Source organism: Hyla sarda, chromosome 7 (assembly GCF_029499605.1).
Source record: "Hyla sarda isolate aHylSar1 chromosome 7, aHylSar1.hap1, whole genome shotgun sequence".
In the NCBI taxonomy this organism is placed as follows: domain Eukaryota; kingdom Metazoa; phylum Chordata; class Amphibia; order Anura; family Hylidae; genus Hyla; species Hyla sarda.
In genome coordinates this window covers 27,345,230-27,489,408 of record NC_079195.1, presented here as the reverse complement: position 1 = coordinate 27,489,408, position 144,179 = coordinate 27,345,230, and positions in this window count along the sequence as shown.

The following is a 144,179-nucleotide window of genomic DNA, read 5'->3' as shown; positions in this document are numbered from 1 at the left end:
GTATGTAGGAGGCGTGCCGCAGCGCAACCGCCTGCTGCGACCGGGACGCCCACTGCACGGGAGGGCGCTCGGCCAAGCCGGGGCCCCGTACAGGAGATTGTGGGTGTCCCAGCGTTTTGAACCCCCCCCCCCCCATAATAACCTTCTACCCTATCCTGTAGATAGTGGAAAAATGTTTATAGCGCTGAAGATGTCCTTTAACCCTATGCTTGCGCACAGGGTGTGCCGGGTGGGCACAGGCACACCCTAATTATTGCGGCAGCGTAGCGTCCGTTGATCCACCATCTAATTTTGATGTAAAATTTGCAGCATAATTGAAAGGCCCCACGACCTGTTGGGTAGCGGAACACAGACTGTGCACACTGCGGTTAACTCTCACATTCAAATCCAGCGCAGCTGCTCCGTCCAGCCTGTGCAAGCTAGTAATGCGTCATGCAGGATCTGCGTCTACATCACAACCATCCACCTTGTTCCAGGCTGCCAGTGGCACCTGACCATATGACCTCAGCCCGGCCATGAACAATCTCTTCAGAGAGAAGGCCAGGAGACTGGTGAGTGGGGCAAGGGCCTGACAACTGGGGGCAACAGTTTAAAGTATCAAGGGCAAGGGGATGGATGGATCAAGAGACCGGGGTGGCTGATGGGGAAGCAGGGTGACGGGCCGGGCGAGGTATCTGTAATGGGCCGCATGGCCACCCAATATATGTGTCTGTATGGTAGTCAAATACATGTACATTGTATGTATAATGGTTGTCACGATGCCGGCTGGCAGGAGGTGGATCCTCTGTGCCAGAGAGGGATTGGCGTGGACCGTGCTAGTGGACCGGTTCTAAGTCACTACTGGTGTTCACCAGAGCCCGCCGCAAAGCGGGATGGTCTTGCTGCGGCGGTAGTGACCAGGTCGTATCCACTAGCAACGGCTCAACCTCTCTGACTGCTGAAGATAGGCGCGGTACAAGGGAGTAGACAGAAGCAAGGTCGGACGTAGCAGAAGGTCGGGGCAGGCAGCAAGGATCGTAGTCAGGGGCAACGGCAGGAGGTCTGGAACACAGGCTAGGAACACACAAGGAAACGCTTTCACTGGCACAATGGCAACAAGATCCGGCGAGGGAGTGCAGGGGAAGTGAGGTATACATAGGGAGTGCACAGGTGAACACACTGATTAGAACCACTGCGCCAATCAGCGGCGCAGTGGCCCTTTAAATCGCAGAGACCCGGCGCGCGCGCGCCCTAGGGAGCGGGGCCGCGCGCGCCGGGACAGGACCGACGGAGAGCGAGTCAGGTACGGGAGCCGGGGTGCGCATCGCGATCGGGCGCCACCCGCATCGCGAATCGCATCCCGGCTGGAGGCGGTATCGCAGCGCACCAGGTCAGTGGATCTGACCGGGGCGCTGCAGTAGCGAGAGTGTAGCGAGCGCTCCGTGGAGGAGCGGGGACCCGGAGCGCTCGGCGTAACAATGGTCTTGCTGTACCATGTAAGTATAATGGAGGCTCCTTTATATCTACAGTGTACAGCAATCATCCCTCCATTATACATACACTGTGACTCTCAGGCAATCATACATCCAATCCATTCTTAATGTATTGGATGCATGATTGCTGTTCGGTCACAGTTTATGTATAATGGAGGTATGATTCCTGTACAGTTTAAATATAATGGCTGTATGATTGGTGTAAAGCGGATGTTAAAACGATCTCTGATTGATGTCCAGTGTATGTTTAATGGTTGCTGTACAGTTTATGTAAAATGTATGTGGGACTGTTTGGCAGTGTATGTCTAATGTGTTAAATTTTTATTTTTTTGTTACTTGAAATTTTTCAGAATGTAGGTCTGTTTCAGGATGTGTGCGTGCAAGAGTGTGTGTGTTTGTGTATATGTTTGTATGTATATATTATATATATATATATATATATATATATATATATATATATATATATATATATATATATATATATATATATATATATATATATATATATATATATATGCAGTGGTCCCTCACCATACATTTTTTATAATCAACCCATATTTTGCTGAAACCATTGTATGTTGAGGGATTTGTGCAATGTAAAAAGTAAGTTTCATACTCACCAGTCCCCGTTGCTCCGGACCGTGTCCTCACCGCTCACGATGCTGTCCCATGGGTTCCCGCTTCTGTCCTGCTGCTCCGGCGTCTTCTTCTGAGGCTTCCCGTGTCCCTGCGTCTTCCTCCCGGGCCCTGTCGTTCCTTTTTGGTGATGTTATTACGCTGCTGCGCTGGGACATCGTGCGCAGGAACGTTAAAACGACGCTGTTAAGCGAGGCTATGACCCCCGAGAATAAGCGAGGACACCGGATGATCGCAAAGAGGATGTGGAGCAGCGGGGATAGGTAAGTAATGCTGCCAGGGCTGCTTAAACTGCTCTCCGACAGCAGCTTAAGCATTTTGCGCTGTTGGATAGCAGTTAACCCCTTCAGGACCAAGCCCATTTTGGCCTTAAGGACCAGAGCGTTTTTTGCACATCTGACCACTGTCACTTTAAACATTAATAACTCTGGAATGCTTTTAGTTATCATTCTGATTCCGAGATTGTTTTTTCGTGACATATTCTACTTTAACATGGTGGTAAGTTTTTGTGGTAACTTGCATCCTTTCCATGGGAAAAATCCTAAAATTTTATGAAAAATTTGAAAATTTTGCATTTTTCTAACTTTGAAGCTCTCTGCTTGTAAGGAAAATGTATATTACAAATAAACATTTTTTTTATTCACATATACAATATGTCTACTTTATGTCTGCATCATAAAAGTGACGAGTTTTTACTTTTGGAAGACACCAGAGGGCTTCAAAGTTCAGCAGCAATTTTCCAATTTTTCACAAAATTTTCAAACTCACTATTTTTCAGGGACCAGTTCAGGTTTGAAGTGGATTTGAAGGGTCTTCATATTAGAAATACCCCACAAAAGACCCCATTATAAAAACTTCATCCCCCAAAGTATTCAAAATGACATTCAGTCATCATTTTAACCCTTTAGGTGTTTCACAGGAATAGAAGCAAAGTGAAGGAGAAAATTCACAATCTTCATTTTTTACACTCCCATGTTCTTGTAAACCCAATTTTTGAATTTTTACAAGGGGTAAAAGGAGAAAATGTATACTTATATTTGTAGCCCGATTTCTCTCGAGTAAGCACATACCTCATATGTCCATGTAAAGTGTTCGGAGGGCGCAGTAGAGGGCTCAGAAGGGAAAGAGCGATAAGGGGATTTTGGAGAGTACGTTTTTCTGAAATGGTTTTTGGGGGGCATGTTGCATTTAGGAAGCCCCTATGGTGCCAGAACAGCAAAAAACCCTCACATGGCATACCATTTTGGAAACTAGACCCCTTGAGGAACATAACGAGGAATAAAGTGAGCCTTAATACCCCACAGGTGTTTCACGACTTTTGCATATGTAAAAAAATATATATATTTTTTCACTAAAATGTGTGTTTCCCCCCAAATTTCACATTTTTCCAAGGGTTAATAGCAGGAAATACCCCACAATATTTGTAACCCCTTCTCTTCTGAGTATGGAGGTACCCCATAAGTTGACCTGAAGTGCACTATGGGCGAACTACAATGCTCAGAAGAGAAGGAGTCATATTTGGCTTTTTGAGTGCAAATTTTGCTCGGGGGGCATGTCGCATTTAGGAAGCCCCTATGGTGTCAGAACAGCAAAAAAAAAACACATGGCATACCATTTTGGAAACGAGACCCCTTGAGGAACGTAACAAGGCATTTGCCCCCCACTGGTGTCTGACAGATCTTTGGAACAGTGGGCTGTACAAGTTTTTATTTTCACGGACCACTGTTCCAAAGATCCGTCAGACACCTGTGGGGAGTAAATTCTCACTGCACCCCTCATTACATTCCGTGAGGGGTGTCGTTTCCGAAATGGGGTCACATGTGGTTTTTTTTTTTTTTTGCGTTTGTCAAAACCGCTGTAACAATCAGCCACCCCTGTGCAAATCACCTCGAATGTACATGGTGCACTCTCCCTTCTGGGCCTTGTTGTGCGCCCCCAGAGGACTTTACGCCCACATATGGGGTATCTCCGTAGTCGGGAGAAATTGCGTTAAAAATTTTGGGGGGCCTTTTTCCCTTTTACCTCTTGTGAAAATGTAAAGTATAGGGCATCATCAGCATGTTAGTGTAAAAAATTTAATTTTTTTACACTAACATTCTGGTGTAGACCCCAACATTTCCTTTTCATGAAGGGTTAAAGAAGAAAAAGCCCCCCAAACCTTGTAACGCAATTTCTCCCGAGTACGGCGATACCCCATATGTGACCCTAAACTGTTGCCTTGAAAAACGACAGGGCTCCAAAGTGAGAGCGCTGTGCGCATTTGAGGCCTAAATTAGGGATTTGCATACGGGTGGACATAGGGGTATTCTACGCCAGTGATTCCCAAACAGGGTGCCTCCAGCTGTTGCAAAACTCCCAGCATGCGTGGACAGTCAACGGCTGTCCGGCAATACTGGGAGTTGTTGTTTTTCAACAGCTGGAGGCTCTGCTTTGGAAACAGTGGCGTACCGGACGTTCTTATTGGGGGAGGGGGGCTGTGTAAGGGTATGTGTATTTGTAGTGTTTTTAACTTTTTATTTTATTTTGTGTTAGTGTAGTGTAGTGTTTTTAGGGTACAGTCACATGGGCGGGGGATTACAGCGAGTTTCCCGGCGCAAAATTTGCTGCATCTCAAGATGCGAGAAACCCACTGTAAAAGCCTCGCCCATGTGAATGTACCCTGTACATTCACGGGGGGGGGGGGGGTGGGGGTGCACCAGCTGTTGCAAAGCCACAACTCCCAGCATGCATGGTCTGTCAGTGCATGCTGGGAGTTATAGTTTTGCAACAGCTGGAGGCACACAGGTTAGGGAACACTGAGTTAGAAACAGACAATGTTTCCCAACCAGTGTGTCTCCAGTTGTTGCAAAACTACAACTCCCAGCATGCATGGTCTGTCAGTGCATGCTGGGAGTTATAGTTTTGCAACAGCTGGAGGCACACAGGTTAGGAAACACTGAGTTAGAAACAATGTTTCCCAACCAGTGTATCTCCAGTTGTTGCAAAACTACAACTCCCAGCATGCCCAGACAGCTGAAGGGCATGCTGGGAATTGTAGTTCGGCAACATCTGAAGGGCCAGATGTTGCTGAACTAAAACTCCCAGCATGCCTGGACAGTCAGTGCATGCTGGGAGTTGTAGTTTTGCAACAGCTGGAAGAGCACAGATTGGAGACCATTATACAATGGTCTCCAAACTGGGGCCCTCCAGATGTTGCAAAACTACAACTCCCAGCATGCCCAGACAGCCAAAGGCTGTCTAGGCATGCTGGGAGTTGTAGTTTTCAGACTCCTAGAAGCAGCAGTGAAGATCTTCACTGCTGCTTCTGAGGACCATACACTCACCTGCTGGTCCCGTCGCTCCTCGTCCTCGTGGCCGGTCCCGCGCTGCTCCTCGGTCCCGCCGCTGGATCTGGTAAGTCCGCCGGTCCCCTGATGTTCCCCCCCTATGCTGCAGGTCCCGAGCGACCCCCCGCAGCCATCGTCCCCCGTTCTGCCCGACTTCCAGGGGCGGGCAGTGCGGGGGATCTGAACTTTCACCCCAGATCACTGTGATTGGTCCACAGGGACCAATCACAGTGATCGTTGACCAGGACCATCAATGGATGGTCCTGGGGGTGAAGCAGAAGTTGTCCCCTGCTGGAAACAGCGGGACTTCTGCCAGTTAACCCGTGCGATGCTGCGCATCGCCGGGTTAACTGAATGTCATTTATAAACGCCGGGATGCGCGAACGCACTGCACAACCCGGCGTTTATATATGACATTCTGCGGGAAGGGGTTAATGCGATGGGCCCGACATATAAAAGCATCGTATGTCCATTTGATGTTATGTCGGGGCCATAGAATGTTGGGGTGTTACTGTATATAACTCTATATATATTGTGACGATCCGTCTTGGGGATTAGCTCTGGGATCGTCCTGGACTACGCCACAGGATGCGTTTCTTCTCAATAAACCAGCAAACAAACGCTTATAATGCAAATCTGGCACCTTGCCAGTTTTATTAGACAGGTTGCAGGGAAGGAAATAAACAAAAAGCAGGAACAAAACAAAATCCTAGACCGTCTGGTCACTGACTAAACAGATCAGCTTGTCCTGACTAACAACCGCTGAGCTTCCCTCAGCCGGTTAAACATATGTCCCCTGCAACCTTCTACTCACAATGTCACGCTCTTTGAGCCCCTCATAGCTCAGGCTGTGTCTCTTCCCTACAGCCCACATGCTGTCTCCTAGGAAGAGCCCCCATTACACTGAGTCTCCATCTCATATACACCTCCCTTCCCTCCTGCCTCATTACTTAAGAAGCAGGTGAGAGCTTCTGCAGGGTGAGCCAAGGAAATACACCCTTTCCTTGCCACACTGCCACATATCCCCCCCCCTTTGCTCAGACCACCGGGAAGGAGCACATGGAAAGGCAGAAACCATCTGCCTTTCCTTTCTCTTGGACAACTTTTGTCCCACAGTCTCTGAAGTCCTTGACTTCTTTCTTCCGGACTTTTACCAGCCACCAATTGCAAGTCTCTCGGTCACACCTCTCCAGTACTAGGTTCTTCACCCTGGTGTGGGCAGGGTTCTTGAAATTAAGGAGTGAGAGGACCGATGCTTCTAACCTTTGTCTTCTTCTGGCTTGCCGGACCTCTGCCTCTGCTTCAGAGAATCTTTTGGCCTCAGTGACTTCACCAACCACTGTCTTGTTCTCTGTACCATCAGAGGACCTCTGACACGGGTCCATCTCAGTTTCAACTTTAGAGGACGTCCCACCTGGTTTCACCTCAGTCTTGACTTCAGTGGATTTCTCACATGGTTTCACCTCATCCCTTCCAGCTTTCTCTTCAGGGGCACCAGCTTCCTCAGGTTTGGCTTCAGAGTCTTTGGCTCTTTCAGATTCTTGTGTAGAATCAGCTTCTACTACTTTTTGGCTCTTCTCTGCAGCTTCTTCAGGCTTACTCTTCTCTTCACCTGTAGCTTCAGTTGTGCCATTCTCTTTACTCACAGCTTTTGAGGTTGACTCTGGTTTAGCTTCTGCTTCAGAGGATTTCTCTGCCTCAGCATTACCTTCAGAATTTTTGGTGTGCTCAGGTTCAGAGGATTTCCCACCTCTCTTCTCCTTAGTCTCCACTTCAGAGGATTTCCCACCAGGTTTCATCTCAGTCCTAGCTTCAGGGGAGTTCTTACAGGACTTCACCTCAATCTTAGCTTTAGAGGACTTTTTGGCATTCAGAGAAAGCATAACTGTATCCTGTAACTTTAGCCCCAGAAGCCTTGCTTTAGCCAATACAGCCATATCCTGGTCTCTGCTCTCTTTTAGGACTTCCTGGTCCTCTTCCTTTTTCTCGCATTTTCGCAGCTTACACTGGAGCTTAGCGGACTTCATCCTCTCACTGTCAAGTAACTCTGTCAAGTCCCTGACAGTATCTTCCGAAGACAGCAATTGTTTCCTCAATTGTTTATTGTCCGCCAGCACAGCCACCTGCTCGTAGAGTTGAGCTCCCAGCAAAACCAAGGCAGCTACGTGGGACCTTCTGAGAGTTTCGTTCTGCGCTTCCAGGCTCTCTTTTAAGATCTTCATGTCATCTTCCAGCTTTATATATTTCAGCTGCTCACTCTTGAGCTTTGTGGAGATCATCTTCTCACTGTCCAGCAACTGTTTCTTGGACTTCACCAACTCATTGATAGATTTTCCACTCTCACCAATCTGTTCAGATAAATCTGAGATCTCCTGTTGCAAGTTCTTGTTTTCATGGTTCAGAGTCTCAACTTGTTCCAGGGCCTCCTCATACTGCTCACGGAGCAAGTCATTGTCATGACGAGCAGATTGAAGAGCATGTGCAAGGGCATTCTTTGCCTTGACTTCCTCCTCCAGTTGTCTCTTAGCTTTAGAGACACTCTCCAGATTGCTGGCAAGATCATCAACTTCCATCTTCATTTCATTCTTCTCTTTTTCTATTTTTTCCATGGCCACCAGGCTAGCCTTGTGATCACTCTGCAGAGCCTGATATGCACCATGTAGAAGACTCACTTCTTCCTGGAAGGACATCCGCTTGGCCAGACTCTGCACCTCACTCTCCTTGCTGGTCACAAGACCCTGGGAGCGGGACAGTTCATCCTGCAGAGCCACAAACTCACTTCTGTGATGCTCCATGACTTTTTCCAGCTGAAGCCTCGCTTCTTGCTCTTTCTTGAAATCAGCAAGTGATTTGTCCTTCTCCTCTGTCAAGCGATGTACCTCTTTTTCTTTCTCCAACAACTTCACAGAAGCCATCTGCAGGGATTCTTCCAGATTCTGGATCTGCTCCAGTTTTTTTCCAAGGCCAGCTCGTCTTTTCCGAGACCTTATACTGACAGCGGTCTCCTCACTCTCGCTGTTAGACCTTGAGACATCCTCTGGTCCTATGTCAGACACTTGATCCAGCTCTTTTCCATCTCTAGATGAAGTCTCCCCCTTTTTCGGGGTTGCGGCCACTTGTGCCTTTTTCTTATCATCAACAGGTGCCAATGACACCTGGCACTCTTCCTCTCCCACCACGTTGGCAACTCTGGAGACTTTCGCTAAACACTCCTGTCGGACTGGCAATCCCTTGGCGGTTAGTTTGTTGCCCCTAGCAACAACTTCAATGGCTCTTGGCACCAGCGAGTCAGGGAGATTCCTGATCAGTTCCTCTGAACTGTCTCTCGGCTTTTTGGCAGACTTTTCTTTTGTCTTGTCACAGTCTCCTTCACTTAGGACTCTGTCTGTGACTGTAAGTGCAGCCCCCAGGTCCACTGGTACTCTCTTCCGGAGTTTTGGTTTTTCCGCAGCCATCTCCATAGCTTCTATTCCAGTCCCCTCTTTATCTTGACTCGTGGATTGTTCTTCAGCTCCCCTAGTGGTCTGGCAACCTCCCACCTGACATATACCTAGGGTCTGCTGACAATCCCCGTCCTCAGCTGAGTTACTGTCCCCTGCTATGTGGTGAAAACCAAGTGTTGTGAGCCTATCAGGTGTTCCTGCTCTAGTCACCTGACTATCTTCCCACAACTGCTGAAAAAACGGAAAATCCTTCCCCAGTACTACTTCATACTCTAAGGTAGGCTCTATTGCAACCGTGTGACTTATGGTACCATAGGGAGTAGAAATACACACATTAACTGTTTTATAACCCCAAATACCGGCTTGTATAGACACTACAGCAGGGTCTGGCTTTCTGAAGCTGGTCTTTACAAGACTTATTACACATTTTGGATCTAACAAAACACTCATCTTTTTACCTTCCATTTCCAGCTCACACAGGTTTTCTTTTGTCCTGGGAGCGGTGGGAATAGAACTCTTTACATCAGAACACATTAACATAAGCGTTTCAAGAAAAACATTATCAGCCTGCATGGGTTCACAATATACAGCACCATTCACACAGTCCAGTAGAGACCTCACTACTTCCGGAACCTTTGGTTGCGAACTCTCAGGTGCACTCTCAGCAGTGGCGTTGCTAGAGTTGGTGTCACCCGGTGCGGTAGAAAATGGTGTCACCCCCATACCTACCCCCTCCCCCCAGTAAGTTTTTAGCCTGTTGTGACAGACACCACTGTTGTAGCGCATTGTGAGAAATTCCAGTATAATAATCAGATATACCAGTTGCCACAGAATAGGAAAGTGTTAAAGAAGTTTTCACTATTGAAATATACAGCTCCCAGAATTACTTAAAGGGGTACTCCACTGGAAAACATTTTCTTTTATATCAACTGGTGCCAGAAAGTTAAACAGATTTTAAAATTACTTCTATTTAAAATCTTAATACTTACAGTACTTATAAGCTGGTGTATGCTCCACAGGAAGTTGTGTAGTTCTTTCCAGTCTGACCACAGTGCTATCTGCTGACACCTCTGTCCATGTCAGGAACTGTCCAGAGCAGGATAGGTTTGCTATGGGGATTTTCTCCTACTATGGACAGTTCTTGACATGGACAGAGGTGTCAGCACAGAGCACTGTGGTCAGACAGAAAATAAATTAAAAAAGAAAATAACTTTCTGTGAATCGCTTATACAGCAGCTAATAAGTACTGGAAGGATTAAGATTTTTAAATAGAAGTAATTTACAAATCTGTTTAACTTTGTAGCACCAGCTGATTAAAATTTTTTTTTTTCCAGTAGAGTACCCCTTTATGCAGTGGTGAGGTTATGCTGGGAGTTGTAGTTTCACTGACCTAACTGTAGAACTGACAAGTGACTACAGCTCTGATAGGACATAGAGAGGAGAATGTACAATGATATCAGTGACTACAGGTGACGTCTTCTCTATAGTCTTCCCTTATCTAATTCAGATGGTACATACCGCCTGGTCCAGCTAAAACTTCTGTCTGTAGAATGTGACGCCCAGACGTCTCCTCACTATGTCAGCGCATTCTCATCCTCTATATGAAAACAATTATTATTATAAACCTGACAGACACTGTATCTTCTAAATATAATACTACTATACACTATACTCTTTGATTATAAACCTTCCATACAGTATACCCACTGAATATAATACTACCACACACTGTACATTCTGAATATAATACCAACACATACTGTACCCTCTGAATATACTACCACACACTGTACCCTCTGAATATAATACTACCACAAACTGCGCCCTCTGAATATAATACTACCACAAACTGCGCCCTCTGAATATAAATCTGCCACATACTGTACCCTCTAAATATAAATCTGCCACCTACTGTACCCTCTAAATATAAATCTGCCACCTACTGTACCCTCTAAATATAAATCTGCCACATACTGTACCCTCTAAATATAAATCTGCCACATACTGTACCCCTGAATATAAATCTGCCATACTGTACTCTCTGAATATAATATCGCCACATACTGTACCCTCTGAATATAATACTGCCACCCACTGCGCCCTTTGAATATAATACTTAGAGATGAGCAAAATACAGTAAATTCAAATTGTCACAAACTTCTCTGTACGGCAGTTGATGACTTTTCCTGCATAAATGAGTTCAGCTTTCCGGTGCTCCCGTGGGCTGGAAAAGGTGGATACAGTCCTAGGAGACTCTTTCCTAGGAATGTATCCACCTTTTCCAGCCCACCGGAGCATCTGAAGGCTGAACTAATTTACGCAGGATAAGTCATCAACTGCCGAGCCGAGAAGTTCGTGATGAATTGAATTTACTGTAAGTTCGCTCATCTCTAATAATACTACCACAAACTGCGCCCTCTGAATATAATACTACCACAAACTGCGCCCTCTGAATATAACGTTGCCATACAGTGCACCCTCTGAATATAATACCACAACCAAAGTAACACCCCTCAACATCCGTTAGCTGATGCTATTACAACACGAGGGGGGTATTGGTGGTGTTGCTAGTGGATGATGGGGGTGCTACTACTGGGGAGGTGTTGCTGGAGGATGATGAGGGTGCTACTGGCCATCCCCCCTGGCAGTATCACCCCCATCATACATCGGCAGGATCATCCTCCTGGCAGGAGCACCCCCATCATCCACCATCAGGATATGTTGATGGAGGTGCTGCTGGGGGGGGGGGGGGTGTTGCTGGTGGATGATGAGGGTGCTACTGCCAGGGGGGGAGCATTAGGTAGGCAGCAGTGCCCCCACATTAGGTAGGTCGCAGTTTCCCCACATTAGGTAGCATCTATTCCCCACATTAGGCAGCATAGATTCCCTACATTTGGTACCAGTTCCCCCACATTAGGTAGGTACCAGTTACCCCACATTAGGTAGCAATTTCCCCACATTAGGTAGCACAGATTCCCCACATTAGGTAGCACAGATTCCCCACATAAGGTAGCATAGACTCCCCACATAAGGTAGCATAGACTCCGCACATTTGTAGTAGTTTCCCCACATTAGGCCACAGGTTCCCTTGCAGGTTCCCCACAATGGGTCAAAGTCTCCCCACAATAGATTGCTGGTTATACCACCCCCCCCCCCCCCCCCACACACACACACACACACAGTCAGAGAGACACACACTCAGACAGACACACACAGAGTCACACAAACACACACAGTCACACACAAGCATAGATAGAGACAGACAGAGAGACAGACATACACACTCACCCATCCAGCGCAGCGCTCCTTCTCACCGGGCGCCGTGCGATTGACGTAACTCACGTCCTCCTGCGCGGCCATGCGGTGTGACGTCAGGCCGGCGCAGACGTGGAAGCGGAGGACGGGCACAGTGCTGGTGAAGGTGAGGGGGGGGGGGGGGTGATGACGCTCGGGCGCACAGTGAAGGTGAAAGAGGGGGTTTGCTGACGGACGGGCGCACCGCACACACAGCGCAGGGGGGGGCTGACGGATGGGAGGCCGGCCGGGCACAGATGGGGGAGGGGGGGTGCTGCGGAGCATCTTGGTGTCACCCCATTAGGTTGGTGTCACCCGGTGCGGGCCGCACCCCCCGCACCCGGGTCGCAACGCCACTGACTCTCAGCATCCCACAGCTGCCAGAAATACGGAAAGTCTCTGCCCAGTACAATTTCCACTGTAAGTTCCGCACATACCTCCATCATATGGCTTACTGTCCCAAAACATGTATCAAAGGTAATTTGAACAGTCTTACCGGGCTCCGGGCGGGACTTCACAAATGGAATTATTTCTGGCATAATCCGAGATACAGTCTGGCAACAATCCAAGTCCACCCAAAGTGGGATTCCGCCCACCGACAACTCGCGGGACCTCGGCTTCGTCTTGGCGACCACAGCTTGTGGCCCACGTCGGTTGCTCCCAGCAACGGCCTTTCGAGGTTGTCCCATTTTCTTGAAAAAAATTCTCGATCCGTTGCCCCTAGCAACGCTCCTCCACAGACACCAAACTGTGCTTGAACTCCTCTGCTGGTCTCCTCCGACTTGCAATCTTGCAGGGGGTTGCTCCTAGCAACGGCTCCTCTCCAACTCGCTTGTTGGTTGCCCTTGGCAACAGGTTGCCCTTAGCAACGGCGTGCCCGCATCCTCCACCAAAATGTGACGATCCGTCTTGGGGATTAGCTCTGGGATCGTCCTGGACTACGCCACAGGATGCTTTTCTTCTCAATAAACCAGCAAACAAATGCTTATAATGCAAATCTGGCACCTTGCCAGTTTTATTAGACAGGTTGCAGGGAAGGAAATAAACAAAAAGCAGGAACAAAACAAAATCCTAGACCGTCTGGTCACTGACTAAACAGATCAGCTTGTCCTGACTAACAACCGCTGAGCTTCCCTCAGCCGGTTAAACATATGTCCCCTGCAACCTTCTACTCACAATGTCACGCTCTTTGAGCCCCTCATAGCTCAGGCTGTGTCTCTTCCCTACAGCCCACATGCTGTCTCCTAGGAAGAGCCCCCATTACACTGAGTCTCCATCTCATATACACCTCCCTTCCCTCCTGCCTCATTACTTAAGAAGCAGGTGAGAGCTTCTGCAGGGTGAGCCAAGGAAATACACCCTTTCCTTGCCACACTGCCACAATATATAATTATATTCATATATATCTATCTATCTATCTATCTATCTATCTATCTATCTATCTATCTATATATATATATATATATATATATATATACTTATAAACAAACACGTGTGTGCAATGTGAGTTTGTGCATTACGGTGCACGCCCTAATGCAATAGGCTGGGCACGCTTATGCCTTTAACATGCAGTCATAGCTGATTTGGTTAAAAAGTTATTATTATGGTCCTTCTGCTTTGGGTGTTGATTTTTTGGGGGTTGTGGGGTATCTTAAACCATTTTAGGACATTAAATGTTAAAATAGGTTTTGCATTGGCTTTCAAGGTAACTAAACGTTGACAATGCACGCATTTAGGAGTTTGACTAATTCATTACACGCCTATTTTTTAGATAGGGTGTTAAACAATTGTCAAGATTGTACAATTTCATGCTTTTTATTTTAATTGGTTGTTTCCCCTTTATTAAGGAATTGTAATTTACCTTTGGCTGGCTTAGTTGTTGACTTTGAATATAAATAGTTTTTTTTGTGGAGATGCTCAAAATACCACACTGGCTGCAGTCTCCTGTTCAATTTCTCTCACAGTGTTTCGTGCGGCAATTAAGGGCGCAACTGTGTATGTCGAATGTCGCAAGAAGGTGAAAACGCATTACCCGTTAATCAATGAAATTACAGAACATACAGTAGCCAATAGACAAGCAGGAAGCCAAAAAAAACTTCTAGAAGACGGCAGAAGACAGCTATGCAGTCAGAAGAGGATCAGACGGAGAGAAGCCAGTTTGGAAACCAAAGATATTGCAACCCAGGTAAGTCTGAGCTGACTGCCACCACCATGTGTACTTAATTGACACATATTTTGGGCCTTTTCCGTTAACTAAAGCAGCTAAAATCATGTAATCAAAGTGAGTTAGAGCAATGCCCTCAACTTAATCATTCCCCGCTCATTCCCCCCCACATAATTTCACCATGTCTCATCCCCCCCTCATCATTTCCCCCTGTCTCATCATCCCCCATCATGTTCCTGCTATGGCATCCAGTGGTGTCCAGCAGACCTCCAGCAGTTGCAAAACTCCAACTCCCAGTATGCCCGGACAGCCAACTGCTGTCCGGGCATGCGGGGAGTTGTAGTTTTGCTTCATCTGGAGGTCCACAGGTTGAAGATCACTCTTCCCCTTTCCTTTCTTGTCTGCGCTTCTGCTGTCTTGCGGGGTCAGTGAAGCAAATGAGTTACGTCCTCAAGTGATGCTGCACAGAGAAGCCGGCATATAACAAAACTCCTCTGCTTCACTGACCCCGCAAGACCCTCCACCTGACCTGCCGAAGCGCAGCCAGGTAAGGAAAATAAACTAAACCAGACCTGGGCACTGTACGGCCCGTGGGCCACATGCGGCCCTTTGATTGGCTCTGACCGGCCTGCGCTGACTGTCGGCCGTACAATGCCCAGGTCTGCACCAGTCTGTGCACTGAGCTCCCGTGCGATGACAAGAAGAGGGAGGGGGCGTGCACTCTCTCCCCCACCTTCTCTCTGCCGTGCAGTCTTAGAACCTCTAAAGGCAGAGGAGAGGCCGTGTATCCTGTCTCCCTCCGCCCCCTCCCCTCAGCTCTAAACTCCGGCCGGGTGAGTGTTTCGGTGTTGTCTGTGTATATATGTGTCTGTGTCTATATGTGTCTGTGTGTCCGTGTGGATATGTATCTGTGTGTTGTCTGTGTGTGTTTATGTGTGCATTTATAAGTGTTTGTCTCTGTATGTGTTGTCTGTCAGTGTGTGTATGTGTGTGTGTGTGTGTGTGTGTGTGGGGGGGGGGGGGTTGAGCTGCCTAATCTGGGCGACAACTATGCTGCCTAATAGTGTTGCTCGCGAATATTCGCAATTCGAATTTTATTCGCGAATATCGCATATTCGCGAATTCGCGAATATTCGCGAATATAGCGCTATATATTCGTAATTACGAATATTCGTTTTTTTTTTTTTTTTTTTTCTTCACAGTACACATCACAGTGATCACCCCTCTCTGCTTCCAGCTTGTGTGGTGTAAAGAAGGCTGTAATACTACTGTGTCAGACTGGTGTGCGAACATTCGCATATGCGAAAATTAGAATACGATAAGTTTCGCATATGCGAATATTAACGTATGCTAATTTTCGCATATGCGGAATTTCGTATGTGCTAATTTTGTATATGCTAATATTCACATATGTTAATTTTCGCATCCGCGAATATTCGCGGATGCGAAAATAAAACGAGAATACACCGAATATGCGAATATTCGCGAATATATGACGAATATTCGTCCATATATTCGCGAATATTCGCGAATTCGAATATGGCCTATGCCGCTCAACACTACACATCACAGTGATCATCCCTCTCTGCTTCCAGCTTATGTGGTGTAAGAAGGCTCTAATACTACTGTGTGAGACTGGTGCGCGAATGTTCGCATATGCGAAAATGTGCATATAAGAATTTTCGTATATGCGAATTTTCGTTTGTGTTAATTTTGAGTATGCAAATTTTCGCGCACGTGAATATTCGCATATGTGAATATTCGTATATGCGAAAATAAAGAACGCGAGAACATTACGAATATGCGAATATTCGCGAATATGACGAATATTCGTCCATATATTCGCGAATATTCGCGAATTCGAATATGGCCTATGCCGCTCAACACTACTGCCTAATCTGGGGGACAACTATTCTGCCTAATCTTGGGGACAACTGCTGCATAATCAGGGGGACAACTATGCTGCCTAATCTTGGGGAAAACTATGCTCCTAATCTGGGGAAAACTACCCGGCCCTTTTCAATTTTTTAGTTTCTAATGTGGCCCCATGGTAATAATTATTGCCCATCTCTGAACTAAACTATAAAAAGCAGGGAAAGGGGGAATGTTGAGGGAGGGGAGAGGGAGGGAAAATGAAAAGTAACACTCACTTGTCTCCCACACAAACAACAGGAACTGGTGGATAGTGCGCAAGACGCTGATTAAAAGGTAGGGCAGATCCGGGCAAGGTAGGGCTCATTTGAATCAGCATCTCCCGCACTATCCACCACACCAGTACCTGTGGTTAGTGCAGGAGAAAACAAGGGAGAGAGCGGGGAGGAGACGCAGCTGGTCACTGATTTCAAGTGGCCGTGGCCGTGCTGTTAATACTTAAAGGAAATGTGTAATCACCATCACCCGCACTAAGCCTGTTACACAGGCTTGTAGTGCGGGTGATGCTGATTAAAACGCTATGTACCTTATTAAAAATCAAGCAGTCGATGTTTTGAAATCTTTATATTTACTTACCTGTCGATCACAGGCTTGGGGCTCAGTTACGTCATCGGGACTCGGGACTCGGAAGCAGGACTCGGGCGGCCATTGATGTAAAGTTTGCTGTGATCTAAAGTTTTTACAAGTGCGCATGCGCGGGTTTAAGCTAGCGTTAACCCGCGCATGCGCACTTGTAAAAACTTTAGATCCCAGGAAACTTTACATCAATGGCCGGCCGAGTCCCGCTTCCCAATCCCGCTGACATAACTGAGCCCCAAGTCTGTGATTGACAGGTAAGTAAATATAAAGATTTCAAAACATTCACTGCTCGGTTTCTAATAAGGTACATAGCGTTTTAATCAGCATCAGCCGCACTACAAGCCTGTGTAACAGGCTTAGTGCGGGTGATGCTGATGACAGATTTCCTTTAACAAGCAGACGCTGCTGCGGCCGCTTTAAATCAGTGACCAGAAGACTTATTGGCGTATAGCAGGCAGGCAGACTTTTTGACTTAAAGTTAAGTTTTAAAAGTGCGTGTTATACGCCGATAAATACGGTACTTTGCTTGGTGTGTAATTGCACTTTTTTCAAGGAAAAGTCCATGAAGTTGTGTCTGTTCAGCCATTCAGCCATCATACCTAGCACCCTGAAGGATGTCTAAAAATGATGATGTGTGGGAACTTTGTACAAAAACGTATAAGGTTTTTAAATTAGTCTCTTTAAAGTTGCAATTTTTACACCTAAAACTTAGACACAGTTTTAGGCGTTATAGTTTTGACTTAATGGCAATTTGACGATCTTTCAATCATACATAACGTTTAATCAGCCAAGTTTGTTTCAGCGGATTTTCCCAAAAGAATAATTGGATCAATAAATATGATCCTTAAAAAAAAATTACATGTGGAGCAAATTGTTATATGTCTGTACTTTGTACACAGGACACAAACTAGCCTTGTGTTGTCTTGCACTGAAATCCTTGCCGCTGGAGGACACAGTGAAGTTTCCACCCGTCCAGAAGGTGTCTTTCTCTGCCTTTGTTAGAGCTACTGAAACTATGTCGGAAGAAAGAACAGATTCAGGTATGTTTATTAGGTTATTATTTTTCATTGGTGTTTTCTTGCAAAGAGAAAACATTCACCATACTCCTCTAAACTTCTGGAAGACCATGGTTTTTGCTAAATCATTTTGCCAGTAACCGTTTCCAGACATGTAACATATGTCCTCCACTCATTTGCAAGGCGCACTTTGCCGCACAATTTTGAAGTTGAGAATGGGGGAGTTTAACAGTTTTGTTTGCTAATTTTCAAACAGACTATGTACATCTTGGAAGGTATTCTTTGGTTTTAAAAGGCTACCAATTTTTGGGATACGTGTTTGCACCAAATGTCCTCCAAGACTAAATGGTTAAATCAAAAGATTCAAAGCAAAAAGAGACCTTCCAAAAAGTCAAAAGATGAGCAAGCATTACCCAACTCTAAACTCTGAAAAATTTACACTGGGCCCGTGGCAACTTATAGACAACTATTAAAAATATTTGACCCTTCAAGAGTGTGAATGTTGCATGAACCAATCTGCCACAAGTTGCTTATATGAAGCGAGCTCTGTCACAATCTTAAAGGTGACCGATCATTTGTGGGTTTTTTGGGCTATTACACTACTAATGTAAACTAATGATTTCTACAAATCTACTTTAGTTTACTAAATTGAAATTAAAAATTTTTAAAGAAGCCAAATAACCACTTCTCATACAGAGTTAGAACCAGGTCCAAACACAGGAAGTGCAGCCTGTAGTGCTGAGAGGGGTGGGGTGGGGGTGGGGGGGGTGGGGGTGTTCAGCCTCATCCAATCTTATCTCCTCTCACACTTAACTGTGACACACCTAGGCTGTTGGTTGGACACCCCCCTCTCCCACACCTCTGCACTCCTGGCTGCACTTCCTGTGTTAGGACCTGTTCCCAAATCTGTGTATGAGATGGTTGAAAATGTGGTCTTTAGATTTTCTTGCACAACGTAAAAATAGAAAACTTTATTATCCCCAAACCTATATTTTAAAGTTAACATCTAGAGTTCCATTGCCATAATTTTTTGGAATAAGAGTGCCCTTTTTTATTGATCTTTAATCTTGTTGTACAATAAATTAATTTTGTGTTTAAAAAAAAAAAAAAAACACCTTTTTTAGAGGGCCAGAGCCCCATTTTGCCCCTCATTGCTAGTTTTTAAATCCCCAAATTAATTTGAAAAAGTTGAGGGTTATTTGATTTTATGGCCCAAGAAATTTACCCTCAAGTGTAAATTGGCATGTAATATAGTTTGGCAATGTTCTCTCTCTTTTGGACCAATTTTAAATTTTGACTAATGCTACAAATGCAAACCTATTGAAATGTCTAACCTTTCATCAAAAACAGAATGTACATCTTCCGAAGGAACGTCAACCCAACGTAAAAGGGCACCTCCCTTTTCCAGACAGGAACTGCTGTTCATGGTTGAATTTCTGCAAAGCAAAGAATATGGCGTCGGGGAGAAAGGCTCCATCAATAGTAAGAAAGCTGACATCCTACAAGATTTGGTCAAAGCAATGGAAGACAAATTTGGAATCTTACATATGGAACGCCAAATGCAAAAGCGTTATTCAGATTTAAAGGTCCGAGAACAGGACACATACCAGAGCATTTTAAGGAAGATTGAAAGAGGTGCGTTTTAGTTTTCTGTACCAATTTTCAATGCCTATTTAGTGCTTACTTATAGCGCAAGCCTTGCAAATTTTTTGGGCCTGTTATCTTTCAGACCGGGAGAAGGAGACAGTTAATTTACAACCATGTCCACCAATTCTTGAAAGCCCACTACCAAATACAGTTGCTGTTAGTGCATTGACACAGGTAGGTGCTCCCATTTTGGACTTCTTAACACTTGTAACATTTTGTTGCTTTGTATATTTTCTTTTTTTGTTTTTAAAGTAATTTACTTTTAGTAGATTTTGTGTCTACTTAAACGGGTGGTGTGGGCTTTTTAAAAGTAGCCTAATCATTAACCCACTCTGTTAAATCAGCGGGAATATGTTACTTTCCAATGTTTAAATTTTCGCTTTTTGGTTGTCCAGCCTTGGTTATGTATTCAACTTTGGTAGGTTGTATGGTTTTGCCTTTTTGTTTTGTGGCATTTTTAAAATTAAAGTTAAAGAACTGGTCCCTTTTTTTGTCCCAAAAATAATGGGTTAGCTGTGCGCGGGATCAAATGCAGGGTGTTGTTTGTTGACTTTCTACATGTAAAATCATAGGTTATCCATTGTGTAAGTCTAGGCCAAACCCAAAAAACGGTCTATGAAGTGTTTCAGCTGTTTGTCAAAGTTGACTATTGTCCCATCTTATGGCTACCAAATGACTATTGGGAGAATACATCCAATTTATTTTGTGCGGTTGGACGATAACACTTTCCAGGACATGACCATGAGTGCATACTTTCCACTATTAAGCTGCTCTACTCCGTGAACTTGAATACCTCACGGAGCAGGTACACATAAACCATCATCCCAACTTCACAACCGAATTTATAATGTCAGTTTGAGGCTTTCAAAAGTGAAGTTAGTTTCAAGTTCTGCTTATCAAAGGCAGTTTGTGTAGATATCAATGTTAGGGCAAGGGATAACCCATTGCGTTAATACAAGAGTTTACCTATTTTCCTTTTCTCAAACCAGCTATTTTTCCCGAGCTTTCAGCCATGGGCACTCGCCCTTGTTAAACAGACCCTTAGTACTAATGTGGATTCCATTAAATGTACCTCTGGAGTCTGCTAGCTGACACTTCGTCCTTTGATACACAAAACAGCTATTTCCTCAGTCCTAATGGACAGTGTGGCCAAACCCTTTTTTATTTTTTATTTTTTGGTCAATGAGACAGTTTTTCTCTACGTCTGGATTATATTTTTTGATTTTTTCTCTACCCCTGCTTAGTAATTTGGTACTATGCAGATTGTTACATCTTCAGGCATGAATGTCTATTGTTTCATTTCTGTTAGCCTTTTTTTTTTTTTTGTAATTTGAATAAGCTTTATTCATTTTTTTTTTTATTTTGTTTTGTTTTATTTTCTTGTTCAAATAGGATGATCTGCCAAATTCAGAAGACCTAATTACCGTATTTATCGGCGTATAACACGCACTTTTTAGGCAAAATTTTTTAGCCTAAAGTCTATGGGGGAGATTTATCAAAGTTGTCTATGTCCCGCATCAATATAGACCAAACTACAGAGGGTTAGTCTGGTCTATTGTGCACCTAATTTATCAAATGGCGCACAGCTCTTGATAAATTCTGTGCACAGACTGCATGATCTATGCTTTAGTCTATATTTAAACCTGCTCCAACATGGTCTGACATTTCTGCGTACCTTCAGCCTATGCGACTTGTCGCTGAAAAGTCGCACTTGATAAATTCAGCACCAATGCATTTTCAATGCATTTCAGTCTAAAATAGACTTGCATGCATCATGTTCTAAAAATCCTCTAGAGCAAAAGTCGCAGAAAAGTCACACAGATTTAGACTGCGACTTTCTGTGCGACAAATTTAGACAAGAAAAACCAGTCTAAATCCTTTGATAAATCTCCCCCTATGTGCGTGTTATACGCCGATACAGCCCCAGGAAAGGCAGGGGAGAGAGGCCGTCGCTGCCCGCTTCTCCCCCCCTGCCTTTCTTGGGGTCTAGAGCGCTGCTGCCGGCCCTTCTCTCCCCCTGGCTATCGGCGCCGCTGCCCGTTCTGTCCCCCTGACTATCGGTGCCGATAGCCAGGGGGAGAGAAGCGGCGCCGACAGCCAGGGGGAGAGAAAGGGCAGCGGCACCCATTGCCGGCGCCGCTGCCCCGTTGCCTCCCCCCATCCCCGGTGGCATAATTACCTGGGTCGGGTCCGCGCTGCTGCAGGCCTCCGGCGTGCGTCCCCGGCGTCGTTGCTATGCGCTGCACGGCGCAGCGCATGACGTCAGTGTGCCGCGCCGTGCATAGCAACAACGCAGGGGACGCGCGCCGGAGGCCTGCAGCAGCGCGGACCCGACCCAGGTAATTATGCCACCGGGGATGGGGGGAGGCAACGGGGCAGCGGCGCCGGCAATGGGTGCTGCTGCCCCTTCTCTCCCCCTGGCTGTCGGCGCCGCTTCTCTCCCCCTGGCTATCGGCGCCTGCACCGATAGTCAGGGGGACAGAACGGGCAGCGGCGCCGATAGCCAGGGGGAGAGAAGGGCCGGCAGCAGGGCTCTAGACCCCAGGAAAGGCAGGGGGAGAGAAGCGGGCAGCGACGGCCTCTCTCCCCCTGCCTTTCCTGGGGGTATATCGGGGTATATACGCGCACACACGCACCCTCATTTTACCATGGATATTTTGGTAAAAAACTTTTTTTACCCAAATATCCTTGGTAAAATGAGGGTGCGTGTTATAGGCCGGTGCGTGAAATACCCTGATAAATACGGTACATTGACCTTTGAGACCATTCCCAGTGCCAATGTGATGGAGGCCACTCCAAACAACGATTTGCTGACGAATCTGGCTGAAAAGATTGCTGATGTTAATAATCGCCTGGTTGCCCATTTAAACCTCAATATGACCATTTTAGCTAAAAAAAACAATATGGGGGCAAGTTAGAACAGCGAATGGCAAACCTTGAACGGGAAATGGAATCCATAAAGAAAAACTCCCTTCTAATGGACACTTGATCCCTTAAAATGTTAAAAGCCAAAGTTCACCATGTGGTGAACTGAAAGGTTGTTTGCTCCTTTGTTTGAAATAGCTGGATTATCTGCCAAGTTATGGTGGTTTCACACCTTGTTTAAAAAAGATCGTGTACGGCATTCGGAAGGTAGAGGTGCAACCACACACTGCTGCATGCAGCCCCGTATGTCATATAGTTATTTTGAGCAATCGCAATCAAACGCAATGTCTTGTTGGCTCCAATTTGCAAACTTATGTGCTTTACAAGTGGACCTAAAACAACAGTTTACTATGTTTTTTTGTGAAGATGCAAAACACATACGTTTGCTAATTGGAGCCAAACAGTAAAAGCATTGGACTCTGGTCACTCTTAGAAATATAGGTGATACGGGACAGCATGCAGCATTGTGAGTTTCCTCCTCTCCCTGCCGTATGCGTTATTGGATCGTTTAAATTTAGGAGGGAAACCACCCATAGGGCAGGTTCACACAGCGTTTGTCCCTCCGATTACCGCATACGGAGACTGCTAGGAGTGGGTGGATAGGTGTCTGGGGGTGGGGTTGAAGCCGCAGAATCACAAACAACCGTAGCTTGAAACGGGTGTAATGATGTTATTTTGTCACGTATAATCCGACCATCGTGATCCACAGCCTATGGGTGGTTCCGTTTTTGCCCTCAGGTGGTTTTGGGATTGTCCCAAAAACTGTAGTAGACTACATTTCATGGTCCGGTTGTGGAAGATAATTGTGGGCCAGAATGTAGGCGAGCCGAGGCAGTTGGTCTCTCCATTCGGCTGATACGTGGTGATAGAATAACCTTACCCCCGGTTCCCACTACGTTTGTGGGCAGTTTGTAAAATCACCCCTCTCCGCAACCGTATGCTTGAACCTGTGGGAGAAAGCCAATGTGAAACCGCACTTAGTTTATTTAACCACTGTAGCAAGTTTTATTTTTGGGAATAATTGTGGCACAGCAGTGCCCAGCTAGCCTAACTTTGTAATGCAATGTTTTCCAAACCGTGCAACGCTCCCACATTGCTCCCATTGTGCCGGCTGTGCCCAAGTGGCTGGCACCTTCCTCCCCATGTTTTTTTTATTTTGTTTTGGCTGTGTTCACACTATGTTTGGTGAATACAGTTACCACATATGGTTTGTTCCGGGGGGGGGGGGGGAGAGGGAGAGAGTAGGATCGGCGCCCACATGCAACTGTTTTTCAAGACTGTATTCAATGTTTTTCTATGTGACAAACAGAGTGAAACACAGCCTCTTGTTGGCTGCGTTTTCTCCAGTATGCGTTTTTCGGACCGCAGACCAAAACGTGGTTAACTGCGTTTTTGTCTACAGACAAGAAAGCGCATACTGGCAAAAATGCAGCCGACAACAGGCTGCATTTCTCTCCTGTCGGCACAGTGAAAAGCATTGACTACAGTTCCTGCATACGGTTGCTTGCTGGCACCGCTCAACCCCCCCCCCTCCCCCACCGGTACAAACCGTATCCGGGAACCGTATTCTCATAACGTTGTGTGAACCCAGCCTTTCCCTCTGCGCTCTGCATTTCAGCAGTAGTTTAACCCCTTAAGGACGCAGGATGTATATTTACGTCCTGAGCCGGCTCCCGCGATTTGAAGTGGGATTGCGCCGCGATCCTGCATCATATCGCGTCGGTCCCGGCGCTCATCAACGGCCGGGACCCGCGGCTAATACCACACATCGCCGATCGCGGCGATGTGCGGTATTAACCCTTTAGAAGCGGCAGTCAAAGCTGACCGCCGCTTCTAAAGTGAAAGTGAAAGTGACCCGGCAGCTCTGTCGGGCTGTTCGGGACCGCCGCGGTGAAATTGCGGCGTCCCGAACAGCTGACAGGACACCGGGAGGGACCCTACCTGCCTCCTCGGTGTTCGATCGGCGAATGACTGCTCCGTGCCTGAGATCCAGGCAGGAGCAGTCAAGCGCCGATAACACTGATCACAGGCATGTTAATACACGCCTGTGATCTGTGTAAAAGATCAGTGTGTGCAGTGTTATAGGTCCGTATGGGACCTATAACACTGCAAAAAAGTTTTTTTTTAAAAGTGTTAATAAAGGTCATTTAACCCCTTCCCTAATAAAAATTTGAATCACCCCCCTTTTCCCATAAAAAAAATAAAACAGTGTAAAAAAAATAAAAATAAACATATGTGGTATCGCCGCGTGCATAAATGTCCGAACTATAAAAATATATCATTAATTAAATCGTACGGTCAATGGCGTACGCGCAAAAAAATTCCAAAGTCAAAAAAAGCGCATTTTTGGTCACTTTTTATACCATTAAAAAATGAATAAAAAGTGATCAAAAAGTCTGCTCAAAACAAAAATCCTACCGATAAAAACTTCAGATCACGGCGCAAAAAATGAGTCCTCATACCGCCCTGAAAAATAAAAAAGTTATAGGGGTCAGAAGATGACATTTTTAAACGTATAAATTTTCCTGCATGTAGTTATGATTTTTTCCAGAAGTGCGACAAAATCAAACCTATATAAGTAGGGTATAATTTTAACCGTATGGACCTACAGAATAATGATAAGGTGTAATTTTTACCGAAATATGCACTGCGTAGAAACGGAAGCCCCCAAAAGTTACAAAATGGCGCTTTTTCTTTGATTTTGTCGCACAATAATTTTTTTTTCCGTTTTGCCGTGCATTTATGGGTAAAATGACAAATTTCACTGCAAAGTAGAATTGGCGACGCAAAAAATAAGCCATAATATGGATTTTTAGGTGGAAAATTGAGAGGGTTATGATTTTTAAAAGAAAAGGAGGAAAAAACGAAAGTGCAAAAACGGAAAAACCCTGAGTCCTTAAGGGGTTAAAAACTTGATGCAGCGGTTTAAACGCAGAACAAAGTGCAACCCGCCAACCTGCTTGTGGGAAAAAGGGGACTGGAGCCGGAGTAATGTTTGTGATGTTTTAATAAATGGGGATAGGATGCAGATCTGTCTGTGGTTTTTTGTGGAAGTTTGTAAAGCAGTACAAAGTGAGTTTGTTAACTCAGGTGTTAGCCTTCTTTTGTTGGCAGTAAATTGATAAAACAAATTTTCAAGTTTGATTGATCTTTAGTGAAATTCAAGAAACCAAATGGTCAAATTGTTAGAATTATTGGACTAACTAAAGGTGTTAGATCCATTAAAAGAACAACATCAGGTCACTTTTAGGAATTAGTGTTCAGCTGATTGCAATGTTGTTTGACCCCAAATACTTTTGCAACTTTATGTGATTGATCCTGCAGCTGATAAGTACAAGAAAATATATTATTAAGGATAGGCTTATTGGTCCAATCTAAGAGCCTTTGGGGCACCTTTTTGGTTTTATACACCAAAACATTTATAGCTTTGCAAGTGGATTACACCCTTAAAGGTGTACTTTAAGGACTCAGGGTTTTTCCGTTTTTGCACTTTCGTTTTTTCCTCCTTACCTTTTAAAAATCATAACCCTTTAAATTTTCCACCTAAAAATCCATATTATGGCTTATTTTTTGCATCGCCAATTCTACTTTGCAGTGATATTAGTCATTTTACCCAAAAATGCACGGCGAAACGGAAAAAAAAATCATTGTGCGACAAAATCGAAAAAAAAAACGCCATTTTGTAACTTTTGGGGGCTTCCGTTTCTACACAGTGCATATTTCGGTAAAAATTACACCTTATCATTATTCTGTAGGTCCATACGGTTAAAATGATGCCCTACTTATATAGGTTTGATTTTGTCGGACTTCTGGAAAAAATCATAACTACATGCAGGAAAATGTATACGTTTAAAAATGTTCTCTTCTGACCCCTATAACTTTTTTATTTTTCCATGTACAGGGCGGTATGAGGACTCATTTTTTGCGCCGTGATCTGAAGTTTTTATCGGTATGATTTTTTTTTTGATCGGACTTTTTGATCACATTTTTTTAATGGTATAAAAAGTGACCAAAATACGCTTTTTTGGACTTTGGAATTTTTTTGCGCGTACTCCATTGACCGTGCGGTTTAATTAATGATATATTTTTATAGTTTGGACATTTATGCACGCGGTGATACCACATATGTTTATTTATTTATTTTTTTACACTGTTTTATTTTTTTTATGGGAAAAGGGGGGTGATTCAAACTTTTATTAGGGAAGGGGTTAAATGACCTTTATTAACACTTTTTTTTTTACATTTTTTTTGCAGTGTTATAGGTCCCATAGGGACCTATAACACTGCTCACACTGACCTCTCATGCTGATCACTGGTGTGTATTAACACGCCTGTGATCAGCATTATCGGCGCTTGACTGCTCCTGCCTGGATCTCAGGCACGGAGCAGTCATTCGTCGATCGGACACCGAGGAGGCAGGTAAGGGCCCTCCCAGTGTCCGGTCAGCTGTTTGGGACGCCGCGATTTCACCGCGGCGGTCCCGAACAGCCCGACTGAGCAGCCGGGTCACTTTCAGTTTCACTTTAGAAGCGGCGGTCAGCTTTGACCACCGCTTCTAAAGGGTTAATACCGCACATCGCCGCGATCGGTGATGTGTGGTATTAGCCGCGGGTCCCGGCCGTTGATGAGCGCCGGGACCGACGCGATATGATGCAGGATCGCGGCGCGATCCCGCATCATATCGCGGGAGCCGGCGCAGGACGTAAATATACGTCCTGCGTCGTTAAGGGGTTAAAGGGGTACTCCGGTGAAAAACCTTTTTTCTTTGAATTCAACATGTGCGAGAAAGTTAAACAGATTTGTATATTACTTATATGAAAAAATCTTAATCCTTCCTGTACTTATTAGCTGCTGAATACTACAGAGGAGATTCTGATGACATGATGATCACAGTGCTCTCTGCTGACATCTCTGTCCATACAACATCTACAAATAGGTGTGAGCGCTATATAAATAGTTATTATTCTAATAATGTCAGCAGAGAGCACTGTGGTCGTGATGTCAGCAGAGAGCACAGTGTTCCAAAAAAGAAAGAATTTCCTCTGGAGTATTCACCAGCTAATAAGTACATGAAGGATTAGGATTTTTTATTCAAAGTAATTTTCAAATCTGTTTAAGTTTATAGGACCAGATGATTTTAAAGAAAAAAGGTTTTCACTGGAGTACCCCTTTAAAGACAAAAATATATCTATCCAAGGGATGGTAATGTAGGTAAAGATTCTTGTGGATAAATATGACTTTTAGGACAAAAACATTAACAGATGGGCCTCTGGCAAATTTAAACTATTGTTTTTGTTAGTCCTAAATATGACCTGATTGAAGTGGAACATGTAAATATGTGTGTTTTGAAGAAACCATCTTTGGAAAATGAACATTGAATTTGACACCAATGCTTCTAGTCTGTGTTCTTACAAAGTTAAACAATAAAGTTGAATATAATGGCAAACTGTTGCAGAACTGTTTAATTGAGTGAGTGAAACTACCGGGTATGTACGTTTTTAGCAAATTATGCAATGTTCTATTTAGCAACAAAAATGTTAGAAATGTTTTGGACATGCGTGCTTCCTGGCAATCTCCTTTCTTAAATTTCCGGCACAATCCAGAAACACAGACTAGCTGTGTGTGGGTGATGTGGCTTCTAAGGCTAGGTACCTAATGGTATCTACATATTTTGTGACCTGTAACTCCACGCCTTGGGGATCACAACTGTCACGTGGGATGGTACACGGACTTACCTATGACATTTTAGCATTGCTGTGCGCCCGCCTGGCTCATGATTTTGCCTGCCTGGCTCCTCACAGTCTAACACCTGTGTCTTGTTCTTTTGTGAAGCAACACTTCCAGAAGCAACGCGCATGTCGCCTGTCCGCCTCCATACGTAATTAAATCAAAATAGGCAAACTGGTTTTTTAAAGCTGGCGTCCGTTTCGGCTGACAAAAATGAGGGAGATGTGTCTACGCTTCACCTCACGAAACAAAACTAAGTTCAAACACTATGATTAACTGTACACCTAATCTACTGACATTGCACAAAACACTGAACATTTTTCTTTAAAAATATCTTGCATTATAATCAACATCACCTACATGATGTAACAGGCTTAGTGCGTAAGCTGCTGATGAGATTTTTTTTTTTGACAAAGTATACTTGCCATAATTGGAGGACATAGGTAAACCAATTCACAAAAAATAAAGTTATTGGTTCACATTAAGCATCGTGCATCTACCCTTTGATTTTTCCCTACCCAAACTTACAATCGACCTGGAGATTGGAATCCCACAGTGTGTTCCTATGTGCTTTTCTGCTTTTTCCCACCTTCATCTCCAATGACATCGTAAACGTATAACAAGAAGGCCAGCGTCAACGTGAACACCAGAGCATTCACATTCTTCCCCTTCCCTTGTCTCCTTCGGCCCCACATTGTCTATTTTACCACCCACGTGAACAAATTTTGAGCAAAGAATTTGGCACATCACTGCCCCTTAACCCCTTCAGGACCAAGCCCATTTTGGCCTTAAGGACCAGAGCGTTTTTTGCACATCTGACCACTGTCACTTTAAACATTAATAACTCTGGAATGCTTTTAGTTATCATTCTGATTCTGAGATTGTTTTTTCGTGACATATTCTACTTTAACATGGTGGTAAATTTTTGTGGTAACTTGCATCCTTTCCTTGTGAAAAATCCTAAAATTTGATGAAAAATTTGAAAATTTTGCATTTTTCTAACTTTGAAGCTCTCTGCTTGTAAGGAAAATGTATATTACAAATAAAAAAAATTTTTATTCACATATACAATATGTCTACTTTATGTCTGCATCATAAAAGTGACGAGTTTTTACTTTTGGAAGACACCAGAGGGCTTCAAAGTTCAGCAGCAATTTTCCAATTTTTCACAAAATTTTCAAACTCACTATTTTTCAGGGACCAGTTCAGGTTTGAAGTGGATTTGAAGGGTCTTCTTATTAGAAATACCCCACAAAAGACCCCATTATAAAAACTGCACCCCCCAAAGTATTCAAAATGACATTCAGTCATCATTTTAACCCTTTAGGTGTTTCACAGGAATAGAAGCAAAGTGAAGGAGAAAATTCACAATCTTCATTTTTTACACTCGCATGTTCTTGTAGACCCAATTTTTAAATTTTTACAAGGGGTAAAAGGAGAAAATGTATACTTATATTTGTAGCCCAATTTCTCTCGAGTAAGCACATACCTCATATGTCTATGTAAAGTGTTCGGCGGGCGCAGTAGAGGGCTCAGAAGGGAAAGAGCGATAAGGGGATTTTGGAGAGTACGTTTTCTGAAATGGTTTTTGGGGGCATGTTGCATTTAGGAAGCCCTTATGGTGCCAGAACAGCAAAAAACCCTCACATGGCATACCATTTTGGAAACTAGACCCCTTGAGGTACGTAACAAGGAATAAAGTGAGCCTTAATACCCCACAGGTGTTTCACGACTTTTGCATATGTAAAAAAAAAATATTTTTTTCACTAAAATGTGTGTTTCCCCCCAAATTTCACATTTTTCCAAGGGTCAATAGCAGGAAATACCCCCCAATATTTGTAACCCCTTCTCTTCTGAGTATGGAGGTACCCCATAAGTTGACCTGAAGTGCACTATGGGTGAACTACAATGCTCAGAAGAGAAGGAGTCATATTTGGCTTTTTGAGAGCAAATTTTGCTCGGGGGGCATGTCGCATTTAGGAAGCCCCTATGGTGCCAGAACAGCAAAAAATACCCACATGGCATACCATTTTGGAAACTAGACCCCTTGAGGAATGTAATAAGGAATAAAGTGAGCCTTATTACCCCACAGGTGTTTCATGACTTTTGCATATGTAAAAAAAAAAAAAAAAAATTTCCACTAAAATGTGTTTCCCCCCTAATTTCACCTTTTTGCAAGGGTTAATAGCAGAAAATACCCCCCAAAATTTGTAACCCCATCTCTTCTGAGTATGGAGGTACCCCATAAGTTGACCTGAAGTGCACTATGGGCGAACTACAATGCTCAGAAGAGAAGGAGTCATATTTGGCTTTTTGAGAGCAAATTTTGCTCGGGGGGCATGTCGCATTTAGGAAGCCCCTAAGGTGCCAGAACAGCAAAAAAAACACACATGGCATACCATTTTGGAAACTAGACCCCTTGAGGAACGTAACAAGGGGTACAGTGAGCATTTGCCCCCCACTGGTGTCTGACAGATCTTTGGAACAGTGGGCTGTACAAGTTTTCATTTTCATGGACCACTGTTCCAAAGATCCGTCAGACACCTGTGGGGGGTAAATTCTCACTGCACCCCTCATTACATTCCGTGAGGGGTGTAGTTTCCGAAATGGGGTCACATGTGGGGTTTTGTTTTTTTTGCGTTTGTCAAAACCGCTGTAACAATCAGCCACCCCTGTGCAAATCACCTCAAATGTACATGGTGCGCTCTCCCTTCTGGGCCTTGTTGTGCGCCCCCAGAGCACTTTGCGCTCACATATGGGGTATCTCTGTAGTTGGGAGAAATTGCGTTACAAATTTTGGGGGGCTTTTTTCCCTTTTACCTCTTGTGAAAATGTAAAGTATAGGGCAACATCAGCATGTTAGTGTAAAAAATAAAAAATTTTTACACTAACATTCTGGTGTAGACCCCAACATTTCCTTTTCATGAAGGGTTAAAGAAGAAAAAGCCCCCCAAACCTTGTAACGCAATTTCTCCCGAGTACAGCGATACCCCATATGTCGCCCTAAACTGTTGCCCTGAAATACGACAGGGCTCCAAAGTGAGAGCGCCATGTGCATTTGAGGCCTAAATTAGGGATTTGCATAGGGGTGGACATAGGGGTATTCTACGCCAGTGATTCCCAAACAGGGTGCCTCCAGCTGTTGCAAAACTCCCAGCATGCCTGGACAGTCAACGGCTGTCCGACAATACTGGGAGTTGTTGTTTTTCAACAGCTGGAGGCTCTGCTCTGGAAACAGTGGTGTACCGGACGTTCTTATTGGGGGAGGGGGGCTGTGTAAGGGTATGTGTATATGTAGTGTTTTTAACTTTTTATTTTATTTTGTGTTAGTGTAGTGTAGTGTTTTCAGGGTACAGTCACATGGGCGGGGGATTACAGCGAGTTTCCCAGCGCAAAATTTGCTGCATCTCAAGATGCGAGAAACCCACTGTAAAAGCCTCGCCCATGTGAATGTACCCTGTACATTCACGGGGGTGGCGTGGCGGGGGGGGGGGGGGAGGGGGGGGGGCTTGCATCAGCTGTTGCAAAACCACAACTCCCAGCATGCATGGTCTGTTAGTGCATGCTGGGAGTTATAGTTTTGCAACAGCTGGAGGCACACAGGTTAGGAAACACTGAGTTAGAAACAGACAATGTTTCCCAACCAGTGTGTCTCCAGTTGTTGCAAAACTACAACTCCCAGCATGCCCAGACAGCTGAAGGGCATGCTGGGAGTTGTAGTTCGGCAACATCTGAAGGGCCAGATGTTGCTGAACTAAAACTCCCAGCATGCCTGGACAGTCAGTGCATACTGGGAGTTGTAGTTTTGCAACAGCTGGAAGAGCACAGATTGGAGACCATTATACAATGGTCTCCAAACTGGGGCCCTCCAGATGTTGCAAAACTACAACTCCCAGCATGCATGGTCTTTTAGTGCATGCTGGGAGTTATAGTTTTGCAACAGCTGGAGGCACACAGGTTAGGAAACACTGAGTTAGAAACAATGTTTCCCAACCAGTGTGTCTCCAGCTGTTGCAAAACTACAACTCCCAGCATGCCCAGACAGCTGAAGGGCATGCTGGGAGTTGTAGTTCGGCAACATCTGAAGGGCCAGATGTTGCTGAACTAAAACTCCCAGCATGCCTGGACAGTCAGTGCATGCTGGGAGTTGTAGTTTTGCAACAGCTGGAAGAGCACAGATTGGAGACCATTATACAATGGTCTCCAAACTGAGGCCATCCAGATGTTGAAAAACTACAACTCCCAGCATGCCCAGACAGCCAAAGGCTGTCTAGGCATGCTGGGAGTTGTAGTTTTCAGACTCCTAGAAGCAGCAGTGAAGATCTTCACTGCTGCCTCTGAGGACTACATACTTACCCGTCGCTGCTCGTCCACGTGGCCGGTCCTGCCGCTGCTCCTCGGTCCCGCCGCTGCTCCAGGTAAGTCCGCCGGTCCCCACGTGTTCCCCCCGAATGACGCAGGTCCCCGCGAGCCCCTGCAGCCTTCGTCCCCCATTCTGCCCGACTTCCAGGGGCGGGCAGTGCGGGGGATCTGAACTTTCACCCCAGATCACTGTGATTGGTCCACAGGGACCAATCACAGTGATCGCTGACCAGGACCATCAATTGATGGTCCTGGGGGTGAAGCAGAAGTTGTCCCCTGCTGGAAACAGCGGGACTTCTGCCAGTTAACCCGTGCGATGCTGCGCATCGCCGGGTTAACTGCATGTGTCACGATGCCGGCTGGCAGGTAGTGGATCCTCTGTGCCAGAGAGGGATTGGCGTGGACCGTGCTAGTGGACCGGTTCTAAGCCACTACTGGTTTTCACCAGAGCCCGCCGCAAAGCGGAATGGTCTTGCTGCGGCGGTAGTGACCAGGTCGTATCCACTAGCAACGGCTCACCTCTCTGGCTGCTGAAGATAGGCGCGGTACAAGGGAGTAGGCAGAAGCAAGGTCGGACGTAGCAGAAGGTCGGGGCAGGCAGCAAGGATCGTAGTCAGGGGCAACGGCAGAAGGTCTGGAACACAGGCTAGGAACACACAAGGAACGCTTTCACTGGCACAATGGCAACAAGATCCGGCAAGGGAGTGCAGGGGAAGTGAGGTGATATAGGGAAGTGCACAGGTGAACACACTAATTGGAACCACTGCGCCAATCAGCGGCGCAGTGGCCCTTTAAATCGCAGAGACCCGGCGCGCGCGCGCCCTAGGGAGCGGGGCCGCGCGCGCCGGGACAGGACAGACGGAGAGCGAGTCAGGTACGGGAGCCGGGGTGCGCATCGCGAGCGGGCGCTACCCGCATCGCGAATCGCATCCCGGCTGGCAGCGGAATCGCAGCGCCCCGGGTCAGAGGATGTGACCGGAGCGCTGCAGCGGGGAGAGTGAAGCGAGCGCTCCGGGGAGGAGCGGGGACCCGGAGCGCTCGGCGTAACAGTACCCCCCCCCTTGGGTCTCCCCCTCTTCTTAGAGCCTGAGAACCTGAGGAGCAGACTTTTGTCTAGGATGTTGTCCTCAGGTTCCCAGGATCTCTCTTCAGGACCACAACCCTCCCAGTCCACTAGAAAAAAAGTTTTCCCTCTGACCTTTTTGGAAGCTAAGATTTCTTTGACAGAGAAGATGTCCGAGGAGCCGGAAACAGGAGTGGGAGGAACAGATTTGGGAGAAAAACGGTTGAGGATGAGTGGTTTGAGAAGAGAGACGTGAAAGGCATTAGGGATACGAAGAGAAGGAGGAAGAAGAAGTTTATAAGAGACAGGATTAATTTGACACAAAATTTTGAAAGGACCAAGATAGCGTGGTCCCAACTTGTAGCTAGGGACACGGAAGCGGACATATTTAGCGGAGAGCCATACCTTGTCTCCAGGGGAAAAAACGGGAGGAGCTCTTCTTTTCTTATCCGCGAACTTCTTCATGCGTGATGAAGCCTGTAAGAGAGAATTTTGGGTCTCTCTCCATATGATGGAAAGGTCACGAGAAATTTCATCCACAGCGGGCAGACCAGAGGGCAAGGGAGTAGGGAGGGGGGGAAGAGGGTGACGGCCGTACACCACGAAAAATGGGGATTTGGAGGAAGATTCAGAGACCCTGAAGTTATACGAGAATTCGGCCCATGGGAGGAGATCTGCCCAGTCATCCTGGCGGGAGGAAACAAAATGTCGCAAATAATCACCCAAGATCTGGTTAATTCTTTCTACTTGTCCATTGGACTGGGGATGATATGCAGAAGAAAAATTTAATTTAATCTTGAGTTGTTTACAGAGAGCCCTCCAGAATTTAGACACGAATTGGACGCCTCTATCCGAGACAATCTGCGTAGGCAACCCGTGAAGACGAAAAATGTGTACAAAAAATTGTTTAGCCAACTGAGGCGCAGAAGGAAGACCAGGAAGAGGGATGAAATGTGCCATTTTGGAGAATCGATCAACGACCACCCAAATAACAGTGTTGCCACGGGAAGGGGGTAAATCAGTAATAAAATCCATACCAATCAGGGACCAAGGCTGTTCGGGGACAGGCAGAGGATGAAGAAAACCAGCGGGCTTCTGGCGAGGAGTCTTATCCCGGGCACAGATAGTGCAGGCTCGCACAAAGTCCACAACATCCGTCTCCAGAGTCGGCCACCAATAGAAGCGGGAGATGAGTTGCACAGATTTCTTGATGCCCGCATGACCTGCGAGATGAGAGGAGTGACCCCATTTGAGGATTCCGAGGCGTTGGCGTGGAGAAACAAAGGTCTTTCCTGGAGGAGTCTGCCTGATGGAGGCAGGAGAAGTGGAGATCAGGCAGTCAGGTGGAATGATGTGTTGCGGAGAGAGTTCAACTTCTGAGGCATCCGAGGAACGAGAGAGAGCATCGGCCCTAATGTTCTTATCGGCAGGACGAAAGTGAATCTCAAAATTAAATCGGGCAAAGAACAGAGACCACCGGGCCTGGCGAGGATTCAGCCGTTGGGCAGACTGGAGGTAGGAGAGGTTCTTGTGGTCGGTGTAGATAATAACAGGAAAACTTGATCCCTCCAGCAGATGCCTCCATTCCTCAAGTGCTAATTTAATGGCTAGAAGCTCTCGATCCCCGATGGAGTAGTTCCTCTCCGCTGGAGAGAAGGTCCTAGAGAAAAAACCACAAGTGACAGCATGCCCGGAAGAATTTTTTTGTAGAAGAACAGCTCCAGCTCCCACTGAGGAGGCATCAACCTCCAATAGGAAGGGTTTGGAAGGGTCAGGTCTGGAGAGGACGGGAGCCGAAGAAAAGGCAGACTTGAGTCGTTTAAAGGCGTCTTCTGCTTGAGGAGGCCAGGACTTGGGATCAGCATTTTTTTTGGTTAAAGCCACGATAGGAGCCACAATGGTAGAAAAATGTGGAATAAATTGCCTGTAATAATTGGCGAACCCCAAAAAGCGTTGGATAGCACGGAGTCCGGAGGGGCGTGGCCAATCTAAGACGGCAGAGAGTTTGTCTGGATCCATCTGTAGTCCCTGGCCAGAGACCAAATATCCAAGAAAAGGAAGAGATTGGCATTCAAACAGACATTTCTCAATTTTGGCATAGAGTTGATTGTCACGAAGTCTCTGAAGAACCATACGGACATGCTGGCGGTGTTCTTCTAGATTGGCAGAAAAAATTAGGATATCGTCCAGATATACAACAACACAGGAGTATAACAGATCACGAAAAATTTCATTGACAAAGTCTTGGAAGACGGCAGGGGCGTTGCACAGGCCAAAGGGCATGACCAGATACTCAAAGTGTCCATCTCTGGTGTTAAATGCCGTTTTCCACTCATCCCCCTCTCTGATGCGGATGAGGTTATAGGCGCCTCTTAAGTCCAATTTAGTAAAGATGTGGGCACCTTGGAGGCGATCAAAGAGTTCAGAGATGAGGGGTAAGGGGTAGCGGTTCTTAACCGTGATTTTATTAAGACCGCGGTAGTCAATGCAAGGACGTAGGGAGCCATCTTTTTTGGACACAAAGAAAAATCCGGCTCCGGCAGGAGAGGAGGATTTACGGATAAAGCCCTTTTTTAGATTCTCCTGGACGTATTCAGACATGGCAAGAGTCTCTGGGGCAGAGAGAGGATAAATTCTGCCCCGGGGTGGAGTAGTGCCCGGGAGGAGGTCGATAGGACAATCATAAGGCCTGTGAGGAGGTAGAGTCTCAGCTTGTTTTTTGCAGAAAACATCCGCGAAGTCCATATAGGCCTTAGGGAGACCGGTTACTGGAGGAACCACAGAGTTACGGCAAGGGTTACTGGGAACCGGTTTTAGACAGTTCTTGGAACAAGAGGACCCCCAACTCTTGATCTCCCCAGTGGACCAATCCAGGGTTGGGGAATGAAGTTGAAGCCAGGGAAGTCCAAGGAGAATTTCCGAGGTGCAATTGGGGAGGACCAAAAGTTCAATCCTCTCGTGATGAGATCCGATGCTCATAAGAAGGGGCTCCGTGCGGAAACGTATGGTACAGTCCAATCTTTCATTATTTACACAATTGATGTAGAGGGGTCTGGCGAGACTGGTCACCGGGATGTTGAACCTGTTGACGAGAGAGGCCAAAATAAAATTTCCTGCAGATCCAGAGTCCAAGAAGGCCACAGTGGAGAAGGAGAAGGCAGAGGCAGACATCCGCACAGGCACAGTAAGACGTGGAGAAGCAGAGTAGACATCAAGGACTGTCTCACCTTTGTGCGGAATCAGCGTACGTCTTTCCAGGCGGGGAGGACGGATAGGACAATCCCTCAGGAAGTGTTCGGTACTAGCACAGTACAGGCAGAGGTTCTCCATACGGCGTCGTGTCCTCTCTTGAGGTGTCAGGCGAGACCGGTCGACCTGCATAGCCTCCACGGCGGGAGGCACAGGAACAGATTGCAGGGGACCAGAGGAGAGAGGAGCCGAGGAGAAGAAACGCCTCGTGCGAACAGAGTCCATATCTTGGCGGAGTTCCTGACGCCTTTCGGAAAAACGCATGTCAATGCGAGTGGCTAGGTGAATAAGTTCATGTAGATTAGCAGGAATTTCTCGTGCGGCCAGAACATCTTTAATGTTGCTGGATAGGCCTTTTTTGAAGGTCGCGCAGCGGGCCTCATTATTCCAGGACAATTCTGAAGCAAGAGTACGGAATTGTACGGCATACTCGCCAACGGAAGAATTACCCTGGACCAGGTTCAACAGGGCAGTCTCAGCAGAAGAGGCTCGGGCAGGTTCCTCAAAGACACTTCGGATTTCCGAGAAGAAGGAGTGTACAGAGGCAGTGACGGGGTCATTGCGGTCCCAGAGCGGTGTGGCCCATGACAGGGCTTTTCCGGACAGAAGGCTGACTACGAAAGCCACCTTAGACCTTTCAGTGGGAAACAGGTCCGACATCATCTCCAGATGCAGGGAACATTGGGAAAGAAAGCCACGGCAAAACTTAGAGTCCCCATCAAATTTATCCGGCAAGGATAGGCGTAACCCAGGAGCGGCCACTCGCTGCGGAGGAGGTGCAGGAGCTGGCGGAGGAGATGACTGCTGAAGCTGTGGTAGTAACTGTTGTAGCATAACGGTCAGTTGAGACAGCTGTTGGCCTTGTTGCGCTATCTGTTGTGACTGCTGGGCGACCACCGTGGTGAGGTCAGCGACAACTGGCAGAGGAACTTCAGCGGGATCCATGGCCGGATCTACTGTCACGATGCCGGCTGGCAGGTAGTGGATCCTCTGTGCCAGAGAGGGATTGGCGTGGACCGTGCTAGTGGACCGGTTCTAAGCCACTACTGGTTTTCACCAGAGCCCGCCGCAAAGCGGGATGGTCTTGCTGCGGCGGTAGTGACCAGGTCGTATCCACTAGCAACGGCTCACCTCTCTGGCTGCTGAAGATAGGCGCGGTACAAGGGAGTAGGCAGAAGCAAGGTCGGACGTAGCAGAAGGTCGGGGCAGGCAGCAAGGATCGTAGTCAGGGGCAACGGCAGAAGGTCTGGAACACAGGCTAGGAACACACAAGGAACGCTTTCACTGGCACAATGGCAACAAGATCCGGCAAGGGAGTGCAGGGGAAGTGAGGTGATATAGGGAAGTGCACAGGTGAACACACTAATTGGAACCACTGCGCCAATCAGCGGCGCAGTGGCCCTTTAAATCGCAGAGACCCGGCGCGCGCGCGCCCTAGGGAGCGGGGCCGCGCGCGCCGGGACAGGACAGACGGAGAGCGAGTCAGGTACGGGAGCCGGGGTGCGCATCGCGAGCGGGCGCTACCCGCATCGCGAATCGCATCCCGGCTGGCAGCGGAATCGCAGCGCCCCGGGTCAGAGGATGTGACCGGAGCGCTGCAGCGGGGAGAGTGAAGCGAGCGCTCCGGGGAGGAGCGGGGACCCGGAGCGCTCGGCGTAACAGCATGTCATTTATAAACGCCGGGATGCGCGAACGCACTGCACAACCCGGCGTTTATATATGACATTCTGCGGGAAGGGGTTAAAGCCTACACTCTAAATTTTGCTTTCAACCATCACATTCACATACTGCCCTTTTCCACATTCCCCACAGTATCTGTTTAACTCCTTTTTCCCGTCCGTCACATAATTCCACAACAATCACATTTTGTCCCTCCTACCCCTGGTAATATTAACACTATAATATATACACCACTCTGTAACCTTAGGCCCCCTTTCTCACAATTAACTTCCCACTTAGCAACCCTTGTTATCTTTGAATCCCTACAACGCCACTGTCACATTCCCATTGATCAAATCCTTTAAAGGGGTTCTCCTGTGCTTAGACAACTTATCAACTATCTTAATGATAAGGGATAAGATGTGTAATCAGGGGGGTCCCGCTGCTGGGGCCGCCGCACTCTCAGCCAAGAAAACCCCTCTTACCTGTTGCATGGAGCTGCAAAGAGCTCCATGCCAGTGTCCTACCATCACAGGTGCAGCGGGTCAAATATGTCATAGCTCCACCACCTGTGACGTCACGCCACACCCCCATAATACAAGTCTCTTATTAGAATACAGTCACATTATTCATCAAACTCCTTAAAATTGTACCCCTTCCCCCCCTTTGCCAGCCTCAGAACCCATAATTGCGGCCTCACATTTTTTAACTTTCTGCCACCCCTTGACATATTTATTCACATCCAAAGCACCAAGACATTCTGCGCCATCCCCCCTTTGTCACCTATTTCCCCCATTTGTACCCTTAGTCACATTTTGACAAAGTCCATCTACCAGAACTCATTCAGGCCCCACACCCCTAGAAAACTATTTTTTCAACCTGCCCCACCCTCTTCTTAATTAGGCCCCCTCCCCCTTAGTCACTTTCTCATCCTCCCTCACAGCCTCCTTTTATCCCGTCGCCCACATTGTCCCATTCTATCCTCTTTCCCCCCTTACACCATTCTTCCCCCGCACCTAGCTAGCCACTACTATAGTGTGAAACACGATTTTGGGGATTGACATTGTTTACTATCTGCTCGGGCAGGGGTGCATGTTAGTCCGCAACATGCTTTCGCCTGGGCAGGTGATCTCACACTTGCTCAAGTCCCGTTGGTCTACACAGTCTAATTGAAAAATCTGCTGTCCCTTGATTTTTTTTTAATTTTTTTAATTAATTAAAAAAGTTGCCCAACTTTGCAACCTCTTTAAAATGTATAAATCATCATGTTAGTCATGTGTATGTTTATACCAAATTTCAACAAGGGATAAATGTTGAAACACAAATAAAAAGTAAGACACTACCTTATGAACTTGACTGTAGTAAAGTTTCAAGGTTCCTAAGCCAGGGTTGGGCTGGAGTACATTTAGTCATTTGTTCTGGTGTTTGCGACTTTTCTGCGAATGTCGCAGTTAGTAAATTCGTGACTAAAGCTAAGTAAAATTAAAAAAAATGCTTTTGTAGTCAAGAAAAAAAAATTTGCTTTTCGCGATGTCCCGAGGAAAAGTCGCACGAAAAAACCCGTAGCCGCAATTGCGACATTTTTGTGCCAAATTTAGTTAAAAAAAAAAGGGTAAATCGCTTGATAAATGTCCCTCATTATCTATATAAATATGTGTAAATGGTGTTACTTACTTGTTTTAGCGTTGCAGGACCTGCGGGTCATGTGACCGGGTAACAGAACTCTATGGTTTTAGCTAAAGGACCTTTGGTGGTTCCAGTCAGGTGATCACCCACAATGCACTGTAAAGGTGATTGACAGCTGATATGGACCAATCCAAAACGGCTCAGCCCCTGCCCATATAAGGGAGCTGCAGCCATTAATCGCTCTCTTGTTCCTGCGCTGCCAAGCAAGCAGCATCATTGCTCTTGGGTTGCTGACTCTGGACAAGGTAGGACCTCCGCAGTTTACAAGACAATAACTAGGCCAAAGCCTTGCTGCCTAGGCCTGCGCTAGAGACGGATAGTTCTTACAATTCCCCGCTATCTCCGCAAGACCTCTGGACCTAATCTAACCCCTAAATCCAGCTGATCTATGCAAGTACAATCCTCCTAATCTTCAGAGAACTTTACGGTCCTAAGGAACTGTCAGTTACTGCTGTGCTGTATATATAGACTCTGTTATCTGGACTGTTACCGATACTGCATGTACAGAAAATCTTCAGTAAAGTTCCTGCAAGTTTTAAGTTTAGCACTGCTGTGGACAATCCATTTATTTCACACTCACCTATCGCTCTTGGGAAGGGTGGCGATAGGCCCAGCATCATTACATAGTTTTGACCCTCACCCTGGCGGGTTAACAGCGCCCTTTATTATACAGAACCGCAACACCCCATATACCCTACACCCCGAGGTGTATCACTAGGTGGCCGTAACATGGCGAGTAAGCCTGCACATTTTACATATAACACATAACATACACAAACAACCTGTCAATTTTATAAATATGTTGAGAAGCAAACAAAGGTAGAATGTCCAGCACACAGTATCCGTTGCAATAGGGTTTATTGGCGTAAAAACAGAATCATGAAACAGAACAGAGCGTAAGCCTATGCGTTTCGGGTAACAGTACCCTTAGTCATGGCATAAAACACACCAAATAGTAAGACAATGTTGAGAAGCAAAGTATCTTTCTACAATATGTCTGTTTTTCTACATTTCTGTCTATAATTATATCAACTGTGAAAGGAAATCTGGAAAAATTATGACATGTTGGGCGTACTTGACTGGGCTTGGGAAAAACTGGTCCAAGCCAGCGATCTCAGACCATGGCCCTCGAGATGTTGCAAAACTTCAGCTCTGAGCATGCCCGGATAGACAACTATTTTACTTTCATAAAAATGTCACCCATCATGCCTTTAAAACAGCAGATTGGGGGAAATTGTTGAGGCTATTTATGTGTGTGTGTGTGTGTGGGGGGGGGGGTTGGGGGGCTGCTGCCTATTGGGGGGAATCACTGCCTCCTCGGGGGTTATTGCCAACTTGGGGGGGGGGGGCATTACTGCCTATTAGAGGGACTTGGGGTAATTACCGCCTACTGGAAGTAATTACTACCTGTTGGGGGGGGGGGGGGCTTACTGCCTGTTTTAGGGTTACTGCTTATTTGGGGGATTACTGCCTACTAGGGTGGGGAGGATATGTTGCATATTTAGAGGGATTACTACCCACTTGGAGGGGGGTTAACTGCCTACTCGGTTGGGAGAGAATTACTGACTATTGGGGGATTACTGCCTACTAGGATGGGGAGGTGGTATTTACTGCCTATTTGGGGGAATTACTGTCTACTGGGGGGATTACTGCCTACTGGGTGGAATAATTGTGGGGGGGAGGGGAATTGAAGGGGGATTACTGGCTGCTGGGGGGGGGAGGTATTACTGCCTCTCAGGGGTTGGGTAAACTTACTGCCTATTGGGTTAGGGAAATTAGTGTCAACTGAGAGAATAACTGGCTACTGGGGGAGGGGGGTACTTCCTACTGGGGGCAATTGTTGTCTATTGGGGGAATTACTGCCTACTCAGGGGGATTACTGTTTACAGGGGGACATTCTGTTGCTGTTTAGGGTCTAACAAGTCACTGGGGGGTATTTATCAAAGGATTTAAACTGTTTTTTCCCATCTAAATTTGTCGCACAGAAAGTCACAGTCTAAATATGTGCGACTTTTGTGTGACTTTTGCTTTAGAGGATTTTTAGAACATGATGCATTCTAGTCTATTTTAGACAGAAAAATGCATTGTTGCTCAATTAATCAAAAGCGACTTTTCAGCGACAAGTCGCATCAGCTGAAAGTACGCCAAAATGTCAGACCAAGCTGGACTAGGTTTAAATACAGTCTAAAGTATAGATCCCGAAGTCAGTGCTCAGAATTTATCAAGAGCCGTGCACACTAACGCCTAACGCTCTGTAGTTTGGTCTATATTGATGCAGGACATAGACAGCTTTGATAAATCTCCCCCAATGACCCTAAGTACACAGCCAAGACAATACAGGAGCAACTTAGGGACAACTCCGTGACCATCCTTGAGTAACCCAGCCAGATCCCGAACCCACTGGAATATCTCTGGAGAGAGACCTGAAAATGGCTTCCATCGACGGTCCCCATCCAACCTGACAGAACTTGGGAGGATCTGCAGAGAAGATTGGCAGAAAATCCCCAAATCCAGGTGTGTTAACCTTGTGGTTTCATCCCCAAGAAGACTGGAGGCAAGATCACTGACACAGGGGCTTCAACTAAGTCCTAAAGAAAGGGTCTGAATACTTATAATACTGCTTATGTACCAGAAAATATTCTAAAGTATGATATAGTTATTCTTTTTATAGGCAGGACTCTAAATAAGATGATTTCAATACAATGCAAAAGTTCCTTTTTAATATATACTCTAAGGATTAGTTACTCACCCCTGGACATGGTCTGCAGGTCACAGTCTGAACACATGCAAACAATTGATGACTTAGTACATTACCAAAACAATAGAGCAGAAGCTGAGAGGTTGGCTAGGTCACTTGTCTCCAATGTCATACATGCATCTACATTATATATGGAGATGACATCTACTTTTTGGGTCACATTGTAGAATAAACACCGACTGTGAACCAGCAGAATATTAAGAGGAATGAGAGAAAGAAAATGTATAAAAAATATAGGAACGATGCTCCAGGGTTCAGAAATCCTTAATGGGGTACTCCGGCCCCAAGACATCTTATCCCCTATCCAAAGGATAGGGGATAAGATGTCTCACCGCTGGGGTCCCGTGCTGGGGACCCCCGCAATCTTGTATACACCACCAACCTGTTTGAGCTGCACGCCACGGTGCCAGCTAACAAACAGCCGGGTGGCGACCGCGGGGCCGGAGTATCGTGACGTCACGACTCCGCGCCCGTGTGACGTCACCCCCCGCCCCCGCTATGCAAGTCTATGGGAGGGGGTGTGACTGCCGTCACGCTCCCTCCCATAGACTTGCATAGCGGGGGCGGGGGGTGACAAAAACATGCGTTTTGGGCATCTTCTGTGTGGTGTCCCAGTACAGGATGTCGTCCTGTGGGCTTAAGATTGCCTCGGGCATCCCTGCTGTCTGATGTCTCTCTGTGTTGCGCCCACTGCTCCAAAGTGTCATTTATTATACTGTGTTGTGTTATCATTAAATAATATGCTGTTACTTTAAGGAATTGTGGCAGAATAAACCAGGTGACCCCTATGGGGTAACTCCAAACCTAGCCCTTATCTAGTGTGGGAGAGAGGAGTGAAAGAGAGTGTGCAGTCTGGGCCTAGTCTCAGTCTGGTGTGGAGCCTGCAGGAGTTGGTCTAGTGTGTGGAGAAGTCGGAGGACAAATTCAAAAACTGCAGCCACAACAATCTCAGGACACCCCCCTTGCTCAGGTGAAAGTCAAAGCCTAGCGGTGAGCATAAAATTCTGGGGGGGAAACATTCTCTTCAGTCATCAGTCAGTAAATTCTTCAAGTCTGCGTGGACTGCTATTTAATCTCAAGTCTTCACTACTGGGATTTCACTGTGACTGCAACCTTGAAAGTTAAGGGGCAGAAGATCCCATTGTTCCAAAAACGGCCTAAGATTGGTTTTCACTGTAGCATCTTTATAGTAAGAGAGTCACTGTGTACATACATACATTTATCCTGTAATGATCCTGTATTATATACTCCAGAGCTGTACTCACTATTCTGCTGGTGAGATCACTGTGTACATACATTACTTATCCTGTACTGATCCTGAGTTATATCCTGTATTATACTCCAGAGCTGTACTCACTATTCTGCTAGTGAGGTCACTGTGTACATACATTAAATTACTTATACTGTACTGATCCTGAGTTTTATCCTGTAGATCTTTTATTTAAAAATATAAAACATTACAACAATTATGAGCGACACCATAACAATAATACAAACAACATACAATATATACAAGTAATGAGTCCATATAAATCCTTTAATTACTGGTCCAGCCACATTCTCACCAAACACACCACTATGACAACAACCTCACAAATGTAAACTACTAAACAAATAATAACAAATAATAATCATAACCTTAATACTAATAAATAAACTAAAAACCCCTGGCCTGGTTGCATTTTTCGCACACCAAAATAAATAAATAAATAATAAATAATCAATTTGTGTCACAAACCACCAAAACACCACATACGTAAAATACAATTTTTTTTACAAAGGGGGAGATTTATCAAAACCTGTGCAGAGGAAAACTTGCCCAGTTGCCCATAGCAACCAATCAGATCGCTGCTTTCATTTTTCACAGGCCTTCATAAAAATGAAAGAAGCAAGCTGATTGGTTGCTATGGGCAACTGGGCAAGTTTTCCTCTGCACAGGTTTTGATAAATCTCCCCCAAAGTTTTTATTTATTTTTTTTGGCCCTGAGCTGGTCTCGCATCCCATGCCCCCAGTACATGTGTTACGTCGAGCGCTCCGGGTCCCTGCTCCTCCCCGGAGCGCACGCAGCGTTCTCCTCTCTGCAGCGCCCCGGTCAGACCCGCTGACCGGGAGCGCTGCACTGACACTGCCGACGGGGATGCGATTCGCATAGCGGGATGCGCCCGCTTGCGGATCGCATCCCAATCCATTTGCCGGTCCCAGTCCCCGGCTGTCACGTCCTGGCGCGCGCGGCTCCGCTCCCTAGGGCGCACACGCGCCAGCTCTCTAAGATTTTAAGGGCCAGTGCACCACTAATTGGTGCCTGGCCCAATCAGTCTAATTAGCTCCCACCTGCTCCATGCCTTTATAACCTCACTTCCCCTTCCCAGCATTGCCGGATCTTGTTGCCCTTGTGCCTAGTGAAAGCGTTTCCTGTGATTGCCATACCAGTGTTTCCAGACCTTCTGCTATTACCATTGACTACGAACCTTGCCGCCTGCCCTGACCTTCTGCTACGTCTGACCTCGCCTCTGTCTAGTCCTTCTGTCCCACGCCTTCTCAGCAGTCAGCGAGGTTGACCGTTACCGGTGGATACGACCTGGTTGCTACCGCCGCAGCAAGACCATCCCGCTTTGCGGCGGGCCCTGGTGAATACCAGTAGCAGCTTATAACCGGTCCACCGGTACGGTCCACGCCAATCCCTCGCTGACACAGAGGATCCACATCCAGCCTGCCGAATCCTAACAGTAGATCCGGCCATGGATCCCGCTGAGGTCCCGCTGCCAGTTGTCGCTGACCTTACCACGGTGGTCGCCCAGCAGTCTCAACACATAGCGCAACTAGGACAACAGTTCGCCCAACAAGGACAGCAGCTGTCGCAGTTGACCGCCATGCTACAGCAACTTCTGCCACAGCTACAGCAACCATCTCCTCCGCCAGCTCCTGCACCTCCTCCGCAGCGAGTGGCCGCTCCTAGCCTCCGCTTGTCTCTGCCGTACAAATTTGATGAGGACTCTAAACTCTGCCGTGGTTTCCTGTCTCAATGTTCCCTACACTTGGAGATGTTGTCGGACCAATTCCCCACAGAACGGTCTAAGGTGGCTTTCGTAGTTAGTCTTCTGTCTGGAAAGGCCTTGTCATGGGCCACACCGCTCTGGGACCGCAATGATCCTGCCACAGCTACTGTCCAGTCCTTCTTCGCTGAAGTCCGTAGTGTCTTCGAGGAACCAGCCCGAGCTTCTTCTGCCGAGACTGCCCTGCTGAACCTAGTCCAGGGTAATTCTTCAGTAGGCGAGTACGCCATCCAATATCGTACTCTCGCTTCCGAATTATCTTGGAATAACAAGGCTCTCTGCGCGACCTTTAAAAAAGGCCTATCCAGTAACATCAAGGATGTGCTGGCCGCACGAGAGATTCCTGCCAACCTGCAAGAACTTATCCATTTGGCCACCCGCATTGACATGCGTTTTTCTGAGAGACACCAGGAGCTCCGCCAGGAAAAAGACCTAGATCTCTGGGCACCTCTCCCACAGTATCCTTTGAAATCTACGCCTGTGCCTCCCGCCGAGGAGGCTATGCAAGTGGATCGGTCTCGCCTGACCCAGGAAGAGAGGACTCGCCGTAGGGAAGAAAATCTTTGTCTGTACTGTGCCAGTACCGAACATTTCTTGGTGGATTGCCCTATTCGTCCTCCACGTCTGGGAAATGCACGCACGCACCCAGCTCACGTGGGTGTGGCGTCTCTTGGTACGAAGTCTGCTTCTCCACGTCTCACGGTGCCCGTGCGGATTTCTCCTTCTGCCAACTCCTCCCTCTCAGCCGTGGCCTGCTTGGACTCTGGTGCCTCTGGAAATTTTATTCTGGACTCTTTGGTGAATAACTTCTGCATCCCAGTGACCCGTCTCGTCAAGCCGCTCTACATTTCCTCGGTTAACGGAGTTAAATTGGATTGCACCGTGCGTTACCGCACAAAACCCCTCTTAATGTGCATTGGACCCCATCATGAAAAGATTGAATTGTTCGTCCTTCCCAACTGCACCTCTGAAGTCCTCCTCGGTCTGCCATGGCTCCAGCATCATTCTCCCACCCTTGACTGGACCACCGGGGAGATCAAGAATTGGGGTTCTGCTTGCCTTAAGAAATGCCTCACCTCTGCTCCCAGTCCCGTCTGTCGGACCTCAGAGTCTCCTCCTGTGCCTGGTCTTCCCAAGGCCTATCGGGACTGTGCCGTGCCTCCTCATAGCCCCCGTCCTGGTGACACCCTGTCCCGTGCCAAGCTTCACCCTCTGCCCTCCCTCCCCATTCCCACTCCTGCTGTACTGCCTGCCTTTGAGGAAACCCTACAATCGCTCCCAGTGTCCTCGTCCCATGTGAAGTAATTGCCGGACAAAAAAAGGGAGAAACCTAAGGGGGGGGGGTACTGTTACGCCGAGCGCTCCGGGTCCCTGCTCCTTCCCGGAGCGCTCGCGGCGTTCCTCTCTCTGCAGCGCCCCGGTCAGACCCGCTGACCGGGAGCGCTGCACTGACATTGCCGGCGGGGATGCGATTCGCATAGCGGGACGCGCCCGCTCGCGAATCGCATCCCAAGTCACTTACCTGTCCCAGCCCCCGGCTGTCATGTCCTGGCGCATGCGGCTCCGCTCCTTAGGGCGCGCGTGCGCCAGCTCTCTAAGATTTAAAGGGCCAGTGCACCAATGATTGGTGCCTGGCCCAATTAACCTAATTAACTTCCACCTGCTCCCTGGCTATAATACCTCACTTCCCCTGCACTCCCTTGCCAGATCTTGTTGCCTTGTGCCAGTCAAAGCGTTTAGTGTTGTCCAAAGCCTTTGTTTCCAGATCTTCTGCTATCCACATTGACTACGAACCTTGCCGCCTGCCCCGACCTTCTGCTACGTCTGACCTTGCCTCTGCCTAGTCCTTATGTCCCACGCCTTCTCAGCAGTCAGCGAGGTTGAGCCGTTGCCGGTGGATACGACCTGGTTGCTACCGCCGCAGCAAGACCATCCCGCTTTGCGGCGGGCTCTGGTGAATACCAGTAGCATCTTAGAACCGGTCCACTACACGGTCCACGCCAATCCCTCGCTGACACAGAGGATCCACATCCAGCCTGCCGAATCGTGACATATCTACAGCACAAAACAAAAAGACTAATGTGCCAGGATCAGCCCACCACCAGGGGGAGACAGCAGGCTAAGGCACTTTAAAGGCAGAGCCCCTCCAAAGACGAGAAGCCCTGCCAGCACCCAGCCTCTCGTACTCCAGAGAATGCACTTTCACCAGGTCACCCAGTATGTTCCTAACCACCTCATCCACAGGGAGGATTTTACGTTGCGTCGACACTAAACACTGTGCGTTCCACGTGTAGTACCTGACCACTGAGCTAACTAGGAATAAAGTGCACCCAGCCTCCAAGGTTTCTGAATGCCCCATAGGCCCATTCCGCATAGGAGAGACTGGCCAGCCTAGGCCAACCAATGGAAGCGCTCACCCTGTTGCAAACCTCTGTGTTAAAGGGACAATGAAGCAAAAAATGCTCCATGCTTTCCAGCATGCCTCCACACTCTTCGCAGGGACATCCCCAATCCTCAGAGCTCCTGGCCTTCAGATTGTTCCTCACACACAGTTTCCCATGGAAGCAGCACCAAGTCAAGTACCAAAACTTCAAGGGGATCCTGATAGAATTCAAAAGCCCTAAACCCACCTCCAGATCTCGACTTGGGCAATCCTTGAGCGCCAATGGCCTCTGGAAATGAGAAGCCAGGACCCAAGGAATTTCCTTGACAGAGTCCTAATCTCCCACATCCACAGACCCCACCGACGAATAACCTTCAGAACTGGGGTAGCATAAGCCGGGAGATGCCCATTTGGTGTGCGAATATCCTTCACTTGCCCTCCTCTCTCCCATTCCTGGAAGAAAGGCCGAAACCATCCCCCTACAGAAACATACCCACGGAGGAGCCCTCTCTTTCCAGAGGTTTGCAATATTGGTCTTAAGAAAGGTATTCACTTGGAATACCACGGGGTTGACCATACACAATCCCCCTAGTCTCCTCGTACGGTAAGTAACCTCCCTCTTCACTAGGTTCAGTCTATTCCCCCATAACATTTGGAAGAACACACTGTAGACCCGGGTCCAGAGAGGTTCTGGCAACATGCATACACTGCCCAGATATATCAACAAAGGGAGCAGGAATGTTTTGATAAGGCTAACCCTTTCCCGGAGTGTCAAAGACCAACCCTTCCACTGATCCACCTTCTGAGCGGCGATCTTAAGCCTGCTGTTTTGTTTGGGGTAATCCCCTTGGCCAAATTCGATGCTGAGGACTTTTGCAGATTCCTGGGGCTCTGGAAGGGCGTCCGGGAGATCAAAACCAGGATCTCCCCCTCCCAACCAGAGATTCTCACACTTATCCTGATTTATCTTGGACTCGTATGCCTCCGAGTAGCGATCCACCACTGAAATCACCCATTGGCCTTCCTCTTGTGAGGAGACAAACACGGTGACATCATCAGCACACGCTATCGCCCTCAGAGCTGAACCCGGCACTGCCAGGTCCATTCTTACCCCCGCCAACGGTCCACAATCAATCCTCCTAAGGAAAGGATCAATTGCAAACACGTACAGCAACGGGCTCAAAGGACAACCTTGACGGACACCAGACCCAACCTCAAAAGAGTGGCCAATCCAACCATTCACAAGTGGGAAACTCTCTGCCCCTACATACAAAGTCTTAAGCCAATCAACAAACCCCCCTGGCAGACCATATCTCAGAAGAACAGACCAGAGGTACTCATGGTTAACCCGATCAAGCGCTTTTGCCTGATCCAAGGACAGCAAGTACCCCTTCCAGTGGCAAGCCCTACCCTGCTCCACAGCCTCTCGGACACTGAGCACAGCACTAAATGTACTGCGGCCCGGAACAGAGCAATGCTGAGCCCCCAAAAGGAGCCGGGGTGCAAACTCCACCTGCCGATTAAACAGCACTTTAGCCAGAATCTTTCTGTCTGCATTGAGAAGTGCTATGGGACGCCAATTCTCAATGTGTGATGGGTCTTTACTCTTTGACAAGATGATCAGCGCTGACCTCCTCCTTGACTTTGGCAGAGTGACGGGGATAGACATTCATTAAATACCTCGGTCAAGAGGGGAACCAAAGTGTCCTTAAAGGTCCTATAGAACTCAGATGTTAAGCCATCTGGACCGAGTGACTTCTTGAAGGCAAGCCCATCAATAGCCATCCTGACTTCCTCCCGGATCATCTCTGTCAAAACGTCAAGAAAGGGGTCTACTCCTGGTTCAGGGATGGTTTCAGCCAAGAAAGCTGATATCTTATCTAGATCCTTCCCAAGAGGTGCGAGTAAAAGGATATGACGACCTCCAGGATCCCTGATCTGGACCTATTCAAGGATCCCGTACTATCAATCAGTCCTGAGACTACTTTACTATTCACTAACATCTTGCAGTTTCTGTAAGGGTCAGGCGAGCAGTACTTCCCGTAATCCCTCTCATAAACCAAAGATGCGTGTCTGTCGTACTGGCACTTCATCAGCAAGGACTTCACTCTGGAGATAGCCTCTCGGCTACCTCCAGTCGAGACAAGGTGCTCAAGTTTCTTCCTCAGGCCCTGGTACAAACGGTACCTGTCTAGGCTTCTGAGGCCTGTGAACTGGCAGAAGAATCTCGCAACCCTTTTTTTGAAGATTTCCCACCACCCTGACTTACTGCTACAAAGGCCCAGCAATGGTACTTGGCTCTGAAGAAAATCCTCAAAGGACTGTCTCATCTCCTCTTCTTCCAGGAGAGAAGAATTGAGCTTCCAATAGCCTCTGCCAATCCGGGGGGTCTCTGTAACATTCAGAGAAAACAAAATTAAACAGTGGTCGGAGAACTCCCCCTCAACAACAGACACTGCTGAAGAGATGGCTTCCTCCTTTAAATAAAACCTGTCTATTCTGGACCTACAACTACCCCTATGATAGGTGAATCCCGCGTGGCCTGGGGTGTGCCGGATGTGGACATCCACCAGGCGAGCCTCACTCGTTATGCTATTAAGGGCGATGCTATCATAAGTCAGCTTGTCTCTAGAACCTCCCCTGTCTTGGGCCTCGTGACAGCATTAAAGTCCCCTCCAAAGACCACCTGCTGACTTGTAAAAAGATAGGGCTTGAACCTCATAAAGAGACACTTCCGGTCCCACTTAGACTGTGGGCCGTAGATGCTAATAAGGCGAAGTTCTTGTCCTTCATGAGGACGTCTAAAATCAGGCACCTCCCCATTTCTAACTCGATAACCCGTCTGCGGTACCACTCCGCTTTATGGCTCTGCCGCAAGAGACCAGTAGGAGGGCCCATGCCTCCACTCCCTTCTGGCTTTAAATATGGATGACATATCTGTTAACCTGGTCTCCTGCAAAAATAAAATGTCGGCATTCATACGGCTAAAAAAATCAAAGGCCTCAAATCGAGCCGTATCTGACTTAATGCTGGCGACATTAATGGACGCCAGCGTCAACGGAGAGGGTGCCGCCATCGAGGGTGATAAAGTTAGACAGCTTTCTTTTTCCCACTCCCCTTCTCACCCTAAACATCAGAAGAACTCTTCACCCTCTTATGAGATACTGAAGTATTCATCACACCAAACACATTTTTGCTTTCCTTGCCTCCGGACTCCAGGCCAGTCCCTTCCCCCAAAAACATAACCTCCACAGGAGGAGAGGACTCGGCGCCTCCTGGAAGCCCCACCGTCACCTTCAGAACCTCAACCTCAGCCTCAGGAAGAGATGTCCTTGAGGGGTTCGGAATCGATTGGAAAGGCCAATCAGAGGGGAGTCAGTTTTTTCCTTCCTTTTGCACCTGAACCAGGGTGGGAGAAGAACTTAAATCTCCCCTTTTTCTGTTTGTACCCCGCTTTCGTGTCTCCTTCTGCCATCCCTCATCATCCTCCTCCACGCTATCTGAGGAGATGGCACCTTCCTCATTCTGGATCTTCCTGACCTCCTTATCCAGCTCATCATTCCTCAGGGTCTCAGCAGCAAGGTTAGCCTCTGGGACAGGATTAGAGATCGTCCCGGTAAACCAGGCTTTCCCCATCACCCTATTCCTTTGGCGTTTATCAAGTCGCCTTAGTTGGGCTGGTGTCTTTTTCTTGCTGTTCCTCACTGACCCCTCAGTTCCCTCACCTCTCCTAGTCCCCTCCCCAGCAGATTCCGGCTCGTGATCTTTATCCGCTGGGGCCAAGACCGCATTAGCAAAGGGACGAGGCCAACGACTGAATGGGTGACCTAAGTCCCCACACAGGTGACCCCTAATCTCTGCACAAGATGTGTCAAGATGGCCTACACCCCCACACAAGGCACATTTCTGTACCGTACAGTTTGCACTGAAGTGTGTGGGGTCACCATACCTGTGACAGAGCTTCTGCTGACCCCGGTAGAAAATCTGAATACGATCCCTACCGAGATAGGCAGAGGATGGAATATGAGTAACTGTATTTCCTGAACGCTTAAGTTTTATCAAAAACATTCAGGCTCCTGACCAGATGCCAAACTTGTCCCTGTTCTTCTGGGGAACGCCCATGACCTCGCCATACCGTCTTACCCAGGTGATGGTGTCTACACAAGAGAGTGATTTGTTACGGGTCAAAACGGTCACTCTCTTGATTTCGTTTTGACGAGACAATGCCTGTACAGCAAAGTCTTGCCAGCCAGGCTCATTCTTTACCAATTCATAGCTCGACCAGAAAAGCTCAAGCCCCTCCGGCCAAAAAAAAATGATATCGAATTCAGGAGAACCGTAGGGATGTATCAAGGCATAGATATCAACTGCCTTGTTGCCCATCTTTAGCAAGAGCTAAACCACTTTGGTCCTTGATGGACACATATCTTTGCCCTGCCACCGAAGACGAACCACTTTCCTACGGTTACTACCTGGCCCGGCTGTTGGGAGGGACCACGCAGTATCCCCCCTCTTTCCTCTCAGAAGGCAGAGAGACAGTGCCTCTCTATCTAGAATGACAAATCAACTGCTCTACCCTCTAAATTGATCAACCTTTCCCCTTTTTTCAGAGCTTCCAGGAGACGTTGTTGCAATAAACCGTCCCTAGAGTCAGGAGACGAGGAAAGCATCCTACTACCCACAGCAGTGACATTTACATAACTCCTAGGGTCTGTCACCACTGGTGGGGCAACCGGACCAGACCCTACACCACTAATAGCAACATCCCCACCACCTCCAACAAAAACATCAGCACCAACTCCAATAATATGGTCCCCAACAACATTTTTCCTAGCCCCATCACCACCACCCCTAACAAGAGCAACACCACCATCTCCCCCAAAAACACTTACCCTGGTAATATCAACTTCCATCCTCTCCCCAGTCATACACCCCGCACCCCCATTTACCTTCTCATTCACACTGGCTGGACCAGAAACAGATAAACCGGCAGCAGCAGATGATGATGATGGTGAATTTTCCGTCTGTTTTGCCTCGGCATCATGGGGCACTAGGGCTGGGACAACCTCCGCTGGCCCTTTAAGGGACAGGGCAGCATGCTTACTCAGTCTAGAGGAGGCCCCAGCCCTGTTTTTATTAGTGCCCTCCACCTCATCAGCAATTTCTCCAGTCCTGTCAGGGCGACGCTGATCAATGGGATCCGCGGTGCCAATACAACACAATATTTTTCCCTCACTGTCCAGCTTTTTGGCCGATGCCTTCTCTGCTCCATCCCTGCAACTGCAAACAGGCATGGAGCTCTGCTCCCTTTTAGTACCTGTACTCTCCCCGTACCTTTGCACAGAGTCCACCAAAGAACACGGGCTCAGTATCGGGGCTCGCACAATGAGCCGACCCTGCGGCCGACTCAGGGTTTACAGGGAGGGGGGTGTAGATGTAACTCACAACATCTTGCTGCTTTGGCTTGGTCTTCTTCTTTTTCTTCTTACCCCCAGGTGCCTCGTCTGGAAGCTCATCGCTGAATACTAGGTTCTGAGGACACACTGGGGATTCCAGCATTTTGATCTGGGCCATCAGCGCCCCTCACTGGCCACTGCTGTCACTGTCCTCCCCTGAGTCGGCAGGTGACACTGCTGACTGCTGTGCAGGGGGCCCATCAACCTTCTCTCTTTGTTTTCAGCCATCTCCCAGAAGCGTTCCTAATATTCAAGTTTTTCTTTAAATGGCCCACTCATCTCTCTTAATTCCGCTTTTCTCTCCTCCAAACCTTCAACTTCAGACATTAGTCTTTTTATCTGTGCCTGGATTTCTTCCTTTTTCGTTTAGGGGCGACACCAGCCCTGGAACGGGCACACCGCAGTTCCTCTCTGAATCTCCTGGCAGCTTTACAGGCGTCTTCATACTCACGGAGGTGACTTATTCATAGGTGGAAATAGACTCCCAGGTCCTCAGCATTAGTGTTGAGCGGCATAGGCCATATTCGAATTCGCGAATATTCGCGAATATATGGACGAATATTCGTCATATATTCGCGAATATTCGCATATTCGTTATATTCTCGTTTTATTTTCGCGAATGCGAAAATTAACATGTGAATATTAGCATACACAAAATTAACATACGTGCAAATTCGCATATGCGAAAATTTGCATATGCTAATTTTCGCATACGCGAATTTTCGCGCGCCAGTCTCACACAGTAGTTTTACAGCCTTCTTTACACCACACAAGCTGGAAGCAGAAAGGGGTGATCACTGTGATGTGTACTGTGAAAAAAAAAAAAAAATACGAATATTCGTAAATACGAATATATAGCGCTATATTCGCGAAATTCGCGAATTCGCGAATATGCGATATTCGCGAATAATATTCGAATTGCGAATATTCGTGAGCAACACTACTCAGCATTCCCCAGCCTTCCTCGCTGAGGTCAGTTTCACCTCCGTGAGCACTCTGCCTTCTTTCTGAGGAACCCAGCTTTCTGCTGGCAGCACTCAGCTTTCCTGAGGTGGATTCAACCCTGCGGCTTCTTGCCTCTGTGGTGGGAGTTTGAGCCACATTGCTGCGGCTCCGAGTGGAGCGCCTCACCCCCAAATCCTCTGATGTACAGGCTGCTTGCTGGCCTCTCCTGCTTCCCTGCGGCCTATTCTGGGGAGCAGAAGCCTGGGCCTCGCCTCCCTCACTCATCCCTGGAAACCCACTCCCTCCCTGGGGAGGAGGAAACAGGCTTCAGGTGGAATAGATGGTAACTCCCTGGAGCTCAGGAGGCCCAGCAGACACACAGGACAGCTGAAGCAAAACCACACCCACCACTAATTGGCCTGCACTCCAGAGCTGTACTCACTATTCTGCTGGTGAGGTCACTGTGTACATACATTACATTACTTATCCTGTACTGATCCTGAGTTATATCCTGTATTATACCCCAGAGGTGTACTCACTAGACTGTTGAGACCCAATTAGCTCCTAGCAGGCTATAACTACCCCTCCTCCTTACTACAATAATTAATTAAATAATAACTGAGAGAACAACAATTCAACTTTTCCGTGGGTAGGGATCGGCCACAGCTTTATTTATAAAATTACTTATATAAATAACAATTTAACTGTAACAAAGACACCGATTGGCTTCTTGCCAACCCGAGAGGTGCTGCCACACTGTCCTGTGTGGAGGTCTACCCCGGGTTGACCCCGCTTTCACCGTCTTCTTACCGCCAAGCTGTGACTTACAATAAACAGAGATACAAAAAGGGGAGGAGGGAGGGCAAAACTGTGGGTCCTGGGCAGATTGAGGGGGGAAGGGAGGCACCACAGCTATAAATACCCAGGGGAGGGCCTCTGAAAGCCCAGGAAACTATTAAACCCCTGATTGGTGCACTCCTTCCCCCCCACCCATGGGACATACCACTATAGTTACCAACAAGTTTTACAGGCGGGGGAGGGGGCTAAAAAAAACCTTGCCTGTATATTTCTTAACCCCTTAACTGCTCACCAGTCAGGGCTAGTTATGCACAGCTTTCCCCTCCATTCTGCTGGTGCGGTCACTGTGTACATACATTACTTTACTTATCCTGTACTGATCCTGTTATATCCTGTATTATACCCCAGAGCTGCACTCACTATTCTGCTGGTGAGGTCACTGTGTATATACATTACATTACTTATCCTGTACTGATCCTGAGTTATATCCTGTATTATACTCCAGAGCTGTACTCACTATTCTGCTGGTGGGGTCACTGTGTACATACATTACACTACTTATCCTGTACTGATCCTGAGTTATATCCTGTAGATCTTTTATTAAAAAATATAAAACATTACAAAAAGAACGAACATCACCATAACAATAATACAAACAACATACACCTGTATAATATATACAAAAATGAGTCCATATTAGTCCAAAAATGTCCAACCAAGTAACTTCTGGTCCAGCCTCATTCTCACCAAACACACCGCTATAATAACAACAACTACTAAACACTCTACAATAATAATAATACTTACAGTAATAATAATAACAACAATAATAACTAAAAACTGGTCCGGTTGCATTTCCCCACCCAAAATAATAAATATGTCAAACCCCCAACAAACACTGCAAACAGAAAAACAGAATATACAATGTATTTATTTATTTTTTTATTTATTTATTTTTTGGCCCTGAGCTGGTCCCGCATCCCATGCCCCCAGTACATGATAACAGACGTCCATGAACCAGTCCAGGATTTTTTTTTTTTTAAATAAAAAGTCCCACACAGAAAACCCCCTCCCCCCATCTACCCACCACCCAACCTAACACTGAACCCCGACACAACACAACCCCTAGAAAAAAAATACAATATATATATAAATATATATACACATATACATAAATGTACAAACAAAACAAATATATACAAAATAATACAAACTATACAAACCAAACAACAAACAACAATAAGGCTTTTCAATCACACAAACCCCTAAAGCTGAAGTTCAGTGCCTGCAAGCCCTATATCACCATATATCTACAGCACAAAACAAAAAGACTAATGTGCCAGCATCAGCCCACCACCAGGGGGAGACAACAGGCTAAGGCACTTTAAAGGCAGAGCCCCTCCACAGACGAGAGGCCCTGCCAGCACCCAGCCTCTCGTACTCCAGAGAACGCACCTTCACCAGGTCGCCAAGAATGTTCCTAACCACCTCACCCACAGGGAGGATTTTACGCTGCGTCGACACTAAACACCGTGCGTTCCACGTGTAATACCTGACCACTGAGCTGACTAGGAATAAAGTGCACCGGTCCCAGCCTCCAAGGTTTCTGAATGCCCCATAGGCCCATTCCGCATAGGAGAGACTGGCCAGCCGAGGCCAACCAATGGAAGCGCCCACCCTGTTGTAAACCTCTGTGTTAAAGGGACAATGAAGCAGAAAATGCTCCATGCTTTCCAGCATGCCTCCACACTCTTCGCGGGGACATCCCCGGTCATCAGAGCTCCTGCACTTCAGATTGTCCCTCACACAGTTTCCCATGGAAGCAGCGCCAAGTCAAGTCCCAAAACTTCAAGGGGATCCTGATAGAATTCAAAAGCTCTAAACCCACCTCCAGATCCCGACTTGGGCAGTCCTTGAGCGCCAATGGCCTCTGGAAATGAGAAGACAGGACCCTCTTGTCAAGGAATTTCCTCGACAGAGTCCTAATCTCCCACATCCCCAGACCCCACCGACGAATAACCTTCAGAACCAGGGTAGCATAAGCCGGGAGATGCCCGTGTGGTGTGCGAAGATCCTTCACTTGCCCTCCTGTCTCCCATTCCTGGAAGAAAGGCTGAAACCATCCCCTACAGGAGGATACCCACGGAGGAGCCCTCTCTGACCAGAGGTTTGCTATATTGGTCTTAAGAAAGGTATTCACTAGGAACACCACAGGGTTGACCATACACAACCCCCCTAGTCTCCTCGTACGGTAAGTAACCTCCCTCTTCACTAGGTTCAGTCTATTCCCCCATAACATTTGGAAGAACACACTGTAGACCCAGGTCCAAAGAGGTTCTGGCAACATGCATACCCTGCCCAGATATATCAGCAAAGGGAGCAGGAAAGTTTTCATCAGGTTAACCCTTTCCCGGAGGGTCAAAGACCAACCCTTCCACTGATCCACCTTCTGAGCAGCGATCTTAAGCCTGCTTTCCCAGTTTTGTTTGGGGTAATCCCCTTGACCAAATTCGATGCCGAGGACTTTTGCAGATTCCTGGGGCTCTGGAAGGGCGTCCGGGAGATCAAAATCAGGATCTCCCCCTCCCAGCCAGAGACTCTCACACTTATCCTGATTGATCTTGGACCCGCATGCCTCCGAGTAGCGGTCCACCTCTGACATCACCCATCTGCCCTCCTCTTGTGAGGAGACAAATCAGAGCCGAATCCGGCACCACCAGGTCCATTCTCACCCCCGCCAACGGTCCACAATCAATTCTTCTAAGGTAAGGAAAGGATCGATTGCAAACACGTACAGCAAAGGGCTCAAAGGACAACCCTGACGGACACCAGACCCAACCTCAAAAGAGCGGCCAATCCAACCATTCACAAGCGGGAAACTCTCTGCCCCTACAAACAAGGTCTTAAACCAATCAACAAACCCCCCTGGCAGTCCATATCTCAGAAGGACAGACCAGAGGTACTCATGGTTAACCCGATCAAACGCTTTTGCCTGATCCAAGGACAGCAAGTACCCCTTCCAGTGGCCAGCCCTACCCTGCTCCACAGCCTCTCGGACACTGAGCACAGCACTAAATGTACTGCGGCCCGGAACAGAGCAATGCTGAGCCCCCGAAAGGAGCCGGGGTGCAAACTCCACCAACCGGTTAAACAGCACTTTTGCCAGAATCTTTCTGTCCGCATTGAGAAGTGCTATGGGACGCCAATTCTCAATGTGGGACAGGTCTTTACCCTTTGACAGGATGATCAGCGCTGACCTCCTCATTGACTTTGGCAGAGTGCCCGAGGATAGACACTCATTAAAAACCGCGGTCAAGAGGGGAACCAAAGTGTCCTTAAAGGTCTTATAGAACTAAGATGTTAAGCCATCCGGACCGGGTGACTTCTTGAGGGCAAGCCCATCAATAGCCATCCTGACTTCCTCTTCCCGGATCATCTCTGTCAAAACGTCAAGAGAGGGGTCTACTCCTGGTTCAGGGACGGTTTCAGCCAAGAAAGCTGATACCTTATCTCGATCTAGATCCTTCCTTCCCAAGAGGTGCGAGTAGAAGGATCTGACAACCTCCAGGATCCCTGATCTGGACCTTTTCAAGGATCCCGTACTATCAATCAGTCCTGAGACTACTTTACTATTCACTGACATCTTGCAGTTTCTGTAAGGGTCGGGCGAGCGGTACTTCCCGTAATCCCTCTCAAAAACCAAAGATGCGTGCCTATCGTACTGGCACTTCATCAGCAAGGACTTCACTCTGGAGATATCATCACGACTACCTCCAGTCGAGACAAGGTTCTCAAGTTTCTTCCTCAGGCCCTGGTACAAGCGGTACCTGTTTAGGCTTCTGAGGCCCGAGAGCTGGCGGAAGAATCTCGCAACCCTTTCCTTGAAGATCTCCCACCACTCTGACTTAATGCTACAAAGGCCCAGCAATGGTACCTGGCTCTGAAGAAAATCCTCAAAGGACTGTCTTATCTCCGCTTCTTCCAAGAGAGACGAATTCAGCTTCCAATAGCCTCTGCCCATCCGGGGGGTCTCTGTGACATTTAGAGAAAACAAAATTAAACTGTGATCGGAGAACTCCACCTCAACAACAGACACTGCTGAAGAGACGGCTTCCTCCTTTAAATAAAACCTGTCTATCCTAGACCTACAACTACCCCTATGATAGGTGAATCCCGCGTGGCCTGGGGTGTGCCGGATGTGGACATCCACCAGGCGAGCCTCACTCGCTATGCTATTAAGGGCGACGCTATCATAAGTCAGCTTGTCTCTGGCACCTCCCCTGTCTTGGGGCCTCGTGACAGCATTAAAGTCCCCTCCAAAGACCACCTACCGACTTGTAAAAAGATAGGGCTTGATCCTCATAAAGAGACACTTCCGGTCCCACTTAGACTGTGGGCCGTAGAAGTTAATAAGGCGAAGTTCTTGTCCCCTCATGAGGACATCTAAGATCAGGCACCTCCCCATTTCTAACTCGATAACCCGTCGGCCTTCTACCGCTGCGGTAAAAAGGACCGCCATTCCGCTATACGGCTCGGCCCCAAGAGACCAGTAGGAGGGCCCATTCCTCCACTCTCTTTTAGCCTTGTAGATAGATGACATATTTGTTAGCCTGGTCTCCTGCAAAAATAAAATATCAGCATTAATATGGGCAAAAAAATCATAGGCAGCAAAACGAGCTGTATCTGACTTAATGCTGGCGACATTAATGGACGCCAGCGTCAACGGAGAGGGTGCCGCCATCAAGGGTGATTGAGTTAAACAGCTTTCTTTTTCCCAGTCCCCTTCTCACCCTCCACATCAGAAGAACTCTTCACCCTTTTTAGAGAAATAGAAGTGTCCATCTCACCAGACGTCATTTTACTTTCCTCATCTCCGGATTCTAGGCCAGTCCCTTCCCCTGAGGACATAACCTCCACAGGGGAAGAGGACTCGGCGCCCCCTGGAAGCCCCTCTGCCACCTCCCCCTCATCCTCCCCTTCCGAAGAAGAGGAGGAGATGTCCCTGAGGGGTCGGAATCGATTGGAAAGGCCAACCAGAGGGGAGTCAGTTTTGCCTTCCTTTGGCACCTGGACCAGGGTGGGAGAAGATCTTAAATCTCCCTTTTTTCTACTTGTACCCCGCTTTCGTGTCTCCTTCTGCCATCCCCCATCATCCTCCTCCACGCTATCTGAGGAGATGGCACCTTCCTCATTCTGGATCCTCCTGACCTCCTCATTCAACTCGCCATCCCTCGGGGTCTCAGCAGCAAGGTTGGACTCTGGGACAGAATGAGAGGTGGTCCCGGTGACCCGGGCTTTCCCCATTACCCTATCCCTTTGGCGTTTATCAAGACGTCTTAGTTGGGCTGGTGTCTTTCTCTTGCTGTTCCTCACTGACCCCTCAGTTCCTCCACCCCTGCTAGTCCCCTCCCCAGCAGATTCCGGCTCGTGATCTTCACCCGCTGGGGACAAGACCGCATTAGCGAAAGAACGAGGACAACGACTGAATGGGTGACCTAAGTCACCACACAGGTGACACCTAATCTCTGCACAAGATGCGGCAAGATGGCCTACACCCCCACACAAGGCACATTTCTGCACCGTACAGTTTGCACTGAAGTGTGTGGGGTCACCACATCTGTGACAGAGCTTCGGCTGACCCCGGTAGAAAATCTGGATACGATCCCTACCGAGAAAGGCAGAGGATGAAATATTGGTAACTGTATTTCCTGAACGCTTAAGTTTTACCAAAAACGTCCAGGCTCCTGACCAGATGCCAAACTCGTCCCTGTTCTTCTGCGGGACCCCCATTACCTCGCCATACCGTCCTAACCAGGTGATGATGTCAACACAAGAGAGTGATTCGTTACGGGTCAAAACGGTCACTTTTTTATTTCGTTTTGACGAGACAATGCCTGTACGGCAAAGTCTCGCCAGCCGGGCTCATTCTTTACCAATTCATAATTCGACCAGAAAAGCTCAAGCCCCTCTGGCCGAACAAAACTGATATCGAATTCAGGAGTACCGAAGGGATGTATCAAGGCGAAGATATCGACTGCCTTGAAGCCCATCTTTAGCAAGAGCTCAACCACTTTGGTCCTTGAAGGACACATATCTTCGCCCTGCCACTGAAGACGAACCACATTCCTACGGTTACTACCTGCCCCGGCTGTTGGGAGGGACCACACAGTATCGCCCCCTCTTTCCTCTCGGAAGGCAGAGAGACCGTGTCTCTCTATCCAGAAAGACAGATCAACTGCTCTACCCTCTACATTAATCGACCTTTCCCCCTTTTTCAGAGCTTCCAGGAGACATCGCTGCAATAAACCGTCCCTAGAGTCAGGAGACGAGGAAAATATTCTACTTCCCCCAGCAGTGACATTGGCATACCTCCTATGGTCTGTCACCACTGGGGGGGCAACCGGACCAGACCCTACACCTACACCACTGCCAATGACAACATCCCCACCACCCCCAATGACAACATTAGCACTTCCCCCAACAACATTGTTTCCAATAGCCTCATCTGTAGTCCCATCACCACCAACCCCAATTACAGCAACAGCAAAATCACCTTCTCCAATAACATTATCCTCCATCCTCTCCCCAGTCATACACCCCGCACCCCCATTTACCTTCTCATTCACTCTAGCTGGACCAGAAATAGCAAATCCGGGAAACGAGGATGATGATGATGATGATGATGTTTTTCCCCGTTTTGCCTCAGCATCACGGGGCACTGGGGCTGGGACAACCTCTGCTGGCCCTTTAAGGGACCGAGCAGCATGCTTGCCCGGTCTAGAGGAGGCCCCAGCCCTGTTCTTATTAGTGCCCTCCGCCTCATCAGCATCATCTCCAGTCTTCTCATGGCGCCGCTGATCAATGGGATCAGCGGCACCAATGCAAAATAAACGTTTTTCTTTACTTTTAGGAGTGTCTGTTATGCCCTTTGTTACCTCCGGCACTGAGTCACCCCCCTCTCCCACAGGGGAGCGAACTACAGCACCGGAGTCTGCCTCTCTGCCCACTGCTGGGCCGCCCTCACTGTACGGCCTTGCGGCCGATGCCTTCTCTGCTCCATCCCTGCTACTGCAAACAGGCATGGAGCTCTGCACCCTTTTAGTATCTGTACTCTCCCCGCACCTTTGCACCGAGTCCACCACAGAACACGGGCTGGGCTGGGTAACGGGGCTTGCACAATGAGCTGACCCTGCGGCCGACTCAGGGTTTACAGGGAGGGGGGTGTAGATGTAACTCACCACTTCTTGCTGCTTTGGCTTGGTCTTCTTTTTCTTCTTACCCCCAGGTGCCTCATTTGGGAGCTCATCTCCAAACACCAGATTCTGAGGACACACTGGGGATTCCAGCATGCGGATCTGGGCCATTAGCGCCCCTCCCTGGTAACTGCTGTCACTGTCCTCTCCTGAGTCGGCAGGTGATACTGCTGGTTGCTGTGCAGGGGGCCCACTGTACGGGGCCTGCTGCTGTTGCCGCAGGCCACCAGGTGGATCTGGCTGTAGTTCTTCCTCCATCTCCTCCGCATCATCCACCTGGCTCTCAGGTTGCAGCCCCATCAACCTTTTATTTTTTTCTTCTTCTGTCACCCTGAAGCGCTCCTCATTTTCCAATTTTTCTTTAAATGGACCACTCTTCTCCAGTAATGCTGCTCTCCTCTCCTCCAAAACTTGCATGTCAGCCATAAGTCTTTTTATCTCTGCCTTGATCTCAGTTTTTTTCCGTTTAGGAGTTACCTTGGCTCTGGCACGGGCACAGCGCAGTTCCTCTCGGAGCCTCCTGATGGTCTTACAGGCGTCTTCATACTCACGGAGGTGACTTTTTACCCGGGAGGTATAGGTGGAAATAGACTCCCGGGTCCTCAGCACTCCCCAGCCTTCCTCACTGAGGTCGGCTTCACCTCCGTGAGCACTCTGCCTTCTTCCGGACGAACCCAGCTTTCCACTGGCAGCACCCAGCTTTCCCAAGGAGGATCCCACCTTGGAGCTTCTCGCCTCTGTGGGGGGAGTTGGAGCAGCATTGCTGCGACTCCTGGTGGAACGCCTCACCCCCAAATCCTCCGATGTTCCGGCCGCTTGCTGGCTTCTACTGCTCCCCTGCGGCCTAGTGCGAGGAGCAGAAGCCTGGGCCTCATCTCCCTCACTCATGCCTGGAAACCCACTCCCTCCCTGGGGAGGAGGAAGCAGGCCCCAGGTGGAACAGATGGAAATCCCTGGAGCTCAGGAGGCACAGCAGACACACACAGCACAGCTGAAGCACGACCACACCCGCAACTAATTGGTCAGCACTCCAGAGCTGTACTCACTATTCTGCTGGTGGGGTCACTGTGTACATTCATCATATTACTTATCCTGTACTGATCCTGAGTTATATCCTGTATTATACTCCAGAGCTGTACTCACTATTCTGCTGGTGGGGGTCACTGTGTACATTCATTATATTATTTATCCTGTACTGTTCCTGAGTTATATCCTGTAGATCTTTTATTAAAATTTCAAACATAACAATAAAAAAATTACAAAACATATCATATCCGACAGAACATAATCAATATAACGATCATAAAACCATCACCATAGCATAAAATACAACACCGGTCCACCCCACACTCATTCCTGCACACAAACAAATATATACAATATTTACAAAAGACATATTCCTATAATACCCATAATACCCATACCATACTAATAAACTATATACACTAATATACACTAATACTAAATGTGAATTTCCTGGCCCAGTTGCAATACCAAAAACCCAATACCAATAATATACCAAAAAGAATAACAACAACAACAATAATAATATATACAAAATAATAAAAACCAACACAAACAAAATAACACCACATTTTTTTTTTTTTTTGGGCCCTGAGCTGGTCCCGCATCCCATGCCCCCAGTACATGTTACCAGACGTCCATGAACCAGTCCAGGATTTTCTGTATATATAAAAGTCCCATACAAACCCCCTCCCCCCTTTTTAACCCACCACCCAACCTAAACTAAACCCAAACCCCAGGTGGCATCACACAATATATACAATATATACATTACATAAAATATACACAGACTAACAATATATACAATACATAAGTATACAAATAGACTACAACAATAAATACAATAACAAATACATATAACAATATAAGCCAAACAACAAACCCCTAAAGCTCAAGTTCAGCGCCTGCAAGCCCTATATTACCATAAACCAACTGCTCAAAACAAAAAGACTAATGTGCCAGCATCAGCCCACCACCAGGGGGAGACAACAGGCTAAGGCACTTTAAAGGCAGAGCCCCTCCATAGACGAGAGGCCCTGCCAGCACCCAGCCTCTCGTACTCCAGAGAACGCACCTTCACCAGGTCACTGAGAATGTTCCTAACCACCACATCCACAGGGAGGATTTTACGCTGCGTCGACACTAAACACCGTGCGTTCCACGTGTAGTACCTGACCACTGAGCTGACTAGGAATAAAGTGCACTGGTCCCAGCCTCCAAGGTTTCTGAATGCCCCATAGGCCCATTCCGCATAGGAGAGACTGGCCAGCCGAGGCCAACCAATGGAAGCGCCCACCCTGGTGTAAACCTCTGTGTTAAAGGGACAATGAAGCAGAAAATGCTCCATGCTTTCCAGCATGCTTCCACACTCTTCGCGGGGACATCCCCGGTCATCAGAGCTCCTGCACTTCAGATTGTCCCTCACACACAGTTTCCCATGGAAGCAGCGCCAAGTCAAGTCCCAAAACTTCAAGGGGATCCTGATAGAATTCAAAAGCTCTAAACCCACCTCCAGATCCCGACTTGGGCAGTCCTTGAGCGCCAATGGCCTCTGGAAATGAGAAGACAGGACCCTCTTGTCAAGGAATTTCCTCGACAGAGTCCTAATCTCCCCCATCCCCAGACCCCACCGACGAATAACCTTCAGAACCGGGGTAGCGTAAGCCGGGAGATGCCCGTGTGGTGTGCGAAGATCCTTCACTTGCCCTCCTGTCTCCCATTCCTGGAAGAAAGGCCGAAACCATCCCCTACAGGAGGATACCCACGGAGGAGCCCTCTCTGACCAGAGGTTTGCTATATTGGTCTTAAGAAAGGTATTCACTAGGAACACCACAGGGTTGACCATACACAACCCCCCTAGTCTCCTTGTACGGTAAGTAACCTCCCTCTTCACTAGGTTCAGTCTATTCCCCCATAACATCTGGAAGAACACACTGTAGACCCGGGTCCAGAGAGGTTCTGGCAACATACATACACTGCCCAGATATATCAACAAAGGGAGCAGGAATGTTTTGATCAGGTTAACCCTTTCCCGGAGGGTCAAAGACCAACCCTTCCACTGATCCACCTTCTGAGCGGCGATCTTAAGCCTGCTGTCCCAGTTTTGTTTGGGGTAATCCCCTTGGCCAAATTCAATGCCGAGAACTTTTGCAGATTCCTGGGGCTCTGGAAGGGCGTCCGGGAGATCAAAACTAGGATCTCCCCCTCCCAGCCAGAGACTCTCACACTTATCCTGGTTGATCTTGGACCCGGATGCCTCCGAGTAGCGGTCCACCTCTGACATCACCCATCTGACCTCCTCTTGTGAGGAGACAAACACAGTGACATCATCAGCATACGCTACCACCCTCAGAGCCGAATCCGGCACCGCCAGGTCCATTCTCACCCCCGCCAACGGTCCACAATCAATCCTCCTAAGGAAAGGATCAATTGCAAACACGTACAGCAAAGGGCTTAAAGGACAACCCTGACGGACACCAGACCCAACCTCAAAAGAGCGATCAATCCAACCATTCACAAGCGGGAAACTCTCTGCCCCTACATACAAGGTCTTAAGCCAATCAACAAACCCCCCCGGCAGGCCATATCTCAGAAGAACAGACCAGAGGTACTCATGGTTAACCCGATCAAACGCTTTTGCCTGATCCAAGGACAGCAAGTACCCCTTCCAGTGGCCAGCCCTACCCTGCTCCACAGCCTCCCGTACACCGAGCACAGCACTAAATGTACTGCGGCCCGGAACAGAGCAATGCTGAGCCCCCGAAAGGAGCCGGGGTGCAAACTCCACCAGCCGGTTAAACAGCACTTTTGCCAGAATCTTTCTGTCCGCATTGAGAAGAGCTATGGGACGCCAATTCTCAATGTGGGACGGGTCTTTACCCTTTGACAAGATGATCAGCGCTGACCTCCTCATTGTCTTTGGCAGAGTGCCCGAGGATAGACACTCATTAAAAACCGCAGTCAAGAGGGGAACCAAAGTGTCCTTAAAGGTCTTGTAGAACTCAGATGTTAAGCCATCCGGACCGGGTGACTTCTTGAGGGCAAGCCCATCAATCGCCATCCTGACTTCCTCTTCCCGGATCATCTCTGTCAAAACGTCAAGAGAGGGGTCTACTCCTGGTTCAGGGATGGTTTCAGCCAAGAAAGCTGATAGCTTATCTCGATCTAGATCCTTCCTTCCCAAGAGGTGCGAGTAGAAGGATCTGACGACCTCCAGGATCCCTGATCTGGACCTTTTCAAGGATCCCGTACTATCAATCAGTCCTGAGACTATTTTACTATTCACTGACATCTTGCAGTTTCTGTAAGGGTCGGGCGAGCGGTACTTCCCGTAATCCCTCTCAAAAACCAAAGATGCCTGTCTGTCGTACTGGCACTTCATCAGCAAGGACTTCACTCTGGAGATATCCTCTCGGCTACCTCCAGTCGAGACAAGGTTCTCAAGTTTCTTCCTCAGGCCCTGGTACAAACGGTACCTATTTAGGCTTCTGAGGCCCGAGAGCTGGCGGAAGAATCTCGCAACCCTTTCCTTGAAGATCTCCCACCACTCTGACTTACTGCTACAAAGGCCCAGCAATGGTACCTGGCTCTGAAGAAAATCCTCAAAGGAATGTCTTATCTCCGCTTCTTCCAAGAGAGACGAATTCAGCTTCCAATAGCCTCTGCCCATCCGGGGGGTCTCTGTGACATTTGGCATGCAAAAAGTGTTTGATCAGGGCACCTTAAGATATTTTATGATAGTAAAATCTAATTTTTTTTGATTGACCACAGGTCCTCTTTAACATTTAATTCTGAGTGATGCATCTTTGGTTCATCACAATGCTCAGAAGAAACTATGAAAAATATATAGTTTTTCAGAAGAGCTTACTATCCATAGTGTTGTATGAACTGAAAGGGAAACATGTGAGTTCACACTGCATAGAATTATGGCCATTTTTTTTCTTTGTTTCTTTAAAAGTATGTGCACTTACTCCACTTCTCCATTTACTTTAAATGGGCACTTTCGTTAAAACTAAAAAAAAGAGTGAGGGAGGAAGTTCTCCCCTGTATGGCTTCAGATGGTGTCACGCCTGCTGGGGAACGCCCCCTTCCCAGTCTGTGAATCTGACTGAGTCTGAGCAGAAAATATCAAGCAATATCAAGGTAGAAAACAAAAAAAATAATAAAAATAAAGGCAGGGGGTGGTTTATCATGATAGGGGCAGTGAACTGGGAGGATTATAGAATTTAACAAGATCAAGAGAGGTACTCTTTAATGGAGCACATTATTAGATAAAAAATATGAACGCTTTTTTAAACCTATATTTCTTTTGAATTGACGATGTGTGAACAAAGCCTAAAGAAGACACAATGAGATAATGTACACCCCAGTGATGTTCAGGTATTGTAGTGATATTCATATCTTCTCCTTTTCAGGTTCCTGCCCCCAATGGTGGCTCCTCTGAGGTTGGAACTGTAAGAATTGTTGCTGAAGGTGATGTCGGATTTGAGGAGGAAAAACCATTGGTAATCCAAAGAATATTACCCGGGGTCTAGTGTTGAGCGGCATAGGCCATATTCGAATTCGCGAATATTTGCGAATATATGGACGAATATTCGTCATATTCGCGAATATTCGCATATTCGTAATATTCTCGTTTTATTTTCGCATATGCGAATATTCGCGGGTGCGAAAATTTACATATGTGAAAATTTGCATATACAATAAATTAACATAAGCTGAAATTCGCATATGCGAAAATTAGCATATGCTAATTTTCGCATATACGAAAATTCGCACGCCAGTCTCACACAGTAGTATTAGAGCCTTCTTACACCACATAAACTGGAAGCAGAGAGGGATGATCACTGTGATGTGTACTGTGAAAAAAAAAAAAAACGAATATTCGTAATTACGAATATATAGCGCTATATTCGCGAATATTCGCGAATTCGCCAATAAAATTCGAATTGCGAATATTCGCGAGCAACACTACCGGGGTCGTGGTGCAGACGGATAATTCGAGTTACCGGCCAAGTGACACTGGTAATGTAGGGTCTGGACTCTGGGTAAAGATTTCAATCAAAGCTCAGGGATCATATTTTCCTTCTTTTTTCTTTCTTATTTTTACAGTGAAATTCCGTATTGTGACGTTGAATGAGGACTTTTTGTGCACTAAGCTGAAAGTACAAGGAGATGGTGAAATTGAGTGATATGAGTAAAGTGGTGTCCATCTTTAATATTAAAGAGAATTCAGAGAGGAACTTTGCTTAAAAATGAGGGGTTCACTGCTCAGGGGTGAAGCTCAGGGGAGGTGCTAAGCAGATGGGGGTGGGAAGAGAAGAGCCAAAAAGCCATTCTGCCTTGGTCATGGTAGAGCTAGGGCCAACTGAATCATTGTCCCAATTTTCCCAAAGACAGAGTTCTTAAAGCGGTACTCCGCTGGAAAACAGCCAGAAAGTTAAACAGATTTGTAAATTATTTCTATTTAAAAATCTAAATTCTTCCAGTACTTATTAGTTGCTATATGCTCCACAGGAAGTTCTTTTCTTTTTGAATTTTTGAATTTCTGCTCTTTGCTGACACCCATGTCCAGAACTGTCCAGAGCAGGAGAAATTTGCTATGAAGATTTGCTCCTGCTCTGGACAGTTCCTGACATGGAAAGAGGTGTCAGCAGAGAGCACTGTGGTCAGACAGAAAGGAAATTCAAAAAGAAAAGAACTTCACAGTAGTTTCTTTACCTTACTGTAGTGTAAAAAGTAGTCAACAACTTACGAGATGGCGATGGGACACTAAAGTTTTACATGGGGGCTTTTATTTGAATCTTCCCCTCTTTCTCCATCCTAGTCTTTGTGACCCCTAATAAAAATTAGCAAGACTGATGCTGCGTAGTTGTAGTTTTGCAACAGGGGAATGCTCCCCCCCCCCCCCCAATGTGAATGTACAGGGTACACTCACATGGGCGGATGTTTACAGTAAGTATCCGGCTGCAAGTTTGAGCTGCGGCAAATTTTCTGCCGCAGCTCAAACTGCCAGCGAAAAACTACTGTGAACCCCCGCCCGTGCGACTGTACCCTAAAAACACTACACTACACTACACTAACACAAAATAAAATAAAAAGTAAAAAACACTACATATACACATACCCCTACACAGCCCCCCTCCCCTCCCCAATAAAAATGAAAAACGTCTGGTATGCCACTGTTTCCAAAACGGAGCCTCCAGCTGTTGCAAAACAACTACTCCCAGTATTGCCAGACAGCCACTGACTGTCCAGGCATGCTGGGAGTTTTACAACAGCTGAAGGCACCCTGTTTGGGAATCACTGGCGTAGAATACCCCTATGTCCACCCCTATGCAAGTCCCTAATTTAGGCCTCAAATGCGCATGGCGCTCTCACTTTGGAGCCCTGTCGTATTTCAAGGCAACAATTTAGGGTCACATATGGGGTATCGCCGTACTCGGGAGAAATTGTGTTACAAATTTTGGGGGGTATTTTCTGCTATTACCCTTTTTAAAAATGTTAAATTTTTGGGAAACCAAGAATTTTAGGTAAAATTATTATTATTTTTTTTTACATATGCAAAAGTAGTGAAACACCTGTGGGGTATTAAGGTTCACTTTACCCCTTGTTGAGTTCCCCGAGGGGTCTAGTTTCCAAAATGGTATGCCATGTGTTTTTTTTTTTTTTTTTTGCTGTTCTGGCACCATAGGGGCTTCCTAAATGCGGCATGCCCCCAGAGCAAAATTTGCTTTCAAAAAGCCAAATGTGACTACTCCTCTTCTGAGATCTGTAGTGCGCCAGCAGAGCACTTTTCACCCCCCATATGGCATGTTTTCTGAATCGGGAGAAATTGGGCTTCAAATTTTGGGGGGTATTTTCTGCGATTACCCTTTTTAAAAATGTAAATTTTTTGGGAAAACAAGCATTTTATGAAAAAACATTTTTTTTTTACATATGCAAAAGTCGTGAAACACCTGTGGGGTATTAAGGTTCACTTTACCCCTTGTTACGTTCCCCAAGGGGTCTACTTTCCAAAATGGTATGCCATGCGTTTTTATTTTTCTGTTCTGGCACCATAGGGGCTTCCTAAATGCGGCATGCCCCCAGAGCAAAATTTGCTTTCAAAAAGCCAAATGTGACTCCTTCTCTTCTGAGACCTGTAGTGCGCTAGCAGAGCACTTTTCACCCCCATATGGGGTGTTTTCTGAATCGGGAGAAATTGGGCTTCACATTTTGGGAGTTATTTTCTGCTATTACCCTTTTTAAAAATGTAATTTTTTTGGGAAACCAAGCATTTTAGGTAAAAATGTTTTTTATTTTTTTTACATATGCAAAAGTTGTGAATCACCTGTGGGGTATTAAGGTTCACTTTACCCCTTGTTATGTTCCCCAAGGGGTCTAGTTTCCAAAATGGTATGCCATATGGGTTTTTGTTTGCTGTTCTTGCACCATAGGGGCTTCCTAAAGGTGACATGCCCCCCAAAAACCATTTGTCGCTCCTTCCCTTCTGAGCCCTCTACTGCGCCCGCCAAACAATTAACATACACATATGAGGTATGTGCTTACTCGAGAGAAATTGGGTTTCAAATACCAGTAAAAATTTTCTCCTTTTTAACACTTGCAAAAATTCAAAAATTGGGTCTACAAGAACATGCGAGTGTAAAAAATGAAGATTTTGAATTTTCTCCTTCACTTTGCTGCTATTCCTGTGAAACACCTAAAGGGTAAAAACGCTGACTGAATGTCATTTTGAATACTTTGGGGGTTTCAGTTTTTATAATGGGGTCATTTGTGGGGTATTTCTAATATGAAGACCCTTCAAATCTACTTCAAACCTGAACTGGTCCCTGAAAAATAGTGAGTTTGAAAATTTTGTGAAAAATTTGAAAATTGCTGCTGAACTTCGAAGCCCTCTGGTGTCTTTCAAAAGTAAAAACTCATAAATTTTATGATGCAAAAATAAAGTAGACATATTGTATTTGTGAATAAAAATAAAATGTATTTGGAATATCCATTTTTCTTACAAGCAGAGAGCTTCAAAGTTAGAAAAATGCTAAATTTTCAAATTTTTCATCAAATTGTGGAATTTTTCACCAACAAATGATGCAATTTACCACAAAGAATTACCACTATGTTAAAGTAGAATATGTCACGAAAAACAATCTCTGAATCATGTTTAAAGTGACAGTGGTCAGATGTTCAAAAAACGCTCTGGTCCTAAGGTGTAAAATGGCCTGGTCCTTAAGGGGTTAAGTGCTGCTACAGTTGTTATGTCTGCACCTCCTCTATGGATCCCTGGAGTCTTTTCGCCTGTAAGCTAGCCATGGGTGCCCATAAAAGTAGTTATCATAAGAACTGGATCATTCTTCCAATCTACACATCTGTGCCATTTTGTGCGACCACCATCGCACTGCGATAGGTTCACCATATGTTTGCGATTTCGAACGTCTAATTCTTGTAGACCTGGTCTAGAAGATAAAAATGTTCAAACTTTTCTTTTACTATGAAAAAGCAAAATTTTTGCTGTGTAAGTGGCGCCAACAAGCACAAAAGATTGGAGCCTGTTTTGCTGGTGGTCCCGATGGGCAGATGTCCTCAATAGACCATATTCTGTATTAAGAAAACTGGACCACTTCTATAATTATTCAATGAACACATTAATTTGTCTTTCTTTATCTCTTACAGTACTATATTGTAAAACTAAAGGTGAGTTATGGTGATACTGAATAATATGGAGTACTGGTTTCCAACTACTGGCTCAAGCTATTGAGAAACTTCCAGTATATTAGGTGGCATAAGCATAGTTGGCATTTGCTCGGTGAGCAGTTGTGGTGATGGGTATGGAAGGGCAGATGTTATTAACCGTTTGTGAGGGTTTACCCTACGTGGTTTACCTCTCTTTCCACCAGAGGTATAGCCGATTATTCCTGGGCCAGGCAAGGGGGAAATAATCATTCCGACTCAAGGTTACGGAACAATGGCTCTTTACTGAGGCAGACAAAGTTTTACAGTCTATACAGCTCAGTTCAGCACCAAGGATTTGCAGGATGAACTTAGGGAAGCTTATCGGCTTGCTGGGACTTGTAGTTGTAATTGACTTGACTGAGGCAGCCACGCTTGAATTAAGTAATTGACAGACTTGACTATCTTGACTGGACTTATGTAGTTTCTCCACTGGTTTAGTTCCTACCTTGCAGCTTTGACTTTCACTGTAGGTTCAGGGGTTAACTTGCAGTCGAAGTGCGGTTGCAGGACTAGGCCTCAACCCTCCTTCTGGATCACACAGACAAACTCCTCCGCTCTAGCTGAACCCTGACCTCACTATATAAGGGGGGCTGTTTAGAGAGATCCCATTGGTCACCAACAAGCCACCTGTTCACCTTGCATACTCCACTTGACAACAAAGGTCCACTCTGGTATAACAATACATTAGTAATACATTCCTTAATGTAATAGAGAGAGTTCTAGGGAGGGGGGGACACATGACGAACATTGAGCTGGATCTGCCAGACAGGATGGGCAGAAGTACAGAGGAATACATGACTCTGTACTGGGTCACCACACAGACACTTCTTGTGCAGGTTTGACATGGGCACCACAGTGGCTAATGCACTCCTTCACCTTCTATCTTCTCTATTTTTACCCATAAGGATCCCTTCAGTGACCACATCTTTCAGAGGTTGAATGTATACACCACAATGTGTATTGCAGACTTCAGCTTCAACTTGTCCTCAGAACCCATTCTGGGCACCTATACCTTCAGTGTGGAGAATGGACTGGCATTTAAGACCTTTGTAGTGGATGAGACTGGAGAGTAGGTTTCATATCGCTGCAGATTTTACTCAAACACAATTATTGTATATTTAAAGACACATATACATGTAGATATTCAGAGTCTAACTAAGAGTCTTCTCATGTGTTTAGGCTCTGATATGATAACAGGCCCAATAAGATAAAGTAGAAGGTAACCATATCCTCTTGGTCCAAGTTTGCTCAGGCGAAAAAGGAGAAACTAAATTCTTTTTTTGGGATGCGAGTCATTTTTTAGAGGCCAGTGGACACATGCTTAGTGACAATGTAGTAAGTAATCATTTCTATAGGGTTCTATCATGAGCACCATCATTTACGTGGGGGAAGGGTAGGACCTTTGGGTTTTCTCAGCTGCTGGGTCTCTAAGGCACTGCCAAAATGCCCAAATCAATGGTTGTCTGATGTCTCCTTGGTATTCTTTGAGAAAAGCGCCCACACAGATTCTGCCAACCTGGGTCATGGGACCATGTCTTCCGAAAAGCTGAGGTGCGCCCTGTGTCTACCAGTTATTATGCCATAAACGTGTAAAATGGGAGCATGGCAGTGCTTCTAAACCAGACCAGGGCCCAGAATGGTTATGACTCTTTCTCATGCTCATATTTTTGTTTTCGGATTTCAGTGCTTAACTGTTTTGAAGTTATCATTGAAAGACCATCTACAATTTTTGTTTTTAATCCTATATTCCGATTGAAAGCTTGTGCAAGGTAAAGTGGCAGCCGGTGTCATAGCCCGTTATGTTAGTCCTTTACACCTTATTGTTTTCATTTATTAAATGTAGATTCTTACTGTAGATTCTTACTATAGTTATGGGGGCATCCATCTTGCCTCAACAGCTCTTTTGGGAACAGCAGTTCAGATATATGCTTTACAGCATCTACATGGACATGGAGGTGTGATATGGCACTGATATAAAAAGTATCAGTCTTTACAGTACCTCGGTATGTCTCCCATTTTTCTACAGAAGATTATGAAGGTTTAGTCTAATGGGTTCCTTTGCTGCACCTTAAATGGGCACTGTCACCAACTTTTTTTTTGATATGTTGTAGTACATATGTACTACAACATATCTCTAATATAGTTTCACGTGACGTCACGCCTGAAAGAGGACTGATTTTGGCCTGGCAAGCAGTCCTTTTTCATTTAGGCTGCTCTCGCTCCCTTCCTGTCAATCAGATAGGTGGGAGCGAGCGCATTGGCTCCCCGGCCACTGGCTGGGAGGCCACTCCTCCCGCACGTGTCATTGCCGCCGCCGCTGCCCCTGCACACCCCCTGCCGGACTATGCAGTATCTGTAAGTAAGAGGGAGCGGGGTATGCGGGCAGGGGGTTTGTGATGGAGGGAATGGGGTATGCGGGTGGGCGGTTGTGATGGAGGGAACGGGGTATGGGGGGGCTTTGACGGAGGGAACGGGCTAGCGCCGTAGCACATGGGACTAACTTATAGTTTATCTACACAGGGTGCCTCCAGCTGTTTCACTACTACAACTCCCAGCATTCCCTGACAGCCTATAGATGTCAGGGCAAGCTGGGAGTTGTAGTGGTGAAACAGCTGGAGGCACCCTGTGTAGATAAACTAAGGGCGGAAGTGTTGTCCCCAGCAGGCATCAGTGACGTGGTGCCTGCTGGGGAAGTCTGCCTGGTAGTGAGCACACTACCAGGCAGACATAAAGTTATTTTTAATATAGTAAAAAGAAAAATTAAAAGCAGGGAGGGGGTTAGGGATAGATTGGCAATAGGCAGGGACAGAAAAAAAAATAGGATGGTGGGAGCTACCATTTAAGCTGTATGTACCAGAGATACTAGGAAACATTGCTTCCATGGTAGAAGGTATGGCAGCACATGGAAGCTGTGTTTCGTGGATCAGGGAGCTGTATAGACTTAATGCATACACATTTGTTTTAGGCTATATTCACATGTTCACATTGTGGATGTGTACATATACTGCACAGTTTACTTTTGTTAATGTAGCAACCATCACAACATCATGTGGCAGAGAGTTCCATAGTCTCACTGCTCTTACAGTAAAGAATCTCTGCCTGTGATGATGGTGAAACCTTCTTTCCTCTAGACGTTAAGGATGCCCCCTTTTCAGCAGTCCTGATTGTGGCGAGACAATCATGTTAAACGTGCTGAAAAAGGGATGGGATACCATGATATCACCCAAAAGTAGGCGCATTGGTTGCATTCCTGTGCAGTCCTGTAGGTTGGACATTTATATCCAGATTTTGGCTTGTTAAAAGTTGGCAAGTACAGTGATCCCTCAACTTACAATAACCTCAACATACAATAGTTTCAACATACAATGGTCTTTTCTGGACCATTGTAAGTTGAAACCAGACTCAACATACAATGTATGGACAGTACAGATCTGTGAAACGTGTCAATGGCTGGAAGAACCGACCAATCAGAATGCACATTCACTGGTAAAACATCTGTATTACTGAAGCATATGCACTGACTGATGTCTGGTAGCGCCCCCTACAGTACAGGGAGGTATTACATGTTCTGTACACTTTACCTGTATTACTGAAGCGTATGCACTGACTGGTGTCTGGTAGCGCCCCCTACAGTACAGAGAGGTATTACATGTTCTGTACACTTTACCTGTGCCAGGGTTACCTGCTCCTTTGGACACCAGATGAGGGCGGCTCCATGTTACTTTTTTAGGACATTGCATGTACTGTACAGGACCCCGAAGAAGCTCCTGCCCTCTAGATAGACCAGTGTTTCCCAAGCAGGGTGCCCCCAGCTGTTGCAAAACTACAACTCCCAGCCAAAGGCTGTCCGGGCATGCTGGGAGTTGTAAATTGTATTTTAGCAACAGCTGGAGAACAACTGCTTGGGAAACTGCTTGCAAAACAACTGCTTGGGAAACAATGACATAGACAGTGATTACAGCTCCCAGCAGATCTTTATTACTTTTATATGGAAGGATTTGCTTTATCTATATTAGTTATCTACTTATTTTTCTTTAATTCTCCCTTTTTCCTATTTTTGGATTACTTTTTTGGTGCCTTTAGAACCAATTACCAGGTTTCCATAGAGTTCTGGTCTCAACATACAATGGTTTCAACATACAATGGTCGTCCCAGAACCAGTTAACATTGTAACTTGAGGGAACACTGTATGTCCTTTGGCATTTATGTTCGGTGCATGCACCAGGCGATTTCTTGGCACCTTCTTCTAGTGTATACTTGGACATAGCATTCAGCTATTCTGCACTTTCAGAGTTCAAATCTGTAGCATCCCTTCCCTGTTCAGTGTCCTGACAGAGCTTGATTCACTGACTAGTAATCTCATATCCTGGATGCACTTGAACAACATTCATCAATGGATACATTTTGGCTTCATCCCTCCAAAACATATAGTACAAACCTCATATTGCCTTTGACCATTATAGAGACTATTCTTCATGACTCTTTTCCATTTTGTTGCAGATATATGTGGTAGCCCGTGGGGGGGTGTAGGGTAGTTGGGGTGTTGCTGTGCGGTACTTCAAGGGTGTAATTAACTCTTGTCAGTCGTGACGCCAGGGTGAGGGTTAATACTGAGTAGCTTGGCCTATCGCCACCCTTCCCAAGAGCGATAGGGAGATGTAGAATAATTGAATGTCCACAACCAGAGCTTTGCTGAAAACTATCGGAAACTTTACTGAAGCTTTTCTGTAACAAGGGATAACAGGAACAGTCCTTATAACAAAGTCTATATACTGCTTAGCTGAGATTGACGTATGGTTGGGACTTTGTAAGTTCTTTAGCTTAGTAGGATTTGGTAAGCACAGATCCGCTGGATTTAGGGGTTGGTTTAGGTCCAGGGGTCTCGCTAGCATTAGCGGGGAAGTTGTAAGAACTCACTGTTTAGATTCAGGCCGAGGCCGGCAGGCTTTGGCCCAGTAGTTGTCTGTAGCAGTAGCGTAGGTCTTTACTCATCAAGAAGCAGGATGCCAAGAGAGCATCTATTGGCTGCAGCTCCCTTATATGGGCAGGGGCTGGCCATTTTAGGATTGGTCCGCACCATCTGTCAATCAGCTCCTAGGAACTCTGACTTTGGGGACCACTAACCAAGGTATGGTATGCAATACGGTACCCGGACACCACAAGAGGTTTCCACAATATATATATTTTTCTCTAACTTAAAGGACTACTCAAGGATGCAAAAATTGTCATTCAGACTGTCGGCAGTAAAATAATAAATATATATACCTGCTGTCGCTCCCCAGGTGCCTCGATCAACCCGCTCTGGCCCCCGCCGTCATCCTCTTCTTGGTTGCTGGTGGTCGGTGAGTCACACTGCCGCTCAGCCTATGGCCGACCAAGGTGGGACTACGCTGCAGCCGGTGATTGGCTGAGTGCAGTATTACTCACCGACAACCAGGAAAAGGATGGCGGCGGAGGCCGGAGCGGGTTACTGGAGGCACCTGGGGAGCAACAGCAGGTATGTTTATTTATTATTTTACTGCCGGCAGTCTGAATGACAATTTTTGCATCCTGGAGTACTCCTTTAAGACATTTACTGTAAGCCAGTGTTTTCCAACCATGGCACCTCCAGCTATTGCAAAACTACAACTCCCAGCATGCCCAGACAGCCTTTGGCTTTCCGGGCATGCTGGGAGTTTTAGTTTTTCAACAGCAGGAGACACAAAACTACAAATCCCAGCATGCCCAAACAACCTTTGGCTGTCCAGGCATGCTGAGAGTTGTAGTTTTACAACAGCTGCAGGCACCATGGTTGGAAAACACTGGCTTCTGACGTCGGAGGATGTCACTATGCGCAACTACTATGAAGTGAGCGCAAGAGTTCCTGCGCTAACTTCATAGCCATGCCATAAATGAACGGCACTGCGCGCTGCAGCGCCGCGCGTTTATAATGCGCATGGTTTAGTCATACCGAGCGGGATAGCAGGGTCCGCTAGCGGGAGGGAAGGGAAGCGTCCTGCGGGCGGGCGGCCAAACATATGGATGAGCGGGCAGTCACTTCGGAAGGAGAGAGGCAGGGCTTCCTGTTGGCGCAGTACGTGCCCTGCCCCTCCTCCTCCTCCACTCACTCAACGCGGTGGAAAGGCAGGGGTGGGATAGTCACTCAGGTCCCAGGTCCTCCTCATGTTGACTCCGCTGCTGCCTGATGGACATGTGGTGTCCCAGTACCGCATTTCATACGGTACTTATTTATCTATGGGTCCCAGTAGCCAGAGTCCCTAGGACTTAGTAATCTCTGTTAGTCAGTCCGCCCCTAGTCGCCTCTATTATAGTATATAGATTTCTAATTTGTCCATAGAATAATGTATATAGTATTATATCTGTATAGAAATGGTTAATCACCTGTTTCTATTAGCGTTGCAGGACCTGCGGGTCATGTGACAAGGTGAACTCTATGGTTTTAGCTTAAGGACCTTTGGAGGCCTCTTACGTCAGTAATCCCATCACACCATGTACTGAAGAATGGCAGACGTTCGGACCAATCAGAATCGCCACGCCCCCTGCCCATATAAGGGAGTGGCGGCCATCTTCTCGCTCTCTTTCTCCTGGCTCTTGATGAGAGAAGACCTATATCGCAGTAATCGCAGTGAGTTAGGCCTGAGCCTTGCGGCAACGGCTGAATGATCTAAATTATAGAGTGTGTCATCTACTAAGCACTCTGCAGTATCACCGGACCCAATATTTCCCTTAAATCCGGACGAATCTGCATATCACTCCCTAAATTCAGAGACTACAAGTTTAATGCAAGGTCCGCAACTTCTACCAGTCGCTAAGCAACCTAAGAACTGTTATATGAGACTGTTACTACGCATTGGATATTGCAAGCACTGCAGTAAAGTTATTCAAGTTCAAGTTAAATCTGCTTGTGGACCTTCAGTCATTTCATTGCACCTATCACTTCTGGGAACGGCGGCGATAGGCCGGAACATAGATTCAGCATACCAGCCCTCACCCTGACGTCACAAGTGACTGGGTTAATATTAACCCCCTTATATACCAACACCATACCATCCCTACCATACACCCCCAAGGGCTACCACAAAGCCTTTTTGGCGTTGCACGAACAGGATTCGGGTGTGTGCCTACCATTGCCACTAGTGAAAGTGTACTCCCCCCTAAGAAAATAACTTTATTCATGTGTTGCTGTGTACAGGAACGGTGCTTGTGGTGCATCATACAAGGCGCCAAGAGAAAAGTAAGGGGGGAGGCGAAGATCTGTCTACAGTTAAAATGTGTAAACTGCGTAATGAGCTCATACTGCGATCCTCTGGTCCGATCGGCACAGGTGGAGCCGAACTGCTGCCGGAAAATTGCGCAAAGAAAGCCTGCACTGCGCCAGGCCCCGCCCCTGGGCGAGGACGCCAAGTCGCTGTATCCCAGCCGAAAGGGAACTCAGAGATGCAGGAGTCGTTTCTGGAGGGACCGGAAGTCGGGGCTGCACTGTCCTTCCTGCCCAGCGCCCTTTTAGAGAAGCCCACTATAAAAGACGCCACACAGAGCAACCTCTCCAGTCTGCAGAGAGAGCTGGAGAGTACAGACATGGCGGAGAACAGCATTCCATGTGGTCAAGTTGGCAAAATGGCGCCGGAAACACGAAAAGTTGTGGCAGTCGCAGCCCAACCTTTTTAAGAGCTTGCTGACTGTCTGCAGCGGTTGTCATTAGACAAAGAGGGGGCCTGCAATCTTCCCCCACTGCCTGATGATGACGACGATTGGTCAGAGACACCTCCAGCGAACAGTGCAGGAACACCTGGAGGTGCGTCACCGGTGAGATTGTCCCCTCACCACAGGACCTGGGGCTCGTGGGCCGAGATCCCGTCGGAGGACTCTGCTGTGAGTACCCCGCCAGAGGCGGCCTATTCTTCCTCCTCCAGCCCTGAGGTCATCCCTCGATCAAGCTTGCCAAGTGCACGACCGCGCTCACCAAAATTACCGCAATGGGTGTTTGGAGATGAGCCGGAGCTGATCGAGTAAATGCCAGAGTACTGCAACCGTTACCTGGGAAGACACTCCCACCAATCCCAACTGCAGAAAGGGAAAGGGCCCGTCAAGAAGCCGAGCAGGCCGAATTGATGGAAAAGTTAAAGGCCCGATACAAAGAACTCTATGCTCCAAAGCACGTACATTTGCCTTACGAAGAAAGAGTGCGGTATCAAGAAAATACCAAAGAAATGGAGGCATTGTACATCCGCAAATGGGATCACCCCCGAGAAGGGGAGGAGCCATTAGAAAGGAGAAGAGCGACTGTGGCCAAGTTCGACAAGGTCAGAGGTTATGGGACACTCCTTGACTGCCACACTGGGCAGAACATCCTCGTAAACCGGCGAGCAGTGCAAAGGCCATATCTCCATAAGAAGTTCAACACCTTGGAGGTGGGTGAAATTGTGGAGTACACCCCCGTCCAGAGCCTTCGTGGAGAATGGGCTGCAGCGGTCACCAAATCAACATCCCCAACACAGCTTCTCTTTAAATATTTCCCGTCAACGGATTGGGAGTCTGATCCCTTCAACTTGAGGCCAACAAGGTCTGCTCCTAAAGCCTCCACCAGCGTACCCAAGGAGGAGGAGCTTCAAGAGTCAAGTGCATCATCTTCTATGTACAGCAAAGAGTCAAGTGCATCATCTTCTATGTACAGCAAAGAGTCAAGTGCATCATCTTCTACGTACAGCAAATAACCAAGTTCTTCATCTTCTTCATACCGTCGAGAGTCAAGTTCTACACAGGGTGAAGAAAAAAGGCCAAAATTGCGGCCACCCAAGTCGGTACCTAGACCCTCTCGGAGCAGCGAGAGTTTGTCTAGCCCTGGGGTACCCACAGATGTACCAAGGCCCTCCCGGAGCAGTGAGAGTTTGCCAATTCCTCAGGTACCAATGAAAGGGTCATGGGTTGCTCCTAATTTGGAGATGGTGCTCAAACCCTATTGCCCCACTGTGATCCCGGCTAGTAAGCCTATAACCCCTTAAAAAGCAGCTTTCCACCTCTCTATCCTCACCAATGTGGTGTGGCAAAGCTATGTTAAGTCTGATCCTGCCCCTGATGTTGGCAGATATAGGGGAACCAAGAGAGTCACTACAAGAGTGAAGAAGAACATCTTCTAAAGAGACTCTAAAGTAATGTTTTATTGTCTTTTTCTCTGTCTAACCATTTTGTCTTACAGTAACCAAGTTTAAGAAAAGTGCCTAGCAGGACTGTGCTAAGTTTGTTTCAGTTTAAAGTTCAGCAATGTAACCACCAAGCTTGTGCCTGACTAATAAGTCAAGAGACTCCTAGCCTATAGGAGATTCACCAAGGACTGTACTCAGCTGAGTTGTGGATAAGGCCGTGTTCACTTTCTATTGGACTCCTAGTGTAGGTGGACTGCTGATCCTTACATGCCATTTTGTACATAGAAAATATAGTCAAATGTCTATGTACATAAAAATAGCTTAGAGTTGTGCATGGAAAATATCGACATACTGCACGTGCACACTCAATACTACAATTGAATCCAATTCTCGTACACACAAATGTATCGTAAATAGAGATGAGCGAATCGAGGTTGAAAAACCCGAATTCGTTACGAATTTCAGGAAAAATTCGATTCGCAACGAATACGAATATTGCCGCGATTCTATTGTGCGAATCGCTTCATTAAACTCCATTTTACAGCATTCCAGGCTATTGGAGACCTAAGATGGCGGATCCACATGTGAGTACATGGGGCAGGGGATTATGGGAGGGCGGGAAACAGCGGCAGGAATGAAGGTAGGCGGGCTGACCCTGAATCACATGTGAGATGCAGCCTATCAGTGTTCACTGACCCCTGTGATGTAACAGCCCTATATAATCGGCGGCCATCTTGCCTCTCTTCATTTCTCCTATGCACGAGATAGGGAAAGGAAGTGACTGCACGTCTGTGTGCTGATCGCATACAACGGCGTTATACAGCATATATGCAGCGGTGACATCAGCATTAGGCAAAGACACAGGGCACAGTGTTGCTGCAGTTCTGACTGAGAACGATTCTAGCAAAACCTCGTATTCTCCTTACTCCATATAGCAGGCATAGAGGTGCTGCATAGCAGTCACCTGCGTCATATATCTCACAGCTGTTTTACCTGTATGGAGCATCTAATCTCCTCTTTTTTCAGGCCAATTGAGTTTTTTCTGTTGCTCCACAAATCTGATTCTCACAATTGTGTGACAGAGTGCAATTTAGGGTTTAATCCCAGTAAAAAAAAAAAATTCTGTGGTGCCTTTTTACCATTTTTCACCTGTTACTCTGTCTCTGTGCTAAATTCAGTGTTATACCACACGTTATACACCTACCGGTGTATGAAAGAAAAAAAGAAAGGTTTTCCTGCGTACAAATACGCTTAACAGTGCGCTCATCATTGCAAAGGGCATACATACAACCAAGTAGTGTACTATTTACTACCTGTTATTCTGTCTCTGTGCTAAATTCAGTGCTATTCCACACATTAGTATACACCTGCTGGTGTATACAACAACAAAAAATAGTTTTTTTCTGCGTATAAATACGCATACCAGTGCACTCATCATTGCAAAGGGCATACATACAACAAAGGAGTGTAGTATTTAGTAACTGTTATTCTGTCTAGGGCCTATATACTTTGAAAGGACAGCCGTAAGTAATCGCCTGCTGCTGTTCTATACCCTCATAAACGCACTAAGTATGTCAGGCAGGTAAGTGCCAGGACGTGCACAGAGAAGGGGCAGAGGCCTACATACGTCAGGCAGAGTTGGCAGCAGACTTGGGGCGAGTGGCAGCAGGAGTCACAGCAATAGACCTGAGCTCCCGTTAACACCCAGCGGTCGTGTCGTCGACCCATCTCTCCTCGTCAATTGGTTTGCACACTCATCCCCATCATCACAAGCGACATCTAACAAGCCCAGTCAAGAGTCGGTGGGTTCCTCAGACACAACCCTCAGTTGGCATGGCCCGGGAGCAGTCCCCATAATCCCATTGCCTTTGTCCTATGCTGTTCCCTCTCCCAAAGAAGTATCTCATGCTTTAGGTTCAGCTCCACTATTTAGTGAGGACGATGTAATAGAGGACAGTCTGCAGCTAATGGGCAGCAAAGAATGTGAGGAGACATGCGTCGCTTGCTCCGCAAGCCGGGCAAGTAGTGATGCGGAGAGTGAAGTGGGAGGCGGTGTTTCAATTGTACAGGGTCCTGAGGCAGACACTGTTGTGGAACACGAGAAGGACATCAGTGATGTGCACACATCTTTTGATGATAATGAATGCCGATCGCAATTGGGAGCCGGGTGCAGAAGCCTGGGCTCCATCATCATCAGGAGAAGAGATTTTCTCTTTGTCTATGAGGCAGCAAGGCGGTAGCACGGTTGGCAATCAGCGTGGTGGTGGCAGTAGTGGAAATTCAGGAGCCAAACGTGCCAGGGGGAGATCACCTGCTTCGCGGCAAGCTACCATTCAGGGAGGTAGTGAAACAGGGGTTCCTGGAGACGGCGCCAATAGCAGTGAAATAGTGTGGACTGCGGATGAGGAAAATCAGCTACTCTGTGGTGTGGTTGTTCTTCATAAAGAATCCGGAGGACCTTAGCGTAATCACATGCAAAATCTGTCGGCAGAAAGTGAAGCGTGGCCAGGGTCCCAATCTCGGCACCACGGCCCTGCGTCAACACATGATTCGCCACCATAAAGCGGCCTGAGACAACCGTGGCTCTGATGCCTGCCTGCCGCATCACCCAGTGGCCATCTGCTCCCTCCGTCATCCAGCCAAGGCTCCACTACCTCAGCCGAAGGGAGCATTGTGTCAAACCCTCCTTCTTGCGCTCCTGCTTCTTCCGCTCGTAGTCAGCCATTCCGCCAACAATCGATCGGCGAAGCCATGTCCAAGAGACAACAGTAAGCGCCCACTCATCCAACGGCGCAGAAGTTGAATGTGCTCCTGTCCAAGTTGCTGGTGTTGCAATCCCTCCCTTTCCAACTGGTGGACTCTGCAGCTTTCAGGGAATTGATGGCTTGTGCCGAGCCGAGGTGGAGAGTCCCAAGCTGTCATTTGTTTGCGAAGAAGGCAGTACCAGCCCTGCATAAGTTTGTACAAGAAAAGGTGGGCCAGTCCTTGAGCCTGTCGGTGTGTTCAAAAGTGCACGGCAGCGCCGACGTGTGGAGCTGTAACTACGGGCAAGGACAATACATGTCTTTTACGGCCCACTATGTAAATTTTGTTCCTGCACAGCCACAACAGCAACTTGGACAGGTCACACCACTTCCTCCTCCACACTCTTGCTCCCAGGCAGTTGGTCCATTTACAGTGTGCGCCTCCTCCTCCTCCATGTCCTCGGCCTCCACTGCACATCCAAATCTCGGTGGCCCTTCATCGTACCACGTGTGTAGGGCAAAGCGGTGTCAAGCCGTCTTTCACATGGTTTGCCTTGGCGAACTGAGTCACACTGGGGAGGAACTGCTAAAGTTCATTAAGGAAGAAATCCGAGTATGGCTTACTCCACGAAATCTGGAAATGGGAACCATGGTGACCGACAATGGGAAGAACATTGTGGCCGCGCTGCGACAAGGAAGTGTGAACCATTCGCCCTGCATAGCACACGTGTTGAATCTGGTTGTCAAGAAGTTCATCAAGTCTTTATCCCATTTGCAAGACAATGGCAAGGAAACTGTCCATGAACTTCAGCCACTCGTACACCGCAAAGCACACTTTGCTTGAGCTGCAGCGTCAGAATGGTATCCCACAACATAGTCTCATTTGTGACGTTGCCACACGTTGGAATTCCACCCTCCATATGTTGGACAGACTATACGAACAAAGAAAAGCCATCATAGATTTTTTGATGATACAAGCAGAGAGGAGTACTCCCCTGTGTAACTTCAATGTGAACGAGTGGCAGCTCATACGTGACACCTGCCGTTTGCTGAGGCCCTTTGAGGAAGCCACATTTTTTGTTAGTCGCTTGAATTACGCCATGAACGACGTAATTCCACTCCTACATTTACTCCAAAAAAATGATTGAAAACATGGCTGGTCACGGCAATGGAGACGTTGCGCCTACATTAGAAGGCTACATGAGTCCTGTGGGGGATGAACTGGAGGAGGATGATGAGGGGCAGAGCGGAGCACAGTTTACGGTGGATGAGATGGCCGGTGTTTCTGGTCATTGGACAGAAGAGGAGGAGCAGGAGCAGCCAGAGGAGCTGGAGGGTTATTACGAGGGAGGCGAGACAGAGGACCCAGACACACCGTGGCAGTATGCAGTGGAGATGGAGGCAGGTAGTCCCAGCGAGTCACTGTCACAAATGGCACGATGCATGCTGAGTTGCTGGCGTAGTGACCCCCGAATTGTCAAAATTCGTCAGCGCAATGACTTCTGGATCTCCACCTTATTAGACCCTTGCTACCGGCCCAGAATGGGGGCCTTTTTTACACCCACTGAGAGGGAGGACAAACTGACCTACTTCAGGGAGCTTCTAAGTAGTCAGTTGGCCGATGCCTATCGGCCACATGGTCCATCTACTGGTCTGACTCGGGGGGGGGGGCCTCTGCGCTCACTTTCCACTGCCACGGCTGCTGGGGAGGGGTGGCAGGAGCAGTACCGGCTCAATCAGCAGCAGCCTGAATCTACAGTCGCTGATGAGTAGCTTCCTTCAGCCGCATAGTGAAGCTACTCATCAGCAGCAGGTGGACATGAAGCAGGACCTGAATCAGCAGGTGGTGGCTTACCTCGACGTGACTCTGCCAACAACCGTTGAAGATCCGCTGGACTTCCGGGCAGCCAAACTCGATTTATGGTCGCAACTAGCGAAGTTTGCCCTGGAAAAGCTGTCCTGCCCGGCCAGTAGTGTGCCATCAGAGCGGGTGTTTAGTGCGGCCGGGGCCACAGTCACCCCAAGGCGAACTCGTCTGTCCACAAAAAATGTGGAGAGACTGACGTTTGTCAAGATGAATCAGGGATGGATCAGCCAGCATTTCCAGCCACCAATGACAGATGGGTCTGAGTAGATTGGCCATGCTCCTACAACAAAATTTTCTCTATTGTGGTTGTTTATGAAACCCTCTGGGGCAGACCTGGGCATTGTACGGCCCGCTTGCCACATACGGCCCTTTGATTGGCTCTGACCGACCCGCGCTGATTGGGGTGACATCTATGCTGCCTAATCTGGGGGACAACTATGCTCCTAATCTGGTGGACAACTAAGCTCCTAATCATGTGGACATCTATGCTGCCTAATGTGGGGGACAAGTATGCTCCTAATCAGGGGGACATCTATGCTGCCTACTCTGGGGACAAGTATGCTCCTAATGTGGGGGACATCTGTGCTGCCTAATCTGGGTGACATCTATGCTGCCTAATCTAGGGGACATCTATGCTCCTAATCTGGGGGACATCTATGCTGCCTAATCTGGGGGACATCTATGCTGCCTAATCTGGGTGACTTCTATGCTGCCTAATCTGGTGGACATCTATGCTGCCTAATCTGGGGGACAAGTATGCTCCTAATCTGGGGGACATCTATGCTGCCTACTCTGGGGGACAAGTATGCTCCTAATGTGGGGGACATCTATGCTGCCTAATCTGGGGGACAAGTATGCTCCTAATCTGGGGGACATCTATGCTGCCTAATCTGGGGGACAAGTATGCTCCTAATCTGGGGGACATCTATGCTGCCTACTCTGGGGGACAAGTATGCTCCTAATGTGGGGGAGATCTATGCTGCCTAATGTGGGGGACATCTATGCTGCCCAATCTGGGTGACAACTATGCTCCTAATATGGGGAAAACTGATGCTTCTGGCCTTGGGCCTATCATTTTTTGAAGTTTAGCAGTAGCTAAATACATGCTTAATGCAAATGTCAGCATTGATCTTTAAATGTAAGGGGTTATGAAACCCTCTTGGGTACTGCGAATGACAGCTCCAGACTCATTCTGTGTCTTTCACAAACTACTTGCCTCCCTGGTGCCTCAGGCCTTGGGCCTATAATTTTTTGAAGTTTAGCAGTAGCTAATTACATGCTTAATGCAAATGTAAACATTGATCTTTAAATGTAAGGGGTTATGAAACCCTCTTGGGTACTGCGAAAGACTGCTCCAGATTTATTCTGTGTCTTTCACAAACTACTTGCTTCACTAGTGCCTCAGGCCTTGGGCCTATAATTTTTTGAAGTTTAGCAGTAGCTAAATACATGCTTAATGCAAATGTCAACATTGATCTTTAAATGTAAAGGGTTATGAAATCCTCTTGGGTACTGCGAATGATTTCTCCAGACTCATTCTGTGTCTTTCACAAACTACTTGCCTCCCTGGTGCCTCAGGCCTTGGGCCTATAATTTTTTTGAAGTTTAGCAGTAGCTAAATACATGCTTAATGCAAATGTAAACATTGATTTTTAAATGTAAGGGGCTATGAAAACCTCTTGGGTACTGCAAATGCATGATCCAGGCTCATTCTGCGTCTTTCAGGAACTACTTGCCTCCCTGGTGCCTCTGGCCTTTGGCCTTAAATTTTTGGATGTTTAGCAGTAGCTAAATACATGCTTAATGCAAATTTCAACAATGATTGTTAAATTCTCGGCGCTCTGCCAGGGCCTTCTCCTACCCCACCTGGGCCGATCCGAGGACCTCACTAACCAACTCACTAACTAATCCAATCGCTTATAGCGACGGGCGGTGTGTACAAAGGGCAGGGACTTAATCAACGCCAGCTTATGACCCTCACTTACTGGTAATTCCTCGTTTTAAGGTTAAATAATTGCAATCCCAGATCCCTATCACGAACTGGTTTCAGCGTGCAACACGCACCTGTCCTTGAAAGATAGAGACACGCTAATCCGTTCAGTGGAGCGCTAGTGCAGCCCAGGACATCTGAGGCCATAACACACCATTTATTGTTCGATCTCGCAATTGATCGGGCAAGGTAAGGGGTTATTAAAGCCTCTTGTGTACTGCTGAGGCCTACTCCTGACTGCTCCTGGTGCAATGTATGGGGTAATTAAACACTATTGTTAAATTTATTATTGCTATTGTTAAATTTACTGGTAATTTTATCAGTAATAAAGTTGAATTTTGCAGAATGCTAACCGTTACACAACGGAACACTTGTTGCGTGTGATTTTTTAATGAAAAAAAAAATATATGGAGAGGGATTAACTCCTCTCGATTAGAATCCTTTTGTGATCTGATCTTTTGGAGACAGATGTGCTTACACACATGTAATAATTTTTTTTAACCAAATTTCAAACATTGTGTGGTTTATTATTTTTGAGAAGAATGTTTTTTGGTGGTCCACCGTCCTGCATTATAGAGTCTTCTGAACTGCTGTATATGCGCTTGTTTTTAAAAAACAGGTATTCTGTCAGACAATTTCAATAAAATTTTGCGTTTTTTTGGGGTGGATTGTGAAGCCCGGGATGGAACTGGTGCATCAGCCAACTCCAGGCTGTGTCCTTCAGGCAATATATGGGTTCCTGATGCCGCAGAGGTGGGGCCTGGGTCTGGAAATTTCTAATTTTTAGATAGCGGGTGCTACCTATGAGAAATCTTTGTCAAAAATTTTATATATTGTGTTGGTTTTTTTTTTGGGGTGGGGGGGATTGTGAAGCCCTGGTGTGTAGTGTACTAGTGCATCAACCAACTCCACGCTGTGCCATTCAGCCACTAAATGGTCTCCTCTTGCTGCCAACATGTCCACGCTGTGTCATTCAGCCACTATATGGTGTCCTCATGCTGCCAACACCTCCACGCTGTGCCATTCAGCCACTATATGGTATCCTCATGCTGCAAACACCTCCACGCTGTGCCATTCAGCCACTATATGGTGTCCTCATGCTGCCAACACCTCCACGCTGTACCATTCAGCCACTATATGGTGTCCTCATGCTGCCAACACCTACACGCTGTGCCATTCAGTCACTGTATGGTCTCCTGACTGTTACGCCGAGCGCTCCGGGTCCCCGCTCCTCCCCGGAGCGCTCGCTTCACTCCCTCCGCTGCAGCGCTCCGGTCACGTCCTCTGACCCGGGGCGCTGCGATCCTGCTGCCAGCCGGGATGCGATTCGCGATGCGGGTAGCGCCCGCTCGCGATGCGCACCCCGGCTCCCCTACCTGACTCGCTCCCCGTCTGTTCTGTCCCGGCGCGCGCGGCCCCGCTCCCTAGGGCGCGCGCGCGCCGGGTCTCTGCGATTTAAAGGGCCACTGCGCCGCTGATTGGCGCAGTGGTTCCAATTAGGGTTTTCACCTGTGCACTTCCCTATATTACCTCACTTCCCTTGCACTCCCTTGCCGGATCTTGTTGCCTTAGTGCCAGTGAAAGCGTTCCTTGTGTGTTCCTTGCCAGTGTTTCCAGACCTTCTGCCGTTGCCCCTGACTACGATCCTTGCTGCCTGCCCCGACCTTCTGCTACGTCCGACCTTGCTTCTGCCTACTCCCTTGTACCGCGCCTATCTTCAGCAGCCAGAGAGGTGAGCCGTTGCTAGTGGATACGACCTGGTCACTACCGCCGCAGCAAGACCATCCCGCTTTGCGGCGGGCTCTGGTGAAAACCAGTAGTGGCTTAGAACCGGTCCACTAGCACGGTCCACGCCAATCCCTCTCTGGCACAGAGGGTCCACTACCTGCCAGCCGGCATCGTGACAGTAGATCCGGCCATGGATCCCGCTGAAGTTCCTCTGCCAGTTGTCGCTGACCTCACCACGGTGGTCGCCCAGCAGTCACAACAGATAGCGCAACAAGGCCAACAGCTGTCTCAACTGACCGTTATGCTACAACAGTTGCTACCACAGCTTCAGCAGTCATCTCCTCCGCCAGCTCCTGCACCTCCTCCGCAGCGAGTGGCCGCTCCTGGGATACGCTTATCCTTGCCAGATAAATTTGATGGGGACTCTAAGTTTTGCCGTGGCTTTCTTTCCCAATGTTCCCTGCATCTGGAGATGATGTCGGACCTGTTTCCCACTGAAAGGTCTAAGGTGGCTTTCGTAGTCAGTCTTCTGTCCGGAAAAGCCCTGTCATGGGCCACACCGCTCTGGGACCGCAATGACCCCGTCACTGCCTCTGTACACTCCTTCTTCTCGGAAATCCGAAGTGTCTTTGAGGAACCTGCCCGAGCCTCTTCTGCTGAGACTGCCCTGTTGAACCTGGTCCAGGGTAATTCTTCCGTTGGCGAGTATGCCGTACAATTCCGTACACTTGCTTCAGAATTGTCCTGGAATAATGAGGCCCTCTGCGCGACCTTCAAAAAAGGCCTATCCAGCAACATTAAAGATGTTCTGGCCGCACGAGAAATTCCTGCTAATCTACATGAACTTATTCACCTAGCCACTCGCATTGACATGCGTTTTTCTGAAAGGCGTCAGGAACTCCGCCAAGATATGGACTCTGTTCGCACGAGGCGTTTCGTCTCCTCGGCTCCTCTCTCCTCTGGTCCCCTGCAATCTGTTCCTGTGCCTCCCGCCGTGGAGGCTATGCAGGTCGACCGGTCTCGCCTGACACCTCAAGAGAGGACACGACGCCGTATGGAGAACCTCTGCCTGTACTGTGCTAGTACCGAACACTTCCTGAGGGATTGTCCTATCCGTCCTCCCCGCCTGGAAAGACGTACGCTGACTCCGCACAAAGGTGAGACAGTCCTTGATGTCTACTCTGCTTCTCCACGCCTTACTGTGCCTGTGCGGATGTCTGCCTCTGCCTTCTCCTTCTCTACAGTGGCCTTCTTGGACTCTGGATCTGCAGGAAATTTTATTTTGGCCTCTCTCGTCAACAGGTTCAACATCCCAGTGACCAGTCTCGCCAGACCCCTCTACATCAATTGTGTAAATAATGAAAGATTGGACTGTACCATACGTCTCCGCACGGAGCCCCTTCTTATGAGCATCGGATCTCATCATGAGAGGATTGAACTTTTGGTCCTCCCCAATTGCACCTCGGAGATTCTCCTTGGACTTCCCTGGCTTCAACTTCATTCCCCAACCCTGGATTGGTCCACTGGGGAGATCAAGAGTTGGGGGTCCTCTTGTTCCAAGAACTGTCTAAAACCGGTTCCCAGTAACCCTTGCCGTAACTCTGTGGTTCCTCCAGTAACCGGTCTCCCTAAGGCCTATATGGACTTCGCGGATGTTTTCTGCAAAAAACAAGCTGAGACTCTACCTCCTCACAGGCCTTATGATTGCCCTATCGACCTCCTCCCGGGTACTACTCCACCCCGGGGCAGAATTTATCCTCTCTCTGCCCCAGAGACTCTTGCCATGTCCGAATACGTCCAGGAGAATCTAAAAAAGGGCTTTATCCGTAAATCCTCCTCTCCTGCCGGAGCCGGATTTTTCTTTGTGTCCAAAAAAGATGGCTCCCTACGTCCTTGCATTGACTACCGCGGTCTTAATAAAATCACGGTTAAGAACCGCTACCCCTTACCCCTCATCTCTGAACTCTTTGATCGCCTCCAAGGTGCCCACATCTTCACTAAATTGGACTTAAGAGGCGCCTATAACCTCATCCGCATCAGAGAGGGGGACGAGTGGAAAACGGCATTTAACACCAGAGATGGACACTTTGAGTATCTGGTCATGCCCTTTGGACTGTGCAATGCCCCTGCCGTCTTCCAAGACTTTGTCAATGAAATTTTTCGTGATCTGTTATACTCCTGTGTTGTGGTATATCTGGACGATATCCTAATTTTTTCTGCCAATCTAGAAGAACACCGCCAGCATGTCCGTATGGTTCTTCAGAGACTTTGTGACAACCAACTCTATGCCAAAATTGAGAAATGTCTGTTTGAATGCCAATCTCTTCCTTTTCTAGGATATTTGGTCTCTGGCCAGGGACTACAGATGGATCCAGACAAACTCTCTGCCGTCTTAAATTGGCCACGCCCCTCCGGACTCCGTGCTATCCAACGCTTTTTGGGGTTCGCCAATTATTACAGGCAATTTATTCCACATTTTTCTACCATTGTGGCTCCTATCGTGGCTTTAACCAAGAAAAATGCTGATCCCAAGTCCTGGCCTCCTCAAGCAGAAGACTCCTTTAAACGACTCAAGTCTGCCTTTTCTTCGGCTCCCGTGCTCTCCAGACCTGACCCTTCCAAACCCTTCCTATTGGAGGTTGATGCCTCCTCAGTAGGAGCTGGAGCTGTTCTTCTACAAAAAAATCCTTCCGGGCATGCTGTCACTTGTGGTTTTTTCTCTAGGACCTTCTCTCCAGCGGAGAGGAACTACTCCATCGGGGATCGAGAGCTTCTAGCCATTAAATTAGCACTTGAGGAATGGAGGCATCTGCTGGAGGGATCAAGATTTCCTGTTATTATCTACACCGACCACAAGAACCTCTCCTACCTCCAGTCGGCCCAACGGCTGAATCCTCGCCAGGCCCGGTGGTCTCTGTTCTTTGCCCGATTTAATTTTGAGATTCACTTTCGTCCTGCCGATAAGAACATTAGGGCCGATGCTCTCTCTCGTTCCTCGGATGCCTCAGAAGTTGATCTCCCTCCGCAACACATCATTCCACCTGACTGCCTGATCTCCACTTCTCCTGCCTCCATCAGGCAGACTCCTCCAGGAAAGACCTTTGTTTCTCCACGCCAACGCCTCGGAATCCTCAAATGGGGTCACTCCTCCCATCTCGCAGGTCATGCGGGCATCAAGAAATCTGTGCAACTCATCTCCCGCTTCTATTGGTGGCCGACTCTGGAGACGGATGTTGGGGACTTTGTGCGAGCCTGCACTATCTGTGCCCGGGATAAGACTCCTCGCCAGAAGCCCGCTGGTTTTCTTCATCCTCTGCCTGTCCCCGAACAGCCTTGGTCTCTGATTGGTATGGATTTTATTACTGATTTACCCCCTTCCCGTGGCAACACCGTTATTTGGGTGGTCGTTGATCGATTCTCCAAAATGGCACATTTCATCCCTCTTCCTGGTCTTCCTTCTGCGCCTCAGTTGGCTAAACAATTTTTTGTACACATTTTTCGTCTTCACGGGTTGCCTACGCAGATTGTCTCGGATAGAGGGGTCCAATTCGTGTCTAAATTCTGGAGGGCTCTCTGTAAACAACTCAAGATTAAATTAAATTTTTCCTCTGCATATCATCCCCAGTCCAATGGACAAGTAGAAAGAATTAACCAGATCCTGGGTGATTATTTGCGACATTTTGTTTCCTCCCGCCAGGATGACTGGGCAGATCTCCTTCCATGGGCCGAATTTTCGTATAACTTCAGGGTCTCTGAATCTTCCTCCAAATCCCCATTTTTCGTGGTGTACGGCCGTCACCCTCTTCCCCCCCTCCCTACCCCCTTGCCCTCTGGTCTGCCCGCTGTGGATGAAATTTCTCGTGACCTTTCCATTATATGGAGAGAGACCCAAAATTCTCTCTTACAGGCTTCTTCACGCATGAAGAGGTTCGCGGATAAGAAAAGAAGAGCTCCCCCCGTTTTTTCCCCTGGAGACAAGGTATGGCTCTCCGCTAAATATGTCCGCTTCCGTGTCCCTAGCTACAAGTTGGGACCACGCTATCTTGGTCCTTTCAAAATTTTGTGTCAAATTAATCCTGTCTCTTATAAACTTCTTCTTCCTCCTTCTCTTCGTATCCCTAATGCCTTTCACGTCTCTCTTCTCAAACCACTCATCCTCAACCGTTTTTCTCCCAAATCTGTTCCTCCCACTCCTGTTTCCGGCTCCTCGGACGTCTTCTCGGTCAAGGAAATTTTGGCTGCCAAAAAGGTCAGAGGGAAAAATTTTTTTTTAGTAGACTGGGAGGGTTGTGGTCCTGAAGAGAGATCCTGGGAACCTGAGGACAACATCCTTGATAAAAGTCTGCTCCTCAGGTTCTCAGGCTCCAAGAAGAGGGGGAGACCCAAGGGGGGGGGTACTGTTACGCCGAGCGCTCCGGGTCCCCGCTCCTCCCCGGAGCGCTCGCTTCACTCCCTCCGCTGCAGCGCTCCGGTCACGTCCTCTGACCCGGGGCGCTGCGATCCTGCTGCCAGCCGGGATGCGATTCGCGATGCGGGTAGCGCCCGCTCGCGATGCGCACCCCGGCTCCCCTACCTGACTCGCTCCCCGTCTGTTCTGTCCCGGCGCGCGCGGCCCCGCTCCCTAGGGCGCGCGCGCGCCGGGTCTCTGCGATTTAAAGGGCCACTGCGCCGCTGATTGGCGCAGTGGTTCCAATTAGGGTTTTCACCTGTGCACTTCCCTATATTACCTCACTTCCCTTGCACTCCCTTGCCGGATCTTGTTGCCTTAGTGCCAGTGAAAGCGTTCCTTGTGTGTTCCTTGCCAGTGTTTCCAGACCTTCTGCCGTTGCCCCTGACTACGATCCTTGCTGCCTGCCCCGACCTTCTGCTACGTCCGACCTTGCTTCTGCCTACTCCCTTGTACCGCGCCTATCTTCAGCAGCCAGAGAGGTGAGCCGTTGCTAGTGGATACGACCTGGTCACTACCGCCGCAGCAAGACCATCCCGCTTTGCGGCGGGCTCTGGTGAAAACCAGTAGTGGCTTAGAACCGGTCCACTAGCACGGTCCACGCCAATCCCTCTCTGGCACAGAGGGTCCACTACCTGCCAGCCGGCATCGTGACACTGACACTGATGCCACCACCAGGCTCTGTCATTGTGCTGCTGTGCGGCAGTGATTCTAAGAGCGATGCCGGTAATCTGCATGCTATTCTGAATAACAGTATTATTTCACTACCCCAGCACACTCCATATGCATTTTATGACACAGCAAAGTGTTCTATACCCCTATAGAGGCTGTATGTAGGCTAGAAATAGCCTTTTTTAATATTGATTCGTCTCGAACAAATTTGGATCGAAACTAACTTTTCGGGAAAATTCTTCGAATCGTCCGAATCAAATTTTTGAAAAGTTCGCTCATCTCTAATCGTAAATCAAAGGTGTTTAGTAGTAACCCAATAGGGAATACCTCGGCTCCTCCAAGGGTAGTATTATTGCTATTGCCCATCGCTAGCACCTATCATGGAACAAAAATAATAGCGAGGATGCCCTTTCGAATAGTACTTGCACATAGTACCCTAGATTACTCACTTAATGTACTGCTTCAAAATTTATCTAGTACATACACAAAATAAATAAACATCTCACTTAAGAAAACACTTAAGGAATTGTAGCATATTGATACCCAATTCCTGCCACTATTAGGTACACTTCTTCTTTTCTTTATTCATTGTGTGTGAGATGCTCTGCCTGGCCAGTAGATGCTCTTGCTAGTACAAAAGTAAACACATCATTTTCAGAATAACCTTTTAGGTTGTTTGAGAAGTGTTCTAGGGGTTAGTAGCGTGTAGTCGATAGACCCTAGCAGCCACCCTTACTGTGACCTAGCTTAGGGCTAACCAGTATACCTTTCGTGTACTAACTAACAGGTAACTTATTGTTGGCATAAAATGTGTGAGATAACAAAATGTCTAGTCAGCTTGAAGCTAACAGTATAGAGAGCTGAACTAATGTCTAGTAAGCTTAAAAAAATGTATACTAAGTTTTATAAAGTTATATAGGAATCTAAAAACTAAAGTATAGATAGCTCCTTTAAGTGTCTAGATAATATTTAAGTGTCTAGATAGCATTTAAGTGTCTAGATAGCATTAAAATGTCTAGATAGTATTTAAATGTCTATGTAGGATGTCTAGCTTAAATGTAAATCATCCTGTTCTATAGCATCCTGTTCTAAATCTTGTCCTAGTCCCTCTGTCCCAGGGGGTTTGTGGTGTCCCAGTACCGCATTTCATACGGTACTTATTTATCTATGGGTCCCTGTAGCCAGAGTCCCTAGGAATTAGTAATCTCTGTTAGTCAGTCCGCCCCTAGTCGCCTCTATTATAGTATATAGATTTCTAATTTGTCCATAGAATAATGTATATAGTATTATTTCTGTATATAAATGGTTAATCACATGTTTCTATTAACGTTGCAGGACCTGCGGGTCATGTGACAAGGTGAACTCTATGGTTTTAGCTTAAGGACCTTTGGAGGCCCTCTTACGTCAATAATCCCATTACACCATGTACTGGTGAATGGCAGACATTCGGACCAATCAGAATCGCCACGCCCCCTGCCCATATAAGGGAGTGGCGGCCATCTTCTCGCTCTCTTTCTCCTGGCTCTTGATGAGAGAAGACCTATATCGCAGTAATCGCAGTGAGTTAGGCCTGAGCCTTGCGGCAACGGCTGAATGATCTAAATTATAGAGTGTGTCATACCCTAAGCACTCTGCAGTATCACCGGACCCAATATTTCCCTTAAATCCGGACGGATCTGCACATCACTCCCTAAATTCAGAGACTACAAGTTTAATGCAAGGTCCGCAACTTCTGCCAGTCGCTAAGCAACCTAAGAACTGTTATATGAGACTGTTACTAGGCATTGGATATTGCAAGCACTGCAGTAAAGTTATTTAAGTTCAAGTTAAATCTGCTTGTGGACCTTCAGTCATTTCATTGCACCTATCGCTTCTGGGAAGGGCAGCGATAGGCTGGAACATAGATTCAGCATACCAGCCCTCACCCTGGCGTCACGAGTGACTGGGTTAATATTAACCCCTCATATACCAACACCATACCATCCCTACCATACACCCCCAAGGGCTACCACAGTCATATCTGGTAGCTGTCATACTGATTAATTAACATGATGGCGGTGCCAGCCATCATGTGATTGTGATGTGATACTGATTAATTAACTTGATGGCGAGCCCCCCAGGCTAACAGGCCCAGACACCATGGCAACCGTTGCGACCTCTATAGCTACGTCACTGGGCACAGCCCAAAGACCGGCTCGTATACAGGAACAGAACAGAACAGGATGGATGAGGATTCTAGCTTTCATTTTTAAAAAGGTCTTTGAAAGAAAAAGCTGGAATGTTATTGGTTGCCATGGGCAACTGCTGCACTATTTCTCTGCCCAAGGTTTAAAATGAAGGTTCATTGGCCTCTAATAAGGGATGTGAAGCTGACAGATAACAGCAGGAAAAGGCCAAACGAACAATCCAGCAATGCCTGATACCGAGCCATGTATTAGACTGGGCTGGCACTCATGTTGGGCAGGCATTGGCCCCTGTAGTACAGCTTTTAGGCTGGAACAAGATCCAGCATTTTATATTTATCTGTATAATATGGTGACAATTGTGGCAATAGCGAAGTGAAGGCAAAAGATACCTCTAAGATGGGACATCAATCAGGCGCAGACCTTGCTGAGTGAGTGTGGATGGTAGAACAATTTATTCCAATAAAAACATGCAAGGCAAAATTAGAAAGCGTTTCCAGCCCGGACCAGGCTCTTCGTCAGGCACATATACAATCCAAATTGCAGATATTATTAAAGGGGTACTCTGGCCCTAAGACACCGCCCCTGTGCGGTGTCACCCCCGCCCTGTGTGATGTCACCCCCCACCCCCGCTATGCAAGTCCTCCCATAGACTTGCATAGCGGGAGCAGGGGGTGACGTCACACGTGAGCAGAGTCGTAACGTCACGATACTCCGGCCACGTGGTCGGCATCCGGCAGTTTGTGAGCTGGCAGCGCAGCATGCAGCTCAAAGAGGTGGATGCCGAATGCAAGATTGAGGGGGTCCAGAGGTGGGACCCCCGTGGTCAGACATCTTATTCCCTATTCTTTGGATAGGGGATAAGATGTCTTGGGGCCGGAGTACCCCTTTAAAACAAAACTAGAATTACTTCTGGGCCGTACAGACAGAATGGAACCAGTACAGATGTGATCCAAAGAACATAATAATCAAACAACAAGATATCAAATTCCATAAAAAATGATTAAAAATAAAGTGCAACGTTGTGAATAAAAACCAACAATATTAGTATGTAGAACAGTGTTATAAGGAAAATATACAAGAATGACTACGGAGTACTGTTGTGTAATTTTCCAGGGATGGAGCATGCGTAATAGGTCTCTGAAGTTAGGTGGCTATGTAAGTCCACCCCTGGTAAATTACACAACAGTACTCCATGTTTTGATTGGAATAAATTGTTCTACCATCCACACTGACTCCGAGAGGTCTGCGCCCGATTGATGTCCCATTTTAGAAGTATTTTTTGCCTTCACTTCACTATTGCCACAATTGACTGGTCATCATTCCTGGATTACCAGAGGGACCACGAGGCTGCGACCGTTTGTTACATGTGGACCCAGATGTTATGCTCTCAGCATAACTCTGCCAGGTAAGGGACCATTCAATTAGCCATACGTCTATTCCACCTACCATTGGGTAATCTGCACGAGGTGCGCACCGTTTCGATTTTTCTGTCTACTCATATGGTGACAATTGCCACTTTACTCTCTTATCTCTATGGACTGCTTATAGTCTTACATGAATTGTCATTTTCTCCTTCTTACATGATGTTTTTCTTTTCTAGACAGATGTCACCGGCTGCTTCCAGACTACGGTAGATGGAAATGAGAAGCAACTCTCAAATTCTAATTCTGGTTATCCCACTGTTACGATTAACGCTGAAGTGACAGAGGACAGCACAGGTGTGTTATTTTAGCTCCTGATGTACAACTTGCGCTAGCAAAATATTGGGGGTCATTTATTAATGTGATCCTGTTTTTTTAAATGATTTTTTTAAGGTTTTGTGTCCAGATTGTGTCACACGCTTCATGTGCCAGACAGACACCTAATGAACTCTTCATTTTACTCAAAAAAACGAAAAAGGGAGCATAGCCTCTAGGAGGAGGGGTGTGGTTGCTGAAAAAGGGGCGTGTCCCTGGCCGTTTTGGAAAATCTCTACATGTTTACTAATGCTCCAACAAAAATTGTGGTGGATATCAGCTCTGGTAAACCCCACAGCCCAGAGCAGTGGTAGAAAAAAAACAAGCAAAACATTAAAAATCTACATAAATACAGAAAGCCTATCAACTGGCTATAATCGTTAGCACAAAGATGGATGTGAATGTCTAAGTGATGATAGCAAGCACATATATCAAACAAGTTAGCTGGATCAAGTATTCATCAGGCGAACCACCAGGGACAACCACAATATATGCAATTAATCCCTGGAGAAAAATGTTATAATAGAAGGCATTCCCAACGTATGTTTCTACTCCTAAGGTCAATGAAAAGATACCTAGGAGTGTCCTTAGGGAAATAGGCTCATGTGTGCATCTAAATATTAGGCACACATATACATATGTCAAATGGCCAGCACTAGATAGTTTGAAGCACAACAAAAAAGGCCGTAATTAGTATCAAACACCATAGGTCGACTTGCATATAGGTAACCTCCAAATATATACTCCCGGATACTGCACATCAGGACAATTTAAAGAGACATATAAGAGAAGTAGAGGCATGATGCTCATTACCATAACCCAGGTGTGAAGCGGCCCAGATAGTTGTATAAGGAGATGGTCAGCAGACAGGGACGTCCTGCAGTGGCCACACTCCTAGGTATCTTAGGAATAGAAACATATGTTGGGAATGCCTACAATTATAAAAAAAAAATCTCCAGGGATTAATTGCGTATATTGGGGTTGTCCCTGGTGGTTTGCCTGATGAATACATTAATCCAGCTACCTTGTTTAACCCCTTGCCGCAGAATTACGTCTATAGACATCGGATTGTGCAGGTCCTTCCTGCATTCTGACGTCTATAGACGTCATTCAGTTAACCCGGCGATGCGAAGCATTACCAGCGGGGACAACTTCTGCTAGCCCCCCCAAGACCATCTGTGGACCAATCACAGTGTCTCAGCTGATGCGGGGTGAAAGTTCAGTCCCCCGCTCGCTCTGCCCTCCCCTAGATGTGGGGCAGAGTGGGTGAAGAGGACCCAGAGAGCTGCGGGGGGGCCGCGGCACATACCTGCGGGTGGGGGGGGGGGGCTTCACGGCAGTGGGGACCGGGGACCAGCGGCAGGCACACATGGAGGCATCAGGCAAGTGGAGGAGGCAGCGGCGGCGGCATCAGAGACAGCAGTGAAGATAGTGACTGATCTTCGCTGCTGCTTCTAGGAGTTTCAAAACTGAAACTCCCAGCATGCCCAGACAGCCTTTGGCTGTATGGGCATGCTGGGAGCTGTAGTTTTGCAACATCTGGAGGACCACAGTTTGGAGACCACTGTGCAGTGGTCTCCAATCTGTGCTCTTACAGATGTTGCAAAACTACAACTTTCAGCATGCCCAGACAGTCCAGGAATGCTGGGAGTTGTAGTTCTGTAACATCTGGCCCTGCAAATGTTGCCGAACTACAACACCCAGCATGCCTGGGCAGTCTGGGCATGCTTGGAGTTGAAGTTTTGCAACATCTGGAGGGCCACAGTTTGGAGACCACTACAAAGTGGTCCCCAATCTGTTCTCCTCCAGTTGTTGCAAAACTACAATGCCCAGCATGCCCTTCGGCTGTTTGGGCATACTGGGAGTTGTAGTTTTGCAACAACTGGAGGCACACTGTCTGGGAAACATCTGTTTTCTAACTCAGTGTTTCCCAACCTGTGTGCCTCCAGCTGTTGCAAAACTATAACTTCTAGCATGCACTGACAGATCATGCATGCTGGGAGTTTTAGTTTTGCAACTGCTGGAGGCACAAGGGTTGGGAAACACTGAGTTATGTAACAAACTCTGTTTTGCAACCAGTGTGCCTCCAGCTGTTGCAAACCAAAACCCCCAGCATGCACGGACAGCCAAAGGGCATGCTGAAAGTTATAGTAGTGTCCCTCCAGCTGTTGCAGAACTACAACTCCAAGCATGCACGCACTGCCACTGCATGCTGAGAATTGTAGTTTTGCAACAGCTTGAGGTTTGCCCCCCCCCCCCCCCCACCATGTGAATGTACAGGGTACATTACCACAGTCGGGTTTACAGCGAGTTTTCTCGCTGCAAGTTTGAGATGCAGCAAATTTTCCGCTGCAGCTCAAACTCCCAGCGCGAAACTCGCTGTAAACCTGACCGTGTGAATGTACCCTAAAAACACTATACTACACTACACATAATAAAGAGTAATACACTACATATACACATAGGTCTATAATTTCTGGGAATTCCAGCCTCACTGAAAATGTGGCAAAGTTTATTGACTGTAAGCTTAAACCACTCGTTGAATGTCTACCTTCTTTCATCAGAGACACCACTGAACTACTACAAAGGATTGAGGGAATCCATCTAGAACCGGATACCGTATTGGTCACTTTGGACATCGAGTCATTGTATACCAGCATTCGACATACAGACGGCATTACAGCAGCACAATTTTTCTTGGAAACCAGCAATTATTCACAAGACATGGTGAGATTCATTTTGCATCTGTTGGAATTTACTTTGACTCACAATTTTTTTACGTTTAACAGGTCTCTCTTCCTTCAGCTCCAGGGAAGAGCCATGGGGGCGGCCTGTGCGCCGTCCTACGCTAATCTGTTCCTTGGGGCCTGGGAGAGGGACCTGTTCCTGGCGGATCATGGGGACGTCTCGATGGATCGTGTCCTATTTTGGGCGCGCTACATCGAGGACGTCCTCATGATCTGGCAGGGTGATTCTTTTCAGTTAACTCAGTTTATTTCATTTTTGAACCAAAACTCAAGGAACATCCGGGTGACGTACAGCCACGATGCTAACCGTGCACATCCTCCACACATGATAAGAGCAGTACCTTATGGGCAATATCTTCGGGCTAGGAGAATCTCTTCTACTGAATCGACATTCCATCAGCAGGCAGATGATTTAAGACAACGCTTTAAGGACAGAGGGTATAGCAATCAGAATATCAAGAAGGCCTACAATCGTGCAAAAGTTCAACAAAGATCCCAACTCCTATGACCTAAACAACCACTACCTACTAATGAGCAGGTACGTTTTGTCACTAAATTTAATGCACAGTGGCATCAAATGTACCAATGTATGGAGAAGTTCTGGCCCATACTGACGGTTGATCCCATTTTAAAACAGTATGTGACAGACCAGCAATAATGGCACGTAGAGCGCAGAATCTTAGAGATATGTTGGTTAAAAGTGAATATATCCCTATACCATCACATCCATTTGGGATAGTGAATCAGCGGTTAGGGTGTGTACGATGTGGACGGTGTGTGGCCTGCCCAAACATTGAGCGAACTTCTGTTTTTACAGATTCTTCAGGCTCAAGACAATTTTCTATTCGACACTTCATCACCTGCTCAACAAAAGCAGTTATCTATTATGCAACTTGCCCTTGTACCAAGATATATGTGGGATCTACCACTCGGGCCATGAAAATTCGTGTAAGGGAGCATGTGCGGGACATCAATCTGGCACGGACAACAGAGACCTTAGAAGATCTGAAACCGATAGCGAAACATTTTAAGCAAGTGCACAACTGTGACCCCTCTTTATTAAAGATCCGTGGAATCGACCACATAGACCTAGGTATTCGAGGTGGGGATATCGGGAAAAGATTGGCCCAATGTGAGAGCCGGTGGATCTGGCGTCTCAACACTACTCAACCATGTGGCTTAAATGAAGTTCTTAGCTTTGCTCCCTTCTTGTGATTGGGATGGAGATTGTTTCTCTGACTGACCCCCCTCTTAGATGGTTTCCTTGTAACTAGTGGTTTTAACCCCTTAAGGACCGAGCCCTTTTTCACCTTAAGGACCAGAGCATTTTTTGAACATCTGACCACTGTCACTTTAAACATTAATAACTCTGGAATGCTTTTAGTTATCATTCTGATTCCGAGATTGTTTTTTCGTGACATATTCTACTTTAACTTAGTGGTAAAATTTTATGGTAACTTGCATCCTTTCTTGGTGAAAAATCCCCAAATATGATGAAAAAAATGAAAATTTAGCATTTTTCTAACTTTGAAGCTCTCTGCTTGTAAGGAAAATGGATATTCAAAATCATTTTTTTGGGGTTCACATATACAATATGTCTACTTTATGTTTGCATCATAAAATTTATGAGTTTTTACTTTTGGAAGACACCAGAGGACTTCAAAGTTCAGCAGCAATTTTGAAATTTTTCACAATTTTCAAACTCGCTATTTTTCATGGACCAGTTCAGGTTTGAAGTGGATTTGAAGGGTCTTCATATTAGAAATACCCCATAAAAGACCCCATTATAAAAACTACACCCCCCAAAGTATTCAAAATGACATTCAGTAAGTGTATTAACCCTTTAGGTGTTTCACAGGAATAGCAGCAAAGTGAAGGAGAAAATTCAAAATCTTCATTTTTTACACTCGCATGTTCTTGTAGACCCAATTTTTGAATTTATGCAAGGGGTAAAAAGGAGAAATTTTTACTTGTACTTGAAACCCAATTTCTCTCGAGTAAGCACATATCTCATATGTCTATGTTAATTGTTCAGTGGGCGCAGTAGAGGGCTCAGAAGGGAAGGAGCGACAAATGGTTTTTGGGGGGCATGTCACCTTTAGGAAGCCCCTATGGTGCCAGGACAGCAAAAAAAACACATGGCATACCATTTTGGAAACTAGTCCCCTCGTAGAACATAACAAGGGGATAAGTGAACCTTAATACCCTACAGGTGTTTCACGACTTTTGCATATGTAAAAAAAATAAAAAAAAATTTACCTAAAATGCTTGGTTTCCCAAAAATTTTACATTTTTAAAAAGGGTAATAGCAGAAAATACCCCCCAAAAATTGAAACCCAATTTCTCCCAATTCAGAAAACACCCCATATGGGGGAGAAAAGTGCTCTTCTGGCGCACTACAGGTCTCAGAAGAGAAGGAGTCACATTTGGCTTTTTGAAAGCAAATTTTGCTCTGGGGGCATGCCGCATTTAGGAAGCCCCTATGGTGCCAGAACAGCAAAAAAAAAACACATGGCATACCATTTTGGAAACTAGACCCCTCGGGGAACGTAACAAGGGGTAATGTGAACCTTAATACCCTACAGGTGTTTCACGACTTTTGCATATGTGAAAATTTTTTTATTTTTTTTACCTAAAATGCTTGGTTTCCCCAAATTTTTACATTTTTAAAAAGGGTAATAGCAGAAAACACCCCCCCAAAATTTGAAGCCCAATTTCTCCCGATTCAGAAAATACTCCATATGGGGGTGAAAAGTGCTCTGCTGGCGCATTACAGGTTTCAGAAGAGAAGGAGTCACATTTGGCTTTTTGAAAGCAAATTTTGCTCTGGGGGCATGCCGCATTTAGGAAGCCCCTATGGTGCCAGGACAGCAAAAAAAAAAAACACATGGCATACCATTTTGGAAACTAGACCCCTCGTGGAACGTAACAAGGGGTTAAGTGAACCTTTATACCCCACAGGTGTTTCATGACTTTTGTATATGTAAAAAAAAATATATTTTTTTTTACCTAAAATGCTTGTTTTCCCAAAAATTTTACATTTTTAAAAAGGGTAATAGCAGAAAATACCCCCCAAAATTTGAAGCCCAATTTCTCCCGAGTACGGCGATACCCCATATGTGGCCCTAAACTGTTGCCTTGAAATACGACAGGGCTCCAAAGTGAGAGCGCCATGCGCATTTGAGGCCTAAATTAGGGACTTGCATAGGGGTGGACATAGGGGTATTCTACGCCAGTGATTCCCAAACAGGGGGCCTCCAGCTGTTGTAAAACTCCCAGCATGCCTAGACAGTCAGTGGCTATCTGGCAATACTGGGAGTAGTTGTTTTGCAACAGCTGGAGGCTCTGTTCTGGAAACAGTGGCGTACCAGACGTTTTTCATTTTTATTGGGGAGGGGAGGGGGGCTGTGTAGGGGTATGTGTATATGTAGTGTTTTTTTACTTTTTATTTTATTGTGTGTTAGTGTAGTGTAGTGTTTTTAGGGTACAGTCGCACGGGCGGGGGTTCACAGTAGTTTCTCGCTGGCAGCTTGAGCTGCAGCAGAAAATTTGCCACAGCTCAAACTTGCAGCCGGATACTTAATGTAATCCTCCGCCCATGTGAGTGTACCCTGTACGTTCACATTGGGGGGGGGGGGGGGGGGGGGGGGGGAGACGACATTCAGCTGTTGCAAAACTACAACTCCCAGCATGTACGGTCTATCAGTGCATGCTGGGAGTTGTAGTTTTGCAACCGCTGGAGGCTCCGTTTTGGAAACAGTGACGTACCAGACGTTTTTCATTTTTATTGGGGAGGGGGGCTGTGTAGGGGTATGTGTATATGTAGTGTTTTTTACTTTTTATTTTATTTTGTGTTAGTGTAGTGTAGTGTTTTTAGGGTACAGTCACACGGGCGGGGGTTCACAGTAGTTTCTCGCTGGCAGTTTGAGTAGCGGCAGAAAATTTGCCGCAGCTCAAACTTGCAGCCGGATACTTACTGTAATCCTCCGCCCATGTGAGTGTACCCTGTACGTTCACATTGGGGGGGGGGGGGGGGAGAAACATCAAGCTGTTGCAAAACTACAACTCCCAGCATGTACGGTCTATCAGTGCATGCTGGGAGTTGTAGTTTTGCAACAGCTGGAGACACACAGGTTGTGAAACACCGAGTTTGGTAACAAACTCAGTGTTTTGCAACCAGTGTGCCTTCAGCTGTTGCAAAAGCTACAACCCCAAGCATGTACGGACAGCGGAAGGGCATGCTGGGTCTTGTAGTTATGCAACAGCCGGAGGCATACTACATTGGCTGGGGATGCTGGGGATTGTAGTTATGCAACAGCTGGAGACACACTGGTTTGCTACTTAACTCAGTGTGCCTTCAGCTGTTGCAAAACTACAACTCTCAGCAGTCACCGACAGCCAACGGGCATGCTGAGAGTTGTAGTTATGCAACCACCAGATGCACCACTACAACTCCCAGCATGCACTTTAGCTGATTGTGCAAGCTGGGAGTTGTAGTTATACAACAGCTGAAGGTACACTTTTCCATAGAAAGAATGTGCCTCCAGCTGTTGCAAAACTACAAGTCTCAGCATGCCCATAAGGGAGTTGTGGTGGTCTGCCTCCTGCTGTTGCATAACTACAGCTCCCAGCATGCCCTTTTTGCATGCTGGGAGCTGTTGCTAAGCAACAGCAGGAGGCGGTCACTCACCTCCTGCTGCTGCTCCACGATGCCGCCGCACAGGTCAGTCCTTCGCCGCCGCCGTCGCTCCTGGGGCCCCGATCCCAACAGGGACACCGGGGATTGGGGTCCCCAGCACCCGGGGTCTTCTGCCCGCTCACGTCCTCCGGAAGAGGGGCGGAGCGGGTTGCGGGAGTGACACCCGCAGTAGGCGCCCTGATTGGTCGGCCGGGAATCCGGCCGACGAATCAGGGCGATCGTGAGGTGGCACCAGTGCCACCTCACCCCTGCTGGCTCTGGCTGTTCGGGGCCGTCTCTGACGGCCCCGATCAGCCAGTAATTCCGGGTCATCGGGTCACTGGAGACCCGATTGACCTAGAATCCGCCGCAGATCACTGGACTGAATTGAATGACCCCCCTGGGCGATATGCCGGGATGCCTGCTGAACGATTTCAGCAGGCATCCGGCCCCGGCTCCCCTCCGGCTAGCGGCGGGGGCTGGAAATGCTCAGGGCGTATCCATATGCCCTCGGTCCTTAAGGACTTGGAAACGGGGGCGTATGGATATGCCCTATGTCCTTAAGGGGTTAAACTTTATTGTATGGACAGGTTTTGTTCAATTTTATTTGGTTTTAATGCAATTTTCTTTCTCTTTCTTATGTTTTTTCAGATTATGTCCCAGAGCTATGTTATCTTCTCATGAGTGTTTATGAATATGGAATCGTACTCCTCGGATCACTAGACATATGTCTAGCTATAACCATTAGACATATTGACTCTGTTTATTCCTTTTGGGATCGAGCGGCATATGGGCTCTTGAAATGTTTATTGGAGCATGTTAATATATTTTTTTCACAATAATTTGTCACTTTTTTTTGCACGTTTTTGCCACTTTATTACGTTGTTGGTTGGCCTCCGTGCATGGTTGTATGTGCACTACATCCATGTGATAAGCGGAGGTCGCCCAACAATTACTGTACATTAATGTGTTAATATGATTTTATTTATATATATTTCTTCATTCAATAATTATTTATTAATATTATTTTTATTAATTTTTTATGTATGGTTATATTTTACACCACATATTTTTACCCCTAACACACATTCTCCTCACTCCTTCGCATATCATTTTTTTTATCTACCTACACCACCTTTATGCATTTTCAGCACTCATCAAATTTATTCATTAATTGTTATTTACATCACATACAATGTTAATATTTCACTTCATATTATTGCACTTCATATTCATTATTTTATTGTTTCTTTTATGTATATGTGTATATATATAGTTGTAGGTATGGGTACAGTGTATTTATATATATTTCCTTATTAATGTAAATTTTGTATATTTTGTATATATGTGAAAGATATACTGGTTTTCCTTTTATGCCTATATATACTCATATATTGTTTCATATTTATTATTTTTATTTTGTTGCCCTTTCATATTAATTAACGATCCCAATTATGCTGCATGTTTTTATCCCATCATGGTTTAATCCCGGAGCACTTAGTTGCTTTATTGTCAATACTAGGTGCGATACCTTAATTCATTCACTAGGGGTCCTCGGTGTACTCTTCCCTTGTGAACGCGTCCTGCTCTGTCCCTCCCCGGCTGCCGTACTCCCGGATCTCGCGTCTCTATGTGCCGCTCACGTGACTTTGTTGCATGGGCGTCACATGACGCGGGCTTCCGGGATGCGGCCGCCGGTGATAGTGCAGAGCGGAGCGCACTATACAGGTGATAAAGGTTAGTAATACGTACATTTGCTCTGTGATTGGTCATATACTATATAAATACCCATAGTTGCTTGGATGCCGTCACCCCCGGATGAAGGTCAGCGGACCGAAACACGTGTAGGGGTGGCGGCATCCTGGGACTTGCAGTACTCCTCAACATCATTTGGTATGTAATAGTTTGATGTTTGTTCAGCTTTATTCTCTTTTGTGCTTATTGTGGCGGTTAGTGAGTTGCACCTGCACTTTTGGACCTATGTTGTCCAGATTCCCTGCCATTTTGCACATTTAAATTCTCAGCTGCTTTACATCTTTCTGTTTACATGGTACTTTTATGAATTATATCCATTACTGCTTGACAAGTGTTTTGTCCCAGGCTTTGCCGCCTCTTTGTCGTCTATTCCTCCTGTTTTAAAATGTTTTTATTCATACACTGCTTTGAATGTGTAATTTTTTCAATAAAGATTCATTGTGTATTTTTTCAAATAGCTCCCTTCTCTTTGTTGTTTATTCAATTTTTTGGAGTCTAGTTGGCTTTTTTGTCACACTAATAGGGCTCTCTAATGGTACAGCATCCCATCTCTCATTTGAGAAATTACTTGAGTTACTTTCCCATTGTGGTGTCTGTTGTGGGTGGATGTTTGTATGTGCCCTAGATTTATAGAAACCGTCTATGCATGTTTTCTGTATTCTGATATACACATACCCCTACACTGTACCCCCCCCCCCCCAATAAAAATGAAAAACATCTGGTATGGCAGTGTTTCCAAAACTGAGCCTCCAACTGTTGCAAAACAACAACTCCCAGTATTGCCAGACAGCCACTGACTGTCCAGGCATGCTGGGAGTTTTGCTGGAGGCACCCTGTTTGGGAATCACTGGTGTAGAATACCCCTATGTCCACCCCTATGCAATCCCTAATTTAGGCCTCAAATGCGCATGGTGCTCTCTCACTTCGGAGCCCTGTTGTATTTCAAGGAAAAAGTTTAGGGCCACATATGGGGTATTTTCGTACTCGGGAGAAATTGCACTTCAAATTTTGGGGGGGCTTTTTTCTCCATTTACCCCTTATGAAAAGGTAAAGTTGGGGTCTACCCCAGCATGTTATTGCAAAAAAAAAAAAATTTTTACACTAACAAGCTGGTGTTGCCATATACTTTTTATTTTCATAAGAGGTAAAAGGATAAAAAGACCTCCAAAATTTGTAACGCAATTTCTCCTGAGTACGGAATTACCCCATATGTGGGCATAAAATGCTCTGTTGGAGCAGAACAAGGATCAGGAGTAAGAGCGCCATGTACATTTGAGGTGATTTGCACAGGGGTGGCTGATCATTACAGCGGTTCTGACATAAACACACACACAAAAAAGAGCCAACATATGACCCCATTTTGGAAACTACACCCCTCACGTAATGTAACAAGGGGTATAGTGAGCCTTAACATCCCACAGGTGTTTGAAGAATTTTCTTTGATTTTGAAAAATTAGTATTTTTTCACAAAAATGCTGGTGTTATCCCAAATTTTTCATTTTCAAAAGGGGTAATAGGAAAAAAGCCCCCCAAAATTTGTAACCCCCAATTCTTCTGAGTATATAAATCCCCCATATGTGGATGTAAAGTGCTCTGCGGGCAAACAACAATGCTCAGAAGAGAAAGAGTGCCATTGGGGTTTTGGAGAGAGAATGTGTCTGGAATTGAAGGCCATGTGCGTTTACAAAGCCCCCATAGTGCCAGAACGGTGCCCCCCCCCCCTCCCACATGTGACCCCATTTTGGAAACGACACCCCTCATTTGTAATAAGGGGTACAGTGAGCATTTACGTCCCACAGGTGTCTGACAGACTTTTGGAACAGTGGTCCGTGAAAAGGAAAAATTTTATTTTTCATTTGCACAGCCCACTGTTCCAAAAGTCTGTTGAACCCCAATGGGGTGTAAATACTCACTGCACCCCTTATTATATTCCATGAGGGGTGTAGTTTCCAAAATGGGGTCACATGTGGGGGGGTTCCACTGTTCTGGCACCACGGGGGGATTTGTAAATGCACATGGCCCCTGACTTCCATTCCAAACAAATTCTCTCTCCAAAAGCCCAATGGCGCTCCTCCTCTTCTGAGCATTGTAGTTCGCCAGCAGAGCACTTGACGTCCACATATGGGGGATTTCCATACTCAGAAGAAATGGGGTTACAAATTTTGGGGGGCATTTTCTCCTATTACCTCTTGTCAAAATTGTAAATTTTGGGGAAAAACTTTTTTTTTTCATTTACACATCCGACTTTAACGAAAAGTCGTGTTAAGGCTCACTGTACCCCTTGTTATGTGCCTTGAGGGGTTTAGTTTTCAAAATAGTGTGCTATGTGTTTTTTTTTTTTGGTGTTCTGGCACCATAGGGGCTTCCTAAATGCGACATGCACCCCAAAAAACATTTCTGCAATATTTGTTTAAAAAAGCCAAATGTGACTCCTTCTCTTCTGAGCATTGTAGTGTGCTCCCATAGCACTTTATGTCCACACATGGGGTATTTCAATACTCAGAAAAAATGGGATTACACATATTGGGGGGCAATTTCTCCTATTACCTCTTGTAAAAATTGTAAATTTGGGGGAAAAAATTCATTTTAGTGAAAGAAAAAAAAAATTTCATTTACACCTCTGAATTTACCAAAAAGTAGTAAAACATCTGTGGGGTGTTAAGGCTCACTGTACCCCTTGTTACGTTCCTTGAGGGGTGTAGTATGCAATGTTTTTTTTTTTTTTTTGCTGTTATGGAACCATAGGGGCTTCAGAAATGCAACATGCCCCCCAAAAACCATTTCAGCAAAATTCACTTTCCAAAATCCCATTGTCGCTCCTTCCCTTCTGAGCCCTCTAGTGCACCCACAGAGCACTTTACATACACATATGAGGTATTTCCTTACTCGAGAGAAATTTGGTTACACATTTTGGGGGGCGTTTTCTCCTTTTAAACTGGGTCTACATGAACATCAGGAAGGAGAAAAGGAAGTTCCGGCTCCCAAGGCTGGATAAAACATTCAAGTTTATTTCTTCATATTAAAATCCAGTGCATGAGCAAACAATAAAAGCATGTAAGAGAGAACAACACCGAACGCACCGACGCGTTTCGACTTAACGCTAAGTCTTAGTCATGGCCATGAATAAGACTTAGCGTTAAGTCGAAACGCGTCGGTGCGTTCGGTGTTGTTCTCTCTTACATGCTTTTATTGTTTGCTCATGCACTGGATTTTAATATGAAGAAATAAACTTGAATGTTTTATCCAGCCTTGGGAGCCGGAACTTCCTTTTCTCCTTCCTGATTGCTTCACCTGAGGACTTGGCCTCAGAGACCATCCGGAGCTCCCGCTGGTGCAGGTGTATTGTGCTATCTTCTATATACCTTGGAGACGACTTGGTGAGCTGATTCTTTTTCTATATTGTCACTCCTGTCTACATGAACATGCCAGTGTAAAAAATTGAGATTTTGAATTTTCTCCTTCACTTTGCTGCTATTCCTGTGAAACACCTAAAGGGTTAACAAACATTCTGAATATCATTTTGTATACTTTGAGGGGTGCAGTTTTTATAATGGGGTATTTCTAATATGAAGACCCCTCAAATCCACATCAAAACTGTACTGGTCCCTGAAAAATTCTGATTTTCAAAATGTTGTGAAAAATTGGAAAATTGCTGCTATATTTTGAAGCCCTCTGATGTCTTCCAAAAGTAAAAACATGTCAACTTTATGATGCAAACATAAAGTAGACATGTTGTATGTGTGAATCAATATATCATTTATTTGGAATGTCTATTTTCCTCACAAGCAGAGAGCTTCAAAGTTAGAAAAAATGCAAAATTTTGTCTCGGCTTGCATTGAGGGGGGGAGCGTGACGTCACACGCTGCCCGCCCTGTGTTCGTCGGTAATTGGTGGATTTTAGTGAATATCAATTAAATGTTATGTTTTATGGTATCTTCTATGTTTTGCTCTATATTACTGATTTAAGCTTGAGAGGATACATAGACTAGGTATACGTGCAGCTTCTATTATTACACAAGTTATATTATTATTATTATTTTTTACTTATAATACTATATTCTTGTATAAGAATATAACTACTATAATACTGCTGAAAATGTACAAGAATATAACTACTACTATAATACTGCTCCTATATACAAGAATATAACTACTATAATACTCCTATATACAAGAATATAACTACTATAATACTACTCCTATATACAAGAATATAACTACTATAATACTGCTCCTATATACAAGAATATAACTACTATAATACTGCTCCTATATACAAGAATATATCTACTATAATACTGCTCCTATATACAAGAATATAACTACTATAATACTCCTATATACAAGAATATAACTACTATAATACTACTCCTATATACAAGAATATAACTACTATAATACTACTCCTATATACAAGAATATAACTACTATAATACTGCTTCTATGTACAAGAATATAACTACTATAATACTGCTCCTATATACAAGAATATATCTACTATAATACTGCTCCTATATACAAGAATATAACTACTATAATACTCCTATATACAAGAATATAACTACTATAATACTACTCCTATATACAAGAATATAACTACTATAATACTACTCCTATATACAAGAATATAACTACTATAATACTGCTCCTATATACAAGAATATAACTACTATAATACTGCTCCTATATACAAGAATATATCTACTATAATACTGCTCCTATATACAAGAATATAACTACTATAATACTGCTCCTATGTACAAGAATATAACTACTATAATACTGCTCCTATATACAAGAATATAACTACTATAATACTCCTATATACAAGAATATAACTACTATAATACTACTCCTATATACAAGAATATAACTACTATAATACTGCTCCTATATACAAGAATATAACTACTATAATACTGCTCCTATATACAAGAATATAACTACTATAATACTGCTCCTATATACAAGAATATATCTACTATAATACTGCTCCTATATACAAGAATATAACTACTATAATATTGCTCCTATATACAAGAATATAACTACTATAATACTGCTCCTATATACAAGAATATAACTACTATAATACTGCTCCTATATACAAGAATATAACTACTATAATACTCCTATATACAAGAATATAACTACTATAATACTGCTCCTATATACAAGAATATAACTACTATAATACTGCTCCTATATACAAGAATATAACTACTATAATACTCCTATATACAAGAATATAACTACTATAATACTACTCCTATATACAAGAATATAACTACTATAATACTGCTCCTATATACAAGAATATAACTACTATAATACTGCTCCTATATACAAGAATATATCTACTATAATACTGCTCCTATGTACAAGAATATAACTACTATAATACTGCTCCTATATACAAGAATATAACTACTATAATACTGCTCCTATATACAAGAATATAACTACTATAATACTCCTATATACAAGAATATAACTACTATAATACTACTCCTATATACCAGAATATAACTACTATAATACTGCTCCTATATACAAGAATATAACTACTATAATACTGCTCCTATATACAAGAATATAACTACTACAATACTGCTCCTATATACAAGAATATAACTACTATAATACTGCTCCTATATACAAGATTATAACTACTATAATACTGTCTCCTATATACAAGAATATAACTACTAGAATACTGCTCCTATATACAAGAATATACCTACTATAATACTGCTCCTATATACAAGATTATAACTACTATAATACTGTCTCCTATATACAAGAATATAACTACTAGAATACTGCTCCTATATACAAGAATATACCTACTATAATATATGCAAAGAAGAAAAAGAGGTTTCATAAAGGCTAAAAACTTTTCATGTGTACCTGACCACAAGAAGAAAATATCGTCAATGTACCTAGCCCATAAGATGATATACTGGGTCCAGGTACATTCATCCGGTGGGAAGAACATGATGTCCTCCCACCAGCCCAGGAGGAGATTTGCATATGTGGGGGCACAAGGGCTCCCCATTGCGGTCCCCCTGAGCTGGTGGTAGGTCTTCCCATCGAATATAAAGTAATTATGAGTCAGGATGTACGACATGAGAGATATAACGAACTGATTGTGCAATTGGAAGAAATTCCCTCTGCACTTGAGGAAATATTCCACTGCCTCCAGACCACAGTTGTGTGGAATCGAGCTATAGAGGGCCTCGACGTCCATGCTTGCAAGATACATGTCCCTATCGACGCTAATGCCCTCTATCCTCTGTAGGAAGTCCGTGGTATCCTTCACGTATGACGGAAGTGCCGTCACGAACTTCCTCAAGACACGGTCAACATATACTCCCACAGCCTCCGTAACAGATCCATTACCACAGACTATGGGGCGCCCCTTTAAATGACTGGTGCCTTTATGCGCTTTCGGTAAACAGTAAAAGGTGGCCGTGGTAGGTTAATAGGCAGTAAGTAGTTAAATTCCTTGTTATCAATTAGTTTGTGGTTTCTAGCCTCCAATAAAATTAATTTTAGATCTGTGACAAAATGTGGAGTGGGATCAGATGACAATATCTTATAGTTCTCCCTACAGGAAAGAAGATCCAGACACATTTGTCTGTAGTTTTCATGGTTCAGCATGACCAAGTTTCCGCCTTTATCGGCTGGTTTTATTATAATCTTATCCTTTTTCTCTAAGGCGATAAGACCCTGCAATTCATCCTTGGTCATATTATGTTGTTTGTAACTTTTGGATTGGCTCAGACATTCAATTTCCCTCATGACCACCTGTAAGAATATATCGATGCTGGTGAGATCTGACATACACCCTATGTCCTGAAGAGGTTAAAGGGGTACTCCAGTGAAAAACTTGTTATAAATCAATTGGTGCCAGAAAGTTAAACAGATTTGTAAATTACTTCTTTTAAAAAATCTGAATTCTTCCAGTACTTATTAGCTGCTGAATACTACAATGGAAATTCTTTTCCGTTTGAAACACAGAGCTGTCTGCTGAATCATGAGCACAGTGCTCTCTGCTGACATCTCTGTCGATTTTAGGAACTGTCCAGATTTTGAAAAAATCCCCATAGCAAACATATGCTGCCCTGGACAGTTCTTAAAATGGACAGAGATGTCAGTAGAGAGCACTGTGCGTGTGATGTCAGCAGACAGTTCTGTGTTTCAAAAAGAAAATGATTTCCAACGTAGTATTTAGCAGCCAATAAGTACTGGAAGGATTAATATTTTTTTAATAGAAGTAATTTACAAATCTGTTTAACTTTCTGGCAACAGTTAATTAAAAAAAAAAGTTTTCCACCGGAGTACCACTTTAACACTTCTCTGGTGGTTGAATGAAGAAAACTTGTCTCGAGGCAACAGTTTCAAGTTGCTAGAACCATGCGTCATTACAACAGACGCCTCGAAGTGGGGCTGGGGAGCACACTGCAACGGTCGCTGGATTCAGAAGCTTTGGTCTCCAAAAGAACTGCTGTTCTCCAATCTCAAGGAATTGAGAGCCATAAGATTGGCGATCATGCATTTTACACCCCTTGTCAAGAACAGTCCAGTGCTAGTCCAGTCAGACAACTCGGTCTCAGTGTACTATCTACAGAAGCAAGGTGGTACAAGATCCCCAGCGCTTTAAGACGAATGCAGCAAGTTGATGAATTTGGACGAATGTCACCTGTTGTCTCTCTCTGCTGTTCACATAAAAGGGAGTTGAATTAGCAAGCAGATTTCCTGAGCAAACAAGTTCTTGACCTCAACGAGTGGGAGCTAAATCCAAAATACTTCACTCAAATCGTGAACAGGTGGGGTTGTCCTCAGTGGGACATGATGGACACCAAGAAGAACAGAAAGCTTCAGAGGTTTTGTTCTCTTTACAGCAAGAATCAACTTGCCACGCAGAGACTGGTTTCCACTCCTGTTCCGCCTGTCCGATGGGAATTTATGGAAGATACCACAACACAAAGATCTTCTTCTCCAGAGAGGTCTCTACCATCAACATCTCAATTGCCTGCATTTCACAGTGTGGATTTTGAGAGAACTAAGTTCAGAGCCAAGGGATTGTCTGAAGAAGTCATAGACACCTTATTGTCCACCCGTAAACAGTTCACAAATCTACTCTATTCCAAGTTGTGGAGAACATTTATGTCTTGGAAGAGGGAAAATGGTGATCCAGAGGTCTGTCTGCCAGTGGTGCTCCAATTTCTGCAGGATGGCTACTTGAAAGGGTTGAAGCCTAACATGCTTAGAGTGCATGTCACAGCCATTAATGCATTCACAGATGGAAGTTTTGCTGGTCAGCCATTAATTGCCAGATTTTTCAAGGCTCTCAAAAATCTTAGACCAAGGGTCAAACCTCCAGTTGCCTCCTGGAATCAAGTATTGGTCCTGAAGAACCTCACACAGCCTCCATTTGAACCAATGGTAGAAGCCAATATTAAGTGGGTCTCCTGTAAAGCCTTGTTCCTTGCAGTGGTCACTTCTGCTAATCGTTTGGGAGAATTGCAAGCTCTGTTGTCTAGATCCCCATATACAAAATTTACGCAAGACAGAGTACTACTCAGAACTGTCCCTTCCTTTGTTCCCAAAGTGGCATCTGATGTAAATGTCAATAGAGAATTTTTTTTTTGCCACTATTTTTTGCCCCACTGAAGATGAAGGAATTCATCTTCAATCACTGGATGTGAAAAGAGTTTTGTTAAATTATCTTGCAAGAGTGGAGAATTTCCGAGTAGATGAAAATCTCTTCATGCAGTTTGTGGGACCAAGGAAGAAGGCAGCCAAAGAGACGCTGGCAAGGTAGATCAAGACGACCATCATTGAAGCTTACAGACTGGAAGCAGTAGATCCTCCATTTCCTTTAAGAGCCCATTCAACACGTGCTACAGCTACTTCCTGGGCCGAAAGAGCGCAAGTGCCTTTAAGTGACATCTGCAACGCAGCATCCTGGACGACGTCTTCTAAGTTCATCAACCACTATCGGCTCAACATCCAGGCAAGAGGTCAAGCCTTTAGTAGAGGGGTTTTGTCTGCTGCTTTTCAAGATTAAACCCTCCCTTTGTTAGCTGCTAGCGAGCATCCCTTCTGTGCTGCCGGATGTCGTAGAAGAAAGTGAAAATTGTTACTTACCGTAATTTTGCTTTCTTCGAGACAGAAGGCAGCACATATAATCCACCCAATAGAATTATTCTTTTGCAAATCAGAAAAGAGTCTAGTTATGAACACAATTGCGTGCAGGTGTGCTGAGTACTTATGAGGTATGTCTGCCATTGGCTAATCCATGTTTGAGTTTCTTTTAGATCAGTGGTCCTACCAGGAATAAAAGAGGCCGGGAATATCCCTTCTGTGCTGCCTTCTGTCTCGAAGAAAGCAAAATTAAGGTAAGTAACAATTTTCACTATAATACTGCTCCTATGTACAAGAATATAACTCCTATAATACTGCTCCTATATACAAGAATATAACTACTATAATACTGTCCCCTATGTACAAGAATATAACTACTATAATACAATAGCAAGTAGAAATGAAGATAGACGGACGACTCACCCAGGTAGCAAAAATGTCTTCTTTATTCAGAGCTTGCAGCTTAAAATAACAGCAGGTTCAGGGGGGTCTGTCAGCAGGAACGCAGGGCTGTGGAGTGCAACGACCGTATCGCTTCGGACTGAAGCTTCTTCCGGCCTCCAACAGGTGTTCTACGTCCTGCTGTGATTTAAAACCAGGTATGTGCGGAAGGGGGGAGGGGCCTTCACCTAGACAAAAAATCACCTACGTGCTAACATAATGTTAAAAACATTCTTAGCGAATTTACAAAAATGGGCTGAATTCTGCCCTATCGTTAAGTCCCGCTGGTCCGAGGGCTCCGGTTCTAAGTATCCAGCGAGTTTCCATTTGTATAAGAATATTTTCTCTATCTCCTCCTTCTTTCGGGGGAGGAATGCGCTGGATACCGAAGAACTTAAGAGCCCTGGGATCATTATCATGCTCTTCTCTCATATGTTTCATTAGTTTTGGGACTCCTTTCCCCGATTTAAGAGAGTAAATGTGTTCTCTGTATCTAGTAGACAATTGTCTTTTCGTTTTTCCGATATAAAATCGGGCACAGGGACACATTAACCCATACACTACATGTGTACTTTTACATGTTATGACTTCTCTGACAGTGATATCTCTTCCTCCTAGGTTTACAAAATTCACTTTCATATTCTGAGAGCAGTGTGAACATTGACCACAGGCGTAATTGCCTGGGGGAAGGGAACTGGTCAGCCAATCTTTTCTATCTTTCTGTGCGGTTTCTTTGCGTTTTTTAATTTTTTTAATATTATCACTGATCGTGCTGTTTTTTCTGAATGTTATTAAAGGTTTATTTTAGGCTACTATTTTAAGGTCTTCATCTTGTTCTAATATTTTCCAATTGTTGTGTATAGCTTTAGTGATTATATTATTTATAGGTGTATTAACGAATGAGAAGGTGAATCTTTTATTTCCTATATCTTGAGTATTAGATGTTTTTTGTTTGTTGACTAACAGATCTTCTCTTTTCTTTTTATTTGCCTTCTCATATGCTTGCTGTATGAGTTTTTCAGGATATCCTCTTTTTCGAAGACCTTAAAATAGTAGCCAAAAATAAACCTTTAATAACATTCAGAAAAAACAGCACGATCAGTGATAATATTAAAAAAATTAAAAAACGCAAAGAAACCGCACAGAAAGATAGAAAAGATTGGCTGACCAGTTCCCTTCCCCCAGGCAATTACGCCTGTGGTCAATGTTCACACTGCTCTCAGAATATGAAAGTGAATTTTGTAAACCTAGGAGGAAGAGATATCACTGTCAGAGAAGTCATAACATGTAAAAGTACACATATAGTGTATGGGTTAATGTGTCCCTGTGCCCGATTTTATATCGGAAAAACGAAAAGACAATTGTCTACTAGATACAGAGAACACATTTACTCTCTTAAATCGGGGAAAGGAGTCCCAAAACTAATGAAACATATGAGAGAAGAGCATGATAATGATCCCAGGGCTCTTAAGTTATTCGGTATCCAGCGCATTCCTCCCCCGAAAGAAGGAGGAGATAGAGAAAATATTCTTATACAAATGGAAACTCGCTGGATACTTAGAACCGGAGCCCTCGGACCAGCGGGACTTAACGATAGGGCAGAATTCAGCCCATTTTTGTAAATTCGCTAAGAATGTTTTTAACATTATGTTAGCACGTAGGTGATTTTTTGTCTAGGTGAAGGCCCCTCCCCCCTTCCGCACATACCTGGTTTTAAATCACAGCAGGACGTAGAACACCTGTTGGAGGCCGGAAGAAGCTTCAGTCCGAAGCGATACGGTCGTTGCACTCCACAGCCCTGCGTTCCTGCTGACAGACCCCCCTGAACCTGCTGTTATTTTAAGCTGCAAGCTCTGAATAAAGAAGATATTTTTGCTACCTGGGTGAGTCGTCCGTCTATCTTCATTTCTACTTGCTATTGTATGAAAGACTTTGCTCTTGAACAGACGTAGACGCTCCCCACAGCATCTAGTGCAGCAGGTCACACACCCCGGATAGTCCGGACAGGATAATTTGACTCACAGTCGAGTAGACAGTGCCTGGTGCTACTCTCTTTATTACAAATCTAATCTTGCATACCTATAGCACATTGTGGCACGTCAAATATCTCGCACTAGCATTAAAGTCACATCTAACCATGCAAATGGATACTGTCCCGGATGAAGACCCGGAATTCGACATGGGGCGCAGGAACGCAGGAGCCTACTTCACGTCTTGCAACGTGCAAAGCGATTTACAATTGATCAGCACAAAATCCCTGGAACATAAAATCATGACTCTATCTGACAAAGAGACTCGTATATTCTGGACCATCAACTCCTTACAAGCTTACATAGACAGTGGACGTTCCCCCAGAGGTTTACGCATTTACAAACAACCTTCACAATTTCAAGACAATAAAGAATTCGTTGCTGCATGGGAACAGGCACATATTCAACACTCTCTCAAGCTTACACAACTCATCTTGGAGCAAAACCATTTGGAATACCAACAAGTAAAAACTGCATTAGAAGACGCCAAGTCTGAATACGCCACTAGAGTAAATGCAGAACAACAAAGTAATTTTCTAAAAAACGTAAAAAGAAAACTTTCATTATTACAAGCCGAAGTCAAAACAAGAAAACGAGATAAATTCCTGCAAGATAACGATGACTTCCAGCATAACAAAGTCTTCAACTGGAAAAAACCTAAATCACAAACCCATTACAACAAAAAACAAAAACCTAAAGCAGGAAACAATCCAACAAAGAAAAAATCTGATTTTTGGACTTCGGATTCGGATTCTGCAATAGAAGAAATAGCAGCAGAAACAAGCAGCAATATAAGAATGGAAACACAAGTCCCTTTAGGAAGACCACAAGAAGACACAAAAGGAGAAGGAGGCAGAGAAAACGCACCAGCACCAAAGAAAAGGGTGGTGACATGGCGCAAGACATAGAAGAGGAGGACAATGTAGTCAATTTAACATCAGAGACACTAGATGTCACCACCATAAGAGCTCTATCAAAAGGCCTTAATTTTGGCATCTTGGAAAATTTCCGAGAGGAAGATTTTGAAATTGATATACAGAAGGGCATCAGAAAAATTAATCTGCATAAGTTTTTTAGTAACAAACCCAATAAAAATCTCTTAGAAGCACTAGATGGAGAAAAGCAGTGTTACATAGGTCCTTTGGGATTTATTCCCAACCCACAATTCACTACACAAGACCTAACAAACATACAGATCTTGAGTAATTTAGAATGTGAACAGGCACCTGTAAACAGCTTATCTAATTCCATCTTCACAGGGGTAATCCCTCAACATTCTCCCCTCCGATTAGTCCAGGGAGTCCCCTTGAGCTTTTCAGAAAAGCAGTTACACAAGAGGTTAAAAGTATTATATACCCCAAAGCAGAAATTAATATTTCTTCAGAAGAAAAAATAGCAATAGAAAAAATTGCATTAAGGGATGACATAACTATTACAAGAGCCGACAAAGGTGGCTCAATAGTAGTTATGTACACTGAAGATTACAAAAAAGAAGCCCTCAAACAGTTAAATAATACCAGTACATATACCAAATTAAAAGGGGACCCCACATCCAAAATCATCAGTGCACTTAAAACATTTCTTAGAGTTCAAGTAGACAAAAATATTTTGAGTAAAAAAACTGCAGAAAAATTGCTTCCAACTGCCCCCAAACCAGCCAAGTGGTATATTATACCAAAAGTACACAAAACACTCTGCCAACCCCCAGGTCGCCCCATCATAGCGGGCATAGGGTCCAGCACTGAATACCTGTCCCAATACCTCGACTGGTTACTGCGTCCCATGCTGACTAGCACCAGGACATATTTAAAAGACACCACCCACCTGATAACCTCCATTCAGTCTTTTCACATTCTACCACAAGACACCTTAGGAAGTATCGATGTAGAAAGCCTGTATACCCGTATCCCGCTGGATACGGGTATACAGGCCATCCGATACTTCCTCATCAAAACAGGTAAAACCAACCATTTCATTAATTTTGTATGTGAAGCTCTCCACTTCGTACTAGCAAATAATACGTTTAAATACGACTCCCAGTGGTACCAACAATGTACTGGTACCGCGATGGGGACTCCGGTTTCCTGTACATTTGCAACCCTTTTTTTAGCTGCATTTGAAGACCAATATATTTTTTCTGATAACAATCCCTACCTGCAATACGTGCGCTTTTTCAAGCGTTACGTAGATGATATTATAATAGTGTGGAGTGACACAGAAGGAAAGTTTCATGAATTTGTGAAATACTTAAATGATGTTAATTCCTATAACATGTATTTCACGGCAGTATATGGCAATAAAAGTTTAGAATTTCTAGATACAGAAATAAATATTGAAGGCAACATGATATCAGTGACAGGCTTTAGAAAGAAAATAGCAAGAAACACTTTACTCCATTTTAAAAGCTCCCACCCTCACCATGTAAAAAAGGGTCTGCCATATAGCCAATTTATTTGGCTAAAACGTATTAATACACATGAATACAAATACGAAATACAGGCAGAAGAACTAAAAGAAAGGCTGAGAAAAAGAGGATATCCTGAAAAACTCATACAGCAAGCATATGAGAAGGCAAATAAAAAGAAAAGAGAAGATCTGTTAGTCAACAAACAAAAAACATCTAATACTCAAGATATAGGAAATAAAAGATTCACCTTCTCATTCGCTAATACACCTATAAATAATATAATCACTAAAGCTATACATAACAATTGGAAAATATTAGAACAAGATGAAGACCTTAAAATAGTAGCCAAAAATAAACCTTTAATAACATTCAGAAAAAACAGCACGATCAGTGATAATATTAAAAAAATTAAAAAACGCAAAGAAACCGCACAGAAAGATAGAAAAGATTGGCTGACCAGTTCCCTTCCCCCAGGCAATTACGCCTGTGGTCAATGTTCACACTGCTCTCAGAATATGAAAGTGAATTTTGTAAACCTAGGAGGAAGAGATATCACTGTCAGAGAAGTCATAACATGTAAAAGTACACATGTAGTGTATGGGTTAATGTGTCCCTGTGCCCGATTTTATATCGGAAAAACGAAAAGACAATTGTCTACTAGATGCAGAGAACACATTTACTCTCTTAAATCGGGGAAAGGAGTCCCAAAACTAATGAAACATATGAGAGAAGAGCATGATAATGATCCCAGGGCTCTTAAGTTCTTCGGTATCCAGCGCATTCCTCCCCCGAAAGAAGGAGGAGATAGAGAAAATATTCTTATACAAATGGAAACTCGCTGGATACTTAGAACCGGAGCCCTCGGACCAGCGGGACTCAACGATAGGGCAGAATTCAGCCCATTTTTGTAAATTCGCTAAGAATGTTTTTAACATTATGTTAGCACGTAGGTGATTTTTTGTCTAGGTGAAGGCCCCTCCCCCCTTCCGCACATACCTGGTTTTAAATCACAGCAGGACGTAGAACACCTGTTGGAGGCCGGAAGAAGCTTCAGTCTGAAGCGATACGGTCGTTGCACTCCACAGCCCTGCGTTCCTGCTGACAGACCCCCCTGAACCTGCTGTTATTTTAAGCTGCAAGCTCTGAATAAAGAAGATATTTTTGCTACCTGGGTGAGTCGTCCGTCTATCTTCATTTTTACTTGCTATTGTATGAAAGACTTTGCTCTTGAACAGACGTAGACGCTCCCCACAGCATCTAGTGCAGCAGGTCACACACCCCGGATAGTCCGGACAGGATCATTTGACTCACAGTCGAGTAGACAGTGCCTGGTGCTCCTCTCTTTATTACATAACTACTATAATACTGCCCTATGTACAAGAATATAACTCCTATAAAACTGCCCCTTATATACAAGAATATAACTACTATAATACTGCTCCTATATACAAGAATATAACTACTATAATACTGCTCCTATATACAAGAATATAACTATTATAATACTGCCTCTTATGTACAAGAATATAACTACTATAATACTTCCCCTATGTACAAGAATATAACTACTATAATACTGCTCCTATGTACAAGACTATAACTACTATAATACTGCCTCCTATGTACAAAGATATAACTACTATAATACTGCTCCTATATACAAGAATATAACTACTATAATACTGCTCCTATATACAAGAATATAACTACTATAATACTGCTCCTATGTACAAGGCTATAACTACTATAATACTGCTCCTATATACAAGAATATAACTACTATAATACTGCCTCCTATATACAAGAATATAACTACTATAATACTGCTCCTATATACAAGAATATAACTACTATAATACTGCTCCTATATACAAGAATATAACTATTATAATACTGCCTCTTATGTACAAGAATATAACTACTATAATACTTCCCCTATGTACAAGAATATAACTACTATAATACTGCTCCTATGTACAAGACTATAACTACTATAATACTGCCTCCTATGTACAAAGATATAACTACTATAATACTGCTCCTATATACAAGAATATAGCTACTATAATACTGCTTCTATAGACAAGAATATAACTACTATAATACTGCCTCCTATATACAAGAATATAACTTCTATAATAATGCTCCTATATACAAGAATATAACTACTATAATACTGCTCCTATATACAAGGCTATAACTACTATAATACTGCTCCTATAGACAAGAATATAACTACTATAATACTGCCTCCTATATACAAGAATATAACTTCTATAATAATGCTCCTATGTAGAAGAATATAACTACTATAATACTGCTCCTATATACAAGAATATAACCACTACAATACTGCCTCCTATATACAAGAATATAACTTCTATAATACTGCTCCTATGTACAAAAATATAACTACTATAAAACTGTTCTTTTATACAAGGATATAACTACTATAATAATGCCTCCTATATATAAGAATATAACTACTATAATACTGCCTCTTATATACAAGAATATAACTACTATAATGCTTTATAAAAGTATCCAAAAAAGCAAAGGTGCAAAAATTTAAAAAAATTCCAGCTCCCAAAAATCGACAAAATCCAAAATGTATTAAATCATATTAAAATCATACCCAAAAAATGGTGAGGTGTAAAAGCAAGCAGAAACGCTGACGCGTTTCGAACCATATGGTTCTTAGTCATGACTAAGAACCATATGGTTCAAAACGCATCGGTGTTTCTGCTTGCTTTTACACCTCACCATTTTTTGGGTATCATTTTAATATGATTTAATAAATTTAGAATTTTATCGATTTTTGGGAGCTGGAATTTTTTGCAATTTTTGCACGTTTGCTTTTTTGCATACTGTTCACACCAAGATTTGCGGCTTGGATTTGTATTCCGTGCTTCCTACATCATTTGAAGTCTCTTCTTATCAAGGAACACCTATAGGCGGTGCGCTGGTTTATTTTTCTATATTGCCTTTCTTTATAAAAGTATGATACCACACTATCCCCTTTCATAATCTACTTAGGTAAGATAATTTCTACACGTGGCACAAGTTCTCTTATAATAAATAGTTTGGCTTCTAGAAGCACTTTGGTTGCTTGTCGGTGGATATGGTCTACAGATTGCAATACAATACAATCATGGAAACAATAAATGAGTAAATAAAACATAAAAAGAAAAGAATGGAAATAAAGATTGATGAGAGAGTCACATTATATATGGAGATGACATGTTGGCTCTGGGTCACGTTGTAGAATTACATAAAAACTGACTGTGATCCAGCAGATTACTGAGAGGACAGGAGTGAGAGAAAGAAGAACCATGAGAAATAATGAAATCCTGAAGATGAAGATGTTCCAAAGCATAAAGTCTCCCGGCCTCATCGGATTTCTTCTGGGTCTCACCTTCCTTACACTTGTAGATACCCAGCCAGCCATGTAAGTAGGTGCCTGCAAGGGTAATGGGTGATAACAATTCAGCCATGTAAGTAGGTGCCTGCAAGGGTGATGGGTGATAACAAGTCAGCCATGTAAGTAGGTGCCTGCAAGGGTGATGGGTGATAACAAGTCAGCCATGTAAGTAGGTGCCTGCAAGAGTGATGGGTGATACCATGTCAGCCATGTAAGTAGGTGCCTGACAGGTCAGCTGCCTTAGAATTTGAAGGTATTCTCCTACCATGGTAAACTGGATACCCCTCTACAGGGGCATAGGAAAGGTCTTAAAAGATTAGGGACAAAAGCCCCGGGGCACATGCCTAACTCCTCCCCTCTAAAAAAAATATAAAAATAATAAATTAAGAACACATGTAGTATTATCATATAACAATGTTGCTGATATACCAGAAGCAAAGTTTACCTCCATATTACTACTGAACAATACACATTATACACAGAAATATATTGTCATTGATATGACTACATGATGCCTAAATACCACCACCACACCATGACAGCTGCACACTATATACAGTATGTTATTGCAGTGCAGTTACATCCAGTCACTCATAGCTAACGTCTTCTCTGATCAGAGTCATTTACTTTCATCTTCTCCATCTGGCCAGACTGTTGGGACAATTTTCTCCAACCACAAATCTTTTCTGGAGAACCTTTTCTGGAGAACCCTGTAGGGTGGGGAGGGGTAGGTAGATCTTCCTACCTAATAAGTTGGTGCCACCAATAGGTAGTTTCCTCAATTGTGTTGACAGGTCCCCCCCCCCCCTGGTTGCTAGTTTCTCCAGCAGGTAGTCAGGTGCCCCCAAGTAGGATACCATAATAGCTATTGTCCCCTGAGTAATTAGTTATTTCCTTAAGGGTGCGTTCACAGTGCCGAATCTCCGCTCGCTCAATTGGATGAGACAAGAATATAACTACTATAATACTGCCTCCTATATACAAGAATATAACTTCTATAATAATGCTCCTATGTAGAAGAATATAACTACTATAATACTGCTCCTATATACAAGAATATAACCACTACAATACTGCCTCCTATATACAAGAATATAACTTCTATAATACTGCTCCTATGTACAAAAATATAACTACTATAAAACTGTTCCTTTATACAAGGATATAACTACTATAATAATGCCTCCTATATACAAGAATATAACTACTATAATACTGCCTCTTATATACAAGAATATAACTACTATAATGCTGTTACGCCTAGCGCTCCGGGTCCCCGCTCCTCCCCGGAGCGCTCACGGCGTCTTTCTCCCTGCAGCGCCCCGGTCAGTCCCGCTGACCGGGAGCGCTGCACTGTCTTGGCCGTTGGGGATGCGATTCGCACAGCGGGACGCGCCCGCTCGCGAATCGCATCCCAGGTCACTTACCCGTCCCGGTCCCCTGCTGTCATGTGCTGGCGCGCGCGGCTCCGCTCTCTAGGGCGCGCGCGCGCCAGCTCTCTGAGACTTAAAGGGCCAGTGCACCAATGATTGGTGCCTGGCCCAATTAGCTTAATTAGCTTCCACCTGGTCCCTGACTATATCTGACCTCCTCCCATGCACTCCCTTGCCGGATCTTGTTGCCTTGTGCCAGTGAAAGCGTTTAGTGTGTCCAAAGCCTGTGTTCCTGAACTTCTGCTATCCACCCTGACTACGAACCTTGCCGCCTGCCCCCGACCTTCTGCTACGTCTGACCTTGCCTCTGCCTAGTCCTTCTGTCCCACGCCTTCTCAGCAGTCAGCGAGGTAGAGCCGTTGCTAGTGGATACGACCTGGTTGCTACTGCCGCAGCAAGACCATCCCGCTTTGCGGCGGGCTCTGGTGAAAACCAGTAGCCTCTTAGAACCGGTCCACTAGCACGGTCCACGCCAATCCCTCGCTGACACAGAGGATCCACTACCTGGAAGCCGAATCGTGACAGTAGATCCGGCCATGGATCCCGCTGAGGTGCCGCTGCCAAGTCTCGCTGATCTTCCCACGGTGGTCGCTCAGCAATCGCAGCAGATTGCCCAACAAGGACAGCAGCTGTCGCAGTTGACCGCCATGTTACAGCAACTTCTGCCTCTGCTACAGCAGCAACCATCTCCTCCGCCAGCTCCTGCACCTCCTCCGCAGCGAGTGGCCGCTCTTAACCTCCGCTTGTCCCTGCCGGACAAATTTGATGGGGACTCTAAACTCTGCCGTGGATTTTTGTCTCAGTGTTCCCTGCATATGGAGATGTTGTCGGACTTGTTTCCTACAGAACGGTCTAAGGTGGCGTTCGTAGTGAGCCTTCTTTCAGGAAAGGCCTTGTCTTGGGCCACACCGCTCTGGGACCGCAATGATCCTGCCACAGCCACAGTCCAGTCCTTCTTCGCTGAAGTCCGAAGTGTCTTCGAGGAACCTGCCCGAGCCTCTTCTGCTGAGACTGCCCTGCTGAACCTGGTCCAGGGTAATTCTTCCGTTGGCGAGTACGCCATACAATTCCGTACTCTTGCTTCTGAACTATCCTGGAATAATGAGGCTCTCTGCGCGACCTTTAAAAAAGGCCTATCCAGTCGCATCAAGGATGTGCTGGCCGCACGAGAGATTCCTGCCAACCTCCAAGAACTCATCCATTTGGCTACCCGCATTGACATGCGTTTTTCTGAGCGACACCAAGAGCACCGCCAGGAAAAAGACTTAGATCTCTGGGCACCTCTCCCACAGCATCCTTTGCAGTCTTCGCCTGGGCCTCCCGCCGAGGAGGCCATGCAAGTGGATCGGTCTCGCCTGACCCAGGAAGAGAGGAATCGCCGTAGAGAAGAAAATCTCTGTCTGTACTGTGCCAGTACTGAGCATTTCTTGGTGGATTGCCCTATCCGTCCTCCACGCCTGGGAAACGCACGCACGCACCCAGCTCACGTGGGTGTTGCATCTTTTGGTTCTAAGTCTTCTTCTCCACGTCTCACGGTGCCCGTGCGGATTTCTTCTACAGCCAACTCCTCCCTCTCAGCCGTGGCCTGCTTGGACTCTGGTGCCTCTGGAAATTTTATTTTGGAGTCATTTGTTAATAAATTCAGCATCCCGGTGACCCGTCTCGTCAAGCCGCTCTACATTTCCGCGGTCAACGGAGCCAGATTGGACTGCACCGTGCGTTACCGCACAGAACCCCTCCTGATGTCTATTGGACCCCACCTCGAGAGAATTGAGCTCTTCGTTCTCCCCGGCTGTACCTCTGAGGTCCTCCTCGGTCTGCCATGGCTCCGGCTTCATTCCCCCACCCTTGATTGGACCACCGGGGAGATCAAGAACTGGGACTCTGCCTGCCACAGGAAGTGCCTCTCCCCCCCTCCCAGTCCCGTCAGGCAAGCCTCTGTGCCTCCCCATGGCCCCCGTCCTGGTGTCACACTGCCCCGTGCCAGGCCTCGCCCTCTGCCCTCCCTCCCCATTCCCACTCCTGCTGTACTGCCTGCCGTTGAGGAAACCCTCCATTCTTTCCCGGTGTCCTCATCCCAGGGGAGGCAGTTACCGGACAAAGAGAAGGGGAGACCTAAGGGGGGGGGTACTGTTACGCCTAGCGCTCCGGGTCCCCGCTCCTCCCCGGATCGCTCACGGCGTCTTTCTCCCTGCAGCGCCCCGGTCAGTCCCGCTGACCGGGAGCGCTGCACTGTCTTGGCCGTTGGGGATGCGATTCGCACAGCGGGACGCGCCCGCTCGCGAATCGCATCCCAGGTCACTTACCCGTCCCGGTCCCCTGCTGTCATGTGCTGGCGCGCGCGGCTCCGCTCTCTAGGGCGCGCGCGCGCCAGCTCTCTGAGACTTAAAGGGCCAGTGCACCAATGATTGGTGCCTGGCCCAATTAGCTTAATTAGCTTCCACCTGGTCCCTGACTATATCTGACCTCCTCCCATGCACTCCCTTGCCGGATCTTGTTGCCTTGTGCCAGTGAAAGCGTTTAGTGTGTCCAAAGCCTGTGTTCCTGAACTTCTGCTATCCACCCTGACTACGAACCTTGCCGCCTGCCCCCGACCTTCTGCTACGTCTGACCTTGCCTCTGCCTAGTCCTTCTGTCCCACGCCTTCTCAGCAGTCAGCGAGGTAGAGCCGTTGCTAGTGGATACGACCTGGTTGCTACTGCCGCAGCAAGACCATCCCGCTTTGCGGCGGGCTCTGGTGAAAACCAGTAGCCTCTTAGAACCGGTCCACTAGCACGGTCCACGCCAATCCCTCGCTGACACAGAGGATCCACTACCTGGAAGCCGAATCGTGACAAATGCTTTATAAAAGTATCCAAAAAAGCAAAGGTGCAAAAATTTAAAAAAATTCCAGCTCCCAAAAATCGACAAAATCCAAAATGTATTAAATCATATTAAAATCATACCCAAAAAATGGTGAGGTGTAAAAGCAAGCAGAAACGCTGACGCGTTTCGAACCATATGGTTCTTAGTCATGACTAAGAACCATATGGTTCAAAACGCATCGGTGTTTCTGCTTGCTTTTACACCTCACCATTTTTTGGGTATCATTTTAATATGATTTAATAAATTTAGAATTTTATCGATTTTTGGGAGCTGGAATTTTTTGCAATTTTTGCACCTTTGCTTTTTTGCATACTGTTCACACCAAGATTTGCGGCTTGGATTTGTATTCCGTGCTTCCTACATCATTTGGACGCCACCGAAAACACTTCGTCTCTAGGGCCGCGGGGCACTGAGCCGTCACCATTGACGGCTGTGCAGTGCTTGCGGAATCCGAACATGTTCTTTCTTTGCGCGGAACAATTTCCGCCACTGAGACTCCGCAGTGTGAACGGGTCTCGCGGAGACCCATTCACACTAATGTTAAGTTCACACCGCGGAATTCCACGGGAATTCCATAGTGTAAACATGCCCTTAGAAAGCCAGATTCCCTCAGTACTTTCCTCCTTTAGGTAACCAGGTCCCCTCAGTAGCTAAAGTAATTCCCCCATAGGTAACAAGGTCCCACCAGTAGCTAGTTGCTCGTTAAGGTAACCAGGTCTCCACAGTAGTTTGTTTCTTTAGGTAGCCAGGTCGCCTCAGTAATCAGTTTCCCCTTTAGGTAGACATGTCTCTCCTAGTAGTAAGTTTCCCCATTAGATATCCAGGTCCACTGAGGGGTTAGTTTCTTACTTTAGAAAGCCAAGTCCCCTTAGTAGTTCATTTCCACTTTTAGATAGCCAGGTGCCCTCTGTAGGTTTCCTCTTTAGGTAGCCAGGTACCCTCAGTAATTTCCCCCTTAGGGTAGACAGGTCACCTCAATAGCTAATTGTTCCTTTCACGTAGTCCGGTCCCCTCAGTAGCTATTTTCCCTCTTTAGGTAGCCAGGTCCACTGAGTGGTTTCCCCCTTTAGTTAACCAGGTCCCTCTCAGTAGTTAGTTTGCCTGTTAAGTAGCCAGTTCCCCCTATTAGTTTTTTTTCAAATTAGGTAGAAAGGTTCCCCCAGTAGTTATTTTGACTTTAGGTAACCAGATTCCCAGTAGTTAGATTTCCTCTTTAGGTAGCAAGATCCCCTAAGTAGTTAATGTGCCCTTTTAGGTAGTCAGGTCCCCTTAGTAGTTACATTTCCCCTTTAGGTAGCCAGGTCCTCTCAGTAGTTTCTCCCATTAGGTAGCCAGTTTCCCTCACTATATCCTTTCTATAGAAAGTACCCTCAGTAGTTACTTCAGGTAGTCAGGTCCCCTTAGTAGTGAGTTTTCTCCTTCAGGTAGCCAGGTCCCCTCAGTACTTAGTTTACCCATTGCCAGGTCCCTCAGTGTTTCCCCCCCCTTAATGTAGTTAGATCCCCTCAGTAGTTTCCTCCTTAAGATAGCCAGGTCCCCTCAGTAGCTATCCCCCCCCCCCCCTTTACTTAGTCATGTCCACTCAGTAGTTAGTTTCCCTTTTAGATAGCCAGGTCCCCGCTTCCCCCACACTCCAGGTTGCTAGTTTCCCCAGCAGGTTTCTCATTTAGGTAATCAGGGTCCTTCAGTGGCTACAGCATTTCCCCACCTTAGATAACAAGATCCCGATGGTAGTTTGTTTCCCTTTAGGTAAACAGGTCTCCTCTGTAGTTGATTTTCCATTTAGGTAACCAGACCTTCCCCCACCCCTGTATAGTTAGTTTCCACTTTAGGTAGTAAGGTCCCTTTAGGTAATAAGGTGCCTTCAGTAGTTAGATTCCCCCTTTGGTTGCCAGGTCCCCTAAGTAGTTTATTTGCCTTTTGTAAGTTTATTGTGGCACATTGCACCACAAAGTCTTGGACAGACAGAATATACAATAGTAAATCAGGGCCATAAAGTATCCCAACCTCATGGGATTTCTATGAGGATAGCATAAAAATATTAAGCCTAGATTGATATAATTGTAACAAATCCCCAGTTCTGAAAAGTGTAAGTTCTTAGTTGTTGGATATAAACATAAATGTTTCTGCATAATGAATGCATTGCCAAAATAGTTTTATGCACACTGTTCAGTGGGACATAGTGCAGACAGATTGACTGGAGAACAGGTAAAAAAAAGTAATAAATTATAAAATACAAATCCGCATGCACAGCACCTTTTTGTGCAATAAAACAAACCTATATTAAACCCAATTATTAAACAACAAACAAGTAATAGACACAGGCGTAGTGTACAGGATCAGGTGATAATTCTACCCATTATCGTCACCTCTCTTATACTACAGGGTGGGCCATTTATATGGATACATCGTAATAAAATGGGAATGGTTGGTGATATTAACTTCCTGTTTGTGGCATATTAGTATATGTGAGGGGGGAAACTTTTCAAGATGGGTGGTGACTAGAGATGAGCGAACCGAAGCTGACAAACCCAAATTCGTTACGAATTTCATTAAAAATTCGATTCGCAACGAATGCGAATATCGCCGTGATTCTATAGTGCGAATCGCTTCATTAAACTCCAAGCTATTGGAGACCTAAAATGGCGGATCCACATGTGAGTACATAAGGCAGGGGTTTATAGGAGGGTGGGAAACAGCGGCGGGAATGAAGGTAGGCGGGCTGACCCTGAATCACATGTGAGATGCAGCCTATCAGTGTTCATTGACCCCTGTGATGTCGCAGCCCCTATATAATCGGCGGCCATCTCTCCTCTCTTCATTTTATCTATGCACTCAGATAGAGAGGACGGGACTGTGTGTGTGTGTGAATAGCTTATACCACAGCGTTACACTGCAACTGCTATTCACATCAGCATTGGGGAAAGACAGGAGTGCAGAGTGCTTTGCTGTTCTCACTGAGAAGGATCATTGATAGCTAAACCTCCTATTCACGTTATTGAGCATTGCAGCAGAGAGGGGCAGATAGCTGTCAGCTGCCTCATACAGATCCACAAGCTGCCTGAACTTTCTGAAGCATCTTATCTCCTAATTTTTCAGCCCAATTCAGTGTGTTTTTTTTGCCCCACAAATCCTCTGCTGCTAAGAATTGTGTGACAGAGTGCAATTTAGGGTTTAATCCCTGTATTTTTTTTTGTGGTGCTGCACTTTTGGGTCCTGCTGCTGTTCAGAAATACATTATTTTTCAGCGGACTGTAGTGCATTTGTCTGCCCTCATAAGTGCATAACACATGCCTACATCAAAGCAGTCTACTATTCTGTAAAAAGTCTAGATACAGGGAAAGTTCTGACTCCTGGCAAAAGTAATCACCTGCTGGTGTTTTTAAAAAATACTTGTTTTTTTCTGCGTATTGTTGCGCATATTATTGCCCTCATCAGTGCATATCGCATACGTACATCCAAGTGTTGTACCATTTTGTACCTGTTAATCTGTCAAGGTCCTACATACTATGAAACTCGAAACAATAGTATTCACCGGCTGGTGTTTTACAAAAATACAGATTTTTTTTCTGCGCATAGTTGCGCATATTACTGCCCTCATCAGTGCATACCACATATGTACATCCAAGTATTGTACCATTTTGTACCTGTTAATCTGTCAAGGGGCTACATACTGTGAAACTCGAAACAATAGTATTCACCTGCTGGTGTTTTAAAAAAAGACAGATTTTTTTTCTGCGTATTGTTGCGCATTTGTCTGCTCTCATCAGTGCATACCACATACGTACATCCAAGTAGTGTACCATTTTCTACCTGTTAATCTGTCAAGGGGCTACATACTGTGAAAGTCCAAACAAAAGTATTCACCGGCTGGTGTTTTACAAAAATACTGATTGTTTTCTGCGTATAGTTGCGCATATTACTGCCCTCATCAGTGCATACCGCATATGTACATCCAAGTATTGTACCATTTTGTACCTGTTAATCTGTCAAGGGCCTACATACTATGAAAGTCCAAACAATAGTATTCACCAGCTGGTGTTTTACAAAAATACTGATTATTTTCCTGCGTATGGTTGCGCATATTACTGCCCTCATCAGTGCATACCACATATATACATCCAAGTCTTGGACCATTTTGTACCTGTCAATCTGTCAAGGGGCTACATACTGTGAAAGTCCAAACAATAATACTCACCGGCTGGTGTTTTACAAAAATACAGATTTTTTTCTGCATATAGTTGCGCATATTACTGCCCTAATCAGTGCATACCACATATGTACATCCAAGTATTGTACCATTTTGTACCTGTTAATCTGTCAAGGGGCTACATACTGTGAAAGTCCAAACAATAGTACTCACCGGCTGGTGTTTTACAAAAATACAGATTTTTTTCTGCGTATAGTTGCTCATATTACTGCCCTCATCAGTGCATACCGCATACGTACATCCAAGTCTTGGACCATTTTGTACCTGTCAATCTGTAAAGGGGCTACATACTATGAAAGTCCAAACAATAGTACTCACAGGCTGGTGTTTTACAAAAAGACAGATTTTTTTTCTGCATATTGTTGCGCATTTGTCTGCCCTCATCAGTGCATACCGCATACGTACATCCAAGTATTGTACCATTTTCTACCTGTTAATCTGTCAAGGGGCTACATACTGTGAAAGTCCAAACAATAGTACTCACCGGCTGGTGTTTTACAAAAATACAGATTTTTTTCTGCGTATAGTTGCTCATATTACTGCCCTCATCAGTGCATACCGCATACGTACATCCAAGTATTGTATCATTTTGTACCTGTTAATCTGTCAAGGGGCTACATACTGTGAAAGTCCAAACAATAGTACTCACCGGCTGTTTTTTTTTTTTTTAAAAGACAGATTTTTTTTTCTGCGTATTGTTGCGCATATTTCTTCCCTTATCAGTGCATACCGCATACGTACATCCAAGCAGTGTACCTTTTTGTACCTGTTAATCTGTCAAGGGCCTACATACTGTGAAAGGACAGCCATAAGTAATCACCTGCTGCTGTTCTAGACAAAAACTATTTAAAGAGTAGTGTAGCTTATTTCAATACCCTAATATACGCACTAAGTATGTCAGGCAGAGAAGTGCCAGGATATGCACAGAGGAGTGGCAGAGGCCTAAATACTTCAGGTAGAGTTGGCAGCAGACTAGGGGCGAGTGGCAGCAGGAGTCGCAGCGAGAGGCCTGAGCACCCGTTATCGGCCAGCGGTCGTGTCTCGACCAGCAATCCATCTGCCGTCGTCGATTGGTTAACACGCTCATCCACATCATCACAAGTGACATCTGACTCCCCCAGTCAACAGTCGGTGGGTTCCTCAGACACAACCCTCAGTTTGCATGGCCCAGGAGCAGTCCCTGTCCTCCCATTGCCTTTGTCTTATGCTGTTCCCTCTCCTACAGAAGTATCTTATGCTGTGGGTTCAGCTCCACTATTCACTGAGGACGATCTAATAGAGGACAGTCAGCAGCTACTGCCCAGCCAAGAAGGAGAGAAGACATGCGCCGCTTGCTTCGCTAGGCGGCCAAGTAGTGATGCTGAAAGTGACGTGGGAGGCGGTGTGGCAAAGGTTCAGGGTCCTGAAGCAGACACTGTTGGGGAACCTGAGGAGGACATCAGTGACGAGCACACACCTGTTGATGATGATGAAGCCGATCGCAATTGGGAGCCGGGTGCAGAAGGGGCTTCATCATCATCAGGAGAAAAGAGTTGCAGGTTGCCCTTGAGGCAGCAAGGCGGTAGCACGGTTGGCAGTCAGCGTGGTGGCAGGAGCGGAAATTCTGGAGCCAAATGTGCCCGGGGGAGATCACCTGTTTCGCAGCAGCCTACCTTTCCGGGGGGTAGTGGAACAGGGGTTCCAGGAGATGGCGCCAGTAGCAGTCAATTAGTGCGGACTGTAGGTGGGAAAATCAGCTACTCGGCGGTGTGGCAGTTTTTCATCAGACATTCGGAGGAGGTTCATGTAGCCACATGCAAGATATGTCGGCAGAAGGTGAAGCGTGGCCAGGGTCCCAATGTCGGCACCACGGCCCTGCATCAACACATGCTTTGTCACCATAAAGCGGCCTGGGAGAACCGTGGCTCCGATGTAGTGGTCCAGCCTGCTGCATCACCCAGTGGCTATTCGCTCCCTCCTTCATCCAGCCAAGGCTCCACCACCTCAGCCGAAGGGAGCTGTGCGTTAAACTATCCTTCTGTCGCTCCTGCTTTTCCCGCTTTTAGTCAGCCATTCCGCCAACAATCCATCGGCGAAGTCATGTCCAAGAGACAACAGTATGCGTCGCCTCATCCAATGGCGCAGAAGTTGAATGTGCTCCTTTCCAAGTTGCTGGTGCTGCAGTCCCTCCCTTTTCAACTGGTGGACTCTTCACCTTTCAGAGAATTGATGGCTTGTGCCGAGCCGAGGTGGAGAGTCCCAAGCCGTCATTTCTTTGCGAAGAAGGGAGTACCAGCCCTGCATAAGTTTGTACAAGAGAAGGTGGGCCAGTCCTTGAGCCTGTCGGTGTGTTCAAAAGTGCATGGCAGCGCCGACGCGTGAAGCCGTAACTACGGGCAGAAACAATACTTGTCTTTTACGGCCCACTGGGTAAATGTGGTTCCTGCACAGCCACCACAGCAACTTGGACAGGTCACACCGCTTCCTCCTCCACGCTCTCGCTCTCAGGCAGTTGGTCCTGTTAAAGTGTGCAACGCCGCTCCTCATCCTCCACCGTGTCCTCAGCCTCCACTACACGTCCAAATCTCGCTGGCCCTTCATCGTACCATGTGTGTAGGGCGCGGCGGTGTCAAGCTGTTCTTCACATGGTTTGCCTTGGCGAACAGAGTCACACGGGGAGGAACTGCTAAAGTTCATTCGTAAAGAAATCGGAGGATGGCTTACTCCACGAAATCTGGAAACGGGAACCATGGTGACCGACAACAAGAAGAACATCGTGTCCGCGCTGCGACAAGGAAGTGTGAAACATGCGCCCTGCATGGCACACGTGTTGAATCTGGTTGTCAAGCACTTCCTCAAGTCTTCACCCCATTTGCAAAGCATCCTGAACATGGCAAGGAAACTGTGCACGCACTTCAGCCACTCGTACAACACCAAGCACACCTTCCTTGAGCTGCAGCGTCGGAACGGTATCCCACAACATAGTCTTATTTGTGACATTGCCACACGTTGGAATTCCACCCTACATATGTTGGACAGACTATGCGAACAAAGAAAAGCCATTACCGATTTCTCGATGATCCAAGCAGATAGGAGTACTCCCCTGTGTAACTTCAATGTGAACCAGTGGCAGCTCATACGTGACACCTGCCGTTTGCTGAGGCCCTTTGTGGAAGCCACATTATTTGTAAGTCGCCTGGATTACGACATGAACGACGTAATTCCACTCCTACATTTCCTGCAAGAAATGATTGAAACGATGGCTGGTCACGGCAATGGAGACGTTGCCCCTACATCTCAAGGCTACATGAGCCCTGTGGGGGCTGAACTGGAGGAGGAGGATGAGGGGCAGAGCGGAGCACAGTTTAGGTTGGATGAGATGGTCGGTGTTTGTAGTCATCGGACAGGAGAGGAGGAGCAGGAGCAGCCAGAGGAGCTGGAGGGTTATGAGGAAGTACCGAGACACACCATGGCAGTATACAGTGGAGATGGAGGCAGGTAGTCCCTCCGAGTAGCTCCGAGTCACTGGCGCAAATGACACGATGCATGCTCAATTGCTTGCCTAGTGACCCCCGAATTGCCAAAATTCATCAGCGGGATGACTTCTGGATCTGCACCTTATTGGACCCTCGCTACCGTCCCAGAATGGGGGCCTTTTTTACACCCACTGAGAGGGAGGACAAACTGACCTACTACAGAGAGATCCTACGTAGTCAGTTGGCCAATGCCTATCAGCCACATGGTCCATCCACTCGCAGGTCTGACTCAGAGGGCCCTCTGTGCTCACCTTCCACTGCCATGGCAGGAGCAGTACCAGCTCAATCAGCAGCAGCCTGAGTCTACAGTCGCTGATGAGTAGCTTTCTTCACTTGCATAGTGAAGCAACTCATCAGCAGCAGGTAGACATGGAGCAGGACCTGAACCAGCAGGTGGTGGCATACCTTGACATGGCCATGCCCACAAACTTTGAAGATCCGCTGGACTTCTGGGAAGCCAAACTTGATTTATGGCCGCAACTAGCAGAGTTTGCCCTGGAAAAGCTGTCCTGCCCGGCCTGTAGTGTGCCATTAGAGCAGGTGTTTAGTGCGGCCGGGGCCATAGTCACCCCAAGGCGAACTCGTCTGTCCACTAAAAATGTGGAGAGACTGATGTTTGTCAAGATGAATCAGGGATGGATCATCCAGGATTTCCAGCTACCAATGCCAGATGCCTCAGAGAAGATTGACCATTCTGCTACACCAACACTTCCCAATTATGGTTATGAAAACCTCTTGGGTTATCATTTAGGGTTATGAAACCCTCTTTGGTACTGCAAATGCCTGCCCCTGGCTCATCCTGTGTCTTTCAGGAACTACTTGCCTCACTGACGCTTCTGGCCTTGGGCCTTTAATTTTTGGATGTTTAGCAGTAGCTAAACATATGCTTAATGCAAATTTCAACATTGATCTTTAAATGTAAGGGGTTAGGAAATCCTCTTTCGTACAGCGAATGCTTGCTTCTCACTCATCCTGTGTCTTTCAGGAACTTCTTGCCTCACTGATGCTTGGTGGCTTGGGCCTTTAATTTTTGGATATTTAGCAGTAGCTAAATACATGCTTAATGCAAATTTCAACATTGATCTTTACATGTGAGGAGTTATGAAACCCTCTTGGGTACTGCGAATGCCTGCTCCTGGCTCATCCTGTGTCTTTCCGGAACTACTTGCCTCCATGATGCCACGGGCTTTAAATTTTTGGTTGTTTAGCAGTAGCTAAACACATGCTTAATGCAAATTTCAACAATGATCTTTAAATTCTCTGCGTTCTACCAGGGCCGTGGCCTACCCCGCCGGGGCCGATCCGAGGAACTCACTAAACCATCCAATCGTTAGTAGAGACAGGCGGTGGGTACAAAGGGTAGGGACTCAAGGTACCCGAGCTTATGACCCGCACTTAGTTGGAATTTTTCTTTCATGGCAAATAATTGCAATCCCCGATCCCTATCACGAACGGGGTTCAGCGGGTTACCCGCACCTGTCGGTGAAGGATAGACAGAGGCTGGTCCGTTCAGTATAGCGCGCATGCAGCCCCGGACAGCTGAGGGCATTACACACCTGTTATTGCTCGATCTCGCGATTGATCGTGCAATGTAAGGGGTTATGAAGACCTCTTGGGTACTGCTGATGCCTACTCCTGACTGCTCCTGTGACTTACCTTCATGATGCTTCTGGGCTTGGGCCTTTAATTTTAGGATTTTTGAAATAGATACATACATGCTTAATTTAAATTTCAACATTTATGGTGCAATGTATTGGGTTATTAAACCCTCTTGGGTACTGTTTTTTCAAAAGTTTCTGATACATTTTTCAGCAATAAACTTGAATTTTCCAGAGTACTAACCATTACACCATGGAACGCTTGTTGTGTGTGATTTTTTTTAATTTAAATTTCCAAAAATTATACGGAGAGTGAAGAACTCTGCTTCTTTATTTCAGAAAAAATTACTTTAGAGAAGCATGTCTTTTTGTGGTCCACCGTCCTGCATTATAAAGTCTTCTGGACACTTGGATATGCTCTTGTTCTAAAACAAAGGTACAAAAACAAAAAATGGTCAGTCAGGGCAATGGAGACTTTGCGCCTACATCTCGCGGCCACATGAGCCCTGTGGGTGATTGTGAGATTAGGTCCTTTGTACCCACACTGCGGGGTCCGGGGCACAGATTTTGATTTAAATTTCAAATAAAAAAAATCAGACATTTCAATGGTCTCCTCATGCTTCAGCCAACTCCAGGCTGCGTCATTCAGGTAATATATATGGTAGGTAGTACCCGCTGTCCTAAATTTTCCTTAAAAATGTTTGTCTTTTTTCCGCAGGGATTGTGAAGCTTTTGGTGCGTACTAATGCATCAGCCAACTCCAGGCTGTGTCATTGAGGCAATATAAAGGTAGCACCCGCTGTCCTAAATTTTTGTGAACATTTTTCATCAAAAATGTTTGTCTTTTTTCATAGGGATTGTGAAGCTTTGGTGCGTACTCATGCATCAGCCAACTCCATGCTATGTCATTGAGGCAATATATAAGTAGCACCCGCTGTCCTAAATTTTCTTAAAGATTTTTCTTAAAAAAATGTTGTCTTTTTTCGTAGGGATTGTGAAGCTTTGGTCTGTACTCATGCATCAGCCAACTCCAGGCTGTGTCATTGAGGCAATATATAGGTAGCACATGGTGTCCTAAACTTTCGTAAAAAAATTTCGTCAAAAAATGTTTGTCTTTTTTCTTAGGGATTGTGAAGCTTTGGTGCGTACTTATGCATCAGCCAACTCCAGGCTGTGTCATTGAGGCAATATATAGGTAGCACACGCTGTCCTAAATTTTCGTCAAAAAATTTCACAAATGTTTGTCTTTTTTCTTATGGATTGTGAAGCTTTGGTGCGTACTCATGCATCAGCCTGTGTCATTCATTCAATATATAGGTAGCACCCGCTGTCCTAAATCTTCTTCAATAATTTCAAAAATGGTTGTTTTTTCTTAGGGATTGTGAAGCCCTGGTGTGTACTCATGCTTCAGCCACCTCGAGGCTGTGCCATTCAGACACTATATAATCTCCATATATTGACTGTGTATTGTACGAAACATGTGACTATCCTTGAGTTACTCTCCCAGCATTATTGCCATGTTTGCCATGTTGATACCAAACCAGTAATATAAGGAATATTGCCAAGGACTAGCAGAAACAGGGAACTGTGGATACTGACCATCTGCTGTTGGAATTGACTGACTATCCCAGACGGTAGTGTGACGGATCCTAGAGTCACCCTATTTACCTGGATGGACTTTAGGACATCACTATTTGTACCCATCAGTTTATGTTGTCCAGTGACATAAAGCTCAGAGTTAAAATACTTTTATTTACTGTTTTCATACACTTTCTGTGCACAATACACCTTTGGCACTCAAGGCACTGTATAGGGAGAGCTAATTACCTTTATTGGATTATCTCACAGACTACCTGTCACCTGGATTACCTTTGTTGGATTAGCTCCAAGACTAGCTGTCACCTGTATTGTCTTTACTGACCCTTCCCCCTGTGATGTCCTTCCTATAAAAGGAGACACTTGTCCCACAATAAAGAGTTCTGATTTTATACCTGAAAACTGGTGTTGCCTGGTTCTTTGGGTACAAGGATGCAATAATCTCTAGTTCTGCCTGGGGATATTGCCTGTGATAGGCTGGGGCTTGTCATCCGGAAGGAGAAGTCACGGAGTCAGTCCGTCACAGGTAGGTTAACCATTTTAAAGTTCCTCAGTTCCAGTAGGCTTTAAGTCGTTCATTCTTTGTTGTGGTTCGTCAGTTGCAGAATAAAGTTGTTTCATGTTTTTCAGTTCCTCCGATGAGCTAATGTCACTGGAACACACAATACTCATATTGTCATCTAATGAAGGATCCTTTTCTTCAGAGAACGTACCTATCATTTTATTATTTTGAATGTCAGGTGGTATTCTGACATTTTTTGTGAAGCACTGGGGTCTCCTCATGCTTCAGCCAACTTCAGGCTGTTTCATTGAGGCAATATATAGGTTGCACCCGCTGTCATAAATTTTCGTCAAAAATTTCTAAAATGTTTGTCTTTTTTCTTAGGGATTGTGAAGCCCTGCTGTGTACTCATGAATCAGCCAACTCCAGGCTGTGTCATTCAGGCAATATATGGTTTACTGATGGCGCTGCTGGGCCTGGGTCTGGGAATTAAAAATTTTCTCATAGGTAGCACACGCTATCCAAAATCTTTTTCAAATATTTCTAAAAATGTTGTGTTTTTTTGGTGGGGGATTGTGAAGCCCTGCTGTGTACTCATGAATCAGCCATCTCCAGGCTGTGTCATTCAGGCAATATATGGTTTACCGATGGCGCTGCTGGGCCTGGGTCTGGGAATTTCAAATTTTCTCATAGGTAGCACCCGCTATCCAAAATCTTGTAAAAAATTTCTAAAATTGTTGTGTTTTTTGGGGGGGGGGGATTGTGAAGCCCTGGTGTACCCGTGCATCAGCCAACTGCAAGCTGTGTCATTCAGGCAATATATGGTTTACTGATGGCGCTGCTGGGCCTGGGAATTTCACATTTTCTCATTGGTAGCACCTGCTATGCAAAATCTTCGATATAAATTTCTAAATTCATCTTTTAACCCCTTAAGGACTCAGCCCATTTTGGCCATAAGGACTCAGACAATTTAATTTTTACGTTTTCATTTTTTCCTCCTCGCCTTCTAAAAATCATAACTCTTTTATATTTTCATCCACAGACTAGTATGAGGGCTTTTCTTTTGCGCCACCAGTTGTCCTTTGTAATGACATCACTCATTATATCATAAAATGTATGGCGCAACCAAAAAACACTATTTTTGTGGGGAAATTAAAATGAAAAACGCAATTTTGCTAATTTTGGAAGGTTTCGTTTTCACGCCGTACAATTTATGGTAAAAATGACATGTGTTCTTTATTCTGAGGGTCAATACGATTAAAATGATGCCCATTATTACATACTTTTCTATTATTGTTGCGCTTAAAAAAAATCACAAACTTTTTAACCAAATGAGTACGTGTCACGATTCGGCTGGCTGGAGGTGGATCCTCTGTGCCAGAGAGGGATTGGCGTGGACCGTGTCGTGGACCGGTTCTAAGTTGCTACTGGTATTCACCAGAGCCCGCCGCAAAGCGGGATGGTCTTGCAGCGGCGGTAGCAACCAGGTCGTATTCACCGGCAACGGCTCAACCTCTCTGACTGCTGAGATAAGCGCGGTACAAGGGAGTGGACAAGAGCAAGGTCGGACGTAGCAGAAGGTCAGGGCAGGCAGCAAGGATCGTAGTCAGGGGCAACGGCAGGAGGTCTGGAACACAGGCTAGGAACACACAAGGAAACGCTTTCACTGGCACAATGGCAACAAGATCCGGCGAGGGAGTGCAGGGGAAGTGAGGTATAAGTAGGGAGTGCACAGGTGATGATACTGATTAGGCCTGCTGCGCCAATCAGTGGCGCAGTGGCCCTTTAAATTGCAGAGACCCGGCGCGCGCGCGCCCTAAGGAGCGGGGCCGCACGCGCCTGGACAACACAGACGGGGAACGGGTCAGGTACGGAAGCCGGGATGCGCATCGCGAGCGGGCGCATCCCGCGTCGCGAATCGCATCCCGGCTGGGAGTAATATCGCAGCGCACCCGGTCAGCAGGTCTGACCGGGGTGCTGCGAATGAGAGGACGCTGCGAGCGCTCCGGGGAGGAGCGGGGACCCGGAGCGCTCGGCGTAACAGTACGTTTATAATCCCTTTATTTTGATGACCTCTTACTTTTTTATTTTTCCGTATAAGCGGCGGTATGGGGGCTCATTTTTTGCGCCATGATCTGTACTTTTTTTTGATACCACATTTGCATATAAAAAACTTTTAATAAATTTTTCATGATTTTTTTTTTAATAAAATATATTAAAAAAGTAGGAATTTTGGCCTTTTTTTTTTTTTCGTTCACGCCGTTCACCGTACGGGATCATTAACATTTTATTTTAATATTTCGGACATTTACGCACGCGGCAATACCAAATATGTCTATAAAAATTTTTTTTTACGCTTTTTGGGGTAAAATAGGAAAAAACGGACGTTTTACTTTTTTATTGGGGGAGGGGATTTTTCACTTTTTTTTAACTTTTACTTTTACATTTTTTACACTTTTTTTTTACACTTGAATAGTCCCCATAGGGGACTATTCATAGCAATACCATGATTGCTAATACTGATCTGTTCTATGTATAGGACATAGAACAGATCAGTATTATCGGTCATCTTCTGCTCTGGTCTGCTCGATCACAGACCAGAGCAGGAGACGCCGGTAGCCGGATGGAGGCAGGAGAGGGGACCTCCGTGCGGCGTTCTGAATGATCGGACCCCCACAGCGCTGCGGGCGATCCGATCATTCATTCAAATCGCGCACTGCCGCAGATGCCGGGAT